Raw genomic sequence first — 144179 nt, 5'->3', positions numbered from 1 at the left:
CCTTCGGGCATCAAAGCAGAAAAGACCTTAATTTAGAGAGGCTAAGACCTCCCCCTGCATCCTAGGCCATCATCAATTATCTTGACTTTAGTCTTGCTATACGATTTTAATGACTCTGAAGAGAAAAATTATACTGACAATTTTGCACTGTTTTGCCTCACTTAAATCCAATTCTTGAGCCAGTCAAGACATCATCCTTGTGACATCATTGGTCCTTTGCAATAACAAAGGACAAACAACAATGGAACTACCTTTGACTCCACATGGCAGCCCTTACAATATTTGAAAACAGGTATTATATCTTCTCATCTCCAAGCTAAACATTTTCACTTCCTTCAATTTCTCACCATATGACCTGTTCCTTCACTATTCTAGTGGCACATTCTCTAGTTCATCAATGCTCTTTTTAAAATATGGTGCCCATAAGTGAACACATTATTACCCATGATATTACTTGCACTGCCTATCTCACAGGATTGTGGTAAGAAAAGAGCTTCCTATAAACTTTAAAGAACTCAGTTGAATGTAGTGTTGTGTCCCTGTAAATCTCAGTTACCTGGCAACAGAAGCTCTCAAGTCTTTTAAGCTTGGGAGTTCTGAGCCTACAGGATGTTAAGCTTATCAGGTGTCTGCATTAAGTTTGCCATTAATAAGGAAGAGTCTCCAAGAGGAGAAAGGACAAGAGTTTGACTAAGAAGGGGAGAACCAGTCCAGGTTGGAAACAAAGCAAGTCAAAGTTTTCATATGGATCAGAATGGGACCAGAACTATGAATAGTCCCTGCTCCTCCAGCCTGGACACTACAAGGAGACCCAGATTTCTAAAATAAAAAAACAAAAACTAACAACAACAAAAAATGTGATTGGCACCCATTGCTCTCTGGATTCAATATATTATTGAATTATCATTTAGAAAATGAATGTTGGACTACACGTTCATACACACTAGCTCTAGAATTGGTTCCTTATGATTTTGAACAAATCACTTAATATCCTTGGCCCTCAATTCCCTCATCTATAACATAAGAAGGTTGGACTAAACATTCTTTAAGTGACTGCCTGGCTATAAATGTATGATTTTCAGAACTAAAAAATGCCTTCCAGCCCTCATATTGAATGATTTGAATTATCAAGGAAATAGCAGCAAAATGGTAGTGCTAAACACCACATAAGAAACCCTTTTCTAACTGGAAACTGAGTGGATGCCTATCAGTTGGAGAGTGGCTAAATAATATTATTGTTCTAAAGGAAAGGATCAGCAGGATGATTTTAGAGAGGCCTGGAGAGATTTACATGAATTGATGTTAAAAGAAATGAGCAGAACCAGGAGATCATTGTACATGGCAATAACAAGACTATACTATAATCAATTCTGATGGACGTGGCTCTTTTCAACAATGAGATGATTCAGGCTAGTTTCAATGATCTTGTGATGAAGAAAACCATTTACACCCAGAGAGAGGACTGTGGGAACTGAGTGTGGATCACAATGTAGCATTTTCACTCTTTTTGTTGTTGTTTGCTTGCATTTTGTTTTCTTTCTCATTTTTTCCTTTTTGATCTGATTTTTCTTGTACAGCAGTATAAATATATACATATATTGTATTTAACATTTTTTTTAACATGTTTAACATATATTGGATTGCTTGCTGGTCTAGGGGAGGGAATAGGAGGAAGAAGAGAAAATTTGGAACACAAGGTGTTGCAAGGGTCAATGTTGAAAAATTATCCATGTCTATGTTTTGAAAATAAAAGACTTTTTTTTTTCAATTTTGTAAACATGATATTTAATTTTTTCTAGAATTTGCATTTGTGAATACCCTCGAAAACATGTAAGAAAATACAAAGGTATAAACAGCAGGATTCCAGTTTCTTCAGAATTCATGGTGCAACTGTTAACAGGAGTTTATTTTGCCTTGTAAGTTTATCCCATGTACAAATTATACAACTTTTGATCTTTTAGAAAAAATGTTCTCACGTAATATAATCTATATTAAGTTAGATTACACTAGTAAGGTCGAAGGACTCAATTAGTCTTCTTCAATTTACACTTTAAGTATTTTTGTATAGAAGAATATAGAACTGAACTCTTTTTTTTTTGTTATAGTAACTTTTTATTGACAGAATCCATGCCAGGGTAATTTTTTTTTTTTTACAACATTATCCCTTGCACTCACTTCTGTTCCGATTTTTCCCTCCCACCCTCCACCCCCTCCCCTAGATGGCAAGCAGTCCTATATGTTGAATATGTCCTAGTGTATCCTAGATACAATGTATGTGTGCAGATCCAAACAGTTTTCTTGTTGCACAGGGAGAATTGGATTCAGAAGGTAGAAATAACCCGGGAAGAAAAATAAAAATGCAAACAGTTTACATTCATTTCCCAGTGTTTTTTTTTTTTCCTTTGGGTGTAGCTGCTTCTGTCCATCATTGATCAATTGAAACTGAATTAGGTCTCTTTGTCAAAGAAATCCACTTCCATCAGATTACATCTTCATACAGTAGTCGTTGTTGGCGTATATAATGATCTCTTGGTTCTGCTCATTTCACTTAGCATCAGTTCATGTAATTCTCTCCAAGCTTCTCTGTATTCATCTTGCTGGTCATTTCTTACAGAACAATAATATTCCATAACATTCATATACCACAATTTACCCAACCATTCTCCAATTGATGGGCATCCACTCAGTTTCCAGCTTCTAGCCACTACAAACAGGGCTGCCACAAACATTTTGGTACATACTGGTCCCTTTCCCTTCTTTAGTATCTCCTTGGGGTATAAGCCCAGTAGAAACACTGCTGGATCAAAGGGTATGCACAGTTTGATAACTTTTTGGGCATAATTCCAGATTGCTCTCCAGAATGGTTGGATTTGTTCACAGCTCCACCAACAATGTATCAGTGTCCCAATTTTCCCGCATCCCCTCCAACACTCATCATTATTTTTTCCTGTCATCTTAGCCAATCTGACAGGTGTGTACTGGTATCTCAGAGTTGTCTTAATTTGCATTTCTCTGATTAATAATGATTTGGAACACTTTCATAATGAGTGATAATGATTTCAATTTCATCATCTGAAAATTGTCTGTTCATATCCTTTGACCATTTATCAATTGGAGAATGGCTTGGTTTCTCATAAATTAGAGTCAATTCTCTATATATTTTGGAAATGAGGCCTTTATCAGAACCTTTAACTGTGAAGATGTTTTCTCAGTTTGTTGCTTCCCTTCTAATCTTGTTTACATTAGTTTTATTTTGTACAGAAGCTTTTTAATTTGATGTAATCAAAATTTTCTATTTTGTGATCAATAATGGTCTCTAGTTCGTCTTTAGTCACAAATTTCTTCCTCTTCCACAAGTCTGAGAGATAAACTATCCTATGTTCCTCCAATTTGTTTATAATCTCGTTCTTTATGCCTAAATCATGGACCCATTTTGATCTTATCTTGGCATACGGTGTTAAGTGTGGGTCCATGCCTAATTTTTGCCATACTAATTTCCAGTTATCCCAACAGTTTTTGTCGAATAATGAATTCTTATCCCAAAAGTGAGGATCTTTGGGTTTGTCAAACACTAAATTGCTATAGTTGACTATTCTGTCTTGTGTACCTAACCTGTTCCACTGATCAACTAATCTATTTCTTAGCCAATACCAAATGGTTTTGGTGACTGCTGCTTTATAATATAGTTTTAGATCAGGTACAGCTAGGCCACCTTCATTTGATTTTTTTTTCATTAATTCTTTTGAGATTCTTGACCTTTTAGAAAATAAAAGACTTTAATAAAAAATAGAAGCCCTTTTCTACAGTTATGTTTATTTTTTATTAAAAATGGACCTAGCTTGATCCTCAATCCAACTGCACTATTCTTGACTCCAAATTACTTTTGATCCTTTTCAAAACTCAATATTACCCTCAAAAGATAAAGAAAGGCCAGCATTGAGAATATTCTTCTGGGGGAAAAAATGTATCTCAGATCAGAAAGTAATTTCAATGAGACAGCAAGATATAGTTGAAAGTATACTGAATTTAGAGCCAGAAAAACAGAGTCCCAGCTCTCTTAGATGACCTTGGGTAAGATCTGGGCCTCAGTTTCTTCAGCTATAAAATGAGATTAGAGTAGATGACCTCTCAGATCTTATGATTTTGAACAAATCACTTACTTTCCTTGGGCATCAATTCCCTTATCTATAAATAAAAAGGTATGACTAAATATTCTCTAAGTGACTGCCTAGTTTTAAATCTACTACTAGATTTACTACTCTTGGTTTGGCAATTTGGTGAAAATTATGGACCCCTTCTAAGAATGTTTTTAAATGCACAAAACAAAGTACACAGGATTACTCAGAAAACCAATTATACTGAAATGCAGTTATCAAAATTATTTTTAAAAGCCAAGCTCATGGACTTTATGTTAAGGACCCGTCATTTAGAGAGATATTTAGAAGTGCCCTAAATATATTGTGAATATGGATAATATAATAAGAGTGCAGTCTTTCATGGTGACTTCTTTGAAGAACATGCACTCACTTAAATATATGTTTTGCTTTGTTAAAATAATGATTGCATTACTCTAACCTAATGAAGCCCAGTAAACATTTATTAAGCACCTAATATATGCCAGGCACTGTACTAAGTGACGAGGATTGAATCAAAAAGACAGTCCCTGACTTCAAGGAGTTTACAATTCAAACTACAGCTAGACATAGTTGTTTTCATTTATGTGGCTTCTCAGTCCCGGTTCCAAAGTGGATACACAGAAGTCTTTGTTCTAGTTCAGTTGTTACACTGTTTCCAGGGCTTTATTTTGTAATCCTGAGACTCTTTAAGAAAATAGTGCCTGTGACTTCCCCATTCCTTCCCACTGGGAAAGAGCATAGTAAAAAGTTTGCTGTCAGTGTGTGGGGAGAACAACTCAGGATGAAAAATATACTGTTTGCTTTTCCTTTTTTTAATCACATTCCTCGGTTGGTAAAATATAAACATACTGATGGGCTATAGTATTTTAATGAATCTGGCTGACATTCAAACACTGTAGTTAATGTCAAGGAAGGAGCAGGCTGCTGATTTATATAAACAATTCAAAAAGCTTTAAGGGTAAATCCCATTTATTCCTCTAACCAACAGGAGAGAATCGTACCTTTAGCCCTATGCTCATGCTATAGACTGTGAGTACATTATCACTGGGGAAGTTCAAAATAACAAATATTTTCTCTGGTCTCTTTGGAGAGATGGATGCCTTCAGTAGTGTTCAAAAGGCAGAAACAACAACTGTGAGATTGTAGACTAGAGAAAATTGGCCAGTGAACACTAACCCACTTACTCTGAGCTCTATATTCTGTTCATTTCAATTCTATGAGGAGCAACAGACACAACATCAGTTAACATGAGACATTTGGTAGGGGCTTCAGCTCACTAATTTCCACTGGGGATTTTTCATGTTGACATCTGCTAAAAAAATTGTCCAAGAGGAGCTTCCAATTCTTGTTGTCTTCTTCCCAGACACCTGCACAGTGATTCATGTTTTCTTTGGTATTCCCTGGGCTTATTTAAATGGGATATGTGTGGGTCCCACTACCCATCAGTTTGACTTTATGTTGCTGATTAAAAAAAAAAAACAGTTACAGAAATAAAGCACTTTAACTTTAGACTTAGGGTTGGAATCCTGAGGAAGGATTGTATACCAATCAGTAGGGATGACTGAGATATAGAACTTTAGCAAAGTGTATTTGCCATCCCTTTTCATAGTAACAAAAAGCTGGAAACAAAATGGGACGCATCAACTGAGGAAGGATGAACAAATTATAACATATTGTTTACTAATTTCAGTCTTGTCCAACTCTTCATGACTTCATATTTTTTTTTTTTTTTTGGCAAAAATACTGGAGTGCTTCGCCATTTCCTCCTCCAGCTCATTTCACAGATGAGAAACTGAGGCAATCAGGATTAAATCATATAACTAGTAAGTGTTTGAAGCCATATTTTAACTCAGGAAAATGAGTCCAGAAACGGCACTCTATCCACCATGCTACCACGCTGGGACCCATCAACTGGGGAAAGGCCGAACAAATTGTAATATAAATGAATCTAATGGTATGTTATTATGCTTAAAGAAATAATGACTGTAAGCAATTTAGAAGAACATAGTATCATAGGTTGGACTTGAATCAGAGTGGTCCCCTGATAGTTGAGGTCTGAAAATGGAATGAAATGAGGCACTTTAATCCATCTAGTTGTGAACAAAAGGAGGCTTACCCAGCCATAGAAGCAGAAGGATGTTCAAAGCAGGGAAGGGATGTTCATTTAGGATAAAGCTTTGATTCAACTGAGCACAGTTTCTCAGAGTTGTTCATGCTCCTGGTCTGGAGTCACAGCCTGAGGAAGAGCTCCAGCCCCAGACATTTAAGAAGCTAGGACAAAACCTGAAGACAGTCCTCTGAGCCTGTAACTGTTAAACTTGAGGACAATTTAAATATCTTTAAAGGAAAAGTAGCCTAACTTGGAAGGGGAGGGATAGGGAAGGAGTACTTAAGATTACTCTTTCGAAATGGAAAGACTAATACGAACTTAATACTGAGTTAAGTAAATAGAATGAAGGGAATGATATATACAATAACTAACAAAAAATATAAAAGGCATAATACTAAAAAAGCAGTCAAACTGTGATAAATTGTCCTAGATCTGGATCTAGAGAATGATTTGGGTCTTAGAGAATTGGTAAAGAAACATATCTTTTTCCTCTCAGTAACAAGGGTGGAGGAGATAGCTATGGAGCACAGTAATATGATAGTTGCTTTGCTTAAATATTGGATTTTTGTTGTTATTACAAGAAAAGAGTCAATGTGGGCAGGGAGAGAAGAAGAAATGATTATGGTGTAAAAACAAAAGGCAGCAATAAAGTTATTTTTAAAAGCAAAGAAAAAGTAGACTTGCCAATGAAAGTAAAGATGAAGAAAATAACAGAGAAAACACTGCAGCCATGGTCCCTGTAATATTTTATATTATTTCACAGGCAAGTCCTTAGTATATTATAACTAAGCTGTGGCTAAGTGAACTGGCCTCAGAGTGGGGAAGATCTAAGTTCAAGTTTGGGATGTGATATACTGGCTGTGACCCCCAAGCTAGGTTCTTAATTTTGATTTGGTCCTAAAAACTCTTAAGAATTTAAGTTGCTGCAATGGTGTCAATCTAAATCAGTGGAGGACTTTATTCCCTGGGAGTTTCCTACATAGTTTTGTCAAAAACAAAAAACAAAAACCCAAGACCTATCCACTTCAATATCATTTATCTATTCTCCAGAGATGCAGATCTTAATACCATTCCTCTGTATGAACCACCTCCATGCTTGAAATCTGGTTTTCACAGAAGAGAGCTAATTATTAATAAGTGCACATTGGATATGCTATAGTACATTTTTCCATTTACCACGTGAAGGGGCACCAGATACAAGGAAAACTTTGGTCAACCCTATGAACAAATGAAATTTCCTCTCAAAAGTCCAGCCTGATCCAGGACCCTCCTACTTTTCCTGTTTTTTACTTTGATCACATAGTAGGTCCTTGCTTATATTTCTATGAGAGGAAATAAACCTGCATAAGGTGATCAAGACTTTCAGATTGTCCTGAAACGACTCCCCTACAAAATATTTCTAACTTACTCATTTTTATGAGCAAAAGAGTTTCTCCTCCTCCTCTTCCTTCCTCTTTCTTCTCTCTTTCTCTCTTTCTCTCTCTCTCTCCCTCCCTCTCTCCCTCTTTCTCCCTCCTTCCCTCTCTCCCTCTCTCCCTCTCCCCCTCCCTCTCTCCTCTGACTTTTCTGTCTCTCTCCAGGTTTGCCACCTATATTATTTAAAGTCCTATTATACTTTACTGTAGGATGTATATGGTAGGGAAGACAACCATTTTTGGTGAGGGAGGGGGTTCTTTGCCAGTCATACAGTTCAGGACAAACTTCCTCAACTACTCTTCCTTCTCTTTTTTGGGAATCTTTCATATCTATGCTGGCAACCAACCAACAGACTGTATCACTTCAGAATGTATCTCTGTCTCTCTCTCTCCATCTCCCTTATCCCCTTAGCCCCAGCCTGGGCCTTTCTTGCCTTGCTGAGCTGTCTTTATGTGAGCAGGCTGAAGAATCAGACATCCCTATGAAGAAATAAGAGTATAGAGAGTTTTGTGTAAACTTGCTGTACCAAATCCAGCACATGGCCTTTTTCTAAGCTTATGAGCCAGGTTTCCTCTCTTGACATAACCTGTAATGTGATCTCCCTGGTCATAACTTTGGTGTCCCCCTCCCCTTATTTTTTCCCCTTGTCTGGACTGCTTCTGTATCCCTAGGTGTCTTGATTGACCTCCTCCTATAGAATAGCCTTTCTTGCCCTTGCCTTTGGTTATCCTTAATTGTCTCCCTGTGCCCCGAGTTGTCTCATTAGAGAGCCTCATGCTCTCCCGTGTGAATTTAAACACTTCTATAATATAGGCTTATTGCTTTGATTTTAGTGACACCGGCCAGTCTGGCTCTACTTTGAGAGCTCTAAGTCCCCAAAAGCAGATGCAATGAACTGGAACAAGGGATTCCCCAAGACTTTAAACATTTATGTTTTCTCCTCCTTAATAATCCTGGGGCTTATCTACAGTCACAGGCTCATACATCTAGAGCTGGAAGCGATTCTATGGATCACCTAGTCTAACTCCTTTATTTCACAAATAAGGAAACTGAGACTGAAAGAAGTCATGTGACTCACATATGGTCACACAATGGCAGGATCAGTTTTTAAATCAGGTCGTATGACAGTAAGTCCTGGTTTACTGGAATTCCTTCTGCAACATTTAATATTCTAATGAAAATATCACTTTTGTTAGTACTTACTTGTTCTTCTAATGACCAAAATGAGTTTGTGCATTTTGCAAACGAAAAGTCTTCCTTTTTTTCTAAGCCTTGTCCGACTAAGCCCACTGGAGGGAGGGAGGCAAACACTGAAATATGAAAAAAGCATAATGCCAAATGAGACAGCAGCTAACGCCTTTATTACTGTCTCACAGAGAATGAAAACAAAGGAGCACATTGATAGCTTATATGCCAATTATTTTTACTGCAATTTCAAATACACTATGGTGTAGCTGAAGGCAAGTTTTAAAATTCCAACATGAACATGTAACGATGATAGCACAAATACTGGAGGGGTTTTGCTCTGGTTATGTTTGAAAGTAAAACGTTTAAGTGATAATGACTTTGGCAAAATATTTGCATGACTGGGATGAGATCTGAGAGTGCAAAGAGCTCAGGGCAAACCTAACCTCTTGCTACTGGAAAAACAACTCAAAATACATCTACTGACAGTAGATATGTCTTCAGGTATAAAGGCTGACAAACTGGCAGAGGACTGAAAGCTACATTTCAAAGCCCAACCCTCCGTGCCAAGTGGTTAAATAGCAGTCTACTAGTTAGCATCTACTAGATGCCTGGCTGTGCTGGGAATATACAAAGAAAGGAGGTGGGGAGGGGGAAGCAATGCCCCATTAATTTAAAAAATTTAGAACAAACATCACTGAAAAGAGTTCATTCATTATTTATATATTTATATTATTATATCATATATCATATTTATATTATTGTATAATATTGGTTACTTATAAATTATTTGCATCTACTACTATACTAATAATCATGTATATTATAAATCTTTTAGATTTATTTTAAGAGTACGTATTAAAGATGAAATGGTATTTAATTTTTGAGTCAATAGGGCATCCCTGAAATTTACAGAGTAGGACTGTGGAATAGTTAGGTGCCCTCTGTGGTTGTTCAGTCATGTCCAACTCTTTCTGACCTCATTTGGAGTTTTCTTGGGAAAGATATTGGAGTGGTTTGCCATTTTTTTCTTCAGTTCATTTTACAAATGAGAAAACTGAAGCACACAGGGATAATTGACTTGCCTGGGACACAGAGCTAATAGGTGTCTGAGGGAGGGTTTGAATTCAGGAAGATAAGTTTTTCTGACCCTAAACCCAACATTCTATCTACTGTGCTACCTACCTGCCCCAGTCATGGCTTGAATTTTAAGAAAATCACATTGAGGATGAGGAGACATTTGAAGAAGGGAGATAAATTAGGAGGTGGGAGGTAATGATTCTGAACAGAGTAGTGTGGAAATAGAAAGAAGGGAGAAATTGTGGGAGAAGCTGTGGAGCTAGAAATAACAAGATTTGGCAACTGATTGCTAGCTAGGATGGAAGATCAAGGGTAGAAGATAATCATGAGGTGAACTTGGGTAATTGGAAGGGTATCCTTAACAGAAATGGTAGCTTAGGAGAGGGTGGATTTTGGCACAAAATAAAATGCATGCACATCACAACCCAATTATGTCTGCTATTCCAGAGAGATTCACTATGTCTCTGTCAAAAAGTAAAAGGAGATGGGGTACATCTCTTACTCAGGTTATTATTAAGAAGTGATCCATTCTCCATGTGGAGTTTACTTCAGTCAGCAGGTGGCAGGGAAGGGGAAGGGGATGATTTTCCCAATGGTACCTCTGCTGTTGGGAGTTCCTGAATAATGGTTATGCTCTATCTCTCCTTAGGAATTGAGAATATAGTCCAAAGGAGATTGGTAGTTTGCAGAGTGGAAGCGTGGAGGAAAGAGTTGTTTAGCATTAAGGCATAAGGGTAGGTGAATTGGTATAGGAGATAAGACTTCTGATTGCCTTTTGCTGGAGAGTTAGCTCATTCCCCCATCTTCTGATTGGTTGCTCTAACTCCATTGGGGTAGCTCACCCTTGACCTCACTTACTGAAATTCTGAGACCACAGCCTTTAATTCTGAGACCATTGACTTAAAATGTTTCACTAAAGCAGTTTTAAACTTTTTGGTCATTCAACCTCTTTACACTCTTAAAGATTATGAGAAGCCCCCAAAGAGCTTTTGTATGTGTGGGTTATAGCTATTTATATTCTTAGTTATTTTATTCTTATATTATATATAATTATTACATTATATTAGAAATTAAAATGTCTTATTATTAAAAAAAATAGTTTTGATTTCAAAGACTCCCTTAAATGAAAGAATTTTAGGAAACCACCTTTTGAGAACCATGGCAGTTCTTATAATGCTGAAGATCACAAAAATTCAGATTATAATTAAAATTATATTATTTTGCATTACATAGTAAGCTGGATAGTAATACATCATGCCAATCAAAAGACTTTTCTTACATAAGAAATAAATATTAAAGATTTAGATTATTAGCCTCACTTGTGATCACCTGACACCTGGAAATTCTGCAAAGCCATTCCTTAACTTTTAAATCATAGGATTTAAACATCATAGTTTTAAATCTAGAAAAGACTTTAGAAATCTAGTTAAAACTCCCTATTTTATTGCTGAAGAAATTGAGACTCAAAGAAGTTCACATAGGTAATTATAGGTAATAAATACCCTTTTTAAGAAACTGTAGCAAAAAGAAAACAAATGTTGGATTTAGAGTCTAGAAGCCTAGTTTTGAATTCTACATATAGCATATAAACTGTGTGACTTGGCTAAGTAACTCTACTTTTCAGGGCTTCTTTTTTTATCTGTAAAATGGGGATAATATCTGTGCTATATACTTCCTACACAAAAAGTATTTTGTAAATCCCAAGACAAAATGTAAATTATTAATAAATAGCAGAACCTAGATTCCGTAAGCTTTTTTGTTATCTTTGTGAACAGGTCCATAAGCTTCTAATTTTCCCCTTTATCTTTGTTAAAGCCAGATGTAGCTAAGTAAGAATATCTTTTGGGTCAAATTGTAGTTATATTTGGGTTTAAGGTTTTCTGCAGAATATAGTGAGTTTTATTTACTTTTTTAGGACTTATGGGGCAATGGTGAATTTCCTAATTGATCTCCCAATTTCTAATGTAAATTCTGAGCTTCTAGCAGTAAGTTGTTTTCAATAATTCCGTAGAAACTGTGTCAAATAAATAAATATTTAAATTTCCTTAAGTTTCAAATACAGTAACTAATTACTATGTTGCTTAATCTACAGAAAGTGTTTCAAACTCACATATGTTACTTAGACTATCATTAAAATAGTAATTTATTATGAGGATGAGACTTTAAAATAGGGGAGCAAAGGCCCTAGGTTTATGTCTCAGAACTATTGAGCAGGTCAGCATTTTAATCTTGGTTTTAACAGTAATTGTGCCTTAGGTAGGAAAAAGAGAATGAGGTTGACTAATTCCTGAAGTGCTTTAAAAACAGAAATATTGTACTTTTCTTTTTAAAATATAATTTTAAATATTATCTGGAGCTGGATAATTCTTTATGTATTCTGGCTTCTCTGTGTAGCAAATAAAGCCTTATTAGTAGCAGGGAATAATTTGTCCATCCACACTGTCCCAGCCTCCCTTGTAAAAGCAGCTCACATTTGCAAAGGGCATTACCAAAGGTAAGGGTTTCAATATAAGGTAAAGGAGAAGAGGGAATCTAACTAGCCTAATTGATCTCTAACCTTAGCATTATAAGAACAGCTATGTATCTCAAAGGGTGGTTCCATAAGGCTGCCTTTCATTTAAAGGGGTCTTCAAAATCAAAACTGTTTTCTTAAATATAATTTTAATTTCTAATATGGTGAATATTTATAGCTAAATTCAATGTTTACTTGTGGTATATCGGTCACTCAACATGGATGTAGTAACCACTCATTTTGTGCCATGCACTATGCTATGCCCTGAGGATGCAAAGAAAGGTAAAAGATATGCCTTGCTTGGGGGAATAACATATAAACAACTTCATACAAACAACTTGCTCAATTCCAATTTTTTAGGAGTTCCCTTCGTCAGTGAATTTTTATGTCTCTTTTAGATCAATTTTGAGATTTTTTTAAAGTGTTATTTTCTTCAGTATTTTTGGTGCCTCTCTTTTACTATTCTTTTTTACTTTAATTCTCTTTTCATAATTTCTTGTCTCACTCTAATTTCTTTTCCCATTTTTTTTCCTCTTCTACTCTTATGTCTTTCTTTAACTCTCCCAGGAATGCTTGTTGGGCTTGTGTTCAATTTGCATTTTTTCTTTAAAGTTTGGTTGTAGGTGTTTTCGTCTTGTCTTCTGAGTTTGTACCCTGGTTTCCCCACACCCCCCTCCACAACCCCTATAGTAGTTTGGGTTGGAGAGGTTATTTTGTTTTTTGTTTTTATGGTCAAGTTCCATTTTTTGTGTCCCAAACTTCAGGATTTTTCATGCTGCTATTTTAGGGGCTAGTTCTGAAGTCTATAAGCTTTTGATGCTTTCAAGGTAGTATAATCCAGGGAGAAGTGTGACCACTGATCTCCTGGTCTACTCTCTGGGCTATATCAACTCTATATCAACCAGAAAGCTACTGCAGTTGTCCAGGTATGAAGTAAGAAAGACTTGCACCAAGATGTCAGCTGTCTGAGAAGAGAAATGTGAAGATAAAATTGACAGGCCTTGCAATAGAGTGGATATTAGGAGAGAGAGGAACCAAGCAAGGGGGACTGGGAGGATTACTTCAACAGTAATGGGGAAGTTCAGAAGTGCAGGGGGGTTAATTTTGGACATGCTGGATTTATTGGACATCTAGTTGGAGCTGTTCAGTAAAAAGTTGTAGATGCGATATTTTTGGTTCAAGAGAGAGAGTAGGACTGGATATAGAGATCTGAGGAATCATCAGCTTCGAGATAATAATTGAATCTCTGGGAGCTGATGATTTCTGTAAGTGAACTAGTATAAAGGGAGAAGAGACAGTCCAGCACATGAACCCTCCCAGTGTTAAGGAGCACAGAGTACTTTTATAACCACAATTAAGATGTCAGGCTAATTGAATTGTAATCAGAATAGCAGTAGCTGTTGCCAATAGTTCTAACGGAATATCCTCTGAAGTTCTGGTCTTATGACTCTTAGCATGGCATAGGAGACTTTGCTGAATCCAAACCAATAAGCATTTATTAAGTATTTCCATTTCCTTGGCACTGGCTTCCTCCAGCTTGATCCTAAGCCAATAATCTTTGAATCTGATCATTCAAACAGTTCTTAATCCAGCTAGGATACTCCTCAATCTTTCCATTTTACTCACAGGAATATCTTGTCAAATGCTTTGCTAAAATACAAATACACATTGTTTATACTATTCCCTGATTCTACAAATCTTCTACTTATAGTAAGGAAAGCCTGGTTGTTCTTATTGCCTAATTAGGAATTTCTACTTAGCAACTCTGATAGATAACTTAGTAACCCTTATGAAATCTCTATGAAAAGCCAACTTTGAGTGGTTTCAGGTATCTGAATTATCAGATTATCATAGATAGGGGGAGGAAGAGAGAAACACAGAGAGACACAGAGACAGAGATATAGAAAGACAGAGAGACAAATATATAGAGACAGACAGAGATTTGTGGGGTGTCTAGATCTGTAATTTCATCCATGTAGGGGAAATCCTGTGATAATTCCCTCTCCTGATACAGATCAGAAACTTGTCTTAACACACGTGTAATATATACGCTAACTTAAATAGGTTACAAGGAGAGTACAGACAGAACCACACTACCACAGAAATATCCCAAACTTGCAGAATCCCAGAACTACCTCTGAAAATAGCAGTTTGAAAAAAGTCTGAAGCTTTCGACAATGTCTACCCTCTATTAGATGTCCTAGTGTGATCAGGGCTCAAAGTAAAGAAGTTGACTAGAAAAATGAGCAAGCAACAAAAAAAGATTTTGGACACAAAAAAACTATTATAGTGGGAGGGAAAAGACATAAATTCAGAAGACAACAATATGAAATAGAGTAAAATATGAAATTGTGCTTCCATCATACATCGTCACTTGAGTTATATTTCTTTTCTAATAATGAGTAACTATTCACAAGATCCAGTCCATTGCTCTATATACTGTCAATTCTCTTTCACTAAATGTTGCCAATTGCCAATTTGAAGGTTTGGGCCATCAGTTTGAATTATAGTGCCATCTACTGGTACAGATATCACAGTCTAGACGCTACCTTTTTGACTTGGATAAATCCACAGAAGGTACTATTTGTCCATTGCTTCCTGTCTGGTGAAGACATTCAATAGCTCCCTTTCCTGTGCAGTGACCTTCCCTCTGCACCTTCTTTAGTACAATAATGACTCTCTCTGATTTGGATAAAGAATAAGATCTACATCGAGCCTGCACCAGGGCTCTGGGATTTTTGTTTGTTTCAATTATTTAGCTCCTTAGGAAAGGATTAGCTATTGTTAAAAGGGGGGATCAGAAGGAGTCATTTGTGATATTGGTTTTAGCCTTCTGTGAATCCACTATCATTTTTAGAAAATGGGTGAGAATTTAGTGTTTGGCTAAATTTCTTTCACTGACATTTTGGAAATGGGGGAGCAAATTCAATAAAATGTTCAAATGTTTACAGAATGGCTCTAGTATAATATCAGTTTACCAAAAAGGCTGTTTTTTGCTTTGGGCTTTTTTTTTTTTTTTTTTTGCTCTGGGATTCAGGTTTTCCTTATGTCAGATAGGATTTTATTACAATTCCAGTTGGTATCTTGGTATAGTGAAGGATTTTCTGTTAAGGGAGTTTGAATAGATACCTAAGACACCCAAAAATCTCATCCATCCCCAAATCTACTGTTCTATAACTTAAAGCAAAGCATTAGTGACCTTCTCAAACTCAATCCAACAAGCATTTATTAAGTGTCTACTGTTTGTATAACATTGGCTTCTTTCAGCTTGAAACTGAGTCATTGTGAATTAGATGCAAATGAAATAACTATCTTTTTAAAGCCAGGAGTATTCAGTACCCACCAGCAATTAGGCCAGCAATTCCTCTGTTTAAAAGTATTAAAAAGACAACTGAGTAAAATGGAAAAGAGCTCCAGAAATGGATTTAAATTGTGCCTTAATCAGATCACTACCTGTGTGCGCTTGAGCAGTCACTTAAATTCTAAGGGCTTCAACTTCCTTATCTATAAAGCAGTAGGCTGTACTATCTTTAGAGGTCCTTCCAACACTCTATGTAGGTAGAAATCTTATGAATTCAGAGAAACGTTTTTTTAAATTGGACTAGACCTGTGGTTTTATCGGTAGCATAAGAGGCATAAGGGCATAGTGAATAAAAAGTCATAAGGACTTTGGCCACTGACACAGTAGAGAAAATGCACCTTGTTCTTTTCACTGCAGAAGTGGAGGACTGAGGATGGGGAGTGTTGCAAGGTCGTCAGGACACAATTGTTTCATTGATCGGTCTTGCTGAAATGTTGATTTGGTTTAAATTTTTTTCTTAAAATAGGATGTTATGGGAAATAAAGTGTGTTGAGGTGACTTTAATGTAAGCACAAAGGACATCAATAAAACGAAACAAGATAAAATGTTTCCCCGAGTCCTTTAATTTAAGATCTCTTCTTTCCGCCCCAGAGAAAAGAATTGTCTCAGTGGGTAAAACAGCCAGCACAGAAATACCAACCCCTCTTTTGCCGTTCTGCAAATCAAGGGGACAGTTCTCATCTCTGAAATGGAGCCTTGCTTTGTACTGCAAGGGATCATTAATGACCCAGCAGATGTACCAAGCCCATCTATAACCCACAGACAGATCTCAGCTGTGCCGAGAGCTTCATTGCAGCCTACTGAGAGCTGAACTCCAAACTTGTCACTGCTTTTGTGCACCCTCTTAATCTTCCTGTTTATTCTGTGCTTCATTAAAGTCAATCTCTGCTGGACAGACTGTCACTCAAGCTCGGCCTGTCCTGCTGGCTGCTCTCTCCAGAGAGCCTCCGTCATACTGATAAGCAGTCTGTTGGCTGAACACAAGAGTAGAGGAAGTATACTTAGAAAGGTAAATAAATTCCAGAAAACTGTTCTCTCCATAACAGCTTGATAGGATTTAATGAATACGGGCATTAAAATCAGAACTTCAGGTTCACTCTTGTAAAAATGATTTGTATGTCCATCTCTCTTAGCAAGTTCCATTTACTCACAACTATATTGACTAACATACTCCTTCTCAAGACTCAACATTTGAAACATACAGTTCCTGCTATGGGTAATGCACTACACTTGGGGTTAATGATAAGAATTTCTCTGGAATACAGTCTCTGTCGTTGGAGATTTATAAGCCAGATGGAAAAAGAGGACAGATGAATTGTTTCAAGTCTTATCTGCAAAGTTACTAAGAAAGAATATGTGAAAATTTTAAATTTATGTGCTATTCTTTAACAAGTAGGAATTGTTAGTTGAGAACTTCTGTCTAATCAATCAACAAGCATTTATTATCTGCCCATTGTATACCAGCCTCTGTGTTAAGTAATTAAAAAAAAAATTAAATGGTCTCTGCTCTCAAATAGCTTACATTCTATCGGGGAGATATCATGTATGCCTATAAGTTTACACTTATATCTATAAAAGGAATAGTCCATAACCTCAGCCTCAGTAATTATAGAAGGCCCAGGTCTCAATGAATCAGTCAACCTTACCCTATTCTACTTAAAGCAACTGCTGTACCTCAGTAAGGTCAGAATACTGCTATTGAAGTAATCCATCAAGCAAAAGTATTTTCAATTAGGAGAGAGAAATCTTTGATCCATTTGGAAGGAGTGAAAGCTGTTGGATGAGGTGAGGTAATTGTGAATGGGAAATATGTCAGGACTGACTAAGGAGCTTTAGTCATGTTCTTTTGGTTGAGGCTAAAATAGCAAAACAGTTGGGAACCCCACCCTGGAGTGTTGAGCCAACACTGAGCGGCTGAGAGGTAATTTGCTTGGGATTGGAGAGTACTAGAGTATTTCCTTGCCACCAATTCAAGCATGATCTTATGAACTTTGGAGGTTGAGATGATCCAAACTTCTCATCAGGATCCCACCAGTGTCCTCAGAATAGCAATCACTGTAAAGTATTTGCATTGGAAACCCAGGCCAAAGCCTGAGGAAAGGCACTTTTAGGCTCCTCCCAGAAACTCAGCAAAAAGTGACATCATACTGTAGGAAGTTTTATGGGGATTTCATAAAGGGAGAAAAGGACTTCTAAGAACTTAAGTTATCCCCTTTGCAACATGTATTCTCTAAATTTACATCTACTTTCTTATTATATAGTTTGTGCCAGATTTCAGGATGGACATTTTTGTGGAGAGACCCATTTGTTCCAGGGCCCCTCACGTGGCAAGAACTGTCCTCTGACCTATAGCATGGGGCTGTCACTGTTATGGCTCAAAAGGAAGCACAATAAGTGTCTCAGGCCTATTCTCCTACCTCTCCTCCAAGGTAGACTTTCCTTCTTACCAGGAGGAAAAGAAGGAAGTTGGGGCCAGTGGCCATTCTGCTTTCCTCAGAGAGAGGGTATAAGGCTAGAGTTATATCTATCTGCTCCCTAGATATTATTATTCTACAGGATATGATTAGTTTTAATCTAATCTCTGATCACTGGCAGGGTAAAGCTTTATATCCAAGGCTTGACACCCCTTTCTACAAAATACTGGTTGTACACTGAATATGCATTATAGCAATTATCAAAGAAACCCATCCAAATTGATACCAAAGTAGAAATCAGAGAAGATATATATATATATATATATATATATGTATATATATATATATATACTAGACAATACAGAGTGAATGAACTCTCCCATTGGGAATGAGGTAAACTCAGCTCAAATAAGAGAGCTCCCCATCTTACCTAGGAAGAAATTCCTTAAAGTCTCTAGTGTAACAAGCTAGAGACAGAGACATGGTGGAAACAGTTAGTTCCTCTCATGTCCTTTCAGAGTCTTCTCCTCCAGCAACTTGAAGTGGGTTTGCCCTCTCCCATCTTCTTTCTCAAAGCTGGAATCTGAAAGGAAAATTCTGAAGTGACTCGACTGCTTGAAGAGTCTCCAAGAAGACCAGAAGGTTGGAGTTTTCCCATTCCTGCCAACTCTGCTCAGTCCTCCCACCGGGGTAAGATATTCATCTCCATCAATTGAGAATCCCATACAATGGGCCTTGAAACAGGTATATTCCCTATCAGTTGTTCAAACCCTATCACTTTTAGTCATTACCTCTTTAGAAAGGTTAAATAGGCTAGCAACTTTATATCAATTGATAATCATTGAAGGTAAACATGAGTGGAGCTTATGAACTGTAGCATTCTACAGAGTCTTCTAGAACCATGAAGAAGTAGCCCTCTGAATTCTGAGGTCCAAACCTATCAGTGAAAGCGGGAATTGACAGAATAGCCCACAACACATATTATATATATATATATATATATATATATATATATATATATATAATATACACATATTACTTTACCCACTCACCTGAGCACTGGGGATTCAGTTTCGTTTTTAGTTCTATTGTCACATCTTCCTGGAACTTGGGGAGTAGAATTGGTAGCCAACTTGGCTTCATATTATTATCCCAGAAACTCCAGGGAGCTTTACAATCTACTCCCTTGAGATTCGTTTGGGATTAGATCCATGAATTTGTATTTTTTAAAATTTTGATAAATTTATTTCAATATAACTGGTTTCCTTTGTAATACTACTTATTTTTATATATTTGAAAATATTCTTCTGAGAAGGAAACCATAGATTTTACCACAAAGGGGTCTATTACACAAAAAAGTTAAGAAGCTTTGTTTGTAGAAAGAAATTTCCTTGCTGCTTTCTGCTCCAGTGCCTGTAGAAATGGGGAGGCGGTTGAAGGGTGAAGGAGACTTACCTTTGTGTCAGAGAACTATATATGAAAGTGGTAGCATTGAATCTTACTTCTAGTCTCTGAGGAAGTGATGGGAAATCACACCAACCCTAGCAATCTAGTGGTAACACTAGACAATAATGAAAAACAAAGCAGGGTTCCTCGTGCTTAAGGGACAGAGGGCTAAACAGGGTCCTATCGACTTCTTGATAGCTTGAATTTCTTGGAGTTTAGTCTCTATTGAGAATTAGGTCAGCAGAAAAAAATAAACCAATAATTACCAGAGATTAAGTGATGCAGACTTATCTACTCCAAATGAGTTCATCCTTAGTGAAAACTGCAAAGAAATGGGCTCAGAATAGTTTTAATGCTCCAGAGTTTCCATTTCTAAGATGCTATTTTAAAAGGAGCATCTGAACATTTCAGTTCATCTGAGGGGAAAAAAAAGAGGGAACATCCTTTTCTAACCCACATAACAAATGTGATTTAAAATCTTTGAATTAGAAAGTTAACTGATTAAGCCAGAAAGCTTTTCTCCCCAGATTGCAAACCTTGGCTCCCTCTAGTGTTTCCAACCCAGGCTTTTGTTTCTGAAAGAAAAATGTTCAGTCCTCAGAAGTCTCGGGTATGCTGAGGATTCTTCACAGACACTTGTCCCAGTCCTGGGTTCAGGGACAATGGGGTTTGCCAAAACTGTTTGTCTGGAGAGAGAGTGAGCTTAGTAATTTCTGCACATGAGGACCGTGAATATTTCCAACTAATCTTCATAAAATTAGAGTTTGAAGAGGCTCTTAGAGGCCAAAACTCTCCATTTTGCAGAAAAGGAAACTGAAGCAAAGAGAGGACAAATTATTTGCTTTCGACACTAAAAGTGACCTTAGAATCCAAACTCCTCTTTTTACAAGTAAAAAAATTGAATCCTAGAGAGAATAAGTGACTGGATTAATGTCACAGAAATAATAACAAACCCATGTTCTCTCTATTATATCACACCTTTTCCTTTTGAATGCAATAACCAATAAGGAGTTTCTGTTGTGTGTTATTTCAAGTTTAAACTTAGATTAAAGTCAGCTAGAACTATTGCAGCTAAGTGACCCAATGGAGTCAGGAAGAAGTGAATTCAAATCTAGTCTCAGACACTTACTAGCTGGATGACCCTGGACAAGTCACTTAATCCTATTTGCTGTCTCAGTTTCTTCATCTGTAAAATGAGCTGGAGAAGGAAATGGCCAAACACTCCAGTATCTCTGCCAAGAAAACCCCAAATCAGATATAATGAAAAGTGACTAAATAACAAGAATTATTGATGAATTTCCCTGAGGGCAGCTCCTGACTCCAAAGAAATCTTAGCAGTTTCTGTTTCAAGCCTTTTCTGACTTATTCAAAATTGGCACATTTAATGCTCCAGTTGTTTTCTTTTCTTTTGTTTTATTTTACTAGCTTAGTACGAACACTAAATATGAACATATGGACACTAAGTTCTTTGGGGATATAAATCAACCAACAAGCATTTATGAAGTACCTATATTTCAGATACTGTACTACACACTGGAGATACAAAGACTAAATGAAACAGTCCCTGTCTTAAAGGACCTTACATTCTAATTGAGAAAACACTGTTGCACTTAAATAGGAATATACAAAAGAAATATAAAAAAGAGATGGCTTACACTCTAATTGAGGAGGTACCATTGCACTTACATAGGTATGTACAAAAAAGAGAGCAAGTAACTTTAAGGAAGAAGGCACCAGCAGCCAGACCAATCAGGAAAGAACTCATACAGAAAGTAGTAATTGAGCTGAATCTTAAAGGAGACCAAGGAAATGAGGGAATGCATTCCAAGTATTAAATCTTCCCTGCAAGAGTAAATATATTTTACAATCTGTCTATTATTAGTTCAGATTGATATGACTATACCCTGATATCTGAATGTGACCAGCATATTTTTACACTTTCCCATCAGTTTTTGGATCATTCAAACTCATCTCCTCACCAGTCTATACACATGCCATACTCACTCCTACTTTTGAGCCTTCAGTTTTTTCACCCAGAATGCTATCCCTGCTTCTTTCCATCAATTCAAATCTTTTTGCAAGACTAAGATCAAGGTGACATAGTAGTTTGAATGTTAACCTGAAGACAAGAGAATCTGAATTTAAAGGCTGCATTTGATATTTTTTAGTTGTGTAACCCATGGTAATCACTAAATTTCTTTCAGTCTACTTTCCTTCTCCATAAAATGGAGATAATAATAGTACCTATTTCACAGGGTTTTGAGGATCAAATGAGATAATATATGCAAAGTGCTTCACAAACCCTAAAGTACCATAAAAATAATAGCTATTATTAGTTATCAATATGTTCTCCTCCATGAAGCCTTTCCTAAAAACTTCAATCTATACTATTCTTTCTGAATTTACAATTCAGAATAAAATTTAGCACACAACATGCTACTGTGCATACTGCATACATTTATTGTTTAGTTGTTTTTCAGTCTTGACCACTCTTTATGACCCCATTTGGGATTTTCTTGGCAAAGATACTAGAGTGGTTTGCCATTTCCTTCTCCAACTCATTTTCCAGAGAAGCAAACTGAGGCAGATTGGTTTAAATGACCTGCCCAAGGTCATGCAGCTGGTAAATGTCTGAGACCAAATTTAAACTCAGGATTTCCTGACTTCAAGCCTAATGCTCTATCCACTGTGCCCCTAACTGCCCATAGTGTATACATTGCATATGATCATAATTTCCTATATATCCACTTTGTTCTTCAAGCAACTTTTTAAGTCCCTCAACATTCTTTAACCCTGTCTTAAGCTTCTTTTGTATTACCCAGAGTCACTAGGACTGCATTGGAAAGATCATCGCACTAAAAAAAATGTAAGCTCTTTGAGAGCAGAGATGGTCATAGTTTTGTATCTCCAGTGTCCAGCAAATAGTGAGTGCTTAATAAGTGCTTTGTCATTAAAAAACAAACAAAAACACTTCTAGGATTGGAGAAGATTAGATAGAGTCCTGGCTTTGCTGCTTACTAGCCATGTGACCTCAGACAAGTTATAGTCTCTGTTTGTAAAATGGGAATAATAATCGCCCTGTTTATCTTACAGGACCACTGATAAGAATAAGTGAGATTTGTGACTAAAAACATTAAATAAATGTAAGGAAGCTCCAAAAAAACCAGTAAACATATCATACACACACACACACACACACACACATATATGTGGTTTGTAATTTGAAAAAGGTACCTAGTAAATGCATATTGAAAAAGGAATCCTAATGATGATCTAGTTATCCTTTTATGTTAAAAAATTAATAACTCAAGGCCTAGGGAGGCTTAAATAATTTTCATGTTGTTAATGGCATTGTTGGGACCTAGTAAGGTCTACTTATTGACAAGAGACCATATAGTTTCTCCTATTAGTATTAATATTATTAATAGTAAACATCAGAATGCTCACTAGAAATATTTATCCCTAGCTCAGTGATCTTTGGTGCACTCTATAGATAATATTGATATAAACTTGATCATATCCAAGATAGACCAAGAGCAAATGACAAGCGTTGTTAGCTTTCTTTAAATTTAGAGAAGATGAGACTCAGTGCAGTGAAGGGATTTATCTAAGGCCACATAAAAAATTAGATATAAGTCAATTCTCCCAACGTTCAGGTTTTCATCCCCCTGCTTTTATTTCTCCAGTGATTTCCCTGGCAACTTCTTCATCCTTTAATCCCAGCAACTTTCTACAAGAATTAGAAGAGGTTAATTATGTTATTTCCATCTCAGTAATCACTTCTAGATGACATTTAAAACACTGTAGAATTTGACTCCTACCTACTTCTCCAGTCTTTAAAAATATTACATCCCCTCACAATTTTCCATTTCAGTTAAATATTGCCCCATGACATTTCACCTCTCACCTCATGCCTAGAACATATTCCTTCTTTACCTTTGTCTCTTAGAATCCCTACTTTCCTTTACATCACTGTTTAGACACAGCTTCCTATAAAGGAGATCTTTCTTGATCTTCCTTGTTGCTAGTGCTTATTCCCTCTGGAAATTATTTATGATAGCTTCATATATGTTTTTTCAGTTCATAAATATACTATTTTCTCTTCCAGACACATGTTGTAGAATTCTCTGAAAAGGCAAAGACTATTTTATTTTTGTCTATATCCCTGGCCTAGCATGATACTTTGTTCATGAAAGTTCTTTAATAAATGTTTGTTGAAGATAAAGTGATTTGAATCCTAGATATTGCATTTAACATTTGACTTTATTTTTTGCTTTCTAAGTCTTCCCCATTGTTTCTCCATAGCTCTTGATTTACCATAACTTGAATTCTCAACTCTTTTTGAGTTGTTTCCCTATTTTCATTTCTCTTTCATTTGAACAATCCTAAATAAGGATCATTCTTCAAGACTCTAATACACTTTTCATATTGCATTGTCAAAACACATCCTTTTACTCTTTCCAATTTCTGCTCAGGTTTCTCTATCTAGCGAAACTTCTTAGAATAGTCTCATTTATCCTAAGAATTCATTTGTTTATTTTCCCTAGGTATCTTCATATTCCTAAATCTTGAATATAAGATGGCAAAAATGTACTCCTCAGTTTTCCTTCTTCCTCCCCTAAACTTAAAGCAAAACACATTTGAGGATGCAGATTTGTCTCATGAGTGGACAGAGTCAATGGAGTGGGCTTAAGAGAATGGGGAGGGATCTTTTAGTAAAATATATCTCCCCTCATTCTGTCACGTTATTTGAAATTCTAACACTAGAATTCCTTTGGCTCTTGATGGCTTATCAATCTTCAGGAATATTCTATTAAAATTGAAATACTCCTGGGATGTATAATACCCCAAATTCTTATGAACCAACACTTTATTAGTGATTAATTTAGCAGTTCATTGAGCATTAGGTTCTGCCTCTTAATGTGATACAGATTAGAGACAACAGTGGACCAAAGTGGAGGCATTAAAAAAGGCGTTTGTCTCCGATTCCCGATTTTGCCTGTAGCCATGTACTTAAAAAGGCCAGTCACAGAGGAAGCTGGGTGACAATATGCTGAGCAAACAACTATATTAAATAAATTCCTATAGGAAAAATTGTTCTATCCTGAGAGTAGAGTTGTAATAATCATAATTGATGTTTATATGGTAATTTTTTGCAAAGCACTTCATTATCTCATTTGACCCTCACAACAATTCAGTAAATAAGTGCCACGGTTATTATTGTCTGCATTTTGCAGATAAGTAAATTGAGGCTATAAGAGGTTGTGACTCAATACTCACACAACTAGAAAAGTATTGGAGGTATGTCATGAATCAGGTCTTCTTGATTCCCAGCCCATCATTCCACCCCACAATACTATGCTGCTCATTTAACTTTTCTGAGATTCATTTTCCTAATCTGCTAAATGAAGACGATCAATCTATATGCATTTATGAAGTCTTAGGCACTACAATGCGGACGCAAATGAATATCTGATATTATTGCATAAATGCATAAAATTACTGCTTTTTGTGGTGGAATAAAAGCATGAGGAAACAAGATTATCCTCCTAAACTATCATTCATCATACCATCACTCATTCAAACCATTCTTAGTATTTTTTATTCTTCTTATTATTTTAAAAATCACTCTTCATCACCACCCTAAATATTCATCCATATTTATATCCTTATGTGTAAATAGGAGCAGGGACTGGGTGTGTGATTTTATTGATATAAAGAATGACCAGAAGAGGAAATCCCCCCTAACGATCAGCTTCTCATCTGTAATTTATGGTCTTAGTTGACTAGAACAGTGAGGACTGTGATTTGTTCAATGTTGAGCAGTAGGGCAGCAAAATGGTGCAGTGAATAGAGTGCTGCACCTGGAGTAAGGAAAATCTTGAGTTCAAATCTAGCTTCAGACACTTAATAATTATGAGATTCTGGGCAAGACACTTAATCCCCATTGCCTCAGTGTTTTTCTCTGGAAAAAATGAACTGGAGAAGAAAATGGCAAACCACTCTAGTATCTTTGCAAAGAAAACCCAAAAGGAGTTGTGAAGAATTAGACATGACTGGATCAAGTGAACAGAAGTAGTATGCAGAAGAAGCAGGACTTGAATACAACCTCTCTCCCTCTTCCCCTCTCTTTTTTCTTTCCTCCCCCTCCCCTCAATTATTTCTCCCTCCTTCCTACCTCCCTGCCCATACTAAATTTGTATTCTTATGGCATGTTACTCATCTTGGTAAAAGGGCAAAAATCAGCAATTTCATTTTTGCACTTATTTCTAGCTGATATCATCTCTTGTTTGATACTTGCTCAAGGTGTGTGGTTGGTGGGGGGGGGGGAGGACATTATAGCAGAGCAGTCTGATAGCAAATGATGTGCTATAAAGGTCTCTGCTAAATTTGTTTCACTGTCCAGGAATTTTATCTTTCTGAAAATGGGCAAATGGAAATCACACTTCTTAATGCTTTTCTAATGCTTGCCTTCTGGAATGCATTAATTTTTTCCCCAGCCCTAATATGTGCAATAATCACACTCAGATTATAGTATTATTTTGGTTGTCATTATCATTATTATTACTATTATTTAACATTTTCTGAAGTACTCACAGAATACAACAGAGAGAATAGGCTGCTGGGACTTGTTCTCAGCCATCTGCAATGGCCAGTCTGGCTATTATTAGGAGAGATGAGATTCAGTTCTCATTAGTCCAGCAGACTCATTTGAATGGAAGTCCCAAGAGTTTTAATTTAAAAAAAGAAGAGGAAAAACAACAACAAACCCCCTCAGTCTGAATGATGTCTGAGGAGCTAATTATATAGTCCTCCCATTACAGTTTTGCCTAAGTAAGGATTGTGCATCAGGGTCCTGAGTAAGCATAATTGAGAATTAATGTGTTCTGTTGCCTGAAGGTGAGAAAGGAAATAAGGCTGAGAAAGTTACCTTAAGAAAAAAAAAAGGGGCTTTACACTGTGTACAATTGAGGTAACACAGATCTGGATGATTGACTTTGTAAATATATTCCCTTTTAAAAAATAAACAAAAGCTTATTTTTCCTCTTTCTCCTTTCTCCCTCTCATCAAAAACAAAACAAAACAAAACAAAATTCTTGTAACAAATATTAATAATCAAGTAAAATACATTCCCTTATTGTCTTTGTCTATAAAATATATTTCTTTCTACATGTCAAGTACAATCACCTGTCAGGAACTGAGAATAATGCCTCATCATAGGTCATCTGGAATCATGGTTGGTCATTATGTTGATTGGAGATGTTTACTTCTTTCAAAGTGTTTGTTTTTACAGTATTGTTATTGTGTAAATTATTCTCTTGGTTCTGCTCATTTTACTCCACATCATACAAATTCATCCAGTTCACCTAAATCTTCCCAGTTTTCTTTAAAACTGTTGCTTTCATCATTTCTTATAGCACAATAGCAATTTATTGCATTCACATACCATAATTTGTTCAGTCATTCTCTAATAGCCACTCTCTAATTTCCAGTTCTTTGTTACCACACAAGAGCTACTATAAATATTTTTGTACATATAAGTCCATTTACTCTTATATCTTCTATTAGTCAGACTGATAAGTCCAGACTATAGGATTTTATTCCTCAATCTATTTTTTTGTTTAATGACTTTAGTCCCCAGATAAGACCAAGCTGTACCTTACCTTTGGAGAGAATTTCTTTTTCAAACCAGAACTTTGATTTTATCCATAAAGGGAGCTTCTAAGTAGATCTGCCAATGCAGATCAGCACCTGCTTTGCAATTTATAGCATTAAAGAATTTTCTACAAAAAAGAAAGTTAAAGTGATTTGCCAAGTATGTTGTAGAGGTAGGGCTTGAATGAAATTTCTAATTTCTAGCCCACTATACCGTACTGCTTCTCACACTTTAACTTATATCTAAGTAAAATGCATAAAAGAAAGCGCTAGGAAGATCAATTCAAAAAATTCTTCCCAGGAAAAAGTCATTGTTAAACAAATAATGGAATTCCTTAATTATTTTCTGAACTGGATTCTAGCATCCTGACATTTAGAGTGCAATGGTAAGGGAACACCCCAGCAGCTCTATTCATTAAATTGCTGTACTCTAGGCCCAAATCTTCTGACAGAGGTCCTTCCCAGCTACCTACTTCCTCCAGCTGGGAATGACCAAGAGAGTTACCTTCTTTTTTCCTATTTACTTGTAGGATCATAGATTCAGAGTTAAAAGATAAAAAGTCATTTAGACCACTCTCCTCAAAGGAGCTAAATTAAGAAGTAAATACAATGAAAAAAGAAAGAGTTATCTTAAAACAAGGGTTGTAACCTATTTTCTACTATAGATCTTTTGACAATCTGGTAAAACCTATGAACCTCTTCTTAGAATAATATTTTTTAAGTGTAGAAAGCAAAACATGGGATTAGAAGGAAAGCCAATTATATTGAAATAAGTATTAAAAATTCAAAAACCGAATTCACATACCCTAGGTTAAAACACTCTGCACAAAAAAAGTGTAAGTATAGAAACTGAGGCCCATCCAGGTGAGGTGATTCACCCAAAGACAGAGAGAAATTGTCAGTAAAGAGATTCAAACCTATGCATTCTGAATTCAGTTCCAGCCATCTTTCCACCCTGCCACATTGCCTCTTCCCCAAGATCTCAAGATCATCAGAACATCAGAGTTAGAGCTAGAAGAAATTTTAAATATTATCTAGTCCATTCCCTTCATTTCATAGATAAGAAAATTGAGACCTAGAGAGATGAAGTCACTGCCTGAGGCCCCTCAGCAGTTTTTTGAAGTGGCTTCATAGGTGTTATATCATGTGGGAATCACAGGGAAGGTTTCTGGATTAGAAAATGGATAACTTGACATCTACTATATGTATACCACCCTTGCCTCCCATGACCACACCCCTAGTGAAGTATCTTATCACTTCTCACTGAGATTTTTGCAGTATTTTTTTAAAAGTATACTTAATTTTTCCTTTTTTTCCCTTGTAAGGCAATTGGAGTTAAGTGACTTGCCCAGGGTCACACAGCTAATAATTGTTAAGTGTCTGAGGTTGGATTTGAACTGCGGTCTTCCTGACTTCCCGGCCGGTGCTCTATCCATTGCACTCCTCTTGTAGTAGTCATTTAATTGATTTCCCTGGTTTAAATTTCTCTCCACACCAACCCATCCTCAACAGATAAAGAAATTTTCCAAAAAAGCTTCTTCTCAATCCTTGTCCATGTATGTGATGTTGTTGATTCTCTTATCCACTTGAATATTTTCTCTTTTCTGTGTTTTTATGACACTTTTCTCTCTTGATTCTCCTGCTTGTGTGAATAAATAGTAAATATTTAATAAATTCCTATTTCCTTCGTTCCTTCCTTTTTCCTTCTTTGTTCCTTTCTTTCTCCCTTCTTCCTTCCTTCATTTTTTCTCTTGCTTTATCACTGGTTGCTCCCCTATGCCAAGAGCAAGTTGTTTTACTTCAATCTTACAATTTTCTTCAAGGCTCAACTGAGGTTCGACCTCCTCCACGAGGGTTTCCCTGAATCTCGTGAGTAGTTAGTGCTGTCTCCCACCTAATCTTTGGAATTAGCCCCACAGAACCAAACCAAAACAAAAAACAATCTACTGGATGATGCTCTGTCATACAAGAAATATCTGCTGGGCATGTTATATCTACTTCTGGCTTCTAGCTTCAACTAAAGTTTTTTGCTCTATTCCAGGTGAAAATGAATGAGCAAAGGGCTATGTTACGCTTTTCTCAAAAAGCCAGATATTTAGTTCATAGCCATTTTAGAAAGGCTGTGTCTCTTTCCCCTTTCCCTCCCCTCTCCAGTTATAGACCAGCAACAATCCTAAGGGCAAAAAACCCCACCACTTTTCTTAGCTTTTCTTTTCCTTGTGGAATAATCTGTCTTATTTCCTTCCAAATCTTGATTATGAGAACTCTCATCATCAGCAGAAGCAATATTGGAAATTTCTCCAGACTGGCAGTCAATACACAATGGCATTCTGGGCTATGTCTGACTTAGGTCAGTCCCCTGGTTGTTTGGGTTTGAAACTGGAACAAAATGAAACGCTCATAGATTGTTGAACAGTAAAGAAAAGGAGATTTATTTAGAACCACAATGAGAAGATAGTCAACAAGAAGTTATTGAGAACCCCTTGAGTTGATTCAGCTGAATGAAGATTCCATCTTGAGTCACTAGCCAAATATTAGGGCTCCCCTGGAGCTCCTCTTGGCTGCCTGGTACTCACATAATGAGGAAGTGAAGTCACCAGACTGAAATCTTAGTCTGAGCCAAGCAATCTCTCAATAACTTTTAAGGAAAAAATTACTTTTACTGGAATAGGAGGAAAAGATTAGAATATTGCTCCCCATAAATATGCACTCTGATAGTTCAACTGATTGATGTAAGTATCATAACATTCTAGAGAGCCTCCTCAAATTCCCTGGACATCACAAGGATGTCAGTAGATTGGCCAAGCAGCCTGTTTAGTTATTCCTCACTCTCACTCGCTGCATTATTGACTAATATTCTGCATACTTTAAAAAATAGCATCTCTCTTTTTTTTTAGCCACTTCTTTGTAATTCATTATTTGTAATGTGTTTCAACCTATTCACATCTGCTGGACCAGAAGCAAATCAAGCTTTTAACCCTTTCCTTTTATCCTTAGCACTTAGCAAAACATCTAGCATATAATAAATGCTTTTTGACTGTGATGAAGACTTCTTGGAATAATCATCTTTTAAAATATATCTTCGTAGCTGAAGGGAATGCTAGATTGCAGTTAAAAATCTAAAAAAAGACACGATTTTTCCCTCCACCTGCACCTGAATGCAAAGACCCCCTGAAATCTATCTTAGGATCCCTTTGGGATTAGAGGTCCCAAGTTAGGGATAACTGACTTACAGAATTGTATTTGTGATTATTTCAGGAGTTAACATGGCCAAAGAATCCATCACCAAGTAATCAGCTTACAAATTTCATACTCAGCTAGGAACCAGACACAGTCCAAGTGAGTTAACATAGAGGAGTTGGGCTCTGCATCAATTAAAAAAAACAAAAAAACCTACTCTGACAAAATCACAGATCTTTGAAATATGTAAAGAAAGAAAAAATACATTACTTTCATTTTCTTTCTTAATAGTCTTGGCTCTTTTCTTTGCTTTTGCCATTGCTCACATCCTATGCATGTGTATGTGGTTTTGTATTTTTTTTTCTTCACAAAACTCTACATGTTGTAATACACTGAATTGCAATGCAGAAAGCTGCTTGAGCAGATGACTGAAGAGTGCATAGAAAATGTCACCAGATGCCTTCTCTGAGTAAAGCAGTTTTTGGGAACCTCAAGAGCTGTTACATTGCACAAAACCCATTTTAAATAGTGTATCAGTTTTGCAGAGTTTTGTGTAATTGTCTCAAAAACCACTGTTTGTGATAGAAAAGAAAAAAAAGGTACATTAAGTCTCAGAAAAAGTAAAAGCCTTTTAATCAACTGTCAGCTGTTCATGGTGTAATCTCATTTAGATGGTTATATAAAAAGGGAGCTCATAGGATCACCAAAAACTTCAAGTTTCTGGTCTAGGCAAAAGCCCTCTTTTTATGGATGGAAAAAATTGGGGTTTAGAGAAATAGCTCTCTTAAGATAACCTAGCAGAGCAAAGTCTAAGCTCAAGTTTACTGACTTTTCAACTGGTGCTCTTTCCACTACATCAAATTACAACTGTTATTCTGTTGTACTTGTAAATCTCTTCTTTAAGAAAAAAACATTATGTACCTTTTCAAGGTCAATAATGGATAAAGCCACCTCTTAAATAACTTGCTACTCCAATGGCTTTTACCAAGGTTTTGAGTAACTAACTATAATATCTGAGAGCCTTTTCTTGGTCTTCAACTTCCTTGGTCTTTCAGCAGTTTTTGACATTGTTGCCTCCATCTCTTCCTGAATAATCCCTTTGCCTTTGGCTTCCATGGTTCTCTTTTTGTCATACCATTCTCTGGTCTCATTTCCTGGATCATCATTCATCTCTAGCCCCTAACCTAAGTGACTTTGATTTGGGTCTTCTCTTCTCTCTCCACATTCGCTTATAAATCTCTTTCATTCCCATGGGTTCAAATATCAGCCATATCTACACAAATGTTCCCAAATTTATATATTTAGCTCCGTATCTCTCCTGAACGTCAGTCATGCAGCATCAACTCCCTACTGTATTTCTCCTTTTAGATATATACCATCAGCTTCTCAGACTCAAAAGAGTCAAAATAGAAATCATTATCCCTGCTAGACCTGATCTTTTCCCAAGCTTCCTGATTTCTTTGAGAGGATGAGTAGTTATCTTTTTTCTTTTTATTTTCAAAACATATGCACAGATCGTTTTCAACATTCACCCAGGCAAAACCTTGTGTTTGAAATTTTTTTCTCCCTCCATTTCTCCCACCCACCTCCCCTAGACAGCAAGTAATCCAATATACTAAACATGTGCAATTCTTCTAAACATATTTCCACATTTACCATGCAACACAAGACAAATCAGATCAAAAAGGAAAAAAATGAGAAAGAAAATAAAATGCAAGCAAACAACAACAAAAAGAGAGAAAATACTATGTTGTGAATTACATTCAGCTCCCAGAGTCCTCTCTCTGGGTACAGATGGCTCTCTTCATCACAAGATCATTGGAACTGGTCTGAATCATCTCAATGTTGAAAAGAGCCACATCCATCAGAATTGATTATAGTATAATTTGTGGTTATTGTGTACAATGAAATCCTGGTTCTACTCACTTCACTTGGTATCAGTTCTGGTAAATATGAGTAGTTATCTTTATATTGACCTCAAGTACATTTTCCTTGGGGGAATGGGTCCCCCATTAGTCACTGGAGTAGGGGATGGGGGTGGGAGAGGTTCTTCAAGTCTGGAGGACTATAAAGGTCTATGAACTTGAATGATGTTAGCATTAAGGTAGGATATATGTAGGTGGGTGTTTATACATACATAATACATACACACATATGTATGTGTATATAAAATCTCCTTGTATTAGAATGCATTTGACTGTATTTACTTTTTCATATTTTGCTTGACTTTTGTGTTTATATGTCTAAGATTTTATACAGCTATTATCTTTTCATTAGAAATGCTTGAAATTTCTCTGTTGCATTAAAAATTCACTTTTCCCTATAGGAGTATATTCAGTTTTATGGTTGTAAATCTATATCTTTAGCTTTCTAGAAATTCTAGAAAATTAGTTTGCTGGTGTTTTCCAAGTTCTGCACTTTTTTGAAGTGAAACTATCCAAATCTTGTGTGATGCTAACTATAACTGTTTAGAATTTATAATCTTCCTTCCTGGCTATTTTCAGTAGTTTTCTTTGACCTAGAAACTTTGAATTTGGGACTCTAATATTCCAGTTAGTTATTTTATTTTCATATTCTCTTTGGTTCTAAGAGAGATTTAGGGACTTATGATTTCTTGAAATATGATGTCTAAGTTGTCTCATTTTTCCAGGACTATTGTTTTTGATATGAAATACCTTGAACTTTCTTCTATTTTTTCAGTCCTTTGACTTTAAAAAAAATTTCTTGTTGTCTCATGGAGATATTAATTTCTATATGGCTTATTCTAATTCTCTAAGATTTTGTTACTTGGATATGGTTTTGTAACTTTTGTGCTTAAGTATTATTACCCTTATAGTTCTTTTTTCTATATCTCTTTTCTTTTCCAATTTTTTTCTCTAGCTCTCTTACTTCTTTGATAGCTTATTTCTTTTTTTAACTCTTTTTAAAACTCTTGCTGATGTAGCAATAAAGAGATCATTAATTGGAAAAAAAATTTGATGGAATGATGACATCAGAAGCCTAAAAAAAGCAAGAAGGGAAAAGGTAGAGGCATCTATTCTAAATGTTCTATTCAAGTTTAGCCACCAAAAAAAAAAACCCCAGAAAAGTGATAGTATAATAGTGGGAAAGGAAAGATGAAATGAGAATCTTTTTAAGATAGGTGAGACATGGGTATTATTTTGCAGACAGTAGAGAAGGAGCCAGTCAAAATGGGAAAAAATAAAGATAAGAAAGAGTGGGGGATAGTAGAGGGGGCAACCTTTTGGAGGAAATGGAATGGAATGGGATCACTAGTACTGCTAAAGAAGTGGGACTTTATAAGGCCATCTCTTCATATGAGAAATGGGTGAAGGAGAACATAATGGCAGAGGACATCTACATGACATAAGCTGAGGAAGAGGAAAAAAGAAGAAGCTCACAGTGAATAGACTCAATTTTCTCTGAAAAAGTATGAGACAAGGTTCTTAGCCAAGTCAGTGGAGAGAGAGAGAGTTACACAAGGTTGGAGGAGGGATAAAAAGGTTTGGAAGACTCACTGTGGAGAGTGGAATCATGAATTGTTAAGGGAAGGGTAGAAGAATTGCCTAGCAGAGGTGAGGGCAAAGATGAAGTTTAATAACATGGATTTGTAGTGGATCCAATCAGCATGATTTCATTATTTTCTCCATCTTTGTACAGAGGCATTAGTGTAGGAGCAAAAGTGATGGACAGAAGGAGCAATCTAAGGCTGAGGTTGAGCAAGACCTAATTGGTGATATAATAAAGGGAGTGAGGAGCTAAAGAGAAAAAGATAATGTAATGATGAACTGATTCCAAGATGTGAAAAGAGAGGTCAGAGATGACTTGAGAAAGCACTTGTGACCTAAGTGTTAGAGAAGAATTGGATTTGGTAAGGGAAAACTGAGGAAGATTTAGAAAGCCATAAGATTATGGTCCAAAAAGGGGATTTAGAAATTCTTGAACATGAAAGTAGTATATTCACAGACAATGTAAGTTATGACCTTTGTACATAACTGAGGGAGTTAAGTAGGTCAGGTCCCACTGTGCCCAATGTGGGATTTCTTACTCTGGTGTACAACTGGGGGAGGAAGACCCTTCAGTTTCTGTGCTGAAAATACTACTCAGCATGTTCCTGGCTAAACACTATCCCCATTCTTTACGGACCTTAATTGTCTTTGTCTTTGTCAATCTCCATATGCCAATTTGGCCTAGAAACATGTTATTTTTTTTCTTGAATTTCCTGAAACTGGGTATGGTATGATTTCTAGATCTTTGTAGAATATTGTGGGCAGAGCTTGGCTGTTTTAATTTCCTTTTGTTCTGTCATCTTGGATGGTCTCCCAGAACCATTATTTTTTTCAAACGATTTTTAAAACTATCCTGAAGAGTTTAGAACTCATACAATATATTTAGTAGGACACAAAGAGTTTTATCATCTAGTTTTCAGGCATTGTTGATCACTGAATCATGATTTGAGAATTGGAAGGCATTTCAGTGAGACAATATTTGAAATGAAACTTTATTCTAATAAACCTGATAAGTGATCATCCAGTATATATTCAAAGACCTCAAATGAAGGGAGCCTTCCACCTCTCAAAGAAGCCCATTCTATTCTTGGATAAATCTTATTATTATAAAACTTTTCCTAGTATCAAACTTAAATTGATCTTTTGGGGAAATTTAATATATTATACTTAGTTCTGCTCTCCTTTTATTCGGTTATATGATATCTCTTGCAATGCCCAGGGGTGGCTATTATGGTTTTCTCTGAATCTACTCTTTACCAGGCTGTATTTTATTGTAATAATGGTAATAGTATAGTAATAATAATGGGGTACCTAGGAGGCACATTGGATAGCGAACTGGACCTAAAGTCAGGAAGACTCATCTTCCAGAGTTCAATTCTGGCCTCAGGCACTTATTAGCTGCATGACCTTGAGCAATCATTTAATCTGTTTGCCTCAGTTGCCTCATCTATGAAATGTACTAAAGAAGGAAATGGCAAACCACTCTAGTACTTTTGCCAAGAAAACCCCACCTGGGATCACAAAGAGTCAGACACAACAAAATGATTGAACAATAAAATAATAACAATAATAGCTAGTATTTATATAGTGTCTACTATGTATCAGGCATTATGTTAAATGCTTTACAAATATCATCTCATTTGATCTTCACAACAATCCTGAGAGGAAAGTACTATTATTAGTCTCATTTTACAGATGGGGAAACTGAGAGAGACTGAAAGAGAAAACTAGTTACAAAAAAGACAAAGTAATAGACCAAGTGAGAAGCTGTCTATCCTTTCAAAACAAGTACTGAGAGTTAAGGAATCAGTGCAGGGACCACGTCATCATTTCAAAGCACTCATATTCTTCCATTTTGAGCCACCCTATTATTTAGAAGCATCCAGGAAGCTCATGACTTTTTTTTTTGTTTGTCTTCACCAAACACCCCAAAAGGCTCAAGTGCTGAGTCACAAATGTATTTGCCAGAAGTAATCAAGAGATATCTATATTTTGCATAAAATCCATGTTACATAAAGCAAATAAGTACAAAGTAGTTTAGAGATTGGGGATGATCAGGAAATGGTTCCTAGGAAAGAAGTAGTTGAGCTAAATTTGAAAGATCACTAGTGATTTTAAGAGGTGGAAATGAGGAGGAAGAACATTCCAGGCATGCAAAGCAGTCAATACAAAGACACAAGAGAGGAAATGGAATAATACAGTGTGTGAGTTATACAGCAAGAAGACAGGACTAGAGGGTGTGGATAATGGCATGATCTTAAAACTTACTAATGATTTCTGGACTGCTAAATACAATTAATTTTTTTTTTTTCAATTTTTCACTCTCCTGGACCCATCTGTAGCTTTTGACAATAATGAACTTCCCTGCTCCTGGATCCTTTCCTCTTTCATTGCTTCACAGAGACACTTTTCTATTGCCTGCTTCTGCTCCTACCTTTCTCAGATCTTTTTCACAGGTCATCATCCATCTCTGATCCACTAAGTATGAGGGTTCCCCAAAACTCTGTCGTGAGCCTCTTCAGATTTCTCCCTGCACACTTTCCTTTGGTAGCCACATCTGCTCCCATGGGTTCAGTTGAAATCACTAGGCAGACACCTCCCTACTGACTTTTTGAACTCTAGTTTTACACTATTAGCTTCCTGGAAGATATTTCCCCAGGAGGTTCTAGTGTCATCTAAAACACATGTTCAAAATAGACCTGATTATCTACCCCTCCCCACTTTGCCAAATTCACAACTCTTCTACACTTCCCTATTTCTACCCATCTTCCATCTTTCCAGTCACCAAGGTCACATCCTCACAGCCATCCTTGAAACTTATTTCCATCTCATCTCCAATATTCAAGGTTTTTCAATTCTATCTCCATAACATTTCTCACATGTGATTCTTCTTTCCAGTTGTCCAAAATAATCCATGAGTATCAACACGCCATTTTCTTTTTCAAAGACCTTCAGTAGCTCTCTATTGCCTCTTGGATAAAATAAGAATTGCTTAGTCTATCATTTTAGATCTTATATACAGTAATCTCATTCCAATCTATCACCTAAGCTTAATTTCTTATTGCATCCTCTTAAGAACTCTAGTTAAGCCCAACTAGACTCACTATGGTTCCCACAGATCATCTCTCCATGATTGAAAAGTACTCCCTCCTCATCTCCATCCATTAAAATCCTTTTTTTTCTTCAAGAATCAGTTCATATATCTCTTCCATGAAGTTGTAAATTGCCAGCATTCTCATCCTTCTCAAATCATCTTGTTTCAATTTATATTGTAAATTATGTCTATGTTATGTCCCCAGTAGACTGGGGCTCCTCAAGAGCAGAGAATATTTTATTTGTATTTTTTTAATTGTAGTGTCTCACATACTGCCTTAAAATAGGAGGCATTTAATAATTATTAATTGTTATATTAATAATATAATTATTAATTATATATTATATATGATTAAATAATAATAATAAATATTAAATTGACTTGCCTCCATTTATAGATGAAGAAACTAAAATTCATAGAGCTTATGTGACTTACTCAGATGATACTTCTAGTAATTTTGGCATCCAGGTTTCCTGGATTCAAATATAATTGTCTGAGCCAATTTAGTCCTACAAGATGGAGGGAAGTATGAATAATTATAACAAAAAGATAAGTAGGAAAAAAAGGGAATTAAGTTGGTTTTCTCTCTTTGAGTATTTCTATTAGGGAGAAAGAATGAGAACAGAACTTTCAGAGTTCATTAATAAGTACATTGAGGGATTCATTCTATCAGCTAACTAGTCATCCATTACAGATTTTTTTTAATTAAAAAAAGTGTGCTTCAAAATGCACTCAGTGTTCATCAGTTCTCTCTATGGAGATGAAGAGCATTTTTTCATGAGTCCTTTAGAATTGTCTTGGATCACCATTTTGGGGGGGGATATCATTATTAATCTAGTATTTTATTTTTCCCTAGTTTCAGGTAAAAACCATTTTTAATTTGAGTTCCAAATTCTCTCCCTTTCTACCAGTCCACTCACCTTCTCATTGAAAAGATAAGCATTTTGATACAGGTTATATATGTATAGTCATTAAAAAACATTTCCCATAATAGTCATGTTGTGAAAGAAAACAGAGATCCCCCCCAAAAAAATCCTCAAGAAAAATGAAGAAAGTAAAAAATAAAGTATGCTTCAACTTGTGTTCAGACACATCACTTCTTTTTCTGGGGATGGATAGCATTTTTCATCCTAAATCTCTCAGAACTGTCTTTGATTATCATATAGCTAAATCATCTATACCTGATCATTTTATAATACTGCTATTACTGGTACACAGTACATTTCACTTTGAATCAGCTTATGTAAATTTTTCTAGATTTTTCTGAGAACAACCTGCTCATCATTTCTCATAGCACAACAGTATTCTATCATAATAACATATCACAATTTTTTCAGCCATTCCCCAATTGATGGGCATCTCCTCAATTTCCAACTCTTTTCCTACAGAAAAGAGCTGTTATATATATTTTTGTACATAAAGGTCTGTTTCCTTTTTTTTTTTTTTTTTTAAATGTCTTTGGGCATACAGACAGTAGTAATATTGCTAGGTCAAAGGCTATGCACAGTTTTATTGCCCTTTAGGCAAAATTCCAAATTCCTCTACAGAATGATTTGAATCAGTTCACAAGTCCACCAGCAGTGCGTGAATGTCTCATTTTCCTCACATTAAGTCATCATTTTGAACAGAATAGTTTTTCACAGTTGATCACCACTACAGTATTGCTATTACTCCTTTCAAGGTTCTGGTTCTGCATGTCACTTTGCATCAGTTCATAAAAGTCTGCAGTTTTTTTCTCAAAATGTGCTTATTATTTTTTTTATAGCACAATAGTATCCCATCATAATCATATACCACATTTTGTTCAGTCACTTTCAGTTTGATGAGGCATCCCCTCAATTTTCAATTCTTAGCTGCTACAAAAGGAAGTACCATCAATATTTTTGTACAGATTTTTTTACTTTTTCTTTGATCTTTTTAGTAAAAAGACCTATTAATGATGTTGTTGGGTCAAGAGATAGGTTCAGTTTAATAGCACTTTGGCTCCACAACAAATTATAAAAACATCTAAAGAGAACATACTAAAGTACTATATAATTTCATTGTTGATATTAAAATTAATGTTAGATGACCTTCTTCTAATCCACGTCAATCTCTAGTCAGCACAATTCTTCAGGTTATTGTGCCACTGAACTTAGCCCTAAGGAATACTGTGGGGTGATCTTTATGGCTATCCAGTGTAGATCCCTAAATACATTGGTCAGACTTTTAATGAACCATTTTTGGATTAATAGACATGGGTTTTACTTTTTGAATAGAAGAGAGATCCATGTTAACACAATTCCAAAAATGATTAATTTTAAGAAAAATTTAGCATATCTCAGAGGGTTGTGTTTATATAAAGGCATGCATGAGAGTTGACATAATTTTAGATTAATTACAGAAACTATAAATCTTATTCATGATAATCAGATTTCTGTAACCTCTTACCAAGAAGCTATCCTTTAATAAAGTCCATTACAATTTCCAAAAAGTTTTAACTGTCAGTGTAGTAGATTGAAGACACAAATTGAAATACACACATACACATACATACATATACATGTATCTTGTTATTATTCATGAATTTGCCAAACTCCTTATTTAAAAAAACAGTCAACATTTGTGAGGAAATAAAGCAACTTGTAAAGACATGATAGAAAGTTTGGGGTGTTGTGGATTTACAGGTTTCTCATTTCTCTCGTATAACTCAGGATCTTTATTTCTTCAAAGTTTGAATGTCCTCAATAGTCTTCTATGAGTGGAGTGAAGGCAAATGTCACATTTATGTCTGTTAGAATGTGGTCATAGGATTGAAATCAAAGCTTAGAAATTACAAATAAAGATAGATGAATAACATAAGGATTGTTGCCAGAAACAGGGTTACTAATATTTAAACAAATATTACTAGAGGATAAATTCCAGATTATCAGAGGCTGCTTCTTCCTTTGCATCTCTTCCAGTGATTAGCAGAGTCTCCTTGTATTTGGTCAATACTTAATAAATACCCTTTGGACTGAATGTAGCACAGTTCCTCTCCTTTTAAACAGGACCTAAATAAAAAAAAAAACAAAAAAACAAAAAAAAAACAACATGGATTTCTTTTGACCAACCATCTTAGCAAATTATTGTTTTGTAAAGACAATCAAAAACATTCAAACTTTGAAGAAATAAAGATCCTGAGCTATATGAGAGACCTAATGAGAAACCTGTAAATCCACAAAACCTTTATTTAAAAAAAATAAAACAAAGGGAAAAAAAAACCAACATGTGCATCAAGAAGCCAGTACCAGATGGAGATACTGAAATCGAGACAGAGTCCAAACGGGGGCAGCTAGAAGGACATGGAAACCCCTCTGGTAACTTGGATAAGAAAACCCCAACAGGGGTTAAGAAGAATAGGACGGGATGGACAAAGACTAAAAGAAGAAACAACCTATGTCCCAGCTAGTGCCAGATAGAGAAGGGGACTGAGGAAACATGCGCCAAATTAAGGCAAGGCACAGGGCTATGGGAGGGAGAAGCGAATCTTGGGATTCACCAGCGTTGGACCTCCAAGAAACCCATATGCTGAGGAGCTGCTGAGGTGTTTGAGGTTCAGCACCAAATGATGTGATTGATGGAAGGCACCAAATGATGGGGTTGGGTGACCGAACCTGAATGTGGGGAACACGAATTCACAATGGCCATGCTCTTTCCCAAAAGGTAGCTTTATTTAGGAGAAGACACACAGACAAAATGAAGACACCAGAATAAATAAGAAATAGATTTGGGAGAACAGTAGGGAAGGAGTTTGGAAGAATCCATGAAAGGAACATGCCATGAGGTGGGAGAACTCCACTGATTGTTTGGGAGAGCATGAAACAACCAATAATGGAAAAGATGAGTTTCCTAGTGGAATTCTCAATTAAGCAAGAGAGGGGAATATTCCCTAAGGTGGGAGTGCTCCCTTAACTAGCAGGCTAAATCCATAGAGGATCTGGCACCCTAAGAGAGTTAGTTACCTATAAGAAGAAGGAAGACACCAGGAGGCACAGTGGGGGATTGAGAGGGGAGATACCATAAGGCATGGGGGAGGGGAGGGGAGGAAGACACCATGAGGTAGAAGGTTGCCATGGCGAGTTAACCCGAAAAGAACTCAGCAAAGATGGCTTGGGCCATGGACAGACTTATAGGGGAAATTTAACCTCAGTCAATCCAATGACTTGGATTTCTGATTGGATAAAACAAGGTGGGGCTATCCACGAGGGCGGGACTCTAAGGTTGAACTGATCCCCATCAGTGCCCTTCCCTGCTTGCCTCAGGGGGCAATCTTAACATATTTCAGTCTTTCTCTATAAACCCCATTTAGTTACTCAGGACCTCATCAATACAAGGCATAGGAAAATAATGTGGAGGAGCTTACTGATACTGTGAGTCATATAGACCAGGCAAGTCCATAAGGGAAAGTGAAAATTTTTTTTAGCAACTCTGAGTTCTTTCCCTACAAAGAAAATGGGGTCTACCATAGAGGAGTGGACTTATTGACCCCCTAACCATACTCCCTCCCTACATGGGCTAGTAGTCATTATAATAGTTAGTAGTGGTTGCTGTTGTTTGTCTGGAAGAGGGGCAATTACATCAAGAGGATGATGTCTTCATTTGTAATTAAATAGAATTTAAGTGAGGCAAGGTTGTACAAAGTCATCAGCCTCACTCTCTCTTCCAGGACCATTTGGAGTCCAACGGCAAAATGTCTGGTCACAATGACTGGAGATGACTCCAAATGCAGTAGGAGAGCTTGGTCCTTTAAAGCTAAGGTCTTTGCCAGGTCTCAGTTTATCTGAGGTAATATTGATGTAAACTGTGATCTTTGGAGGAAGGATAGTCCTGGGTTAGAGATCTCAAACCTCTTCAGGCCTCTGGGAGGGGCCCCACCTTCCTATTCACTGGGGAAACTCCCAGACAGTAATCTCATACAATTCAATTGGAGATCTTGGCCCAGGGCATAATCAGCACCCTTTATTAAGTTGAAAATTAGTCCCTCAAATTCATCTGGAGATTGGTCCTCAGCTCCTGGCCAAAAAAACTCCAATATAATCAAAGGATGAACCCCAGACCTCCATTAAATTCCTTTTGGAAGAGCCCACTGAGTTATTTTCTGTGTAATAAACCCCCCCCCCCTTTTTTTTTTTTTTGCCACAAACCTTGCCTATATTCGGGATTGTGAATTCTTTTGCAAAAAATGACCAAGGGGATCTCTCAACCTTTCATTTCTCACATCTCAACAATACCCAACTCAATACCCAATAATCTCACAACTCAACAATACTCAACAATAAATCAACAATGATTTAAGGCTAGGTAAGAAATGAGGCAAAAAATGCCCTACTTTGTCTCCTCAAAGGAAAAAAAATCAAACTGGGCGAGAAAGACTTTTAGGGCTCTGATCAGAATAGGGACAGAAAGAAGAAAGGAGGAAAGGAAGGGAGGGAGGGAGGGAGGAAGGAAAGGAAAGAAAGAAGGAAGGAAGTGAGGAAGGAAGGAAGGAAGGAAGGAAGAAAGGAAGGAAGTGAGGAAGGGAGGGAGGAAGGAAAGGAAAGAAAGAAGGAAGGAAGTGAGGAAGGAAGGAAGGAAGAAAGGAAGGAAGTGAAGAAGGGAGGGAGGAAGGAAGGAAAGAAGGGAAGGAAAGAGGGAGGGAGGAAAGAAAGAAGGGAGGGAGGAAGGGAGGGAGGAAGGAAGGAAGCATTGCCCAGGTAAAACTGGCCAGCAGTTACCACTACTCATAGATTGTTGTTTGTTTTTCATTCTCAGAGAGGACTAACGACATGGTGTAGGAGTGGAGGGTTGATATCTTGAATTGCAAGTGAATTTAATTTAAGTGAGGCAGGGGGCTGTGCAAAGTCACCAACCTCATTCTCTCTCCAAGGTTATTTGACTCCAATAGCAAGGCAGAGGGCAGGATGACTAGTGACTCCAGATTCAGTGGGAGACCTTGGCCTTTTTTCCATACAGGACAGTATCATAAATCAGAAGAAATGTGTTGGTCCCAGTAGAAAAGCAGTGGGAAAGTTGGCTCCACAGCCTATGGCCTTGGGTACAAATCTGTCCTTTTCTTTTTGTTAGGCTAAATAAAGCCCAACTGATATTTGATGTCTAGTTGGGCTGAAAACTTGCAGCTGAGCTGACAGGCTTTTTTGGGGGAGAACCAAACAAGCCAAATACTAATGTTCTCAGTATTTCCCTGAATGAAAGAAAGAGCTACAGAGATTTTGTGAGGACAAATACCTCTTTTCCCCCTTGTATCTGGGTCCCTTTATTCGGGGTCAGAAACCAATTACAATTCCTTGTTCTGGAGATATCTTCCTATGCAACAGGAATTAAAAACCAGAGCAATCAGCTGCATAATTCTACATGTGTATATGTGTATATATTGTGTGTGTATAAGTGTGTTTGTATCTTGTCTTGCAGGGGGAAAAAAAGTAGTGTAGTCACTAATTCAAGATTTTGTTCCTTATTCCTTTTGTTTAGTCCCCAAGTCAGTGATTAGTCTTTTTAAAAGGGGGAGGGGGCAAGGGTGAGGAAGAGAGAGAGACAGAGACAGAGAGAGAAAGAGAGAGAAGCTAAGGTATCCCGTGTGTGTGCATGCACATCCCATATGAGTGTATGCAGGCAGTCAGGTGGCTCAGTGACACGAGAGACTTCCTTGCTGGGAGACCCTGGGCAAGTCCCTTCACCCTGTTAAACACAATTCCTCATCTATAAAATGAGTTGGAGAAAGAAATGGCAAAGTCCTTCAAGACCAAGAAAACCCCAAATGGGGTCAAGAAGAGTGGGCTACAACTGATAAACTACTGAACAATAAAACTAAAGGTGTGTGTGTGTGTGTGTGTGTGTGTGTGTATTTTTTTTTTTGAATATGCCATTTAATAGAGACTTGATAGTAAGTATTCATATCCTCTACACAATCAATCTGATTCTGTGGCTAAAATGGCTAAAATCTCCATACATAGATTTAAACCTCCTTAATGATCTGATCCACCATATGGCAACTGGCCTGACCAGAAGAACCAGAAAGAATTCATTTTCCTACTGAATATAACTAGGACTAGGGATAGAACTAAGGGAAAGTTCCATACAATAAAACCATTAAATGCAGATTTGCCATGAGGCAAAATGGTAATGCTTGAACATTATGAACCACAAAAACTCCAAGAACACATTGTATTTTAAACACTTCATCTATTTAACAAACTATGTACATTCTTCTGCTAAATAAGATGAATTGGGATTCAAGAGGCAGCACATACTGGCAAATCTCCTCCTAAAGGCATCTATTAATATAAATCAACACTAGCAATTTGGTTTGATCATTTATTTGCAAGAATCATTAAGGTTTATTAGCATAATTATTCCCTGCGGGACTTCATGTCATGGAAATGAAAAATGGCATTATCAATATTTAAAAGATAAGTGTGTAATGTTCAGAGTACTTAAACAGTCATCTGCAGGTGGTGTCCAGCTGCAGCAAATTACATTAGATTTGGGCATTTTTTGAAACTAAAGAAAAATTGTTTTGTTCTAATTGCTTTATTTCATGAAGCAATAAAATTTTACTTTGCAAATAATTCCAAATGTTGTAACTTACAGTGGATACATTAACATAACAACACATAATAGTCTCCTAATTGGTCTCCCTGACTCCAGTTTCTCCTTTCTTCAAAGTAGTCTTCTAATAGCTACTAAAGGAATCTTCTTATCAGACCAGAAGTCAGATAATTTCATTTCCCAGCTCAAAAACCTTTTGTGACTCCTTAGTGCCTCCAGGATAATATATTAACTCTTTAATATGGCATTTTTTAACATGGTATTTCCAATCTACTTTTTCAGCCTATTTCATAGTATTAGATGAGCTACATTCCAAATTGGAAACTTCTACTCTTGTTCAATCCTTTTTTATTTTTATGTATTTATACATATTATTTATTCTACCATCCCTGGAATAAGAATAATAATGATATCTCACTTAATAATAATTATTATTATTAGTATTATCCTCAATATTTGCAAAATGGTTTATTTATATATATTATTTGATCTTTAAAAGAATGGGCATTTTTTGAAACTAAAGAAAAATTGTTTTGTTCTAATTGCAAATATTATCTTTTTACATAGGAGAAAACTATAACATAAGAAGCTTAAGAGTGACTTGACCAGGGTAACAGCTAGGAAGTATCCAAGTCAAGGCCCAAACACAAGTCTTCTGACACTAAATGCATTCTTCTTTCCAATATCACACCTGGAATGGATGCCTTCCACATCTCAATTTATTGGAATTCTACTCTTCCTTTACAATCCAGCTTAGGTGACACTGCTGTAAGGAAATCTCTAAAGAAATACCCCAGAGATCAAAAGCCTTTAGAGGTTTAAGTGTTTGCTTATTTTTTAAAGATTTGGATAAAGGTGTAAATGACATGCTTATCAAACTGGCAGATGATGCAAATTGGGAGGAATAAGCAACATATTATATTCAAAATGATTTTGACAGGCTTTGAATATTGGACTAAATTTAAGATGAAATGTAACAGGGATAAAGGTAAAAGCATTAACTTGGGCTCCAAAAAATCAACTTCACAAGATGGGCCATGGCCTTCATCTTTTTGTTCTAGATAACTTTAGAGCTGTAGATTCATAAATGAAAACACCTCTTAGCTCTAGATCTGCACATGAAAAAGAACATTGTGAAGAGGATTGCTTTATAATTGATAAAGAATATTCTGCACTAAAAATCCTAACTTATCACTTAATCACCATTTATAATGATGAAACTAATAATAGTAGTTACCATTTATATAGTGCTTTTCAAATTTGCAAACTCTTTTGCATATGATAGTTCATTTTATCTTGATACTATTTGCAACTGAGGAAACTGAGGCCAAGAGAGGTTAAATAATTTAACTAGGATCACATAGCTCATATGTGAAACAGAATTTGAAATAAGGTCTTCTTGATTGTAGTTTCAGTGTTCTATGCCACCTCTGAAGATGAGATCTTTCTTAAGTTTAGGAATAGCTAATTGGATAAAAAAATAGCTGATCAGAAAAAATGCAGCTGAGTTTGGACTATTCGTGATGCATTTAATTTGTTTATGTAGATCTACAGAGTATTATCCTTCCCTCATTCGAATTACCTCTCTTGTTTTCTAACAATAAGAATCCTTCTATAATATTTAGGAATATAATTGAAATCTCAATGGTACCATTCATTCTATACTTAACAGGAAATTCTGATGAACATTCCTATTCCTTTGTGTCCAAGGCCCCCAAATTGGAGAACTGAAACTTAAGTGAAATGTGCTTATCATAAAATGTTAGATATACCAATAATTTTCTTATTAGAAATTCTAAAATTCCCATAAATTCAAATATTATGAGTTTTGTAATAAATAGCATAGCATATTTACATAAGTATACTAGTCAAATTTAAATTATACAGCCATATATTTTCAGAATGAAAGTTTGGTTGGAGAAAACAGTATTGATTCATTACTGCTTGACTGGACAGTAAAATACAATCTATATATTGATAAGGCAAGTCTTTTCTGCATTAATAATATTAATAAACTAGTCTTCAAATTCCAAATCATTCATTTCAGAAAATGACCATTTTAATATATTAGTCCACTGTGCTAGAAGTAACTTTCTGTTACTGGTGTTTTCATTTTTACAAAATAACTTATACATGTTAACTTATTTGTTCTTCACAATCCTATGAACCAACTGCTATTATTATTTCCATTTTACAAATGAAAAAACTTGGAGCTAAAAGATATTAGTGACTTGTCCAGGATCATAATAGCTAATAAGTGTTTGAAAGAAGATTTGAATTTAGATCTTCACGATTCCAAGACTAGAATAATTTTCAATATCCCATATTTCTGTTTTATATATTATGGAGCTCATATTTAAAGAGTATAAGTACTTATTTCATTCATGCATATGACCCTTTTATGTCTTAATAGTGTTAAGTCCTGAATAAAATAATTATGGCTACTCCCCCTTCCTTGCCATCAGGACTGGAAGAATTGAGTCAGAAAAAACTTTGAAGCTCTGACTATTTTACATATCATTGCGTCCTAAACTCTAGGTGTATTATTCAGTCCTTGCTGGGATGATTCCCCTCCTTTTGAGTATTGATCCTCATCTCACTGTCTCCTCCCCTGGACCTTCTTATCTCGACCCCATCTTGTCAGGATTAAGTTATGAACCTTTCCTGGAATTATGGCTTATCCGCTCACCCAGTGTCCTCACCCCCCTTTGTTTTCCCTATAAGATTATATACTCAGGTTATGTATCTGTTTGCAAACCCTAGTTAGCTAAAACCCTACATAAGTTCCCTGCCTCAGTTCTTCTGGGCTGGAATGATTTTTGGACATCAGTCCCATCCGGTTGGCTAGCCTAAAAGTCTCCACATTAAAAGATTAAAAATCAGTCTCTGTCTTGTCTCAGTTTCTCTGGCACTACAATAGATGGTTTTATGAGGCAGAAAAATTCATCACATTTTGGCCCACTATCACATGATAAGTATCTCCAGAATTAACTGGATTATTCTTGGATAATGGTTTTTCTTTAGGACCATCACTTAAATCCTTCCATTTTTTAAGACCTGCCAAAACCTATATTATTGTATAAGAGCCTTCTGGAGGTAGCTTCTACAGCATAATGAAGCATCAGAAAAGGATGGGCAAGAATTAGTGTTAAAAAAATATATCAACATTTTTCAACTTCTCTAAACATATTCATTGGGTGCATGGTGGTTTGGTTTTTTTTTAAACAAAGAGCTCATATTAATAAATGAGCATTTTAGATAAATCATCTTTATTTCAAATTGCATAATAAGTAGTATACCATTTAGTTGCCAACCCGTTGCATCATCTAATCGTTAATCCATTTTGCTCACCCTTGTGGGGAAATGACCATCTTAATGACCAAATTGTAGAAATTCCATAGTAATATAATCTCCTGCTCAGCTTTGTTCATCAAGATGTCAAAACTGATAGTCAACACTCTTTTTAGTAGATTTGTTGAGGCTATTCAAACATAGTACATTTAGGAGATTATTACATGAATTGTTGTGACAGAAAATTTCCTCCCATTATGACCAATCTTTTCATAATAAGCTTTTCATATTAAGTCTTTCTTGGACAATACTATAAAGCTATCTTACATCTCAATTCTAAAATTGTATTTTATGGATACACTTCAGACCAAGTGTGCTTGAGTGGTATAATACCAGTCCACATTTTATGTATGCCAACGGTTTAAAATGCCATTTAGAAGTCTTCCTTTATGTAAGAATATATGTAAGAAAGAAGTTTTTCTGTGGACAGTTTCTGTAGGATTTTCTTGTTGAGTGGGTCTACTAAAGGTATAGATTTCCAGGTCATTGTTTAGGGATCCAAGACACATCAATGGATCAATTTTCAACTAGGAAGCAAATAACAGGAGAGGTGAGAGAAAAAGTTTACCCATCTCTAAAAGTAAAGTGGAAAATTGCCAGTTCTTCCATAGAGAACCAGTTCCATGGAACTTTAGAAACTCACTACAGAGACATATTTTTGTGAAGCATCTTTTCTTTTTCTGTTTCTAAAGGTATATATATATATATAAAATTTTAATGAAGGAAACAAAAACAGAAGAATATATGAGTGTGTATGATATATATACGTATGTGTGTGTATATATATGTATATATTTAAAGAACAAGTTCAGAATATTGGGTTTAGAGACAGAGGGTATGGACTTAATACTTAGTTTACATTCTCCATTTAAGTTCACTCCAGCTCTGTTACTATTTGTATGACTTTGGCCAAGTTATAATCTTGATGGACTTGTTTTCTCATCTGCAAAATGAGAGAATTCTTATTGTATGAATCTATGACTTTTAGTTAAGTCAGGCTCACCATTTCTTTTTTATTACAAGATTCTGAGACTATTACATTTGGTAAAAACAGCATTTATCATACACCTGGAAATCAGCAAAATATTTGACAAAAGTGTTTTTAAAATATTTTTGTGGGTGAGATAAAAAATGTAGATTTGGTCATTGTCAGATTAGGTGGATTTGGGACTGGTTGAATGATCATATATAAATTAAGACAGCTAAATGGTAGGTCACACAGAATGCTGGACTAAAAGACCTGTCCTAGCTGCTCATTAGCTGTGTGATCATGAGCGTGACACTCAACCTTTCTCAATCTTAGTTTTATCACTTGTTAAAATGAGCCTGATATTTATACCTACATCCTAGAAATTTATGGACACAATGATTTAGGACACAGAAGAAAATTAAGAATTAAGAAAATTAGAATTAGGCAAGGAGAAGCTATTGAAGCTATGAGAGACCAATTAAATAACAAAACAGATTATAAAGAATAGGAAATAGAACATAATGTAAAGCAACTTATAAGAAAAATAACATATCTAGAGAACAGATCAAGAAGAGAAACTATAAGAGTAATTGGACTGCCAGAAAGTTATGATCAAAAAAAAGAATCTTAACGTCATAATTGAGGAAATAATCCTAGAAAATTGTCCTGGAGTGATAGAACATGTGGGAAAAGTATAAATAGAAAAAATCCACTGGTCATCAAAGAGACCCTTTGTGGAAAACACAAAGGAATATTATTGCTAAATTTTGAAACTCCCAGATCAAAGAAAAAATTTTGCAAGAAACAAGAAAAAAACAATTCAAATATGCTGGAGCTACAATTAAAATTGTATAAGACTTAGCAGCAGCTAAATAAAAGACTGCAAGTCTTGGAACCATATCTACAGACAAGCAAAAGAACTAGGCCTATGGCCAAAAATATCATATCCAGCAAAATTATGTTATAATTTTTAATGAGAAAAAAATGGACATTCAACAAAATTGTAGATTTTCAGGGCTTTCTATCAACCAAAACCAAACTTAACAGAAAATTTAACATATAAGAGACAAAGAGCATTTTTAAGGAACTCAACATGGACAAACTAAGTATGGACAAATTGTTTTTTCTACATGAGAAATGTATACTTTATGTTTAAGATTTACATCAACAATAGGGTAAGCTCAAAAGAAAGATTGGCAGAGTAAAGGTAAAAATAAAAATCATGTTATATAAACGAGATGCAGAGGAATAATAGACACAGAGGCATTAGAAAGGGGAGGAAGGCTTATAATTCTGAAAACCTACTCACATCGGGAAGGGGTTCAATAGGCAACACTACATATAGACCCCTGAAAGTTTTAGATCAGTGGAAAAGTATAATCAAAATGATATCTTCCCTCCCTCTATTACCACTTTATCACACTTTGTCTATATATAAAGCCGAGTTAGGCATACAGTTAATGATTTTATACTTCCATCACAATTCCTATAGGCTTTCACGTTTTGAGATACCCTTACCTTCATGATCATTTAGTCATCCTTTTCTACACTTAATACAATTCTTAAGGTCATTAAAGCTCTATCCAGCACTCCAGGGATGAATTATTTGAAGTATAGGGATGGGCTCATGAATAGAGCTTGTCCAAAAGGGAGGAATACAAAAAAGTACTGTATGGAATTGGGATATGAGACAGTAATTTATTTCTTCACACAAAGGAATACTAAGACACAACTATGTAGTATGCATTGACAAAATGACTTAAAATGGGATTCTGTAACAAGGAAATGGCTAACCATTCCAATATCTTTGCTAAGAAATCCCCAAATGAGATCACAAAGAGTTGGCTGAACAACTCTGACAAGGCTGAAATAATGCAACAAAATTTAATTTATAACAAGTTACATTTCCCCCCAGTACAATTAAATCTCATCTAAAAAAAATCATTTTGAGGACCACCAAGTAGACATAGCCACACACTGCTTCTGCTCTGCTCTGTTCCAACAATTCCTGGTTTTCCTTCTACTGAGGGTCATCTTCTCCAAAGAAACTCCCTTTGTTTTCAGTCAGCTAGATCCAATGGAACCTAAAAGATTGCTCCAACCCTGGATAAAACTTAATGTTTGAGGAAGGAATAGAACAAGAGGCAGCCAGGACAGAAGGCCAACCTTGCCTAACGAGATCCCCTCTATTCCAGTTGTACATGAGAGTGATCACCCTAATGGTAGATCAGAGGAGGACCACCTTCTAAGTCTTATATGATGCCATCTTAGAGGCTCAAATCAAAAGGGTGAGCCAGAAACTCCTTTAAACACCACAACAGCCCACCTCCGACTAATGTCATGGGGGTAGGAGGAAGCAATGAAGTACGTGGCCTTTAAGGGCTGGGCTAGTGCAGGGACAGAAGCAGATGTGGGTTGGCCCCACAGAGCTGGCCAGTTTGTCATTCCAGTGAGCACCCCAAGCACTGAGTCCCCATAAGTTCCCTGAGGAGCTCTGTCCTGCTACTCACACTCCTTGGAATGTTCTGATTGGCCAAATCAACTTCTTGTGTACAATGCAAAATATTTGATTTCAGGAAAGGTTGGGCACTTAGGTGACTCAGTGGCTACAGATTGGGCTGAATGGAGTCAAGAAGGCTCCTGAGTTCAGCTCTGGCTTCAGATATTTTCTAGCTATGTGACCCTGGCCAAGTCACTTCACCCTGTCTGCCTCAGTTTCCTCATGAGTAAAATGAAAGGGAGAAGGAAATGAAAATTACTATCTTTGCCTAAAAAACCCCAAATGGGGTTGAAAAGAGTTGGACACAATTGAAACAAGTGAATAATACTTTTTTTGGGTTGATTATTGGTTCATTTCTTTTTTTAAAATTTTATTAAAGCTTTTTATTGACCAAACATATGCATGGGTAATTTTTCAACAAATCCCCTTGCAAAACCTTCTGTTCCAAATTATCCCCTTCTTCCCCCTACCCCCTTCCCTAGATGGCAAGTAGTCCAATACATGTTAAATATGTTAAAATATATGTTAAATCCAATATATGTATACATGTTTATAGTTATCTTGCTGCACAAGAAAAATCAGATCTACAAAATAAATAAACCTGAGAAGGAAAACAAAATGCAAGCAAACAATAATAGAGTGAAAATGCTATGTTGTGAACCATACTCAGTTCCCACAGTCCTTTCTCTGAGTGTAGCTGGTTCTATTTATCACTGAACAATTAGAACTGGTTTGAATCATCTCATTCTTGGAGAGAGACACGTCCATCAGAATTAATCATTGTATAGTCTGTTGTTGCTGTGTATAATGATCTCCTGGCTCTGCTCACTTCATTTAGCATCATTTCATATAAGTCTCTCCAGGCCTCTCTGTATTCATCCTGTTGGTCATTTCTTACAGAACAATAATATTCCATAATATCTATATACCATAATTTACTTAGCCATTTTCCAATTGATGGGCATCCACTCATTTTCCAGTTTTTTGCCACTACAAAAAGGGCTGCCACAAACATTTTTGCACATCTGGGTCCCTTTCCCTCCTTTAAGATTTCTTCAGGATATAAGCCCAGTAGAAACACAGTTTTATAGCCCTTTGGGCATATAGTTCCAGGTTGCTCTCCAGAATGGTTGGATCAGTTCACAGTTCCACCAACAATGTATCAGTGTCCCAGTTTTCCCACATCCCCTCCAACATTGGTCATTATCTTTTCCTGTCATCTTAGCCAATCTGAGAAGTGTGTCCTAGTATTTCAGAGAACAACACTTTTTTTTAAAATTAAAGCTTTTTATTTTTAAAACATATGCATGAATAATTTTTCAATATTGACCCATGCAAAACCTTGTGTTGCAAATTTTTTCTTCCCCTTCCATCTATCCCTTCCCCTAGATGACAAGTAATCCAATATATGTTAAGCATGTTGAACAACACTTATTAAAAGGTTTAAAACCACTGCGACTTCTTGTATGTGTGCACCTAAGAAACCTGCCTATCTTGTCTACCCCTAGTCTCATGTCTCAAGGATTTTTCCTAATAATGCCCAACAATGTTTGAGCCACAGTATTTTCAAGAAACAAGTTATAATGAGATTGAAGTCCTTTTTTCTAGATTACAAATCAGTGCCTACCAATTTAAACACATAGTTTATATCATCTTATCTCTATATAGAAAAACCACTTAATTATCTTAGGAATTCTGTTCCCTCATCTGCACAGTGAGGGTTTGGAGGGGTTTGGAATAGATTCAAATCAATTTAATGAGTTTTTGTTAAATGTCTACCATGTGCCAGGCACTGTGCTACTTGTTAGATATACAAAAGCAAAACAGTTTTAACTTTAAGGAGCTTAGATTCTACTGAAAACTAAGAACAAAGTAATTTTGATGAGGAAAGGGAGAGCACAAGAACAACAAATAGATCCATACCCATGGCAATCTCAAAATGATTCAATATTTTAAACTTGGTAGGAAACTTTTAATGCTTTCTTTCAAATCTAAAGGTATAACTATTATTTCTCCCTTGTCTTAGTAAGTTTGTTATGATTTTCACTTAGAGAAACTATATTAATAACTTCTATTTAATTGTTCCTCTTCTTTATTATGTATGATTTCTAGCAGCTTATCAAGCATATAGTGCAAAATTCACCTGTGCAACCAGTTTAAATATAGAAAAGATAGTGAATGGTTCAATGGCTTTGAAGTCAGAGGACCTGGATTCAAATTCCAGTTCTGAAGCTGTGTGATCTTGTGTGAGCCACTTAAACTTCATGGGATTCAGTTTCTTCAGTAGTAAAATGAAAAGGTTAGACAAGTTGACCTCATGTCCTTTTTTTCACTACACCTATGAACTTAAGATCATAATCCAATAATTCTCTAATAAAAATGGCTGGCTGATGACAATTTATACATTTTAGCCAACATTTCTACAATTTTACCCTTAAATATCTTCAAAACTCTTATGGGGTGGGGAATGGCTCCTAATGTAATTTATTTACATCTTATTTTAATGATTTAGTTTTACCAACTTTACTTCTAATTATATTCATTAAGATATCCAATAGGTTGTGAAATTTTGGCATATCTATTTTCATATATCTCTTATATGTAATCTTCACTCCACTAACAGTCAATGATACACTAGTTCATGGCTCTTTCCCACATTGATGCTTTTGAATCTCTTTTAAAATCTCTCTCTCTCCCTCCCTCTCTTTCTTCTTCTTCCTCCTTCTCCTCCTCCTCCTCCTTCTTCTTCCTTCTTCCTTCTTCCTTCTTCCTTCTTCTTCTTCTTCTTCTTCTTCTTCTTCTTCTTCTTCTTCTTCTTCTTCTTCTTCTTCTTCTTCTTCTTCTTCCTCTCTCTCTCTGACTGTCTCTGTGTCTCTCTGTCTCTGTCTGTCTCTGTCTCTCTCCTCTCTGTCTTTGTCTCTCTCTCTGTCTGTGACTTTCTGTCTGTTTTATATCTCCCTCTTTCTTTCTTATCATCATAATAATATGAACTATGAACTAACATTTATATAGTACGTCCTATGTGACAGGCACTGTGCTAAGTGCTTCACAAATATTTCCTTTGATCCTCACAACATTATTCCTGTTTTACAGATAAGGGATCTGAGGCAAACAGAGAGCGAATGACTTGTTCAGGATTACACAGCTAGTAAAGTGTCTGACTCTGGATTTGAACCAGTTCTTCCTGACTCCAGGCCTGATACTCTAGTCATTGTGCTAGCTGCTTCATGTTTAACATCCTCCTTTATTCTCTATTTCCATCTGTCTGTCTATCTCCATTTCTCAGGGTCTATGTCAGTCTGTCATTCTCATTTCCAATTTTCCCGTTACCTTTTCAAAAAAATTTTTTTTTGTTTTCAGCATTTACAAGATTTTTGATTTTCATTTTTTTCTCTGTCCCTATCCTCCCCCTCTCAGATGGCAAGCAATCTATTATTGTTTATAAATGTACAATCATATTAAACATATTTCCATAGAAAAGTCATGTTATAAAAAAAGAATCAGAAGAAAAGTTTCCCTATTACTCTTTCCCTGCTGCCTATAAACAGTCATGTGTATCCTGTCCTTAAAAAACTTTCAGCTGACCCTACCATCTCTGCTAGGTCTCATTCTATATCTAACCTCATTTTCATGGCTAAAATCCTCAAGGAAGCCATCTGTGCTCCATGCCTCTATTTCCTCCCTTCTCAACCTCTTCTAAACTCTACTATCTGCTTCCACCCTCATTATTCAACTGAAACTGCCCTGTCCAAAGTTACTAATAATTGCTATATCTTCTGGCCTTTTCTCAGCCCTCCTACTTCTTGGCCCATGTGAAATGAAGCATTCGACACTATTAATCACTTTCTCCTATATATCCTCCCTCACTAAATTTTTAGGCCCTTGTTTTCTCCTGGTTCTCATCCTATCTGACCATTCCTTCTCGCCTGGCCCATCAACCCGTTACATTCACTAACTGGGTATCCCCCAAGGCTTTATTCTGGATCTTCATCTCTTTTGCACAATATCACTTGGTGATCTCATCAGCTCCCCTGGGTTAATTTTCATCTTTATGCAGATGATTCCCAGGGCAATATATCCAACCCTAGTATCCTTCCTGAGTTTTAGTCCATATCACCAATTGCCTTTTGGACAACTTGAATTGGATGTCCCATTGGCATCTCAAACTCATTATGTCCAAAACAGAACTCTAACGTTATCCCAAACATACTTCTCTTCCAGACTTCCTTACAAAAGAATTCTCACAGTTCCACCATTCTTCCTGAATTCACCTCAGTTTGTAACCGACTGTCATCTTGCATTCCTCACTTTCATCTCACATATTGTCTGTTGTCAAATTTCATCATTTCTATTTTCACACCATCTTTTACATATGCCCTTTTCTAGATATTTATACAGCCACTACCATATATTTTATTACCTCACAACTAGACTATTGCAATGACCTTCTAATTGGTCTCCTTCTCTGGTCTCTCCTTGCCTGATCCCTCTACTCTTTTTCATTCCTTTGTTTAGCTCCCCAAATTCAAATCTTAATAGTGTTTTGCCTCCCAATCCCAAATGATTCTCTTTTACCTCCACAATCAATTGTAAAGCCCTTTAGCAGCTAGCTCCTTTCTGCTTTTCTAGTCTTCTCATACGTTATTCCCTTCCACAATCAGGCTCATCTTCTATACCTTTGCTCTGTCTTCCGTGCCTGGAATGCCTTTCCCCACCTCTGACTTTTAACTTCCTGGCTGCTTCAAGATTCAGCGCAAATACCCCATCTGCCATCTTCTTGATACCCCTAACTACTATTGCATCCTTCCTTCTCACCACCTTATATTGAACTACTTCATAGGTATTTATAATTAACTTTACATTTATACTATTTATATAGTTACATGCACTTGTTGTCTCTATTAGAATATAAGTTCACTGCAAACAGGGATTCTTTCATTTTTTGGGGTTTTTAAAATTGTATCCCCAGCATCCAGCATTGGACTTAGCCTATAGGAATGTCATAGGGAATAAGAAGAAATGAAATAAACATTATGGTACATACTACATGACAGTTTCTGTGCAAAGTATTTTACAAACATCTCATTTGACCCTCAGAACAATCCTGGAGATAGGTTATCAATCATTATCCTCATTTTACAGATGAGGAAATTGAGGTACCCAAATGTCACATGCTGATAAGTATCTGAGGCTGGATTTGAATTCAGGTCTTCCTGACTCAACTTTCTTTTTTCTTTCTTTTTTTTATTATAGCTTTTTATTGATAGAACATATACATGGATAATTTTTCAAGATTGTCCCTTGCAATCACTTCTGTTTCAGCTTTTCCCTTTTCTCCCTCCACCCCCTCCCCTAGATGGCAGGCAATCTCATACATGTTAAATATGTTAAAGTATATCTTAAATACAATATATGTGTACACATCCATACAATTCTCTTTTGCACAAGGAAAATAAGATTCAGAAAGGTAAAAATAACCTGGGAAGAAAAACACAAATGCTCATTTCCCAGTGTTCTTTCTCTGGGTGTAGCTGGTTCTGTCCATCATTGATCAATTGGAACTGAATTGGATTTTCTCATTGTCAAATATATCCACTTCCATAAGAATTGATCCTTATATAGTATTGTTGTTGAAGTGTATAATGATCTCCTGGTTCTGCTCATTTCACTCAGCAACAGTTCATGTAAGTCTCTCCAAGCTTCTCTGTATTCATCCTGCTGATCATTTCTTACAGAACAATAATATTCCATAATATTCATATACTACAATTTACCCAACCATTCTTCAATTGATGGACATCCATTCACTTTCCAGTTTCTAGCCACTACAAAAAGGGCTGCCACAAACATTTTGGCACATACAGGTCCCTTTCCCTTTTTTAATATCTCTTTGGGATATAAGCCCAGTAGTAACACTGCTGGATCAAAGGGTATGCACAGTTTGATAACTTTTTGAGCGTAGTTTCAAATTGTTCTCCATAATGGTTGGATCCGTTCACAACTCCACCAACAATGCATCAGTGAGACTCAACTATCTACAGGGGTCCCTGACTTACCAACCACCAGACAAATACTTGATTGATTCTATGGACCTCTTGTTCATGTCTTCTAATAATTCCTTTGCAGAAAATCTCTAGGTATTTTTTGGGTATCATTTAGCACTCAGATTGTAGATCTGTTCTCTTGATCATACTACTTGACTGATCTATCCTACTTTACAATTACACTTTTTCTGAATACTATTTTTACAATACTTCCTTACAAGCTATCATATTGTAATATGCTAGTCTCATTTCCTTTATACTATTCTCCATTATTTTTGGTATTACCTGAAACTTTTATGCTTTGGGCCGAACTATTTCGCTATTTAATCATATAAAATCACCAGGATAATAATTATGTTAAAATATGCAATTTTATTTCAGAGATCAGTTTATTATTGAAAGTATTACACAATTTTCTGAATGCAATACAGCATATTCAGTTCAAAGTCTATGTCTTCTTTTTTCTTGTTCTAACTGGGGGCTTCTTAAACTTTTTCCACTTAGGACTCCTTTTAACTTGAGAAATAGGCAAATAAAATAGGTTTATAAATCAAATATTTACTGATATTAAATCATAAATCATTTCATTTTAAAACAATTTTTGGTTTGCACATAATTTTAAGTTTATTAAAGATGAAAGCAAATTTTCATACTAATGAGATGATATACTTGTTTATTATTTAAAAACATAATTAAATATTGGCACAATATTTATACCTTTTACTGTTGCCAAATTTTTCGCAACCTCCACACACGTTTACTTGACCCCATAAGTTTAAGAAGCTTTGTTCTAACTTACTTATATTTTTCTCTCTCCCAGAAATTTCTCAGTCAGTCAGAAGCCATTTCTCCCTGCATGTATCCATTGTTTTGGCATTGTCTTTCAAAGATTCATCAAGCACAAGTTTAACTTATATCAGATTGCTTGCTGTCTTGGGAGAGAAGTGGAAGGGAGAGAGAGAAATTTGGAACACAAAGTTTTGCAAAAGTAAATGTTGAAAAGTATCTTTATATGTATTTGGAAAAATAAAATACTATTTTTAAAAAAAAAGATCAATGCTGCAGTGGGGATAACAAAACATATAGTATACCCACAGGTTGGTACAGATACCTATTAATGACTAGTAAAGGCTAGTGCTCATTATAATCATAATAACAAATTAGGAAATAAAAGTATGATAACATATGTATATGTTTGTATCTGATCATATGAGGTAATTATGATTTGCTCACCCCTATGGATAGGGTGATTCAAGTCTATAAATATTAAGTGCCTGAAATGTGCTGCTAGGTCCTGGAATAGATATCTATGGGATCAATAAGGTAGTTCCCTCACTACACACCTGTCAGATTGGCTAGAATGACAGGAAAGATAACGCAGAATGTTGGAGGAGAAGTGGGAAAACAGGGACACTGATACATTGTTGGTGGAATTGTGAACACATCCAGCCATTCTGGAGAGCAATTTGGAACTATGCTCAAAAAGTTATCAAACTGTGCATACCCTTTGATCCAGCAGTGTTTCTACTGGATACTAAAGAAGGGAAAGGGACCTGTATGTGCCTAAATGTTTGTGGCAGCCCTGTTTGTAGTGGCTAGAAGCTGGAAAATGAATGGATACCCATCAATTGGAGAATGGTTGAGTAAATTGTGGTATATGAATGTTATGGAATATTATTGTTCTGTAAGAAACGACCAGCAGGAGGAATACAAAGAGGATTGGCGAGACTTATATGAACTGATGCTGAGTGAAATGAGCAGAACCAGGAGATCATTATATACTTCAACAACAATACTGTATGAGAATGTATTCTGATGGAAGTGGATTTCTTCCACAAAGAGAAGATCTAACTCAGTTTCAATTGATCAAGGATGGACAGAAGCAGCTACACCCAAAGAAAAAACACTGGGAAATGAATGTAAACTGCTTGCATTTTTGTTTTTCTTCTCGGGTTATTTATATCTTCTGAATCCAATTCTTCCTGAGCAACAAGAGAACTGTTTGGTTCTATACACATATATTGTATCTAGGATATACTGCGACATATTCAACATATATAGGACTGCTTGCCATCTAGGGGAGGGGATGGAGGGAGAGAGGGGAAAAATCGGAACAGAAGTGAGTGCAAGGGATAATGTAAAAAAATTATCCTGGCATGGGTTCTGTCAATAAAAAGTTATTTAAAAAAATAAGGTAGTTCCCTGTCTCATGGAATTTACAATCTGGTGGAATTAGGAAGAAACCATAGAATATGGCATATATACAAAAAACTATAAAAACAAAATAGAACATAAGTGCACAAGAAAGGTATAAAGGGCTGTGCATACTTAAAGGAAAGTTAACTGAGATAATCAGGACAATGTGGTAAAAGAAGTGTAATTTTAGTTTATTAGATTGAAGTTGAATCACAAGGTATGGGTAGAAACTCAACAAGAAAACAATTCAAGAGAAAGACATAGTGTCATGATGCCAAAAATTCTAGGTCACTCATTGCTACACTACATTCCATCTGAAATAGAACCCAAAAAGAAACTCAGAAATTCCCAATTCAGAGATGCTGAACTAGTCGGAATTTGATCCAACACTCTTGGTGCTTACTGACCATATGCCGTGGAGGAGGGGCTGCCAACTATGTCACAGACCTTTCTCCCATCTTAGTCTCTCTTCTCCTTCTACAACCGGTCACAGGACACTTACAGAACACATGGTTAACTGCTTAAGCTATCAGCAGCTCTCACATTCAATTTAGGACATAACATGTCCCTCTTCTTCCATTGGTGAGATCCCTCCAGGGCCTCCTTGAAGAAACTAGTCTAGATTAATCATGCTTCATTCCTCTTCACAGTCTATGATCAGCGTGGATATCTTCACCCCCTTTCAGCTCCTTTTTAAAGTGTTGTCTCCTCCCATCAGAGTGTAAGCTCCTTGAGAATAAGAACTCTCTTTTTGCCTGTACTGATATCACCATTGCTTAGTACAATGCCTAGCATATTTGCAGTTGGTGTTGTCCTGACTCTTCATGACCCCATTTGGGATTTTCTTGGTAGAGATACTGGAATGCTTTGCTATTTCCTTCTCCAGCTCATTTTTACAGATGAGGAAACTGAGGCAGGCAGGGTGAAGTGACTTAAGTGTCTGAGGACATATTTGGACTCAGGAAGATGAGTCTTCCTGACTTCAGGCCCTCTATCTTGTCACTTATCTGCCCCAGATATGAGGTATAGTCAGGGGTATTTGGGATTAACAAAGAGGAGATACAAAGATAGATCCGTGATCCCAAATCCAATAAAATCCACCACTATCCAACTGGGTCTTTGTCAAAACTCTCCAAAGATTGGAAAGCATCCCCAAGTGTTTGTGAAGCAATAAGGTTGGAGTCTGAAAGAGAATCGACCGTTTTCTAAAATTGATCTTTAGACTAGTTAAATAAGAGGAGAAGGAAGTGGGGGGGAGGGGGAGCACAGGACTCAATCAAGCGGCATCGTCTCTTGGTTGTCCACAGGAAACAAGCGGAGGGAAGCCTTCCGTCCATTTCCGCTACAAACATTCAAGTTTCCAAAGTAGCAGAGTAGTAGATCTATTAGAATATACAAGCAGCTGGGCGGAAGGCCTACAACTTCTGCTAGAATGTGGTTGGCTGCCCGGAATGACACATCATATATTGCCTTCTCTCAGTCTGCATCCACACCAGTATTCAGGAAGAGAACGCTCCGGGAGACGGGGGGAGGGGGGAGGCGATACTTTCATGGCCTCCTTCGCACCCTCACGCCTCCTCCTCCGTCCCCACCCCCTACCCCCCCCCCCCCAAATGGAGGGGGACAACGAGCTCTCAAGAAGCAGCAGGCCAGACGGAAAGCTTTCCGCGCTCAAAAGAGATTTCCCCAAATCTGTGTTTGGAATCGTCTGAGTGACTCGAGAACACGGCTCACTCCTGTGCAGAACTGCATTAAGAACTCGCCCTCCGAACATCCCGTTCTGCCCGCCTTTATCCCACAGACTTGAGACCCATCCAGAGGCGCTCATTGGACAGCCCTCCGACCAATGAGAAGTCACATTCCGAACGAAACCTCAAAGGCGCCTGCGCCAATTCAACTTGGACTATGACCGTTACCAAGGCTACGCTTTGTAAACAAGAGAGCGGGAAGGACCCCGCTCCGCGGAGGAGGAGAATCGGTGTTCTCTGCTCTTGCGTGGGTCTCGGTCGCTGAAGGAAGCGGCCGGTTCAGGCAGGAGTGCGGTACCTTTCATTAGCCGGCATGGTGAGTGGGACCCGGGGTTCGAAGCGTGAAGCGCCCTAGTGCGCCCTGGGATCGCTCAGGTCCTCCCTGCTCCCCCCTCCCCCCGCCCCATCCACGCCTCCCATCAGCCCCTGTGACCGGGAACCTGGAAACCTCGTTTGTCTCTAACACCGTCGGTGTGAAGACGTGTCCCCTCGCCGTTCAGTGGGTTACCTGGACTGTGCAGCCACAGGCTTCCAGGTCTTTTGTTCCACACTGGCAGATAAATAAATAAATCTCAGCCTTGGAAGATTGGCTTTGGTGGGGCTTGCCCAGGGTGCCCAAGAACTGATTCAGGAAGAAAACTAAAAGCATCGTCCTCATGTCTTTGCAAACACTCGTCGCACTCAACTTTTGAAGTTACTATTGATAATCATTGCAATGTTTTTCGCCCTCTCCTTTTTCTTCCATCCTCCAGCTCATTCTCTTCTTTTCTTTCCCCCCATCTTCCCTTGTTGCGCTCTTTTCTTACACTTCATTCAAAATGATGGGAAACAACATGATAGCCCTTGTAACGGGATTTGGTTTAATGATAATAATGATAGCTGACATAGCACTTTAAGATTTGCAAAGTTGTTTTTTAAAATAGACGTCTTTGATCTCACGGTTTAGGTTTGATCTTTGGACTTTTTTGGGGAAGAAATAAGGAAGCATAAACGGTGTTATTTTTCATTTTAGGCTACCTCAGAAAAACGAAAGCTGGGTGTTGCAGAAAAACATCAAAAAACAGTAAATGAAAGCTCCGTTAAAAAAGAACAAATGGACGAGCAAGTAAAGGAGGGGGAACAAGTCAGAATTCAAAGGGTAATGATGGCTAATGATGAATGGATTGCACGAAGAAGAATCCTACGATTACTGCAGGATGAACAATTTGAATTAGATATGGAAGAGGCTATCCAAAAAGTAAGTTTCTCAGATTACTTTTCCATTACTTTTCTACTGAGAGAAGTAATTAATATAACTAATGTGACTAAGTCTATTGAATATGAAACCAGCTAATAACAGTAATAATAATTCAAACTTACATGGGTTTTAAGGTTTACAAAATGCTCTCTTCAAATGATCTTATAATATGCTTATTTAATGGAATGCTTTAATTTTTAACTTTAACTTCATTATCCATAGTATGTCATTTTACTTTCATTTATCTCTACAGATAAAAATTTATGGTTTTTTTTAAAAAAAGATTTGCTTCAAGCTTTAGCGTATTGAAATAAGAAATTGAGTATTGTAAAATCTTAATACAAAGATCTGTGACTTCATTTCTGAGGGTCCATTGATTATTAAAGACCAATAGAAAACCTTCCAGTAGTACTTTGGGGATAAGGCTTTGGCAAGAATTGCACTGGATGAAAAGAGTTAGATTATTGTAGGATATGCCCAAGTTTATGAAATCAAAAATTCATTGAACTATTGAGGGGTGTGTGTGTGTGTAAAGCTCTGTGTTAGGCACCTGGCATGTAAAAATGAAAAAGTTTTATCCTGCTAGGGACAGAATTTATAATCTACTATGGTGATTAGTGCAAAGTGTGATACAGACAAAAGAGAGATCCAAATAAAATGTTCTGAAAATTTGAGGAGAAAGAGAACATGTTGAGACCAGAAAAGGCTTTACAGAGAACATAGTAACTGAGTTGAGCATTAAAGAAAGAATCTCTGCATAGAGAATAATCTCCACAAATGCTTAGAGGTGGGATGTTGAATTTTGAGTTTGAAGAGTAACTACAAGTCCAGATTGGATAGGTCAAAGTGTATCTAAGTATCTTGTCTGAATCTAATTCCTGTATGGCGAGAAATACTAACTAGTTCATCCTCTTTGTGAAAGAGACTTACATATTCTCTTCTCATTTCTGTGGTTCAGAGACATTACCTTTCTTGTGTGCTAAAAAGAGTATTTAATTAGTTTACTTTATTAAACATCCCACTTTGCAAAGCATTCCATAATGTAGCCTTTAGGGAACTACCAAAAATAGAAGTTACTGTAGCACTTGCATTTGAAGAGTTTTAGTCTTATTCAGTTAAACAAGGTTCAAGACACGGTAATACAATATGAAAAACAAAAAGGAAATACTCTCTGCCCTCAAGGAGAACATTATATTCTACTGAAATTGTATAAGAAAAATTAATAAACTGACTATTAATACAATTTCCTTTTCTTTGGAAATATGACATTTTATTTCTCCAATTACATGTAAATATAGTTTTCAACATTTTTTAAAATAAGATTTTTATTTTCAAATTTTTCTCCCTCTTTCTCCCCCTGACTCAAGATAGCAAGCAATCTGATATAGGTTATCCATTTACAATCATGGAAACATATGAAATATAATTTTATATTTATGGAGAAGGAAATCTAAAGATATTTTCTTTGGGCAGACAGAAGAAAACAAAAGGATGAAGGCGATGCAGTTGGAACAAGAACAAAAATTGGCTACAGAGCTGGCAAAACTAAAGAATGAAAGTCTAAAGGATGAAAAAATGAGGCAACAAATAAGAGAAAACAGGTATCTTTGTTTCTTTCATTTGTAAATCATGTATAAAATTTTATTTTGTATATTTCAACACTTAATATTAATTTGTAACAACTGTTTTTATCAAAATCTTCTATAGAATTATAATTTAAGCCATGACATGTTGCAAATATTTATAAGCATTATAACAATCATTTCAAGGGAAGAAGAAATGTTTTAAACAACTATTTTTAGATGAATTTTATGCTGGTAGAAAACACTTTTTTTAACTTTTAACATGAATTAAGTATATTTCATCATTTTTTCCTTAATAAAACTTGAAAATCATAAAATTAAACAGAATAGTAGAAATACTTTGATTAAGACAATTCCAAGGGCCTCATGATGAAAAATGTTATCCACCTCCAGAGAAAGAACTGATGAAGTCTTAATATAGCTTAAAATACATTATCTCTTCTGTGTCTATATGGCGGGTTTGTGTTTTCTTTAACAATATAATAGGAAAATATGTTTTGCATAAATGCACATGTATAACCTATATCAAATTGCTTACCATCTCAGGGAAGGGAGAATGAGAAAGAATTTGGAACTCAAAAAATTTTTAAATGAATGTTAAAAATTGTTTTTCCTTTTAATTAGAAAAAAATTAACTATTATTAAAGCTGGAAGAGAAGAAAAAAGAAATACCTTGATTAGCCCAGGTAATCAGAAAACTCAACTGGGATATTCTTCTCTTGCAATTCTGTAATTAAGCTATTGTCCAGGATATATCACAGAATTAAAATGGAACATATCTTATCACAGTATTCATCCAGCCCAATCTTTAATACCTTCTTCAGAAACAGAACAAGAAGTCCATAGTGTTTAAATAAGGCAACTTTCAGAAGTTCACTTGTTGGAACACATTTTGCCATACATTTTTTCATTGAGGTAATATTTACTGAGAGCCATACATATAAGACACTGTAAAAGGCTGTGGAGTGAGTATACAAAGATTTACTAAACATAGTTCCTGTAGTCCAGGAATTTAGAATGTTACAGGAAAAAAAAAAAACCCACAGGGGGTTTATTAAACATCCAACTTTGATACAAAGCAGTATATAAAAAGAACTACAATTGTGGCATACATAACACTGAACAAGCCTAAAAAAGGAAAAGATCACTTTAGATAAGCAATCAGGGAAGGCTTTGTAGAAAAAAGAGAAATAGTCCTTTAAATAAGGTTTGTTTCCATACTAGCCCACAAAAACCTCCTTTATTGTCTTTGAAATCCTATTTGCAATGTAAAAAATATAGTAGTAGAAAACAATAATGTTGCAGATGTGGTACTTCAGCTACATCATGGGTTAAAATGGACTTTTTAGTAGAAAAAGGCACTCACTTTCCCCCCCCCAACCATGCTCACTATATTTTTAACCTCTATTCTCATTGTTCTAGCCCTAAGAACATCTTGGAAAGAGAAGGGAACACTTCTGTTATCAGAATATATCTTTTCCTACCATGACTCAAGCACATTTGTATTTATGGGATGTTCTGAAGTTAAGAATAATTTTGAAAATATAGTGAAAATTGAGAATTTGGACTTGATTATTTCTAAGGTTCCTTCTAATTCAAAATAAATTCTAAATAATCTTCTCATAGAACAGATTTGACCATGAGACCTATTCAAAAAACATGATTCCCACTTTATCTTTAAGGGAAAATACATAATCCTCAACCTAGCATTTAGGGCCTTCCATAATTTGGCTTAAAGTTTTACTTTATACTGATCATCTTCATGAGCTCTTCAGCCAGATTAAACTATTAGCTGTTCCCCAAACTATACATTGCATCTCTTACCATTATACACTCCAATATTATCTTCTTTGACTGGGATGTACTTCTTCCTTATCTTGGTTACTTAAAACCCTTGGCTTCTTTAAAAATTAATTTTCTGCCTTCTCTGTGAAGTGAGCCTTCCTGGATCTTCCCCACATAGTGCTTTCTCTCCTCTTCCAGTTACTTTGTATTATACATGTGCTATATTCCAATAGAAAGTAAACTCCTTCAAGGTGGAGAATATTTTTACTATTGTATCCCTATGACCTAGCATAGTGACTTGAACATAGTATGTGCTTAATAGCCTGTTATGGTGATATTAATTTTGTAATACTGCAGTTTTTAGAATAGCTCAGAAGTGTTGCAGTTTCTTTAAGGGTCATCAAAATAAATCTAATGATATTCCATCTGATATTTTAAATGAGGCCGAAAAGTGTATCAGCACACAAAAATATTTTCAAGAGTAAGTATAGAAATAAAGTGTTTTCTGATTAAGTGCTTAGTCCTCAAGCATTTTGGTTAAGATTTTATTAAAGTTATATTGTAATGTATTGTTTATATTTATACATACTTTTTATATAATTCATTAAATTTATTTAAATCATATTTCTATTTAATCACATTCTTTAGTAAATGCTATTTTTAAAAAATTGGTTTTTGCAAAAGTCTTTTTGAATTTTTAGAAAAAAATAAGGAAAAATTTTAAAATATAATTCAAATTTTGTGTTTAATGTGTTATATATACTAAATCAAACAAATTCTTGGGTAGTGTTTAAAGAAAATAAATTATCTAATGTCTTTTATTGATTAAATCAAATTTTTTAAAACAGTTTTGAACTTCGAGAATTGGAGAAAAAATTGAAAGCAGCTTACATGAATAAAGAAAGGGCTGCACAAATTGCTGAAAAAAAGGCCATGGACTATGAGAGAATGGTAATACTTTTTTCTTAAGATATGTAATAATTTTATTATATATGGAGAGATCTGAAAAAAACTGAACCTAAAGTCTTAATTTTTTTTTGCTCTGATACATTGTTTCATCCCTTTACAAAATATTTAAACTATCTAAATGTAATTTGTCAGAATTCCTAAGCCATCAAAATAACCATAAAAATAAAACAATAGAGGTAAGAGTTAGGCAAAAAATTATATATGTGTGTGTGTGCATGTGTGAGCACATGTCCACATGATGTTATGTGTACACACACATTCAGTACTCAACACCATCTGTGATATTATTGATGTGGATATTTCTTCCAGTTTTGCAAATTGCAATCCATCAATATCTGCCCAGTAAATTCACCAGAGGGAATCAATTGAACACGCTAAAGGGCTTCTTTATTTGTTTTGATTTGAGAATGCTAGGGAAATAAATAAATGGGTTGTCTGTTGGTCATTTCTTGTCCTTGTGCTCCACATGATCAGCTTATCTTCTTTTTTTTTTGATAAAATATTTCTTTAAATGACCTTCTTTACATTAATTTTTCTTAGTTCCTTATTTATTAGGTCTTGTAGTCTTGTGCTCATCATATACTTCTGTATTGCCCTTTGAGTGATTTTTTAATTCTTTAGAGACTAGTGTTCCATGACATAGACATACAGCAACATTGGTATATATAGATATTAAAAAGATGGACCCTTCTCTCCAAGAGAAGTTTGGAGTATTTAAAGAGCTTTTGGGGGTTTTAAGGCCATTCCATCTTGTACTCCTTGTCCTGCTAGTCTTTGCCCAACTTATTATCCATTTATATTGTATTCCAAGACTTTATGCTAATGGGGCTCGAGAAATTGTCCATCTAACTGCATGTTATCATCTGAACAGGAGGCATATTTATGTGAATACATGTAAGTATGTATGCATATGTGACACCTTTCAGCTACCCTTGTAATTGTTGAAGTTCATTAAAAGGGGTTTTTACTCAGTAAATATCTTTTTAAATTCTTGTGACATTGAAGAAATAATTAATTGCTATATATATATATGTATATATATATATATATATATATGTATATACATATATATATATATATATATATATATATATATATATATAAACATTCTAGGTACCAAGGACAGTGCAGAGTTTGTTAAATAAGATGATCTCATTCTACTCTTGACGTCATGATTATAGGAAGAATGAGGCATCTAATGGTGAAAAGGGTGAAGAAAACTTAGATAGCATCTTTCCTTCTCCATAGGACATTCCTATAGGATCCTTCTAAATAGCTGAGCAAATGATGACTGATTCTTCTTTCTTTTCTGTTCTTCCCTTCCTGTTCTGTCTTATCCCATTGTGGTATCATTGGATCAAAGAATATGCACAATTCAGTTTTTTATTTGTTTGGGTTTTTTCCAGACATAGCTCCAAATTGCTTTATAAAATGGCTAGATTAATTCACAATTCCACCAAAAGTGCATTAGCCTGTTTGTCCTCCCAAAGCCTCTCCAAAAATGATCATTTCCCGCTTTTTTAGAAATATTGTTTTTTCTAATCTAAGGGGTATGAAATAGAATTTCAATGTTATTTAAATTTTCATTTCTCTTAATATTAGCAATTTAGATAATTTTTTCATATGGGTTTTGATATCTTTTATTCCTTTGATAATTTGCTTTTCCTAGTCATTTAGCTATCAAAGGAATGACTCTTGTTCTTATGACTTTTGATCAGTTCCTTATATACCTTAGATATCAAACCTTTAATAGAGGAATTTGCTGCAAAGATTTTTTCCAAGTTAAATTTTTTTTCCTTCTCATTTTAATTAAATTGACCTTATTTGTGCAGAAACTTTTCAACATTAGGTAATAAAAATTATATATTTTATCTTAAGTGAGCCTCTTTATTTTTTCTTAGGTCATAAGCTCTTTACCTATCCAGAGTTGTTTATATCTTAACTTGTTACTCTCAAGTTTCTTCATGATCTGACGTTATATCTAGATCACATATTCCTTTTTTAGCTTATTATTGGTATTATCTTAGGCTGAAAAATTGTTTTACTCAATCTTTTTGTGGGTTATCTCAAAGAAAGTGAAAAATAATATTCTTTAGTTGGTATTGAGATAACATCGGTTCTTTCTTTGGTGGCAGGTAGAAGGTTTCATCATGAGTCATTTGGAATTATTTTAGCTTATTCATTATACAATACTGCTATTACTATATGCTGTATTTTCCTGGTTCTGTTTACTTTACTTTGCATCAGTTCATGTATGTCTTTCCAGGTTTTTCTGAAAAAATATTGTCTGTCATTTTTTATAGCACAATATTATTCCATCAAAACTATATACCACAGTTTGTCCAGCTTTTCCTCAAGTGATGGGCATCCCTTGATTTCCAGTTCTTAGCCACCAGAAAAAGAGATGCTATAAATATTTTTGTACAAATAGATTCTCTCCCCATCCCCCAACATTTTAAAAAATCTTTTTGAGATGGTGATTTAGCAGTGGTATAAATATAGTTTCTAATAATTTCCTTTCTTTTTTTCTTCATTTGTTGTGATTCTGCCTTTTCATTCTTGATACTAGAAGAAGTCTAGAGGTCATAGGAAGGGAAAGAGTAGATTTTGAAATTATATAAGGATATGAAAGAGAAGACAAAGATGTGATCAGTGAGGAAGCTCAGAGTTCAAGATCACTGACCTTTTAAATTCTGAATTCACTATTAAAGCAAAACTTTCTCTACAGGAAAAAAAGGTTTTTTGCTTTTACTTTCAAAATTCAAACTTTACTTTAGAAACAGAGGTTTATTTTCCCTTGAGCTTTTTGAGATTTCTTATATACTAGTAAAATAGTGAATAGCTTTTGTATTTCTAGCCTTGGAGAAGGTAGAAAGATTACTTTTTTTTAAAGAGCGAAGAAAAGAAATTTCATTTCTGAATATTTAGATAGTCTTTAGAGGCCAATTTACTAGCTGTACATATATAATTTTATTTTTTGTATTTGCAAAAGTTTCTTTATTACCTTATTTTCATTTATTTATTTATTGCAAGGCTATTGGGGTTGACAGCTAATAAGTGATAAGTATCAGAGGTTGCTTTGAGAATTTCTCCCCCTAAATCAAATTCAGTTTTTTATTTAGTGAATCCTAATGGAGCTGAATGCAAACAACCAAAAAGATTCCCATAAAAACAAATCCTTAGTGAGAAAAAAGAAACTTTTAGTAAGAATGGATTAAATGTAATCTCCCTTTAACACAGATATATAAAAGGAAATTGTAGCAATTACCAAGAAAACATCCTCCCTCTCTTGATGCAATTTTATCTTAAAGGGACTCCAGGGAAACTCAGACAACATCTAAAAGTATCATTTAATCTTACGACATGGTTATACTCACCTAAAGGTAAAATGCAATTTAGTTTGCCTATAACTGAGAAAATATGACTTTAGTGTTTACTGAAATGCTGAAAAGCCAATTATTAGCTTAACTTAATTGATTGCTATTCTGTTGGGAGTGTGAACTCCCAATCCTTTAGATTTAAAAGAATAAAAATTAAAAGGGCTAAACTTTGTTAAATTTATATTAAATGTGTTGGAATTTCTTAAAAATTGGGGAGAAGGGCAGCTAGGTGGCGCTGTGAATAGAGCACCAGCCCTGAAGTCAGGAGGACCTGAGTTCAAATCCAACCTCAGACACTTAACACTTCCTAGCTGTGTGACCCTGAGCAAGTCACTTATCCCCAATTGGCTCACCCCCCCCCAAAAAAAGGGGGGGGGAGGAAAAGGGATGATTCTCATGAAATCCTTTATAGTGGAAGAACCTTGACTTCCTGGTTTTGGAAAGTGGGAAGTAATGTATCTAATTTGTCAGCCACTGAACTCCCATCTGTCATTCTCTGGCTATGAAGATCAGAATATCTTAAAAAAAAAAAAAAAACTCTTAGGTATACAATGGCCAATAGGGCCTGGGGTCATTTATCTTTTAGGAAAATTTTGGAAGTGATTTGCCACAAATGATATTACCAATCCATGAATTAGCCAGGACCAATCAATCAATCCTTAGTAAAATATGAGAAGGGAGAGAAATTGTGCTCATTCATTTCCCCTCCCAACCGAAAGGGCCTGGATGGAAAGTCTCTGATTCCACCTCTTAAAGGTCTTAAAATTAGGACTTTCTCTAATAATTCTTCCTAGTCTCCCTTTGTGGGGTGGGGGTGGGGGGAACTAATTCAGGTGCAGTTTGGCCTTAGTTCAGTCACTGGCTCTCTTCTTACATCTGAAGTATAATAGGATTTCAATCAACTCATTCCTCTGGGAAATCCTGGTGAGTCCGAGATTGTAGGGGATTCTTGGGAGAGTTATAGAATCATTCATAAAACTTAACTATGCTCAGTAGCCCCTGGGGAGGTCTTGTAATCTTTTATGCCACAGAGAATTTGTGAAATGTGAAGCCCCTTTAGAACCTTCCATGTACATTTGGGTCCCATATAACATCATACTCAGCAAGACCACGAGATGGAATTCTTTTTATCTAAGCAAATCAAGTCTAATGGAAAAAATCCCATGTGGCAAAGGAAGATCAGCATAAATCTCTTAGAAAAGACAGAGAAGGGAGGAGAAAGGAGTTTAGATACTCCCTCAGGCTTTTCTTCTGCTCTGGTTGCTCCTATCCTTTGCTTAGGCTGGACAATGATAACTGATCATCACAGAGAGACCCTGGTAGCTCGCAATTTTATTCTTACTGCTCTCTGTCCTCCACTTGCACCCCTGTAGCCCTACACTGCAAGTATTTCATATCTCAATCAAATTTAATGTGGGTCTTATCTCTATTTTCTTCGGTGCCAAAAATGGAAAACTTGTAATTCCCAAGATGCCCAATTTTCATTCAAAACAAGCGTTTACTAAGCACTTACTATGTGCTAAGCAGTTGAGATACAAAAAAAGTAAAAATAGTGCAACACTCTGTGTACTAATACTTGCATTCTAATTATTTCTTTGACCTGAGGTTAAATTTTTTCTCTCTTCTATAATCAAATTCAATTTCTGTTTGTTTTAATGGATCCTAAGGGAGGTGAATTTGAACACTCCAACCCAACTTATTCCTGGAATAGGTAGATTAAATGTGGAATCTTTGAAAAGTTCTGCCTACTCCCTGATAACAAAGACAGGTTATATAACCTTGAATGATTCCAACATGATCCTTCCATACGAAGATATTTACAATCCCTTTGAGTCTAGATTATAACCTAAAATCACTAGCTGTAAATAGTTACATTCATACTTTTCTGACTTATAATGTAAAAAAAAAAGGCTTCCGGCTCAAAAGTATTTAATTTTTCTTCTTGAGAAATGTGATTCTGGGCTGATAAAAGAAGACACCATGAAAAGAGCCGCTATATTTTTTGTACATATAGTTCCTTTTCCTTTTTCTTTCATTTCTTTGGGATTACAGACCTAGTAGTGGCAAAGGTGTAAAGGCATCTTGAAAAAAACTAAAAAGCTCTCTTTAGACTTTTCCTGTAAAATCTTTTTTTCTGATTTTATTGATAATAAGAACGATTTTGAATGGTTTAGTTTTTCCCTATGTTGTTTCCCTAGTATTGAATTCTTCTTTCATTCTTGGTATATATGCATCTTGATCATAGTGAACCACATTTTCATGATAAAAATATCGCAATGTATATTTTCCCTTTTTTATCTGTAAAGATAAAAGTACTTCATTCTAGAGAGTTAAAATTTTAAAACATGGAATCAATAAATTGATTATTAAAATAATCAGTTAAGATGATTATTCCTTATGTTGTGTTTAAAGTAGAAAGCAACATAAAATAACACATTTTTTTTTCATGATAGAAACGTGAGTCTGAAATAGCCAAATGTATGAAGGAAGAACAGGAGAGATATACAAAAGAAAAGAATGATATAGAAGCTAGACGTAATAAGGAGAAAATCCAGTACCATCGGGACTTAGAGCAACAGCTTGAATATCAAGAGAAGAAGAAGCAAGAAGCTTATGAAGAATTATTACGCGAGAAATTCATGATCGATGAAATTGTTAGAAAAATCTATGAAGAAGACAGAATGTGAGTTTAACTAACCTTGTGCAAAATCCTGTATGTTTGTGATTGGCTCAAGATTTATCTGCTTTTATTGTATAATTGAGTTACTTCCTAAATTATCACCACCTCAATTTTGAGTCACTCAGAGAATTTTTTTGACAGGTAACCTTACACTAGAGTTCAGGCAAGAAGGAATGGTACTTTGTATTTTATGAAATGAGTATCATGTCATGAGTAGATTTTGGAGGACAAATGTATGAATCATTTTACCAATATCAAAATATTGACCTCATACATTATACTTAGATAAATTACACATGTGGAGATATTTGAGAAATCAAAGATCTTTTCCATTTCACTCTTAAAAATTAGAGAAACATTTTTTAAACATTATTTTGTATTTAGCAATCATATTTATCACTTGAAATATAAACCTTTTGGGTATGTACTCTAGGGAAAGACAGCAACAATTAGAAAAAATTGCTACAACTCATAAATATAGAGAAGAGTTTAAAAAAGAGCAAGCTCTGTGGAGGATGAAGAAGCGTGAAGAAATGGAGGAAGAGAATAGGAAAATCTTAGAGTTTGCCTGTGCGCAGCAGCGGAGAGAAGAAGAGCGGATGGCTCAAGTGCAAAAGCTTCAAGAAAAAAAGCAGCAGTACAAGAATTTGGTATTTATATACTTGGCTTTAACAATTAGAAAATTTCTTTAAAATGTATGTTGAGTCTTATAATAATGTTTTTAAAATTCTCTTTCATAGGTTGCCCAGCACTTGGAGAAAATACATCAGCAGCAAGATGATATGGAACAAGTGAGACTAGATTTATATGAGTTAGAACAAGCCGAGTTAGATAAAAAGAAAGTGAAGGTAAGTGTTGGAAATTGACAAATGAACAATACAGAATATAATGTTTTCTCAAGATTTTGGTTGTTGTTCAGTCTTTTCAGTTGCGTACAGCTTTTTGTGACTCCATTTGGAGTTTTCTTGGCAAAAATACTGGAGTGATTCTCCAGGTACTTTTACAGATGAGGGAACTGAGGCAAACATAGTTAAGTGCTTGCCCAGATTCATACAGCTAGATCTGAACTTAGAAAAATGAGTGTCCTTGATTTCAGGCCCAATACTCCAGAAATAAAAATAGTTAAATTGCATCATTATTAAGCCATATTCTTTTTTCATGAATCAGAGTATACTACATAAATGGTCTATTGAACATTTCACTCACTTGATCAAATAGCACCTACAAGAGAGATAGAAGTATGGGAAGAGGAGTTAGCAGAATTCCTGCAAACCTGTGCCCCATAAATTGAGTAGGTGCTGGAATTGAGCTTTAACAAGCTAGAGGGCTGCTAATCTAAAGGGTGGTCAGGTAGATAAATGGAAAGAGAAGCATTATCCATGGTTTTCACACAGTTTTAAGTTAGAGAGTCTGAACCAAAAAAATACAATTAGATTAAGGAGAGTACCCCAAATAAAGTAATGAATAGCTTACTTAGAACTAGTAGTGAAAACAGGAAAAAACCCAAAACAACTACCTATCTTCTTCATGTAAGACATGGGCTCTATTTGAAAGATAAAGAAAACCCAGTACGTGGTTAGTGAATACTTTTCTGTTTCAACAACCTGAAGAAAGACAAGAAGAGATCAGGAAAAAAAGCATTTGAAGAGTAATGGAGAAAATGAGCATTTATCTAGTACCTACTAGGTGCCAGGCAGAGGCTTAGCACTGTTTTGTTTATTTGTTTGACTTTCACCCAACTTGGTGAGATGCTAGTATTATCTCCATGTTACAGGAGAACAAATTAAGTGACTTGCCCAGGACTTTTCAGGTGGTGAGTATAGGATTCAAATTTGAATTTGGTTTTTTTTTTTGATTCCGAGACCAGAACCCATCTACTTCATTACCTAGCTGCCACAGGAACAGAGTCAAGAGTCCTTGAGGATAGGAAATCTCTTAGTGGCCTGCTTGATTTATGCTATGTTGCCTTCATCTGCCTAGTGAGTAGCAGCAGAAAACTGAGAACAAAGGCGTTTTGAAAACAGAGTCTTTAAAAGAAATTTTGGTAAATTGTATATATTTGATCAATTGGTGATTCTACAAAGGTTTTTTTTTTTATGATTTAGTATTATTGAGAAGGAACTTTGCAATTAGCTTGTCTAGTCATCTCATTTCACAAATGAGAAAATTGTGAATAGTTTAAGTTCAGTTACAAAATGATTGAATAGCATAACTGAGGAATAAATGCGGATCTTTTGATTCCCATGTTTTTCCCACTACTGCAGGTTTTTAATGCAGTGTAATACTACACTGTTCAGAAATGTTTAATTAGTCGAGAAGCAGTATACCCCTGGAATATGTTATCCAAGAGTAGGTTGTAATCCGTCACCTAACCCAGAGTTGTGACTTGAGTTCACAGCTAAATTTCTTAAGCAAAGTTGTTTTAAGTAGAGTTAAGTGACTGAGAGTTCCATCTTGTGGTAAGAATGGATAAGTGCTCTGATCTCAGTCCAAAACCAGGAATAGTGAGCTATATAACTTTGATAAGAATTTCACAGTTTGTGACTAGCCAGGAAAATTAGTTAGAACTTCATTGTTAGAACATTTAAAAAAAAAAAAAACTTAATGGGAAAGCACAGATAACTTCTTTCCCAATCTGTCTCAACTTTATCCATATAATATTCTCTGTGCCTTTTGCAATTACCATAATCCTGTTCATGAACATACATACACACAGTGACATGAACAGGGGTATAGGCTTCAATATTGCACCATGTTATGTTAGAAGTTAAAAGAAATTGGTGTCCTTGTTCTAGGTTCTGCCTTTTGCTTTCTTTTGCTCAATATAGAATTTGAGAATCCTAATTTTAATAGGAAATTCCTAATCATTTATTTGCAAAGATATGCAGAGCTGCAATTTTAGCAATTTCATATTGGAGGAACTGTGCTGTCCCAGGCATTCCTAAAAAAAAGCATATTAAATCTTTTGCTCTATATGCTCTTCCAATAGTAATAGTAAAAATTTATATTTATATGGTAAAGTATTACATTAACCCTGTGAAATAGGTAGTGCTAGTGACATTTTCTTCACTTTACAAATGAGGAAATGGAGACCTAGAGATTGTGAGTTCCCTCTTTATCCAGGAATTGTGTCTCTCCTGAGCTCCAGTGTGACATTACCTCCTTCCTGGAAGTGGACGTTTTGAACTGGATGTCCCATAGACACCTTGAGTCAGCATGTCCATGAGGCAGCTCATCTGCAGCAGCAAACTATCAGTGGGAGCCTCTGCCCTTACTGAGTTCTCACCTTCCCTCCCTTCAGGTAGCTGCTGGCTGCTCTTCTGTATCTCCCCAACACTTCTTGCCTCAGTCTTCCTCCTCTTCTTTCTGGATCTAAAGCATCACTTCCTATTGAGTCTTCCCCCTCCATCCTTCCTCCTTGCAGCTCCCTGCCTCCTCCCCCCCCCCCCCCCCCCCCCCCCCCCCCCCCCCCCCCGCAAGGAGCATCAGTGGCTCCCTTCTACTTCCAGGATCCAATATAAAATGATGGTCGGGGACGCAAAGCTCTTCACAATGTAACTTGTTCTTACTCTTCCAGCCTCGTTTTACTCTGTGGTCCAGCTGTGCTAGCCTCCTTGTAATGCATGCAAGTTGTCTCCCCCATTAGAATTGCTCTTTGAGAATAAGAACTATTTGATTTTTGTCTGTGTTTTAGTGCTTAGTGTAGTTCCTGGCACTTCATAAATCCACAATAAATGATTTTTAATTGATTTTTTTGCCCAAAGTCACAGAGAGAATGAATTGTGAAGCCAGAACTCAAACAGGTGGGCTTGCACTTTTTCCACTCTTGGGGCAGCCATCATACCTCCGTGAAACTATATGGAAACCAGAAAAAAACCAGTTCTCATTTTATCTGAAATCTTTTTATTTTTAATTAAGAGACAATCTGCTATCAGAACATAAAATTACACATTTAAGATTAAGTATTGGAGAATGTCACTTTTCAATCCAATATGCTGGATTATTTCCGCTGTAAATTCCACAAAGATTTATTGAACAACTTTCCAGAAGTTTCCAGTATCCAAAAAATTATATAGACTATGAACACTGTTTACATACAGTTTAATGGACAGAGTAGATAATCATACATAAAATAGTTAAATAACAGAACAAAGCAATATATGCACAAATCCCCAAATCACTGACATAAATTATTTCAGAAGAGAGGAAGATCATTAGTGTGGGCTAGAATTTTAGGAAAAAGAGTCATAGATTGCATTCGAAAGAGTTTTGGAAGGATGAGCAGCATCCTGTTAGGTGAAAAGGAGTGGAAAGAACATTACAGGCAGCAGAAAACAACTTGTGAGAAGGTGTTGAGGTAGGAATTTAGCTTACCATGTTTGACTATTAACAAGAGTCTTGTGGCTAGAGCAAAGTCTGAAGTAAAGTGCTAGCTCTGGAGTTGGAGGATCTGAGTTCAAAACCAGCCTCAGATACGGTATTATCCTGAACCAACCTGCTTACCCTTTCTGTGGCTTATCTGTATAATGGGAAGAATAACATCTAACTCTTGAGTGATTGTAAGCATGAAAGGACAAATATGTAAAAAAAACTTTAGTGTCATCTAAATGCCATCTATTATTATTATTATTATTAGCAAGAGGTTCATGTTCAGGTATAGTGGGGGAAAAAGGTTAGATAAAATAAGAGGTTCTTGAAGTTTGTATGAAATCAATGTTGTTTTTATGTTAGTTGTCTAGAAGTTTACTCTTCATAACCTCCAGACAAAGAAATAAAATTAGAACTTTTGAAAAAATACCAAGGAAATTTAAAAAAATATTTGTGTCCCCTAAGATAGGCCTGATATGCTGCATTAAAAGATACTGTGTAGTGAACAGCCATGTATTTTTCCCCCAGAGTGCTTGATTTCAGCCTGCTATTACTTATTGAGCTGAAAACTTCCATTTACAAGTTAAATTTTTTTTAAAGTTGTGGAATTAAGCTTTTAATGTTATTCTTATTGTGTTCTTTTAGGAAGAAATTGAAAACAAAATCAAAAAGCGTGAAGAGCTCCAAAGAAACTTTGCAGAACAAATGGCTTTCAAAGAATTGGTTCTTCAGGCTACTAGGGACGAAGAAGAACACTTCAGACAAAACATGTTGGCTAAATTTGCTGAGGATGATCGAATTGAATTAATGAATGCTCAGAAGCAGAGACTAAAGCAGCATGAACACAGGAAGGCTGTAGAAAAACTTATTCAAGAACGTCATGAACAGTTCCTTGCTGACAAAGTAAGCATTCTGTTCTTTCTGATTTCAGTGTTTTGTCATCAATATTGAATAAGGGAAGAGGAGGTCATTTCCATTTCACTTATGATACATTTAGATGATGAAACAGATTAAAAGAAAAAGAAAAAATGATCTTAAATAACAAAATAGGCTACTGCCATTTCATATAATAGTTATATTATGATCTCACTCAACCCACACTGCTGTCTTTTTAGTTCAACCTTTCCTAACCTGTATCTTTGGTTGTGAAGGTTTATATGGTACCCAAGGAAATGGGAGGATTGTTAGATAGGTTGTTAGAAAACTCCTAAGCTTTCCTCAAAATTGCTCAACTTCACATCTGTTTTCTTTTACTCTATGTTGAGAGCACTCTACCAACCTTTGTAGTCCCTATTCGTTTAAAGAAGAAATGAAAAGAAAAAAACTCACAGTTTTTTAAAAGTAATATTGGTATAGGTTTAGGAAAAAGAATACCTTTTTAAAAGAACTTGTAGAATACTCATCTTAAGGTTGTAGATGACCCTTAGCCCTTGAAATACCAAACTGCTGGTAGTAAACTACATACAGTAAGCTCTCATGAGGCTACATGAGTGAACACACAAATAGCAATATGAGCTTAAATGGAGAGAAGTGGGTAAGATTGGGGATGTTGTAGAAAGGATTCTGAGTGAGTTATCCTTGGGACTATTGCCATTAAAGTTCCCTCTAGTCTTAAAAATCTTTTATTAAATAGTACCAAAAACTTTTGTATACTACAAAAAAAAAAAAAAAAAAAAAAAAAAGGATCTGAAATTTCCCCAAGAAAGGGAGACAGGAATTATTACAGCTTTTAACGTAAGTATGTCATCTTACTGTTCTGCTGTAGTCAAAAAGGCCAAGTGGACACATTGTCTTTTCATTGTTGCAGACCTTACTTGTTGAACATAATCTCATTCTAGAACTTTGGGTCCCAATTCTTCTTGTGGAAGCAGGTGGCCTCCATAGAGAATGATGCCCACTTGTCTGATGCCTTTGTACTGCCGCTGCTTTAACTGATATTTTCATGCAGTCACACTAGATTAGTTTTGCTGAACTGATTGACTTTTTCTTTGAATTCTTTGTTATAAAGGACAGTTTAGTGGGACAGGGAGGGAGGAGATATTTGGATATTTGGAAGTGGAGATATAAAATAAAACATATAAATAAATGTTTAAAAATTTTATCCCAGAGGGCAGTTAAATAGTGCAGTGGATAGAACTGCACTGAAGTCAGGAGGACCTGAGTTCAAATCTGACCTCAGATACTTAACAGTTCCTAGCTGTGTGACCCTGGGCAAGTCACTCAACCCCAATTGCCTCAGCAAAAAATAAAATTAAAAATAAAAATAAAAAAAAAAACTATCCCAGAGGGCAGCTAGATAATATGGTAGCTAGAGCACCAGCTAGGGAGCCAGGAAGCCTGAAGTGAAATTTGGCCTCAGGTAGTTGACACTAGCTGAATGACCCTGGACAAGTCACATAACCCCAAGTACACTGCAAAAAAAAAAAAAAAAAATTACCCCATAGAAAATAACAAAAACTGGTTGTGTTTCCAGGAACGTGAACTTGAAGAAATAAGGTTAAATCAACAAAGAGAAGGATATGTCAATGCAATTGTTGAAGAAGAACGACAAAAACTTCTCAGAGACCATGCTACAAATCTACTGGGCTATCTTCCCAAAGTAAGTGAAATTTGCTTAAAGATTAAATGAGAATGTCGTTTTGGAGGCAGAGTGGTAGAGGAAAAAGAACACTGACCTGGGAACCAGGGCAGAAGCCAACATGGAATCAGGCCCTCAGCTTACTCATTTCTTAAATGAGAGGATCACAGCCTCTCAAATAATTTCTAGCTCTCAATTACATGATTACAGTCATGCTTCTCTTTAACAGAAATGCATCTCTACTGAACACACACTTGAGGCCCACATTACAATTCTGTATGTGCCAAAGAATTGGGTTATATGTCCTTCTGGTACTTGTAATAATAAGCACCTAGATTGACTATGTAATAGATCTGTCTTATTGGGGAAAAAAGATGAGCTCTAGGGGCAGCTGGGTGGTGCAGTGGATGGAGCACCAGCCCTGAAGTCAGGAGGACCTGAGTTCAAATGTGACCTCAGACACTTAACACTTCCTAGCTGTGTGACCCTGGGCAAGTCACTTAACCCCAATTGCCTCAGTAAAAAAAAAAAAAATGATGAGCTCTAGTGAGTGATGTTATCCCGAGGGACCAACATAACTTTATTTTTAAAAAATTCTTTGATCAGATACTTTTTGTGTGTATGGGTATAGATGTGTATATATTGTGACTATAAAGCAGTGAAATGGATTTTCATAAACCACACATAAAACCAGTTATATTACAACATGTAACAAGTACATAAAAATTACTTTTCAAAAACTAAAATTTGTCACATCAGTTTTAAAGGTTATTCAGCAAGTGTTTATAGGTTATATATAGTATGCTCAGCATTGTGTTTGATACTGCCAGGGATACAGAAATATAAAGCATGGCCTTTGCTTTTAAAGATTATTAGCAGTCTTAATTGAGAAGAAAGTGATTAAAGTACATTAAACAATTACTTTACATTATAACTAACTATATGATTAAGTGATAAATTATATGAAAATGTTAAGAGTTTAAAAAATTGGTGATGACTATTAATTCAATTCAATTATCCTTTCTGTTCACAGACTACTATGCTAGGTTTCAGAGATAATACAGAGTTTAAATACGTTGGTTCTTGTTGTCCTGGAACTTAAAGGCTAGCTTAGAACATACACTGTAATATCTAATAAGTGCTTTAAAAGGGTACAGATGGAGAATGCTATGTGAGCCCCAGGAGGGAAAAAATCATTACTCACCAGGGGATTAAAGATTTCCTTTATGAAATGGCATATGAGTTGAGCTCTTAAAAGATTGATAGGAATTCAGCAGGCTGAGGTAGAGGGGGGGGGGTAGAGTGGGCATTCTAAACATAGGAAATGGCATAAATAAAGACATAAAGGCAGAAAAATGCATTTTGGCTCGAGAAGTCTTTCAAGATTAAATTGAAAGATAAGCACATTTATTAAGTCCAGGAGTGCTATGACCAGATTTATCGACATTGGAGACTTGATGTGGTAGAATTATTAAAATGGATTGGAATGGAGCAGGGAAAGGTTATTGAATACTCAAGTTTAATGATTAGTATGAAGTTCTCTACCAGAATGGTGGTCGTGGAAATGGAGAGAAGGATTTGGATGTGAGAGAGGTCTAGAAAATGGCCCCCTTTTTACCTCAGCCACTTCTTTTTCTTCTTCCTTTTTTTTTTCTTCAGCCAGCTGGTTTAGTTTTATTTTTATCTTTTTTTTTTCTCAGTAATATTTTATTTTTCCAAATACATGTAAAGATAGTTTTCAGCATTCATTTTTGTAAGAATTTATGAGCCACATTCGTTTCCCTCTCTCCTTTCCCTCCCAGTTCCCTAGACTGATCTAGGTTAAATATGTTCTGCTTCCTGTTCTGTAAAATGGGTTGGAGAAGGAACTGGCATTATCTTGAACAGGGACTCCACAAATGAGTTCGAGAACAGTTAAACAGAAGGGAAATACCAACAAGATTTAGAATTTTAAAAAAAGATTAGGGCTTGGAAATAAGGGTTTGGGAGTCATCTCTGGAGAGTTTGTGATGGACGTCAAGGGAGGGACTGAGTTCTCTAAATAGGAGAGAGAACAGAAGGGGAGCTAGAATGAGGGAAGAAAGTTTAAGGAAAATGTTTTGGGTTTTTTTAATTATTTTTTTTCTTTATAGGATTAGGGAGACCTGAGCAAGTGTTTTTTTTTTGTTTGTTTGTTTGTTTTGGTTTTTTTTTTTAAAGCAGATGGAAAGGAACTGGGGAAGAGATTAAAGGAGAGGGAGAGAGAGGGAAAGAGAGGGAGAGAAAGGGAAAGAGGGAGAGGGAGAGGGAGAGGGAAAGAGGGAGAGGGAAAGGGAGAGAGGGAGAGGGAGAGGAAGAAAGAGAGTGAAAGGGAGAGGGAAAAGAAGGAGAGGGAGAGGGAGAACCCTTGCTGGCTAGAATGGCCTGGGGGAGGGGACTGGGAGAATCAGAAGCACGGGGAAGGGCATTAGGCTTAGTTATTCCCTGGAAAAGGAGCAGAGAATAGGTTTGAGGTAGAAAATGGGGATGGAGAGAACTCCTTTAGATGGACTTTATCTTCTCAGTCAAATTAGAAGCAGGTGGCTGCAGTACATGGTAGACAGCTGGGCTTTGAAAAAAGTTTGAACAGTTTTGGGGGGGAATGAAAGAAGAAATTTATGAGTAGAATAAAAGTTTTGTCAATACACCATAAGTTTATATTAGATTTTTTGTTATTCAGTCATTTTTCATTCGCTTCTGACTCTATGATCCCATTTGGCATTTTATTGGTCAGAATGATTTGCCACTTCTCCAACTCATTTTACACAGGAGAAAACTTTAGGCAAATACGGTTTAAGTGACTGGCCCAGGATCCCACAGCTAGCAAATGTCTGAGGCCAGATTTGAACTCAAAAAGAGTCTCTTCCCAACTTCAGTCCTGGCACTCTCCCTACTGTGCCGTCTTGCTGCTCTGTATCTTCTAGCTTCATTTTGCAGCTGCTCAGCACCTAGAAGTGGCAGTCCATGCCTTAGACAGGGAAGGTTACCCTGAGTTAAGAATTAATGAGCTGTTGAAAAATGATGGGGAGGTGTGAAGAGATTGAGGGTTTTGTTTAGTGAATTCCAAATCAGTTTTTTTGTTTGTTTTTCTGAGGCAGTTGGGGTTAGGTGACTTTCCCAGCCAGGAAGTATTAAGTGTTTGAGACCAAATTTGAACTCAGGTCCTCCTGACTTCAGGGCTGGTGCTCTATCCAGTTCTTAAAAGATGATGCCTTTTCTGCACCATAGTCACTTTCCAGCCACCCTCTCCTATGGCCTCATCCTCTGCAGCCAGAGAAAACAGTAGCCAAGTGGGTAAAGACTAGAGTTAACTCTAGTTACTGTCAGGGAGAGAGGAATGAACCAGAAGGGTCAGGAGGCCTTCCAGGGAAGTAGGAGAAGGGTTCAAGGGTGTGGATGGAAAGGAAGGTTTGGAACCTCAGGATCTTGGAGGGAATACCGCACACTTGTGGGAGGTGGGGAGACTCCCACAGCGTGACTCTGTGTGATGGACTGCTGGGGGAGTTGTGAGTGCTGGGGGCAGAAGGGGAAACAGCAAGGCCAGGGAGTACCAGAGTTTATAAGAGAGCAAGAGAGAGAGGAACGGAGCTGTTAAATGGGCTCCCTGGGTTTTCGGGGACCACAAGCATGCGATGGCTCTTCCTGGCTCCATAGGCCAGAGTGGCCTCTGAGAGAGGGTTGTGAATTTTGTTGAAGGGAGATGCCAGGGGCCATTGGAAGCCATCCACAAATGGTTCAGAGGGCCTTATATAGCCCAGCCCCTGATGTGAGTGTGGTTTTTTGTTTTGTTTTTAAAGAATTTTCCAAAGGCAAAGTAGGATGGGTTTGGAAGAGTGTCCAGTAAGGTGGAGATGGACGTGGGGAGAAGCTGATCTCATCAGAATAAGTGACATGAGGTCTGAAGGACGCTAACTTTAAAACTGTGAAAATGGGTTACTGGGATTGGAGAAGCAATTCCATGCCATGAATGGTACAGGGGAGAGGGATTACTCAAGTCAATAGGCATTAGAGAAACTTGTGGAATAAAGAATTTATCCCTCCCGGATCCTTTATGAAAACTGAGGTATTTTGGATACCAAAATGGAGGGATCAGTCTCCTTAGCCCCAGTTCTTTACCTTTCCTAGAATCCTATCAATGCCCTTTAGTAGTATCTTCCACAATTGCTCATATAGCTGAAGGAAAGAGAACCAAAATCCTTGAAGCTTTCAAGCTTCAAATTGCCCTCCCTGGCCTCTTGTCAACACTCAACATTTAGGTGTGGTAGGAGAGAGAGTGGGGAAAAGGCCCAGAGAAGGGAGGAAAGCCATTTCTTGATTAGATTAATTCCATCAGTTTTGCTGAATAGATTGCGTTGATGTTGGGCATTCTTTGGACAAGTCACTTAACTTGCCTCTTTAGACCTATGAAATGAAGGGTGGGAGCTAAGTGTTATCTGTGGGATTTCCAATTCTGAAAGTCAGTTTTGTCCCTGTGCTCTTCTTGGCAAAAGGTATTCATAAATCCGTATATTTTGTAAAATATCCTTGTGTCCAAAAATAACCTAAAGTGTTTTCCTTTCAGGGAGTAATTAGACATGAGCAAGATGTTGATATGCTTGGTGAAGCATTTAGGAAAGCTTATCTGAAAGATGATACACCATTAGGAAACAGCTAATGTCATCAAGAGTTGGATCACTCTGTATCACCACTAGATGTCAGCCTGACTACTACGTCAGTTTTGACAATCATTATTTTGGTAAGAATCCTTCAAACAATTGGGATTTTTTTTTTTTTTTTAACTATTATGGTATCTGAAAATTCCTGTACATCCATCTGTAAGAGATTGCGATTTGTCTTCTTTGCCAATAAATTATTGAAAAAAGGATTATACAGAACATCTCATTTTACTCTTGGCTTTTTATTTAATAATTAGCAAAATACTTGCAAACAACATATTAAAAAAAAATTCACAAGTGATTTCCAATGAAGAATAAATTATATAAACTAAGATATGGTCATATTCATGAGGAGAGGGAATACATGTGAACAAAAAAATACATTTACAAAATGCTTTTGTTTTCTTAAAAGTCTTCTATTCAAAATAAAATTAAAATTATGTGATTTAAGTACTTTCTAACAATTCAGTAGAAAGTTTTATATAGAATAATTACTAATAATTATATGTAAAATCATATTAGTTAAACATTTCAGCAAAGCATCAGGTTGCCATCTTGCTTATATGTATTTGATTATTATGTTGCTATACAAAGGAACCTTATCTGATGCCCCATCTTAGTTGTGAATGTGACCCTATATCTGCAGGTTACAAACTCTGGCTACTACAGTCTAATAGGAACAAACAATGTTCCTCTAGGATTACTTCCTTGAAGACTAGTGCACAATAAGTTAAATAAGGAGGCAGATATACACTCAATACGAGAATAGAAATCTATCTTAATCTGCAGGAAAGTAGAAGGGGAAGAAGATAAAAAAGGCGGAGAGGGTAGGCATACTGGGGGAGGAGGTAGTCAGAAGCAAAACACTTATGAAGAGGGACAGAATAAAAGGAGAAAGAAAATAGAATAAGCCTGGGGGAGGAGGTAGTCAGAAGCAAAACACTTATGAAGAGGGACAGAATAAAAGGAGAAAGAAAATAGAATAAGCAGGGAAATACTGTTAGAAAAGTAATTGTGAAAACAATTTTAAATAGTTAGGCCTCATTGCTACATGTAGGGAACTGAATCAAATTTATAGAAAATAAGAGCCATTCCCCATTTGATAAATGATCAAAAGATATGAACCATTTTCAGATGAAGTAATCAAGTATAACCGTATGGAAAAATACTCTTAACACACTATTGACTAGAGAAATGCAAACTGAAACAATGCTGAGGTACTAACTCATACCTATTAGATTGACTAATAGGTCAGAAAAGGGAAATGACAAATGTTGGAAGGAATGTGGGAAAAAAAAGAGAAATTAATGCATTGTTATAAAATTGTGAACTGATGCAACCATTCTGTAGAGCAATTTGGAACTATGCTCAAGGACCATAAAATCATGCATATCTTTTGACCTAACAATATCACTACTAGGCATGTATCCCAGAAGAAATTGGGAAAAAAAAAAAGGAAGAGGACATGTATGTTCAAAAACATTTATAGCAACTCCTTTCTTAGGAGAAAGAATTGGAAATTGAGGGGATGCCCATCAAATGGGAAATGGCTAAATAAATTGTATGTAATTATGATGGAATACTATTGTGCTATAAGAAATGATGAGCAGAATGCTTCAGAAAAACCTAGAAAGACTTCTGCAAAGTGAAATGTATTGTGTACAAAGTAACAGCAATGTTGTGGGATAATCAACTGTGAATGACTTTGCTATTCTCATCAAGACAGTGATCCAAGACTACGCTGAAGGATTTATGATGAAAAATGCTATCCATACCCAGAGAAACAACTGATTGTATCTGAATACAGATTGAAGCAAACTGTTTTTTCACTTTATTTTTCTTGATAATTTTATGGGGATGGATGGGATTTATACTTTTTTTTTTTGCAACATGACTTTTATGGAAATGTTTTACATAACTTCATATGTGTCTTCTCATTGGAGGTTTATTGGGGAGAGGGAAAGGGAGAGAATCTGGAACTCAGTTTTAAAAACAAATGTTATAAAAAAGGGGAAAGGGACCCACATGTGCAAAATTGTTTGGGGCAGCCCTTTTTCTAGTGGCAAGGAACTGAAAACTGAGTGGCTGCTCATCAGTTGGAGAATGGCTGAATAAGTTATGGTATATGAATGTAATGGAATGTTATTGTTCTGTAAGAAATGACCAGCAGGATGATTTTAGAGAGGGCTGAGAGACCTATATGAAGTGATGTTGAGTGAAGAACAACCAGGAGACATTATACATGGCAGCAAAATTATACAATGATCAATTCTGATGGACGAGGCTCTCTTCAACAGATGATTCAGATCAGTTCCAATTGTTCAGTGATGGAGAGCCACCTACACCCAGAGAGAGGACTGCTGGGACTGAGTGTGAACGACAATATAGCATTTTCACCTTTTTTGTTTGCTTGCTTCTTTTTTCTTTCTCTTATTTTTCCTTTTTGATCTGATTTTTCTTGGGTAGAAAGATAATTGTGGAAACGTGTATAGAAGAATTGCACATGTTTAACCTATAAGGGATTATTTGCCGTCTAGAGGAGGCGGGGAGGGGAAAGGGAGGGAGAAAAATTTGGAACATGGTGAATGTTGAAAATTATCTTGGCATGTATTTTTGAAAAAAAAGCTATTAACATTTTAAAAGAATTGTTTTGCATGTAATTGGTTAAAAATTGAATATACGGAAATAATTGAGGCAAAGCATTGCTTCTGGCAATATCATAACCCACCCATAAAGTGCAATTAATACCTCCGGAGCCTGACCAAGGGATCATTTACCATTAAGGATGCCTTATAGGTGTCTCTTAACCATTTAAGGAACAACCATCACTCAACTTTTAAGGAACAACCATCAACTTATTTTCAGCAATTCTGGGCAAAAGGTAATAATATAACTGCTTCATCCACTCAGTAGCAACCAAGGTCAAGCAACTGTTTTTCAAAAGTGGAATAGTGAGTGCTTTCATCAGGGATTTTACAACTCCAAAAGCCTAAAAGTTATTTAATCTAGCAACTTTCTGATGTCTAAGGCCTGTAATACCTAGTCCTTCATAATTAAATGGTCAGGAATTAACAGCAATGCACATAACATCTTTATTCTCAACAATCTCCTCAGGTCCAGATACTATATAACTTCTTCACTGGTCATATAAGAGGAACTTGTATAACAAGTATTCCAGTCGTCTTCTCTCTTACTTTGAATGAAATGTGTCTCCCCTTCCTAACCCAATATTGTTAGCTATACAGAATGGTTCAGATACCTTCGAGTTTTTATTTACCCACAATAACCAGTGAGTAGCTACTGTAAGCCTCTGCACAGGAACTGATTCACAGTAAACATGCAACCCTGAGCAGCTGCTCCCAGGATCCCACCCACATTCAGCCCCATTCCTCCCAACTATACTTCTTGCTTTCCCCTCTTTCCAGCACTCTGACGATAATCAGCTCAATCATTTCTGGAAAGGCATCATTTCCGTGTGACTTCAGTCACCATCCCTGTGATTTCCCTGACCAAAACACTCTTCCTTGGCCACCAATCCCCTATATGTGTTTGTGTTCCCCTGTTTATTAGAATATAAACCACTTCAGGGCAGGAACTATAACGCTTATATTTGTATCTCCAATGCTTAGCACAAATGTTATCATTTAACCACTTATCTTGGTCATATATTTGCTATTTTTAAATGAAAAGACTCCCCCTACTTCACCTCCAGTTGTATAGGTTTCCTTTCCTATCTTGGCTATATTGATTTTATTTTTGCAAGATTTTAAATTTCATGTGTAATAACCCCTCCGGAGCTGCTCCTCCAGCTGTTTGAAACAAGATGCTCTCAAAGAGAGTTCTGGGGCTAACACTGTGGGGCTGGGATTCCTAACACTGTTTTGTGTAAGCCTTCAAATGGTGTGCTTTGTATTTCCTATCAACCAGTAAACTCAATTAGCTTTTAGGAAAAACATTTTTACTAAGGTGATTTAGTAAAAACATTTGGTTCAAATTATCCTTCCCAGATTTTTCATTTCAAAAAAATCTCTGGGGAGTAAAGGTTCAGTCTTGACATACAAGAGTGACATAGGAATAACATGTAACCAAAGAATAAACTTACTAAAAGCTCTTTATGTCCCTTGGATAGTTCCCCATAGAGGTAACTGTTGAGCTCATTCCCTTGGGGGGGCTGATCTGTTTGTCCATGTCTGTTCTCTGTGTATCTGTGCCATGTTGGATACGTCCTCTCTTACTGGTTTGGTCCCTCTCCAGTAACAAAATCCACAGTGATGATTATGGGGTAAAGAGGGTGGTATGTAACTCTCCCAACTGGGCTCTACCCCTCTCTAGGGGCCTTCTGGTCTAGTAGAAATGAATTCTCTCTTTAAGGTACCTCTGGGCCCAGCGTCCCCCACTCTTTATTGAATTACCATTAGACTTGAAGTCTTTATAAACAGAATAAGGAGTATTTCTAATTCTGACAATCACAAGATGTTTCCTTTCTGCTTTCATACAGCAATCCAAACACGTTTTAAATGCATCTATAACCTAAATAAGCACTTTAATTCTCTCAAATTCAGGACATGTATATATCTAACTTACACTTTTAATTTGATAGAGATACCTGGATTGATTGGGATAGGGATTTATTCTTACACACCTAACCAGAATTAATGTCATCAGTTCATATTTGGTTAAAACTTCTTTAGACATGGTTATGACCAAATGAAGTTCCTTTCATTTTTTTTTAAAGATATGACCTTTCATATTTAGGTTACACATCCATTTAAAATGTATTATGTGGAAGAAAAGGCTGCTCTCTAAATGTCTTTTCTTCAAACTGCTTTGCAATTCTTTCAGAACTTCAGTCTTTCCTCGAAGTAGTTTATGCTTTTAGGATTATCAAACATGGGGCTAAAGAGTTTATTTCTGATCCTTACTTAGCCCATGTGTTCCATGGATCTACTTTACTGTTTGTTAACCAGTAGCAAATTATGATGATTACTGATTTATAATAAGTTTGAGGTCTTGCTTGACATGTATTATTTTCCCTTATTTTCATTATTCCTCTTTCAATTCTGTATGTTCTCAAGATGAATTATATTTTGTCTGACTCTACCCTTACTAGACATATTGAACTTTGCAAATTAACTTAGTTTCATCAATTATATTACAGTCTAACTATGATCAATTAAAATTCTGATTATTCATATTTCTTTGTTTCTGTAAAGTGTTTTATTATAATTTGCATTTGTCTTATGAGAGTTTTGGTAGATTATATTTTATATATTTTGTAGATTTGGGGAGATGGAATCTTACAGATGGTGATTTTTGTTACTTCTATATACAAATTCATGAATTTACTTTATATCTCATCATCTTCATTCTTAAACCTATATTTTTTGGTGGTAGTATTCTTACATTAATACCAATAAATATTTGTGACAGATTTGCTTTAAAAGCTCTCTTGCTGGATGATGTTTCAAATGGCAGTTCTTCAAAAGTTCATGATTTCTTTAGATTTCCCTCCATTAACCTGCACTTCCTGAGGATTAGTTAACTACGTGAATGTCCCCTGTAACCCAGGGTCCCCAGAGGCTCTGGGCTCACATGAAGAGTGTTGCATCTGGGGAAACCTAACTGCAGAGGCTTCACATGTTTATTTTCCTTCTGCCCCTATTCCAGAACCAAACACTAGAAAATCCTTTAAAACGAAGCTTAGTTGTGACTTAGGTTTAGGTCCCCCTAAGTCTCATCAGAGCTATTCAGAGTACGATACTGGTACAGGGTTTTAGATAGCTTTTATTTCATCCAACACAGAGAATGCATGTGACACAAAGCAGTCATAGGCACAGACACCAGAAACACAAAACATGAAAAAGCAGAAGAAATGTCAAACACACCAACAGTCCAAATCCTTTATACTCTCCTATACTTTACAGAACAAATTTACCCCCTTCACCTCAGCCTGGCTCCAAGCAGGATTACAGAGTACTGGCAAGGTCGGCTCTCTGGTCCTCCATCTGCAGGCAGGCCTCTTCTCTGCAGAGGGAGCACCATCAGGGAGATGTTTTTCGGGGTCCCGGGCTCATGAATTCTAGAGGCTGCATACAAAACTGTCGGACTGCTGCTGCTTAGGAAATCTACCTTCTCTACATTGCTGCCCTCAAGGAGGGCGGGTTTCCTGGGACCTCCCTTCTCAGGGTGAGTGCAATAAACCCAGCTACCTCTGAGAGATTGCCAGGGAAGAGGAGATGAAATCTCTCTTCTGTTCTGCTCTAGAAGTTCAAAAGCAACTGCATGAAAAAGGGACTTGGGGCGGGTTCTCTCTTAAGGCAATTAAATTAATTAAAGGCAATTCCTGTAAAAAAAAAAAAAGTCTATCCTCCTGAACCTTAGAGACTATGAAGAAGCTGCCCCAGTCAGTGGGGACCAATCAGTTAACATCAAGTTAACCAGTGGCCATTATCAGACTGATGAGAATCTCTCCCATTACATAAACATAAGTAGCATGTATTTTTATTGAAATGTTCAAATAACTTAGAAATAAGTGCAGTAATTTCAGGAGACAATTAATTAAGAGACGTAACTGAACTTTTTTGTAACATAACTAATATATTTAAAAATCAAGATATTGAAAGAAAACTATCATAAGTACCTTTAATGGTTGCAAGTATCAAAATAAGTAAATATACCTATATCTCTGCATCTCTAAGCAATACCACATTGTATTTTATATAGTGATATGTAAATTTTGTATAAAATAATCAAATAACTAACTTAAAATCTAACCAAACTTTTGAATTCTCCTCTATATATATCAGAAACTATCATTTTTTGCCTGTGAATTATGCAGCTTTTGCACAGTCTCCCCACAAAATCCACTAGATTATTGAAAAATATCTTAATACCCAAACTTGCAAATAAAGTCGAATACTTCCAATTTATCAGGCACACAGAATTTTCTTTTAAGGAGGATTTCAGGGGAAAGTATTTGAGGTATATTAAATTTATTTATTTCCCCATTCAAGTGCCTTCATAAATTCCTCTTCAGTGAAAGACAGCATCTTAGCAGCTTCAATATGCATCTGTTAAATAAACATTGTTTAATTTAGTAGCAATTAGAAATGAGCAAGTTACAGAGTAATAAAAATAAACTATAAATACCATCCTGGAAAGCAATTTTGAATCATACTTTTAAAAATAACTATATCCATGCTTTTTAACTGAGAGATCCCACTGCTAAAAATATTCACAAGAACAGAGGTCAAAGAAAGGAAGAAAAAAATTAGTTTACACACACACACACACACACACAAAACTACTCCCTAGCCGAATTTTTTGTGGTAGTAAAGAACTGGAAAAGAAGAATGCGTCCCCCAGGGAATGGATTTTAGTATACAAATGCACAGAACACCACCATGCTGTAAGGAACAATATGGTAAATTCAGAGAAGCAGCACAGGAAGATATGAATTGATGAAGGGTGAAAGCACAGACACCCAGCTTCTTAAACTGTGCATCACAACCCTATATGAGATCTTGTAAATGAATGTGGAAGTTGCAAAATTATGATTTATCAGTAAACGTTTGATTTGAATATCTACTTTATATACCTACATACCAGAATCATGTAAAAATTTCTCAGGCAAAAAAGGGTTACAAGTGGAAAAAGCTTTAAGAAGCCCTGATGTGGACAACGACCACAACAATATAAACAAAAAGAACATTGTGTGATTACAATATAGCCAAGGTTAGCCTTGAAAAAGTGATGAAAACACTTAAAAGACAGCTAGGTAGTACAGTGCAGAAAGATCTAGACCTACAGTCATAGAGACATGAGTTCAAATCCAACTTCCAACTCTTAGCTCTGGGGCCCTGGGAGTCACGTAGACCCCTATTTGCCTGTTTCCTCATCTGTAAAAAGGGAAAATAACCCTTACTTCTCAGGGCTATGAGGATGAAATTTGATTAATATTTGTAAAGCATTTCACACAGTGCCTGACAAATTAGCAGCTTCTTAATAAATGCTTGTTTCCTTCTATCTTGTCCTCCATTTCTTTGCAGAGGTGAGGGAGTATGGATGCAGAACATTGTTTACATTGTTAGATTTCATTTATTGTTGTCCAATGTGCCCAATGTTGCTTTTTTCTCTTCTCTTATTATTAAATAGAGAGAGACATATTTGGAATAAGGTTTATATAAAAATAAAAGATATCAGCAAAAACCAAAAATTAGAAATAAAACCAAAAAATGACTGCTGCTGTGGGGTTGTTATTCACTCATAATTCTTTGTGATCCTATGTGGGATTTTCTCAGTAGAGACACCGCAGTGATTTGCCATTTCCAGATAATCTTACAGATGAGGAAAATGAGGCAAATAGGATTAAGTGACTTGTCTAGGATCACATAGATTGTAAGCATCTGAGGCTGAATCTGAACTCAGGTCTATCCTGACTGCTTTAACCACTGGGCCATCTTATTATCCTAAAAAGTGACTTGAGATTTTAAATATCAGTGAGATTAAAAAATATTCCCTGCCTCTCACCAAAGACTGGCATTGATGAAGGAATTTAGTTTTTCTTACTCAGAAGCACATTATCTTAATTTCCTCTTAGGAAAAAAATAGGGATAATAGAAAAACTGCAATAGCTCTAACTGGTGAGGAAAAGGGTCCCTAAGTGTATGACTTAAGTTGCGCTTTTTGTTTCTTGCCACTTTTAACACATAATTGTTTACTCAAGTAAAAAAGAAAGAAAATCCACACCACCAATTCCTAAGCTTATTGTTTTACATTCTAAATTAATTTTTAGTTTAACTTTAGAACATTAGGGTGGAAAGAAGAATTACAAAAAACATTTTTAAATCACAGAGTCCTGACTCATCAAAAGTAAAATATTAAAATGTAAAATAATTTTTTCTGATATACCAAGAAAATCTTGTTTATTACTTGCTGAGATGGGAGAGGGGAAGGAAAGGAGAAAGCCACTATATTTATTTTTTCTAATAGCTGACAAGAGCTTGATCTAGTGAACTAAGAAGAACTGGCTTCAAATTCCACTTCTAACACATATGACCTTGGAAGTCATTATCCTTTCAGATTCTTGTTTCCTGATCTGTAAAATGATGGCATTATTTGTAATCTGCATGGCCCCTTCCAACTCTGATATACCCTTATAGCACTGATTTCTCCTTTTTAAATTATTAACATCTAATATTTTACACAGTAAAGTGTAAAAGTAAGCCAAAATGTCGCAAAAGTTAGTCGGCTGTGCTGAGATTCTGGAGAAATCTCTAAACACAACCATATAAAGAACATCTACATTCTCTGGTCTAGCCACATAAATCTATGTGATATCCCTTAAGACTCTCTTTGATTTCCACTTAATGCTTTAACATTTTTCTTCCAAAAGGCTTCCCTGATAAACCAATATCAGTACTATTTCCACATTGTTCCATTTTATTAAAGCTTAAATTGAAGTATTGATGCATTTAAAATATAATTTCCATGTATTTCTGATTTTTCTTCCTTCTTTAAAGTCTTACTCTACAGCCTCCTGATGGATGAAGATGACCCTGGATTTTCAAAGGATTTGTCAGGGAAATACAAATTTTGGAAGGTCTTACAAAACTAGAATAAGGCTTACAACACCAGTCAGGTGATAGATTGAATATCTGCTAAGCAAGGGCCAGCCTAGGAATTTTTCTTGGAGAATCTTGTCCTCAGACTGACATCTTGGGAGTTAATTACTCAATTCAGAAATTCTCACAAATCATCTACCAAGTCTTGCAAGTATTGTGATTTTCATAGGTACAGGGAGTATCCACAATGACAAAAGTTAAAGATCCTTCAACTATTGAAACAAATCAGATCGCCTTTAAAAAAGGACTAACTAAAACTATGAAAATCCTTTTTATCTACTCTGTGTACAATGGTATTATCCACTTAAAGATGTAGAGTTAGAAGAGATATTTGGGCATCTAGTCTGATTTCATCCTGAAGGATCAGAGAAGCGAAGTGATGTCTCTGGTCACACAAAGAACAAGGATTCAAACTCAGAGCTTCTGAATCCAAAGCCAAGCTCTTTCGCCTCTACGCTATAATACTGCCACTGAGAATGAAGAGGGAGGAGGTCAAGAAGATTAAATGTGAAAAAGTGGATGTAAAAGCCTTTTATTCTTTCACTTCTGTAAGGTTACTATTTATGATACTATTTTTTAAAAAAAAAGAAAGTTATTGCTTAATGGCCAAACAATTAAATGAAGGAAGAACAGAGATTTGAAACACTAGAATAATACATTTGTTCTCTTTCTTTGTATGAGTGTGTGAAGCAATTGGGGTCAAGTGACAAAGTCACACAGCTAGTAAATATTAAGTGTCTGAGGATAAATTTGAACTTAGGACCTCATGACTTCAAGGTTAATGTTCTATTCACTGTACTATCTAGCTGCCTCAAAGCATTTGTTCTCAAATTAGTCAACAAATACTTGAGTGCTATGGATATATTAGATACTATAAAATTAAAATAATTTAATTTTGCTATATAATGCAGCAGGATCTAATAAATACATTTCGATTCAGAAAAACTGATTTTGCCCTTCCTGAATTCTTAGCATTTTGATATATATGAAGGAATTAGCTGTTTGTATATTTTAAATGGTGAACAATCATATCAAATACAAAAGTACAAAAACACTTAGCTGACTTGGGAAAAGAGTCAATTTTTCAAATGGACAATTTACTTTTACTAAGCAAAGTTTTATATAGAGAGCCTCTTTAATAAACAGATGAAAATGATTTGCCATTCAAAATACCATTATCAAACAGGGCTAACTTATCGTTACAAAGGAGATATGTCAAGAATTGTCCCTGACCAATGGTTTGTACAGTTTTTTGTTAAAAAAAGATTTCTCCATAGTGAAAAAAGTAAATTTTAGTCCAATTCATTTGTAAATTACCATCTATTTCAAATTAATAAAGTGCAAATTAAAGGAAGTTACATTAAAAACTTTTTCAACTGTAACAAGTTGCTTTCCAAATGTCCTGTTGAATAGAGCTAAGAAGATTCTTTGCCATAGAAGCAATTTTGTTTTTGGTCTCATGTCCTCCTCAGCCTTTTTGTTATGCTTGTGATGTACTCCCTTCTCAGAACCTGCTAACATTCTTTACTTCAAGGATAATCAGTTGCCTCCTCCATCATGAAGCTTTCCCTGATCCCAACTCCAAGCTAAAAGTAATCTCTCCTTACTCCAACTTTCTGGAACACACTGTGCCTTAATTCTTCCTTTCCCCTTTCACATACTTCCTTGTCTCATGCTTCTTGGTGCACATCACAAATCTCCCCAATAGAATGCATTGAGCACAGAGGCTATTATCATTTCTCAACTTTATATCCCTAGTGCATAGCAGGTGCCATATGACAATAATTGATAATTTTTTCCTGCTTTTTTGTATTCAAGTCTGTGATTTCATCAGCTTGTAGAAATTCTCCCCCACTTACAAATAGCAGTTCATCTTTATCCTCTTGTTTTAGAAACTTGCCTTGGGACAGTAAGACCATAACTGATTTGTCCACATTCACACTGTTGCTGTGCCAGGAGCGGAGATTAGAAAAAAGGTCTCCAAAAATGATTTCCTTCTCTCCAATATGCTGCTCACAAGAGTGTTTCTAGTTGAGGAGTTTTCATACTACATTTTCTACACTCATCTTCAGTAAAATCTAGTTCAATTTCATGCATATATGAAGGTATTCAGAGGCAACCAGTGGTAATAGTGGAAAGCGTGTAGTCCTAAGTATTTTGTCTCAGTTTCCTTAACTGTAAAATGGGGATAATGACATATTGTAAGGTTGTCATAAGGATCAAATGAATTATTTGTAAACAAGCTATGCACGCTTCCTGGCACATCGTAGATTCTATATAAATGCTTATTCCCCCCCTTCCCTATGTGATGCTGATGATGATAAATAACTAGGCTTTATAAAATTTGGAATGTGAAAATTACATCAAAAGAATTATAATCAAGTATCTAAAAGGCAAAAAATTCTTTAGTGATAAAATCATATACACAGTTATATTATCCATGACTTAATTTTGCAGAATAAGTTTACCTTTTGTCTTTTTAAAATATCAATTAATTTCAGCTGTTTTTTGAAACCTGTCATTAACTCTCCTTTTTGTTTTTCCAGCTTCCTGTTTTCTGTTTTTAATTCTTCAATTTTCTTGTATTCTTCATTTGCTAAGTCCTATAAAAGAGCAGAAAAAATTAGCACCCTGATTTATTGATCTAAATGGAAGGAAACAAGCATTTATTAAAAGTTCCTACTATGTACCAGGCATTCAGCTAAGGCATATTTGATCATATTTGATACTTATCAAAACTCTGAGAGGTATTTATAATTAAGTATCCCCATTTATAGTTGAAACTGAAGTAGACAGATTGAATGACTTGTGTAGAGTCACACAGTGAAGACGTTTCCAAGGCCACATTTGAACTCAAGTATTTCTGACCCTGTGCCCAATACTATCCATGCATAACCTACTATCCTCTACTTGGAAAAGTACTTGAATAAAAAAAAAATTTGAAAGACCACGACTGTATCAGAAACTAAAAGTAAGAGTTTTAAAACTCTCCACTTGATCTTTAAGAATGTGATTCTCTCCTTTTTGATTTTTATATTTTATATAAGGATTTCATTCTAAAAAAATCTTTTACTGAGTCATTGTAAAATATGAGTTATAAAATCAAGAGACATGTAAGTGATCTTAAATAGCCGTTTAAGCTAGCTTAAAGAAAAATTTCTAAAATGTTATCAGATATATACAGATATTACTGGATAGCTTCAATAAACCTTTTCTAAACTAACTATCCAAAGTGAGATTCTTAAACTAGTTCACATGGATAGATTTCAGGGGATTCATGAACTTGGATGGGAAAAGAAATTACATTATTTTCATGAATTTCTAAACTAAAATTTAGTGTTTCCTTTAATCATTTAAAAATATTAGAATTCTGAGAAAGGGCCCATTGGCTTCACTAGGCAGCTAAAAAGGCCCATGATTCAAAAAAGGTTAAGAACCCCATAACTAAACTAAATTTATTTTAGAAGATTGTGTGCTACTTCTTCTGATCTTACTGAAGATAAGTTTGCCCTTAGTCTTTCTAATCTCCTTTTATCCTATGAATTATGGGTCACTTGTCTGGACTAAACTTATGGAAGCTCAGCACCAGGTTGCCTACAGGGTAATGAATTTTTAAATCATATTTATTCTGTAAACTTATCTACTAATAAACAAAGGGATTACAACATTGTGCCCTTATAAAGAACTCACTCGCAAAAAATAACAGATCTGTGAAGCACATCAAACTGATCTTCTGAAACTCTGTTTCCCAGGAATATTTTTCAAATCTTTGACATATAGAGGTAAATTTGTCCAATAATTTTCTGAATATCAACATCCAGTAAGGCATAAAATAGGCGGCCTGCTTGTCCATGGTGCTTACAAAGAAAAATCTTCTATGCAAAGTTTTAATGAAAGAGGAGTTCCTTCTAGATAGCAAAGCTTTATCTGAACTCAGACGCTGCTCCTCTCTGCAGGCAGCATAATGCTTACTAGAAAGCCCACAGCAGTCCCAGCATTCCTCCCTGAGATATGCGCACGGTGACCCAAGAGGGAGGAGGAGCATCCCGTTGTCTAGATTGCAACGCGCCCTTGGACACCCCCTTCTATTCCATCCTGCCTCCCTGCTGACCTCCCATTTCCAACCATCTCTCAGGCCACTCACACTGGACATGTCCAAACTCTATCCGTTATCTTTCTGCCAAACCTTCCCCACTCAGGTACCTCTCACAACATCCTGCATCATTCTCACAGACCCACCTCTCGCCTCACACAGCCTCCCTGTTGCCAATTCCTACGTTCTGCCTGTGTCCCCTCTGACTGCCTCCCCTCTAGACTGTTGCAGAGCCAGCTGGTGGGCTGCCTGCTCCAGCATCTTCCCACTCCAATCCGTCTTACATGCAGTGGTCCAAAGTGATTTTTGTAAAGTGAAGGGCTGAATGGGTCACTCCTTCCTAGAATCCAGGGGCTCCCTATAAGCTTCAGATTCAAATACAAAATACTCCCTTTGGCATTCAAAGCCCAGTGACCTAGACCCTCCCACCTTTCTAGCCTCTGTACACTTAACGCACTGCCACATACTCTCCAATCTATCTCCTGACTGTTCCAAAAACAAAACATTCCCTCTCTTGGCCATAGGAATTTCTTGTCCCTCAAGACTAGAATGCTCTCCTTCCTCATATTTACCTATTGATTTCCTGGCTTTCTTTAAATTCCAAGTAAAACCATATCTTCTACAGGAACCTTTTTTCAACACCTCAATTCTAGCGCCTTTCATCTCTTTAATCATATTTCATTTCTCCTGTATGTAGTTTGTACTATAAGACTGTTATTGTGTACAATAACCATTGTACTCTATATTTTACTGCATATTGTATTGTTTGTACTATTAAGATTGTTTATTATGTCCTCCATTAGATTGTAAGCTCCTTGAAGGCTTTTACCTCTTCTTGTAACCTCGACTCAGCACAGTCCCTGCTACATAGTAGGCACTAAATGTTTATTGACTGACTGATTAGGAGAACCACTAACTTAGTTAAGTCTCTCAGTACACATGGACAATGAACAGGTCCTCAAACAGAACTGTAAGATTAACTGCGTTTGAAAAATTGTGCAATACTTTCACTCTCCATTTATTTTTTATTACAAATTTTATTTATACTGTTTATTTACTTCTATATAAACATACATATATGTGTGTATGTACATATAAAGAGAAAAAGAGAGAAAGAGACAGAGACAGAGAGACAGAGTTGGTCATCTAGCTACATTTCATTATCTGGACAAGAGGCAAAACCAATTTAGACACTCGTCCAACCCACTCATTTTACAAATTAGGAAACAAGTAAAATGATTTGCCAAAAGTCACCTACATAGTAACTGGTTCAGCCAGGGCTTGAACAAAGGTCTTCTGTCACCAGACTCCTGAAGCTCTTTGCTCAGCACAAAAAGAAGTTTCCTCTACCTGCTTTTAACTTTGTGGGTCATTAAAGGGCTCTCTTGTGGGTAATTATGGCCTTCGCTGACCAAGCCCCAAAGTACTCTGGGGTGGATGCGATTGGCATAGTGTCACTTGGACCACCTGGAGAGCCTCACCATTTACAGCAAATCCTTCTATCTGAACTTTGGATAAGACATTTCCATGACAATGACAAACCCCCTTGATGAGCATATGTCACACTCCTTTATGCTTCATTTGATAATGATAATGAGGAGCCTTGTTGAACAAAATTATCTTGGTGATTGTACTTGTCAAACAATTTCCCATGATCTTGACACATGGCTAATGTCTAGTTGGAAGACTTTCAAGGCTGCCTCTTACTCTACTGGCTGAATCTATTATACTACAGGATTTTATATTTTCTAACCAATTTCTCTATGTGGAGATATTGTCAATTATATATATTTTTTGTAATTGTTTGGTGCCTATTACATCCAACATCTTTTGACTCTCTCTTCTTGAAGAAAGCTTTCTTCTTACATGAGTGATACTTCCAAATATTCTACAAATGCTTAGTTTTTTGTATTCCTTAATCCCAGACTATAGTCTCCAATATATTTTTCATCATCCTTCCTTTCACGACAAGTCAACAAGCATCAAAATGTATATTGATATGATTAATGAATGATACAATATGATAAGTGAATCTGATTTTTGTTGAATTTCTCTACTTCTAAATTATTCCACAGATTTTGATGTATAAAATGTAGCTATCTTGCTCATAGTCTTTTAGACTTATTTTTATCATGACACTGCAAGGGTGAGACACTGTCTTAAAATATACAAAACAAATCATACAAAAAATATTGCACGGACTTTATTTTTAATTAGCTTTTTATGGGTATGTGTTGTTTACCCCAAAGTTGAATGTAAACTCTTCAAGGGCAGGATTTGTTTCATTTCCACCTCTCTGTCCTCTCTATTTAATATAATGTCTGGAATATAGTAGATGCTTAATTCAAATGAATCTTAATGCTGAATAAAGTCCCCTAATGTTATACTAATTAGATTCCATACCATAGGAATTAACTTTACACCAATAAATGTCACATTTTCACAATCACAGCCTAAAGATCATATGAGGTTTTAAAAATAGCACTTTATTTTTGGTTTAAATTAACTTGCTGGTCCACCATGATTCTTCAAGTCTTTTTTCCCTCTATGGTTGTCTACCTATCTTTTCATACCAGTTAACCATAACTACTCTAATTACTCTATAAATTCATCTTCTAAGAAATATGGAATTACAACTTTCCTTTTTGGAAAACATACAGACTGATAAAATAACACATCACTGAAGCATTCAATTATATCTGACAGTTAAAGAAGTCCAGTTGTTTTTGGTACCCAAATATAGATACAGGTATGGGCTAAGCCACTGATCAAAGATGGCTTTTGAGAATGAGAAATGTCTGGAAAAAGATACACATAAAATGTCTCTGGGGAGTTCTGCTATTTACAGAAATCTACTTTTTAATAATTAAGTATATATGATTAAGATATTAAATATCTTTCAGGAACATAATTTTGGGCCATTTATCATGGTCACTTTCAATTTGAGTTCTATTTTCCGAAGTGTTACTAATTAAACACAATTCTTTATTAACTGCAAATATAATCAAACTATTCTAGGTTCTATCATCTGTGGCATCAGCAAACTATTAAACTTGAGGACAGATATATAGCAGACTCCAGGTTTTTCTCTCCAATTGAATATAAGACATATAAATCTCTATTTAGGAGATATAATCCTCTGAATTACAAGGCAGACAACAAACTATGACACAATTCAAGATATATAATTCTGATTTTTCTTTGACATTTTGAAATATACAGGGATTTCATCAATGTGGATACTTCCTCCACTAGTGCAGATTACTCTTTAGTATGTGTAAATCTTAGCCAGGTTTTCCCATAAATCTTCCATATGGCAGTTATTTAATATGCCAAAGGCTATCCTTTTTTCCTCAATATCTCTTAATGACTAATAAACAATTTAGGTTGTTGTCTCTCTTGCTATGGGTCTAGTACACAAATGTTTTCTGTTTATAAACTGCCTTCAGAAGTACACACTACCAATTACATGCTTAAAACAGCTTATACTTATTATCATGTGTCTTCACTAACCTCTGTGTTATTTGTTTCACTTGTAGATTATTGCTTTTTAAACAATGCATAGTTATGTAGAAAACTAAGCATTTTTCTTTAAACTTAAATCCAACCCAGACCTGCATTATAGATCTCCTTGTGTGAGAGGATGACACAAGGAGACTGAGAGGCAGTTGTTGTTCTCTGACCTGACTGAGAGGCTGTTGCATTATCTGACCTCTCTCCTCTTCCTTCTGCTTCCAATTTATCTCATTCCTAGTCTGCAACACCTGTGTCAGCATAGGCTGCCTTGCAACTCCTTCAGATGCTATAATCCACAGTTGTGGAGGCTCTGGGGAATTGACCTGCCCCTTAATACCTTTCCATTCTATTTTTTGGGGGGAGGCAAGGCAATCAAGTTAAGTGACTTGTCCAGGTTTACACAGCTAATTAAGCTAAATTTGAGGCCAAATTTGAACTCAGTTCCTCTTTACTCCAGGGCCAGTGCCCTACTCACAGCACCACCTAGCTCCCTGTTTATTCTGCAGAAAAGATAACAATGCTAATGAAGGTGATTATTGTAATACTGTACCTTATTACTCTGCTTTATTTTATTTAACTCAAGCTTATACTTTTCTACATCTTCAAGAGCTCTATTCAAGCGGACTTCTATGGCACTTTGGCTGGATGAAGCCTGTTTTTGTAGTTTCTTTCTGTTGTCTAATTCCTGTAGTATAAACCAAAAAGGAGAGAATATTAATAACAAACATAACATATAATATGCTCTTTCAATTATCTAATTCATTTTATATTTTATCATTTCCTTTTCTTGTCCATTCTCCCCCCCCCTCCCCCCCCCCATTCTTTACCTTAGGAAAGAAGTAGATAATTTTGTATACAAAAGTTCTGGCAATAAAGAAGTAGGAAGTAGTCAAAAAATCAGTACATGAACATGGTTAATGAAACATATATTAAGATATGTGAATATATGATAATAAAATAATCTGTCTATAACATTTTATTGAGACAACTTGTGTCTTTTAGTATACAACATTTTAGAATACTTATATGACATTACACATTACACATAAAAGTAGCATTTTTTTTAGTCCTTTGAAGAAGCTAATGACAAATTAGAAACAAACAAAAATATCAGAGCAAAACATACATAAAACCTCACCAGAAAACCACAGAGGTATTGTGTTAAGTGTTATTTGCAAAGATTCCAGGAAATATAGTGCTTTCTCCATTAACACAGTGGGGAAATCCCAATTCTAAATGGAAAACACCAACCTACACAGCAATTTTCCAAACACTGTGTCTGAACCTGAAATTTATAATTGGCTGCTTAGTGTGGCTATTGACTAAATATTTCCACTCAAGCTATTAGGCCCCCCAAAAGGTGCTAATATGGCATGCAACTGGATCAGTCTCATTCTCCTGTACTTCAATCAGGTAATAAAGGACACAAAGAAATAAAAAAAGGTTAGAATTATACTTCTTGGTGTTTTGCTTCTTAGATATATTTATTTTAGAGTGATTTGGAGGAATATTCTGGGTTTTTTTTAAATTTTTTTTATTTAAATAACTTGTGTAATATATTTTGAGATAGAATTTGATACTTTTTTTCCCTAATGAATTAGAGGAATTTGATTATATTACATAGATTTGATTTGTTGATTTTTCAAGCTTTTGTTTCTGATGAATCCAAATGGCAGTATCTCATTTGATTATCTTGTTTTTATACTTATATTTTCCAGGAAAAATACTGTAAATTGTAAATAATACAACTATAATATCATGATCTGTGATGAACAGAAAAAAATAAAGTTTTATTTATCATAAATGAAATCAGGAGGACCTGAGTTCAATCTGGTCTCAGACACGTAATACTTCCTAGCTGAGTGACCCTGGGCAAATCATTTAACCCCAAATGCCTTAGCAAAAAAAAAAAAAAAAAAAAAGTATGATACTTCTTTGTTAGTAGCAGGAGATGTAGAGGTTAAGTAATTTAGATAAATACCAATGAGGTGTCCTCAGAATTAAACTTTCTCCTCGTCATAAAGAAAAATAAAAAACTCATAAAATAATTAAAATTTGACCATGAATGCAATTCTCTGTCTTCAGGTTTCTCTATCTTTCTGCTGAGAAGGAAAAGATTTTTTAATAATCCTTTCTGCCGAGTCATTATTGGCTTATCAATTACCCGGAATATATAGCGTTCCTTAATTATCTTTTCATTTATATTACCTAAAGTCATGCAAATTGTTTTTCTAGCTCTAAGTAATGTGAGTGTTACAGAGGGGGCACAGAATCAAAGTGTTTTTCCAATAGGTCTTCGAACATTAAAACCCTCAAAACTAGAATGGTTTCTATTCCACAGACTCTATATATTCTATAGAATGTAACTATAAAGTTCAGCATAACAGAAAAAGTATATGACATGGACCCAGAGGACTTTAAGGTACTTCAAGTGTCTGGCTTCAGGATCCTCATCCTTGGACAATATCATAATAGCTATAAATAATCACATAATCATAAATTTTTAGAGTTGGAAGGAATCTCAATGGGCATCTTTTATAACATGCCCCACAAGTGGTTATTTAGTGTCTGCTGAAGGCCTCCAAATCAGGATGACCCATCACCTTCTGAGTCAGTCCATTATACTTTTGAATAGCCTCTAAGTATAGAATCAAAACTTAAGTTTACCTTTTTTGTAACTTCTCTTTTGTTCATAGTTATGTCCTCTAAGTTTAGAATAAAATAGATCTCATCTTCCACATGTCAGCCATTCAAATAGCAAATTTCCCTTGAGCCTTTGTTTTTCTAAAATAAACATCCCCAGGTCCTTCAGTCACACAGACACAGACACACAGACACACAGACACACACAAGGGCCTTCACTATTTTGGATACAGTACTTTAGACGCTTTTTATTGTCTTCTGAAAATATGGCAGCCAGAACTAAACGTAATACTTCATATGTAATCTTTCCAGGGAAGAGTATAAAAGGATTATATCTTCAGCTTATTCCTCAAATTATAATTCTTTTAATGCTGTCCAACATCACATTGGCTGTTTTGGCTACAGACTTATATTGAGCTAATACAACCCCCAAATCTTTAACAAACAAATTTTTCTAATTATGCCTTCCCTAGTCCCTACTTGTGAAATTTATTTTTATCCCTTTAAAATTATACCATTGAAATTCAAATCCTATTTTTAAATAATATTTTCCCTAAATTATATGTAAAAAATTTCAACTTTTTTTTAGTTTTTGAGTTCCAAATTACACCTCCTCTTTCCTGTTCCCTCTCTAAGACAGTAAGCAATCTGATATAGATTAGAGATGTGTGGTGAAATAAAATATTTCTATATTAATGTCATTTTATAGAAAAAACAAGAAGGAAGGACGGGAAGAAAGGAGGAGGAAATGAAGGAATGAGGGGAAAAAGAAGGGATGGAGGGAAGAATGGAAGGAAGAAAAGAAGGGAAGGAGGGAGAAAGAAAGAAAAGAAGGAAGTGAAGAAGGAAAGAAAGTAAGAAGGAAGGAAAGAAAGAAGGAAAGAAGGAAGAAAGGAAAGAGAGAAAGAGAGGGAAAATTAGTATGCTTTGGTTTGTATTCAAATGCCATCAGTCATTTTTCTGAAGGCAGATACCATTTTTTCATATTGAGTCCATTGAAATTGTTTTGGATCCTTGTATTGCTGAGAATAGCTAAATCATTCACAATTAATTAGCATACAGTACTTCTGTTACTAAGTATAATGTTCTCCTGGGTCTCCCTACTTCACTGCATCACTTCATGGAAGTCTTTCCAGGTTTTTCTGAAATCATCCTGCTTATCATTTTTATAGCACAATAATATTCCATTACAATTATATACCACAGAAGTACATTCTATTAAAGACAGTCCAAAGTTGTCAATTAATGAGTAAGCATTTCCTATGCGTAGTCAACTTGCTATGTTGTGAGGATACACCATAAAGCCTCAAAGAGCTTACATTGTATTTCATCAAAACAATCCGCATGCATATATAAGATGATACATTATATGTGCACAGGTATTCACATATAATTCACATTTGTGTGTGTGTGTGTGTGTGTGTGTGTGTAAAGGACAGGGTTACTAAGGACACAGATAGCCAGAAGATCAGGAAAGGCCTCTTGGAGGAGGAGAAGTTGAGCTGAACTTTAAGGAGAAGCCAGGAACCCTAAGAAGCAGAAGGGAGAGGAATGAATTTCAGGTTTGTATCAAGGGAGAATGGTGGGAGATGGGATGTCAGGTTTAAGGAACTGTAAGAAAGCCAATCTGGCTGTAGATGGATTGCAGAGATTTGTAGAGAATGTGAAAGAAAATATATATAAGAAACTGGAAAGGTGGGCTGGAGCATGGCCTGTGAAGGAATTTAAATGTCAACTAGGGAGGTTTGTAATCGTGATAGGGAGCTAAAGGAGTTTAGTTAACAGGGAAAGTGACATGGTCAGACAAGGTCCTACCTTACAATTGTCACTTTGGCAGCTGTACAGAATGTAAAAGTGAGTAAAGATAGTAGGCAGAGAGACCAGTTAGGAGATTGTTAAAATAGCCCAGTCACATGTGAGAAGTGATGAGGGCCTGAACTTCAGTGGTGACTGTGAATAAAGAGAGAAAGGCATAGATGTTAGTGATGTTGTAGAGAAAGAACTGAAAAGACCTGGCAATTGAGGAGGTATATTGAGTAGGAAAGTGAGGAGTATCTGGTGATGAGGAACTGAAACTCAGCAGAAAAATTAGAATTATATAGATATATAATCTGTGAGTTATTTGTAAAGCTAATTGAACCCATGGGAACTGTTAGGATCACCATGAGAGAGAATTACATGTTATTTAGAGATACTGGATACTCTACTTATATTTCTCCAATGTCTATTATGATTATACCTCCAAATTCTTTCATATTGTAGCAAATGTAGATTTCTGAGCAAAATTGCCTGAGCAATATTGAAATGGGAAAAATAGGGAAAAGAATAACAATACTACTAAAGAGAGAAGAAAAGAGTAGCATCAGATACCATGATAAAGGGACACTTCCAGGTGGAGGAAAGGGTACAATGAATAAAGCATTGCAATAAGCAGAGATATTAAGAGAGACATTTCCAGAAAGGACATGTACAAATATTGAGAGGCAGGAGCAAAAAGAATGAGAGTGAATAATAGCTAATAATTCAGTATGCCAGGAGAGATTGTATGAAAAGGAAAATTGTGAAAAAGGCAGGTCAGAGACAAACTTTTTATTTCATTTATTTGGTAGCAGAAAGCCATAGAAGATTTTGATCAAGAGAATAATATAATCAGAACTATGCTTTAGAAAGCTGATTTTGATAGCAGTATAAAGGATGAACTGCAGAGGTAGAAAAATTACTAAGTACAAACAAGAGATGACAGCATGAGTATGGAGAAGGAGATAGGTGTGAGATATATCAGAGAAAAAATCAATATGAATTGTGAACTAACTAAATATATTGGAAAAGAGAGAAGAAAAAATTAAAGATGAGCCTAAAATTTTAACTTGGGTCACTGTAAGAATGCCAGTGCATTTCTGTATAAAAACTTAGAAAATAAATGATAAGGGGTTCAGTTTTGAGCATGTTTTTGATGTATTACTGGGGTATATGTAGGGGGAAATTTTCCAGAGGCAGTTGAAAATGCAGAATTAGAACTCAAAGGAGAAATATTAGACATTTGAGCGTCATAATAATATAACTCACTCATCTTATGTAGTGTTTCAAGGTTTACCATATACACATAAAATTATAAATATATATATATGTTTATACATACATATATACACATATATATCTTCATTTTGGAAATGCAGAAACAGAGGTTCAAAGAGGTTAAGGGACTTGCTCAGGAACACAATCTAGTTAAGTTCTGAGGTGGGATCTGAAGCCAAGTCTTCTTGACTCCAAATCTACTACTATATTTTGCTACTTCCCATTTACAGAGAACCAGTAAGCAACATCTCTATGGGAGAAAATACAGAGAGATGAGGATGAAGGGATGAAGACAGGGTCTCAGGGGATGCCCACAATTAGAGCCATTTACTTTATCTTATTGAGGTATTCCAAGTGTTTTCCTGTGTTAATACTGGACCAATCAAGACCACTTCTTTTCCTCAGGAACTTTCTTTTTAACTGCTACTGCTGCTGCTGCTGCTGCTCAAGGACACACACACACTATATCTTATCACTGTGAGTCCTAAGCTAAGAGTGAAATAGAATAGGTATGTTCTGTGAGGGCAGGTAATCAAAAGCTGATTTGTATTCTTCAATATATATTTTCTCCTGGCTATATTACTGTTTTATTTGAAAACTAATCTTTCTGGTTCTGAGTAATTAAAAGAAAAAAACACATGCTGTTCTGTATGTGGTCCCAAACAAATCAAACTGTGTATGTATACCATCTGCTACCACCAGCCTTCTTCACAGCTTTGTGGGTGGTAGCTACACTAAGCACAAACCTAATTTATTTGACTGCTCGAACTAAAAAGATAACTATTCCCTACTGGCTATAAAGTCCACAGTTCCTTCGGTCTCATTTCAGCTCCTTTTTACACTAATCCTTAAGTTCTTTCTCTTTGCTCCAACATCTTGTTAATGACTTTATAACCCTCACTTAAACCTTACTTCAAAAGATCTACGATTTCATAATTATCATTGTTAACATTTAAATGGCACTTTAAGTTTTGCAAACTGTTTTATGTATATTATTTAATTTGATCTTCCCAACAGCTGTGTAAGGTAGGTGCTGGAAATATCATTATCCCATCTTACAGATAAGGAAACTAAAGCTTAGATTAAGTGACTTTCTAGTCAGGTCACATCAGAAGTAGAAAGTGAATGTCCTGCATTAATCTTTCAAATTACAACTCTTTCCACTACACCTCAAAGAGAATATTTGAAAGGATAAATATAACTAAAGTCCTAACAGTCCCAAAACTTTAGGGGCTGGTCTTTTTGCCAGTGCTCTTTATACAAAAGACAATTATCTCATATCCTCAGGATATTTGTAGCAACTAGAAGAGGAACAGTAATAAAATGCATATAACTTTGAAAAGACAGATTTAAAATAGTGAGTGATTTGCTATGCTTTGGGTATAGAGATTATGAAAGTACCTTGGATACTTAATTTAGAGGTTCCATACTTTTTCCAATGTTGGCAGTCTAAATATATGCTTCTCTGAAGGTTCTATAAGGCACAGATAGCTCAGTATCATACTTTAGATCAATAAAGGAGGGAATGAATGAAATGTTAAAAAAGGAATTATTTCTCATTCAGGTTTAGACCTGCTATTTGGGCCTGCAAAGATTACATAAGATTGCAAAGATTCATAATGATTAGATTAATGGCCTGAGAATTTTAAAACTGCAGTGGACTAGGGCAATGGTGTTAAACTCAAATAAAAACTATGACCAATAAGCTATACTTAAAGATCCCTGCAGGCACATGTTGACTTAGAAAATCACATCTTAGTTCACACCTGAATTTCACTGTATTTTAAAAATTTTGCTAAATATTTTTCAATTACATTTTAATCTGGCTCAGGCTACATTCAGGAGTATTATAGACTGCATATATTCTACAGGCTTTATGTTTGACATTTCTGGGCTAGGCTTTCCAATTAAAAGAAGATATGATAAAAGCATTGCTAGGTAAAGACCTGATATGGTTACACTATAGCAAACAGAAAAATGTTTAATCAGCCATCATTTTTTGGTACCCAGACCTATGATTTCATTGATATAGAAAACTGATACAGAAAAAATAGAAAGGAAATTTTCTATACCAGTGAAGATCGGCACCAGCTCTATAATTTGTAGTCTGAGTTACAAGGGGCATTAAATGATTAAGTGACTTCCCCAATAACTCAGAGTCAGGATGCTTCAGAGGATGGAGTTAAATCTAGTTATTTCTGACCAAAGCTAGTTTCTCTTATCCACTGTCCTGCTGCTTCACTAATAATATTAAAAGCTTTAAAGTGCCTTAAGATTTGCAAAATGCCTTTCAAATATTTAATTTTATCCTTATAACATCTCTGAGAGGGAGGTACTATTATTATTCCTCATTTTACAGATGAGGAAATTAAGGAAAACAGAAGTTAAATTAAACTTGGCCAGGATCACAGTTAGTGAGAGATAGAGGTGCAATTTGAACCCAGATCTTCCTGATCCCAGATCCACCACTCAATTCATGGTATCATCTAGCTGTCTCTAAAAAATAATAATAGTTGGCATTTACATAGTACTTTAAGGTTTGCAAAGTGCTTTATATTTTTATCCCACTAATTGTAAATGGATCAAAATTTTTGGCTATGAGAAGGCACCGCACTTTTTAATTGCCAGAAAATTACCATTTAAAAAATTACCTTGGAATGTAAGATCTTGAGATAGATCTTAAGATTCATCACTATAGCTTGGTAAAAATGTGCTTATTAATTTGGAAATATGCCCAATGGGCAAACCATGCATACCCTTTGATCTAGCAGTATCTCTACTGAGTTTGAATCCCAAAAAAGATCATAAAAGAGGGAAAGGGATCCACATAAATGTTTGTAGTAGTTCTTTTTGTAGTGGCAAGAAACTGAAAACTGAGTGGATGCCCATCAGCTAGAGAATGGCTGAATAAGTTATGATATATGAATGTTATGGAATATTATTGTTCTATAAGAAACAACCAGCAGGATGCTTTCAGAAAGGCCTGGAAAGACTTACATGCACTGATGCTAAGTGAAATGAGTGAACCAGAAGATCATTTTACCCAGGAATAGCAAGATTACACGATGATCAATTCTGATGGATGTGGCTCTTTTCAACAATAAGATGATTCAGGCCATTTCCAATGATTTTATGATGGAAAGAGCCATCTGCATCCAGAGAGAGGACTGGGGGAACTGAGTGTGGATCACAACATAGCATTTCCACCTTTATTGTTGTTGTCGTTGTTTGTTTGCTTGGCTTTTTTTTTCACTTTTGATCTGATTTTTTATAGTATGGTGAATATAGAAATATGTTTAGAAAAATTACATATGTTTAACCTATATTATTACATCACTTGCTATTTTAGGGAGGGGGAGAAAAGAAAAGAAGGAGAAAATTTTGGTATACAAGGTTTTGCAAAGGTGAATGTTGAAAATTATCTTTGCATGTATTTGGAAAAAATATTATGATAATAAAAAATAAACAGAATTTTTAAAAAGTGTGCTTATTTCATTTTGCCAGTGTATTTTTTTATCTGAAGTTTTTGTAATGTTTAGAGATGGGACATAAGTAATTAGAGATGTTAATGCAATGAGTATAAATATAAGTGGATCCTTAGAAATACATAGTTCAGTTTGAAAACAGTGGCTTATATTCTAATTTCATAAAGAATAAATAACTTATCTAAAAGAGTTTATACATTTCACTCATTCATTCAAATGCATTTACATAACCCATGATATGAACTGGATACTATGCACCAAGGTGTACAAATTTATGTAATTCTTCACAAACACATATGATCTTACCAGTATGATTATTCCCTCTACACTTTAAAAAGGAAGTCTTCATGAATCCTTTTAGGCAAAAAAAAAAATTATCACCTAGAGACCAACCCTCCCAGGTAGCACATGGTATGTTGGAAAGAGCCTTGATGTCAGAGTCAGAAGACTTGGGTTCAAATTTAACCATTGACCTCCTGTCTGACCTTAGGCTTTAATCTACTTAAACTCCTTGGGATTCAGTTTCCTTGTCTGTGAAATGAGAATGTTGGACTAAGAAGGCCCTTCCAGCTCTTAATCAATAACATTGTGAACCTACAAAGTTATGTAAACTGGTTATCAACCAAAATGTATACATTCTGTCATGACTTCATTTTCCAATTTAATAAGACCTTGCTTAAACTTTTACTCTATTAGCTAAGAATATGAGATCCCAAGATCATCTTTACACTATTAGGAGGCATCAGAGTAGGATTTTTAGAGAGAAGGGAATACAAAAAACAAATAAAACACAACCCCTGCCCACAGGCAACTTGCAATCTACCAGAAGAGATAAAACACAAACAAATATAATATTAAGTTGATTGTGTTCAGTGCAAAAGTACCTCATCTTCAAGATGAGGAGAATCAAAGAAAGCTAACATGGAGGAGGGAAGCATTAATTCTATGGGAGAAAGCATTCCAGGAATTGATAATGGAGAAAAAAGGAGGCAGGATGAGTGTTTGGAAATGGCAAAATATTTGGTTTGGCCAAAGGAAAAGGCAAAGGAGCAGTAAGATGAAGAGCTAGAAGGACTTCAACCCATCCAGTTTTCATGTTGCAGAAAGGAGGTCCAGAAAGTTTCAATGATTTTCCCATGGCAATATCTGAACCCAAGTGTTTTAACTCCAAATCCAGGGCTCTTTCTACTATGTAATATCTGCAGATGAATGTTAAGTCATTTAGACTTTTATCTGATAAAAAGAAATCACTAAAAGCTTTTAAACTTGTAAATGTTACTATTTAACTTTAGAATGCTACCACTGAGCTTTTAGAATACTATTCTTTTTATGGTGAATGATGTAAGATTTGAAAAGAAATGCTGAAAGCAGGGAGACCAGTTAGGTGACTTATGGAATAAACTTATGGTACTGGAATTAAAAAAGAAAAGACAAGTTTTGAGGCTATGTAAGTGAAGAGCAGATATAATTAAAATTGGTAGCAAAGTATATTATAATACAATGTCCACATCAAGGACACATGATGTCAATGGTGTAGGAACTCTCACCATTAACACAGACAACTTCTTTAGAACTTAAGCTTCTGTCAAAGAAGTTAAGTGATTTCCCCATTGTTATACAACTAGTCATTGTCAGGCAAAATTTGAATCCAGGTCTTAACTAAATCTAGCACTCCATCCATTATTCCATGCTACCTTTTCTAAAATCATTTAGTCAATAAACATTTATTAAAGGCCTACTATGTGCTAAGGCTCTGTGCTAAATGATGAGGATACAAAAAAGAGTCAAAAAACAGTCCCTGCACTCCAAGAGCTTACAAACTAACGGGGAAAACAACAAGCAGCAAACAGATATGCACAAATGAGAAGCTACATACAAGAAAAATAGGAAATAATTAACAGGAAAGGCACTAGAATTATAAGGAGTTGGGAAAGGTTTTCTGAAGAAGACAGAATTTCATTTGGGACTTAAAGGAAGCCAAGGAATCTAGTAGTTAAAAGATGAGGAGAGAGAACATTCCAGACATGGAATACAGTCATAAAAATGCCCACTGCTGAGAAATAGAGATTTAATAACATTCTTTGCATTTTCAGGTCTTTGCTGAGCTGTCTTGATGATATGTGAACTGTCTTATTAAATTTTACTAAAAAGGTAAAAAATAATTATGTAAGATTAGGACAGTTAAAGAAAATATTGTTCAAGAAGAAAATAAATATTGTTTAAGCACACCAAAAGTTAGTATAAAGAAGGTAACATGACACCTAATACAATACAATCTGGATTATGTTTACTATGAACTTTAGGTGCTATGTATAACTAACTGCAGGACTCCCTAAATTTGTGACATACCTCATCTTTTTTTTTTTTATTACTTTCATGTTAATATTAAAAGTTTTTTAAAAAATTATCTTTAACAATTACCATTCTCATGAGCCACCCTACCATAGTAACCCTTCTATTTTTATCTATCTCTTGCCACCATATGGAAGAGTCCTAAGTAAATATTGAGTGAACAAATAACTATACAACAAAACCTGCTGTCTATAAAAGTATGAATATTTAATGATTTTAGACTATCTTTGCCCTTAAACAAAGAATACAAAATTATTACCTTTTCTACTGCAGTCAGCTGTTGCTGAAATCCATCACATTTTTTGTTTGCTTCCTCTGAAAGAGTTTTATATTTTTCAATCTGAGATTGCTGAATATTGATTGTTCGCTCCATTCTAACACGATCTTCATTAATATCTTTAAGAGAGGCTTTTAAATTTCTTACTTCATCCTCCTATAGTTAAATAACTATATATTAGTGTACATAAAAAACAAATTTAATATACTATTTACAAAAAAGAATTTGATGTAATACTGTGTGATATTTATAAATATTTCCTAAAAAATAGAAAGCTATCAATATTTATATTTTAAAAACTTTTTTCAAGTCAAACTTTATATATATAATTTTAATTTAATTTAAATTTAATTTGAGTTACCAAACTAGAAAAATGCTTTACTTCTATGAAATGACACTAAAAATCTCAGAATGAAATATTTTTAATATATTCAAATTCAACATATTCAAATTTCACAATTTGCAATCTTGTATAATATTAATCCCAAAATTTACTTATAGTTTAAGGACTAGAAAATGTATAAAAATAAACTTGATAAATATTTAAAGAAAGTATATTTTTACATACATGGACCCCATCATTTACATATAAATTATTCTCTTCAAGAGTATACAACTGCTTACCTTTTTATTGCAATCATATACAAGACTATCCAATTCTTCCTGCATAACACGGAGTTTTGCCTTTAAAAATCTGATCTGGGCCTCTGTGAATTTAAATAGTGATATTTAATACTTTTCAATCGTTGGGACTTCCTACCATATATCCATTCTCTCACTAGACAGTCCACTTTCCTTACCTTAAATTTTTTCATCTTCAGCAAACCTCTGAGCTTTGAAGTTACATGCCTTTGAAAGTGAATATTTTATTTATATAACATACCAAAACAAACCAACCTAGAAACCTAGTGTTTGATGAACCCAAAGAACTCAGCAATGTGAGTAAGAACTCTCACTATCTGATAAAAACTACTGGGAAAACTGGACAGTAGACTGGCAGAAATTAGGTTTAGACCAATATCTTATACTATATGCCAAAAATAAGATCCAAATTGATATGTGACCTAGATATAAAAATTCACATCCTAAATAAATTAGAGGAACACAGAAGAAATTACTTTTAGATCTATGGATATAAAGATAATTCATGCCCAATAGATAAAAGATGATGATAGACATGGAAATAGAAAATTTATTACATACAACTGTTTTTAATTTTTTTCATTTAAAAAAATATAGCTAAAATTATAAGGGAAACAAATAAATGGTTGAACAAAAAGTATGTGCAGCAAGTTTTTCTGATGAGAATCTTGTTTCCAATATAATTAGAGAACAAATTCAAAATTATAAGACCAAGAGTCATTTGCCAAATAATAAATGTTTAAAGAACAGGCAATTTTCTAAGAAAGCCAAACTCTTGATACAGCAATATGAAAAAATGCTCCAAATCATTATTAAGAGGAAAGCAAATCAAAGCAACTCTGAGATTTATCTCATTTCCATCAGGGTTGGCAAAACTGACAAAAGAGGAAAATGAAAATTTTTAGAGGAAAACAGGCACATCAATACATTGTTGGTGAAGTTCTAAATTGGAACAACCCTTCTGAAAAGCAATTTGGAACTATAACAAAAAAGTTATTAAACTGTGCATATCCTTTGACCCTGTGATTCCACCAATAATAATTCCACTATATCCCAAAGAAGTCAAAGAAATAAAAGTCTGATAACAACAAAAGTATTTGTAGCAGCTCTTTTTGTATTGACAAAGAACTGGAAACTAATGGAGAGTCCATCAATTAATGAATGGCCAAATAAATTATGGTATATAAATGTAATGGAATACTATTGGGCAGTAAGAAGTGAAGAAGTGAAGCTTGTTTTTTAAGAAATATGGGAAAACTTGTATAAAAAGTAAAATGATTCCTTTCCAATTTGGTCCTGGGCAGGATAGTTCCTGCAAACAGAGGTGGAGGAAAAAAAGGAGGAACATCCTGCCATTAATGAGGTGGTGACCAGAGAGTAAACCATCACCATTCATCACAATCAGATTCACGGAGTAGGCTTAAAAGCGAGCTTCTCAGGCTCTAAAGGAAATCTACAAATTTGCCATGAAAGAAATGGTAACTCCAGATGGAAGCACTGACACCTATCTATACTGACACCAAAGGAACAAGCAATGTCTCATACTGCATCCAAATGCATTTGTCCAGAAAAAGCAATGAGAATGAAGATTCACCAAACAAGCTGTATACATTGGTTATTTGTGCCTATTATCACTTTCAAAAGCTTATAGACAATCAATGTGGACGAAAACTAAACTGAACTTCATTTGTAAAAAAAGGTATAAAATGTTGGTTGTTAAAAACAATAAAACAGTGAAATGACCTCGCCCAGAATAATAAGTTATACTGTATAAATATTGTAAAAAAGACTTTTTTGAAGATTAACTGATCAATGAAATGACTAACCATCATTCAAAGGAACATAACACACTATGCTAAGTAACTCCTGATAAGAGAGATGATGGACTAAATATGCAGAATGACACACATTTTTAGATATGGCCAATATGGGGATTTATTTTGTAAGCTTATGTAAATTTCTTAGAAGATTTTTTTTTTTCTTTTCCCAGAGGAGTGGAAGGAATAAAGAGTGTAAGGAAGAAAATGTAAAATCTTGATAATTAAAAATTTTAATTCAAAGTATAGAATAAATACAAATTGAAACCTGAACTCAGAATGCCATTTTAATTTGAGATATCTTAAGCAAACACTGTAGATTAGCTCTTAGAATAATGAATATTATTTTTAAATTAGCTAAAATTAATATTAGTTTTTAATGATTTACCAAGATCATTATTATAGTACACAAATAGTAGAAATTTAAATCACTACATTATTCAACAATAATATGCCAATAGTCCCTAGTTAGGTATTTTATATAAGATGAAGAATAACCATACAATTAATGTATTTACCATGAGAAAAAAAATCAGAGGGTAAAAATCTTTTTGAATGGTTACTTTAAATGTATTTTAACTATTTTATTACACTTTAACATCCTTTTAAGAAACATCAATTAATCAAGAAATATTTATTAAGTACCTACTAAGTACCAAGTACAGTATAACATTTTAAAAATTCCAGAAAATTGATTTTCTCCAAAGATTTATTCAACATTGTAGTTGTGACATGAATAGACATACACACACTCTAAAATCTACGCTAATGAAAGTCTACCTGTTCCAATGTCTTCGCTGAGACCAGGAAAAATCTCATCGTCTATGCCATCAGATAAATCTCCTTCATCTAATTTTCCTTCAATTCTATTAATTGTGTTTGTAAGTGAAAAGTCTTTGAAGTCCTCTGGGACTGCAACATCATTGGCAATTTGAATATTAGCACGTTTCAATTTTACACTAAAATAAAAAGCATAAAAGGTTATTGTTTTTCTTAACTGTATGACATCATTAAAATACTCAAAAATCAAAAATATACAATATGAAGTATGATTATTTCTAGAAATACTTTCATACACGAGTTATGTAACGTAACAAAATGTCTTATTAGTTGTTTTAGTGTTTATGAATCACAGGACCTTGAACTAGTTCTTAGCAAGCTAAGTAATGACTCTGCTTCTAAAGAAGCCTTGAATTCATGTTCTAAATTTAACCCATTACTTTTCATCTTACTTGGCTCTAGAAAAGTGCTATAGGAGCTTATGCACCATACTTTACAGAACCGAATAACTCCACTTTGTTAGTTTCTGTGTCAAAGGATCTTTCAAAAAATTGTGGAAGAGATATAACAGTACTTAATTTAATCCTGAAGTAGTTTTTTGGTGAAATTTTTTGTTCCAATTTTTAAAAAAATCATATCCCCTTAAAACTCAAGCTAAAGAACTAAGTCTGAAAAACTAATTTTTATCTGAAAACTCAGAAAAAGTAGAAATATTTCAATGAAAAACTATTCATAGGATCATAGCATAAGAACTAGAAGAGATCTCACTGGTTATCTAATCCAACACTCCCATTTTACAGTTGGGAAAATTGAGACCAAAAGAGATTAAATTTCCTGCCCAAGGTCACACAAATAAACAATCATCAGAAGTAGCATTTGAACCCAGTTCCTCTGACTAAAATAATTCCCAGTTCCTCTGGCTAAAATAATAGAACAACTTTTAAATACCAAAGCAACTTTCAAATAAATAGTTTTTCTAAAATTATAAATATTATAAATTATAAAGTAAATTCTAAAAACCTGATAACTCTTTAATTCGAAAAAGGAAATTGACAAGGAACTTTTCAATTCATAAAGGACATGATGAGGTGCAGTCAAAATCTCCCTGTACAGGGCCACAAAATGATAAAGAGTAGAGGGGTACAGAAAACAAATATATTTTAAAATATATTGAGAACTCTCCCCATATAGGACAACCAAATGATGGAGTATGGAGGTTTGATCCCAGAAATATACTGGGGTTCCCAGCTGGCATCTCAAAATGCCTCAAAAAAGAATTAGTAGAGGGCAGCTAGGTGGCACAGTGGATAGGGGTCACCTGACTTCAAATCTGGACTCAGACACTTAACATTTCCTAGCTGTGTGACCCTAGGCAAGTAACTTAACCCCAATTGCCTCAAAAAAAAAAAAAAAAAGAAAGAATTAGTAGGCTTAAACCATCTCCAAATCAAGAGGCAAAAATTTTATTACTAAGCCAGTCATGACTTAAGTTCCAATAGGAGTGTTAGGCTTTAACAACCATTAACAAGCCATTAACCTTAGAAGCCAGTGTGACAGTGGAGAACCTGCTGCCATAAGGCAGGTGGTTCCTAATAAACCCACAAAGAAGTTTCACAGGAGAAAAATAGCTTGGGGATTGACATTACACCTTGGCCTTCTGACTGTATACAGTAAGTGTGGAGGTCGCGACAATTGTGTCAATGCAAGGAATTCCACAAGGAACAACAGGCCTATTTAAGAGCAAGACAATCCCAGCGGGGTCTCCAGAGTGTGGAGCGCTTACAGCTTGGTCAGCATCTTCTGCAGTTTAGTTTGAGTCTTGGACTTCTTAGCTACCGGGGACCAAGGACCCCATCATGCAGAAGAACACTGAAGGTTTTGTTTTCTTTTGTTCTTAGGGAAAACTAACAAGAAAACCAGACAAATGTCACCAATCCTTCCCAGCTTCTTCAGGTCTTCCCAGATGAAATTCCCATTGTGATTTGCATGGTCATGGGCAGAATGGGAGTTGAAAGCCTTTTTTTTCCACCTTTGCTCAAAAAAAATAAACTATTCCTGTACGAGCAACTGAGGTAGGGGAGGAAAATAACAATGCAAATACAGAAGCCTAAGAGCTCCTCAGGCTGGCTGGATGCCTATGGACCTGAGTCCAAAAAAGATGAGGTGAAAGACCCGAGTTGGATGTCTAAAAACTTCAATTCAATAGAGAAGCAGGAGACTTGTTGGAGGCTGAGAAGAGGAGCTTATCTGAAACAGCAACAGATGGCAGGGAGGCAGAGAGAAAAGAGCAGCTGAGGATCCCAGTGGTTTGCAATGAGAAAAAGTGATTCTGTTCCCATCCTCCTGTTCCTAAATGTATCCCCAACACACACACACACACACACACACACACACACACACACACACACAGAGAGAGAGAGAGAGAGAGAGAGAGAGAGAGAGAGAGAGAGAAAGGGGGAGAGGAGGAGGAGAGTTTCAGAGACAGAGAGAGGAGAGAGCCAGAGAGAGCCAGAGACAGAGAGACAGAGAGAGAGAGAAGAGAGAGAGAATGAGAGACAGAGAGAGGAGAGAGAGAGAGAGAGAGAGAGAGAGAGAGAGAGAGAGAGAAGAGAGAGAGAGAGAGAGAGAGAGAGAGAGAGAGAGAGAGAGAAGAAAGAGAGAGAGAAGAGAGAGAGAGACAGAGAGAGAATGATTAATGGGTAAGATTTGGGGAGAAAGGAAAAGGTGTGAATGAGACATTTTGAGAAGTGAGACTAGGACTTAATGAAACGAATAAAAGGGTATGTAAGTATATGGTGATAAGGTTTCCTGGAGGGGGAGAGTAGGGCTTTGTAGTCGATCCACCCAACCCAGTTTAACTCCCACCAGCAGTGGGAGTTAGTAGTAGTAAAGGTGCCCATGATGGAGCAGAAGAATGAGAAGAAGGAACAAGCCAAACTTGAGAGTGCAGGGCAAGGTCTCACTGGCTAGTGATATCATCAAGACTATGAGGAAGCGGGGCATGAGGAGCTGGGAGAGCATAAAGGGATAGGAGGGAACTGAGGTGTTCTTGTGGATTAAGGGCAGGCTCAAGACATGGGACAGCAGGTGAGAGGAAAAGATAGGAAATGATGATCACAGAGGGAATTTTGAATTTGAAGATCTTGGTGGGGAAACACTGGGAAGATGTCAAGCTCTCAGGTATGAAGACCCCTTGAAGAGTAAACGTACAGGGGATGGGACCCATTCTGAAGATAATGCCAGAGATAGACTCAAGAAGGTCAAATGCAGCGAGTACAGTCCCATGCATACCAAAATACTCATAGCATCTTCTTGTGTGAGCCAATAATTGGAAATACAAAGTAGCTCCCTATAAAGTATAGAATAGCTAAATAAATTGTAGTACCCATGTGTGATAGATTATTATTACACAATAAATGTGAAGAATTTAGAGTCATGAGAAGACATATAATTGACACAGCATGAACCAGGAAAACACTAAAAACAATGATTATATCAATGTAAATGGAAAGAACAAAGAAAGAAGCTAAATTCTGTATTAATCTAATCATGCAACTTGCTCCTGGAGAAGAGGTGAGGAAATGCACCTTCTCTTTTTTTGCAGAAAAAAAAGATGAGAAAATATAACTTCTTCTCTTCTTTTACAATCTGTGCTACAAAATAAAGATCACTGAGTAGGAGAAGAAGAAAGGACATCACTGGATATGAAGGTAATATAAAAACAAGAAATACCAATTGTTTATGTTTAAAAAAAAAAAAGATGACAGAGGTTGTGGTAGAGAGGAAAATCAGATCTTCCAGGTCTTGAAGAAATCAAGAAAAGAGAGAGAGAAATGTGGAGAAAGGGAGATGATAGCAATCAAGAGAGGTTGCTGAATAATGGTTTCCAGGGAATAGTTGAGAAGTGACACTGGAGAGAAGCATATGTTGACTCTTACTCCTGGCTCTGTGTCACACCTTGTGGGAAGATTTCACACCAAACATGACACAAAGAGCATCACAGGAGATAAAATGGATACTTTTAATTAACAGGCACTTTTCAAAAGAAATCAAAGATATCAATGTCATGAAAAATGCTCTGAGTCATTAATATTGTTTCATGTCAGATCATACTCTCAAATGACTAGAATGATTTACAGTGCTTTTATTTAGCACCTAAAATTGATGAAACCTATTATAGTTATCCCTTCCATATCATAATTTTCCCTGTTATGGTTTCAATATATCACAGGTTGGCATAAGAAATTAAATGAGAATTTGGGGGAGTTTTATCAAAGCCATGGATGAAACACAAAGGTCAGCAGATGACACAGAAAAAGTTTAGAAATTCAGAAATGTATAAAATTTATGTATAGTATTATATAATATAGCCTATGACCCAAATTTTATAATAAGGTGTTTACAGTACCTCTTCATAAAATCTTCATAAAAAAAAAAAGAAAAAAACTGAGACTATTACTTTGGTATGAAGGCCCCAAAAAATTTACACAGATTTTCTAGATCTAGAAAACATCAAAGAAGTACCATGCTCCTAACCCCCAACAATGTGGAAAGGATAACAATACAATGGGGAAAAGATTCGTTGAGAATGAATTAAAGAATTTTGTTGAGTGATTACTGTGAGGCAGTATGCTAAAAGGTGGGGTCAAGGACTTATTCTAGTTCCAGTTCTAAGAAGCCAGTTTACTTTAAATTAATAATAATAAGAAACATAGTAATTTCACTTATGATCACAACAATCCTATCATTCCAATATTTTAAATCTATGAAAATGAGTATAATACACATGTAAAATTACACATAAAAAGTAAAAGTAGTTATGCAGAAGGAGGAAGCAAGTTGGCTCAGTAGATAAGAGCCCTGGGCCTGGATTCAAGAAGACCTGACTTCAAATCAAGCTTCAGATAAATATTTATTATGTGACCCTGAACAAATCACTTAACTTCAGTTTTCCTTAATCCAATAGAGAAGGAAATGGCAAATCATTTCAATATCTACAAAGAAAACCCAATGTCACGTGGAATCATACATAACTGAATAAAACAAGATACAAAGTTCAGAAAGTTCAATTATTCACACTGATAATATTGCTAAGTTTTGAAAACTAGAAAATGAAAGTAATATTTCAAAATATATATACCTTGAAGTTTTTTTCTTTACTTTATTCCCAGACTGTGGCTTGTTTTGAATTTCAGTCACACAATCAGATTTATTGATCTTTGGTTGCTAGAGGGAAAAATAAAGTAGCAATTAATTAGCATCCAATCATTTCCCAAATGATACATTTATACCATGTTGCCTTTCTGTTTACCTGTGTAGCAGAATTACCAGGTTTTATGTTTTTTTTTTTTTTAATTCAATAAATAGCAATAGTGGAAAGGAGATTCTAAAGGTAAAAGAATCAGAATTTTAAGGCTGCATGTGGCATTAGAAATCATCTCTCAACTTTCTCATTTTAAAAATGAGTAAGGCTGAACCCAGAAAAGTTAAATGATGTGCCACAAACTTCTAAATAGCAAAGTTATAACTAGAACTCATGTTTCACAATTTACAATTCAAATGGATATAAAGGATTTTTGAGTTGTTACTAAGCCTTCCTCACTAAGAAACCATCTACTCACTGGAACAAGTGCATTTCAATTATTGAAGGTCTTTCTCTTAACTTCAAGATGTAAACTTTTTTAGTCTGGGATTTTATTTGTAGCAGGAGAATCATAGCTACAAGACTTTAAATCTTTCTGTATTATTGGATCTGTTACTTCACTGAATTTTTGCTTCTAGAAAAGGAAATTTTTTTCCTCTAGAGGAAATCCATTAGATTGTATGCTCAGTCCACAATGATTTTTTTTTTTTTTACTCCAATGGAAGGCATCTCTGATTCATTCACTTTGTAGGCAATTCTTTAAAAACACATTATGAACTTGCTATAAATACCTTTTATAGGAATAGGGACCTGTGATTTTATTAATATAGAAAGGATTTCTTAAAACTTTTTCACACCCCTGATTCCTTTTCATCCAAGAATTTTTTACCTGGGCATATATAGGTACATAAATAGGTATATAAATCAATCACTGATAATAAATCATAATTTTACAACCTCCATATTCTGGTACAAGATACCATATGGGGTTGTGACCCACAGTTTAAGAAGGTAGGAAACAGAGAATTCCTTGGTGAGAGAATTCCTTCTATCAAAGCTAGTTCTCTGCAATTTATTATCTTTAATAGAGGTCAAGAGCATGGTAGGATGGATGTACTGTCTCACACAGGGTCAGGTGCTGTGTCTATCATGTGCCCAGCTCCAAAGCCTTGTTCATTATACCACAATGCCTCTTCTACTTGCCACCTACAAATATATTTATTCAAGTGTGAAAATAAGTTTGTCATTCTACAGGACATATGTACATTCAAAGAAAATTTCATTTTAGTACCTTATTTGAAAGTACGAAAACTGCTCCTTCAGAAGACAAGTGATCTCTAGAAAGCAAAAAAAAAAAAAAAAAAAAAATCATTGGTCATTATAAGCTAACATTAATATTTAATAGTATAACTTGAAAAAATAAAGTGTACAACTACCAAATAAGCTTAAAACCTAAAAACCTTAAAAGTCTAAACTATCTAAACATTGCCAAAATGATAGTGATACAAAATAAAAAGAACACATTAGTTACATAAATTTCCCTTAGTGCTTAGTAAATAGGACAAAGTAAATGCTCAATATTTTTGTAAGATTCAATTTCCAAATTAGATTAAGCAATTGAATTTGACCAGAGTTTAATTTAAATGAAGATTACAGGTGGCACCAGAACTTTACAAAAATCCAATACAAGAAAATCTGAATGGAATATATGGGAAGACGATTATCTGTAATACAAAGAGATGGATTATTTCACAAGATTAGCCTCTTCTAAATTTAAAGCCATATATGAAGAAATACTCTAAATTATTGATTAGAGAAATGCAAATTAAAATAACTCTGAGACACTACCTCACACCTATCAAATTAGTTAAGATGACAAGGAAAAATAATGCTGAATAAGAAGGGGGTGTGGGAAAACTGGAACACTAATGCATTGCTGGTGGAGTTGTGAAGTAACCGAGTCATTCTGGAGAGCAATTTGGAACTGTACCCAAAGGGTTATAAAACCATGCATACCCTTTGATTTAGCAGTGTCATAACTGGGCTTATATCCCAAAGAGATCATAAAAGAGGAAAAAGGACCCACATGTGCAAAAATGTGGCAGCCTTTTTTGTCACAACAAGGAATTGGAAACTGAATGGATGTCCATCAGTTGGGGAATGGCTGAATAAGTTATGGTATATGAAGGTAAATGGAATATTATTGTTCTCTAAGAAATGGTGAACAGGCAAATTTCAGAAAAGCCTGGAAAGAACTAATGCTGAGTGACAAGAGAACACTGTACACAGTATCAGCAAGATTATGTGAAGATCAATGATAGACTTAGCTCTAATCAGTAATGAGGTAATCCTAAAATAATTTCAATAAATTTGGTATGGAAAATGCCATCTGCATCCATAAAGAGAATTATGAAGACTGAATGTAGATCAAAGCATAGTATTTTCACTTTTTTCTATTTTTTTCCCTTTTGTTCTGATTTTTTTCTCATGACACGACTAATATGGAAATATATTTTAAATGACTGTACATATATAACCTATATCAGATTGCTTGCTGCCTTGGGAAGGGGGAAGGGATGGAAAAAATATTTGGAACTCAAAATCTTCCAAAAGTCAATGTTGAAAACTATCTTTACATGCAATTGGAAAAATAAAATATTATTGAGAAATTAAAAAAAATTTAGCTTCTTCTCTTCAAGTGCTATGATACCCTGAGATGTCTAAAGTTATTTTATTAATGCAACTTCTCATGTTTGAAGCAACAGCACATGGTATGGTATAGTACAAGAAACACTAGTCTTCACCATAGTGAAAACTACATGTTATCTTGGTGAATCAGAAAACCATCTGCTCAACAGGACAATGTGCAGCCTTTACTCTTCTGCCACTGCCTTCCCCCAATTACTTGTATGTCCTTGAACAAGGACACTCTTTTGTAACTTAAACCCTCTGGACTTTAGTATCTTCATCTGTAAAATGAGGCAACTGGGCTTCCTATATTTATAGAACATGCGTTGGTCCTTTCTAGCCCTATCAATTTATATCAAATGAGATGTGTGGTAAGCATGTGAAACAGTAAAGCATTTTTAAAGTTTAATTATGAACATAAAAACCTCAGAAAAACATTCTTTAGATGAAAAAGTAATATTAAGTTCAACTCTTCAAGTATAATATCTGTCGAGGACATGAAAGTTCAATATAATTCAAATCACTGTATATTATTAAGCACCTATTATATGCAAAACACTGAGCTAGGATCTAGGAATATAAATATAAAAATAAATACATCTTTCTCAACTTGTCTGCTGCATAATGACATTGTTATTCACTCTCTGCTTCTGAATATGATCTACTTTGGGGGATTTTGTGAAATTGGCTTTCTTATCTGACAGCTCCCTTTTCAATATCCTTTGTTGGCTGATCATGCATCATATCAATTAAATTCAACATCTTGACTGTGGTTGTTCCTGAAGGGTCCTCCTTTGTGGATCATCTTCTCTTCTTTCTCTATATTCTCTGCTAGAGGTTTAAGTATCATCTCCATGATGCCCAAATCTATATATCCAGTCCTATTCTTTCTCCTTTGACTCCCATATCACCAACATCTCTTAGATATTTCCAAATGGATTTCTAACAGATAATTCACACTCACTAAGTCCAAAAGTGCACTTATTATCTTCTCCCCAAGTTGCCATCATCAGACTTTTCTATTATTGCGGAAGGCACCGCCACATTTCCAATCTCCCAGATCCATGACCCCAGTGTTACCCTGGACCTTCACCCGATATCTTGCTGTTGCTCCCTTCACACCTGTGCTCTTGTCACCCAGCACCATCTCAGTCAGGTCCTTTTTCTCTCTCATCTAGATTACTGTAACAGACTCTTCCTTGGTCTCCTGGACTCAAGGCTCTGCCCACTTCAGTCCATCACTGCCCGACTGCCAAAGTGACTTTCAGTGCATGTCCAGTCACCAGGGTCTCTAAGACCTCTAGGTTCAAAGACTGATTTCTCTGTTCATTTTTAGAAGGCCTTCCTAAGCTGGCCCTCACCCTCCACCTCACTGGATGGCGCTCCTCCTGTCCCCTGTAAGCCGGCCAACTGGCCTTCTCTCTATTAACTGCAGCATTCCCATCCTCCTTCCCTCACCACTGTCTTGGCTGTCCCCCTAGTCTGGGATGCACACCTTTCCCTTCAGAGCTCTCCCTCAAAGATGCAGCTTCCTGATCACCCGCCTGCTTGTAGCTGCCTTTCCAAATTACATACTGTGCATGTATTTCACTGCTCTGTATATATTCTATATAGACTTATATATGTATTTATGTTCTTCCTCATGGTTGCTTCTGGTAAAGTGATCAATTCACTCTATGTATTACTGTTATTTAATCCATTTAAAAGGTTTAATTGATTATTGAACTCAGCTTTTTATCTAACTACAAGCTACACATACATAACAAAACTAAGTTCTGGTTAACATACTATTTGGCAGAGTAACCATAGGTGTAAAAGAAGCTACTGTACTATATATTGATGGTGAAAATTAATTTTATTTTATAAAACAGATTTAAATTAAACAAAAATTCCCTGAGCACCTACAATATATAAAAGTAGCATTGCTTTGCGTTGAAAAGAATATTCGGCACACCAAATTATTTATCTTGTATCTGAAATAATTTCCAATATCCAAATATCATGTTTCATTTGGTAAAATGTTTCTGTATGAAAACAGTATGGTTTTTTTTTTAAAGAACCATTTTGTATAGATAAGCAGAAGATTCAGGTCCAATTTGCACTTCAAGAAAATTTAGCATAAGAAAACAAAGCATCTATTTTTACTCTTTAGAATAACATTTATTTTTATACTTGTGAAATGAGTCTCTCACTTCATTTCACAGAAACAACAACTAGTTAACCTTCTTTAGTTTTTTAGTCTACCATTAGAAGGTTATGCTTAAGTCTTTATACCACTGATAGAGAAATACTTGTAGCAATGGCAACAATACTCACTAACAGTTTATTTACAATTATATTTTAAAATATTATTTTCAAGCTGAAACTTTCAAGAATCGTATGGTTTGAAAATTTTAGTTCAGAAATTTCTGTGTGCTGTGAAGAGATCAAATACTGATGTATCAGATACATTAATTCTTTTTTTATTTTTAAATATTAAGCAAACATTTTAACAGTACACATCACATGATGAACACAAATAGTTCAATAATGTTATTTTAAATACTTTTGTGATTTTCTGCATATAAAATAGTGAAGGGCTGACTTCATTTAAAGAAAAGCTGACTTAGGGCTAATCATCCTCTGTACCTTGTTTTTATTTCAATTTTTGCTGTAATACTCTCTTTAACTTCTCAATGGAAAACAAAGACTATAACATTTTGAGTTTTGTCATCTTTTAATTTCAGGCTATCATTTTAATCTATGAGAAAAAAAGATTATGTCAGCACTTCTAAGTACTTAGATATAATTGTTATTATTGAAGGTGGCTTCCAATAGAATGTTCCCTTTACCAAAAAGTGATTATGAATCACAGTGTACTCTCTTTCACAAGGCATTCCTCAGTGAAGTTGTAAAAGGCGGGGAGGGGAATCTTAAATATTCTATAAGTTCAAGGGATTGTCGTGTAACATGAAGGTAAACGATATGAAGGAAATGGAGAATCCTATAATAGAACTCAGAAAACAGATCTGTGAAAAGCTGGAGTGCTTTAAACATAAAAAGAAGTAGCCTGGGACAGAAACCTAGGCTATAAATGTGAGAAATAAAAAATTAGTTTATTATACTTGCTATAAATTTGATTTAGTTATTTTTACAGTATCAGAATTATTTTCTGATATTCTGACATTGGCACTTAGTCCCATAAGAAAAGTGAAAAATCAAAAAACAATCTCCATGTCCAAATTCCATTTATGATTCCTATAAGAGAAAATTTAAGAAAAACAAGTAGAATAAAAAAGGGTAATCTGAAGATTAATGAAGACTAAAGAAGGCTAAAGATTAAGAATCTGAAAAGGAAGATTCAAGAAAAATATAGTTGGCAAAGTAAGGAAAGGTAAACAAACAAACTTCAATATATATCAAATTAACAGACTTGACTGGTAGATGTGGCAAGTTGATTAAATAGATAGGAAGCTGGTACAACAAGGAGGGAGATCAATTATTGAAACTAGAAAAGAAACCTGGGAGAAGCTATCTTTCAATTATGAAGAGTATGAAAAATGGCTGTAAAGATAACTAGGAACTTAGAGGTAAACTTAAATACCAACAAATATTTGATTTTGTTTTTTTTTTTCCAAAAGATTGTAAATCTCAAACAATGAATATCAGAAATGATTCTGAAGTAATTTGCATTGAGTATGCAATGTTTGTATTTCTATCGTAAACAAGTATAATATATTGAAGACATAAAAGATTACCTACCCAGGCTATTACCAACTTTTGGTGTTAACATATTTAACATGTATGGGACTACCTTCCATATAGGGGAGGGGATGGAGGGAAGGAGGGAAAAATTTAAACAGAAGTTTTTGCAAGGGTCAATGTTGAAAAATTACCCATGCAAATGTTTTATCAATAAAAAGCTAATATATATATATATATATATATATATATATATATATATATATATATATATATATATATATTTATATATTTTTTTTTTGTATCTTCAGAGAACACTATAGTGCTTGACATATAGTAATAATGAGGGGAGCCCCAAAACTCTCTCTCACTCTCTCTTGGACTTTGGGTGAAAAGCTTGAGAAACTCCCTCAGAGAAGCTCTTCCCTGAGAGACCTGCCCCAGGGAATCAAAATAAAGAGGTTTCATTCTGTTATCTGGGTGGGACTAGTTGAATCTAGTACCACTTCTATTTAGCCTGAGCTGGAGATGGAGATTTCTATTCAACTCTATTGAGTTGGAGATTAGTCCAGGGACACTCATGCAAATTGGAAAATTCTCTATTCTGATTCAACTCAAACTGCTCCCAGTCCCCACCAAGAGCTGCTTATATAGCAAGCTTCCTCCTGCTCAGTCCCCTGCGAGAGACTCTCTGCCAGCTGAAAGACATTCTCTTTTTCAGAGTTAACCTCTCTTTGTCTCTCTCACACATTTCTCTAACAGCATTATACCTCTCTTTACCTCTCTGTCGGGACTTCTCTGCTAGACCTTTATTTGTCTGCTGGGACCTTGCCACTTGGAAGTCAGTCTTCCTAGCAAATTCTAACTTCCCAATGCCAAGTGCCAATAAACTTCTTTTTGCCAGTCTAACTTTTCGGGTTAATAAATTCATTTACGAAGGACCCGTGCTGACCAAAAGGGGTTCTCACAACTCTCTGCCCTGTAAATCTCATCATTTTTGGCTCCCTGACCAGAAATCACAGGGAGCCGAACCTCATCACTAGGTGCTTAATAAATGTCACTTAAACTTTCTGAAATGTCACACCAGATAGGACTCCAGTCCTAGATAAAATATTCAAAAAAAAAAAAAAAAAGAGAATAGGTAAAATGAGGGGAAAAGGTAAAAATGTACATTAAGAAAGTCTAGCTCTATGAGGAATGTAGATATCACAGGAGGGAACCATGCTATTTCAGTGAAATTGAAATGATTGTTATCAAAGTATACTAGAAACCACCTGGACCAAGAACTAGATGAAAAGTCTGGGGAACAGATCATAAGCCTAGCACAGAGGCATGATATCATAGTGATGAAGAACTTCACTTATTTAGATATCCACAGGGATTTTCTCTATCAAACATAACAGCTATTAGCCTTTTGACTTGCTTTAATGATCTCATCCTTCCAAAGGTGGAGGGAACAACAAGAAGAAATTCCATGGTGGATTTGATTTTCATTAAAAAAGAAGAGCTATTTACGAGGTATAAATAGGTTAAAGGGTGAAAATGATGGTGACAATGGAAGGTGGCAAATATTCCCTTTCAGAGTTTATTACAAAAAAGAAGCAAAGTCAGGTATAGTGTGATATGCCCCACAGATTTGGGGAAAACATATGTTAAAGGATCCAATACAAAAATAAATAGTGTTTTAGGGACAAAAGTCAGCAAAAGAAATCAACTCAAGGAGTATGGAAACAAAGAACAAAATTCTGAAAACAAAGGAAAGCATTTACAATGAAGAACAACAACTGAAGTAATCTCAAAGAAACCAATGTCCCTTTAGGGACCAACCACCTTAGATTTTTAACATAATATGCACAGAAGATAGATACAAAGGGCAGATAAACAGAGGATAAACACAAGAGTGTGGCTTGGTGCTGAATCAGGAGCTAAAGCTCAGAAAAAGCTGAAGTGGGTAAAGCAAGTTAAGGATAACAAAAAAGTTTCTTTTAAAACATCAAAGGAGAAAGGTGCTAGACAGGTTTAGATGATTCCTTAGGATAGAAAGGCAAATGATAACTAACTAGATAGAAACTGGAGAGCTGCTCAATTCTTCCTTTGCTCCTTTCTCTTCAAGAAGAGTGACTTCTAAACTGAAAATGCTGGGAAAAAAAGAAACTAACAAGGCATTGATACCCAAAGTACGTTAAGGACACTGAAAAATGCCCCCTTCAAAATAATAAACTGGGAAAACATTTTTAACAATCAAAGATTTTGACAAAGGCCTCATTTCCAAAATATATAGAGAACTGACTCTTAATTTATAAGAAATCAAGCCATTCTCCAACTGATAAATGGTCAAAGCATATGAACAGACAATTTTCAGATGAAGAAATTGAAACTATTTCTAGCCATATGAAAAGATGCTCCAAGTATTATTAATCAGAGAAATGCAAATTAAAACAACTCTGAGATACCACTACACATCTCTCAGATTGGCTAAGATGACAGGAAAAGATAATGGTGAAAGCTGGAGGGGATGTGGGAAAATTGGGACACTGATGCATTGTTGGTGGAATTGTGAATACATCCAGCCATTCTGGAGAGCAATTTGGAATTATGCTCAAAAAGTTATCAAACTGTGTATACTCTTTGATCCAGCAGTGTTACTACTGGGCTTATATCCCAAGGAAATCTTAAAGAAGGGAAAGGGACCTGTATGTGTAAGAATGTTTGTGGCAGCCCTCTTTGTAGTGGTTAGAAACTGGAAACTGAGTGGATGCCCATCAATTGGAGAATGGCTGAATAAATTGTGGTATATGAATATTATGGAATATTATTGTTCTGTAAGAAATGACCAACAGGATGATTTCAGAAAGGCCTGGAGAGACTTACATGAACTGATGCTGAGTGAAATAAACAGGACCAGGAGATCATTATATACTTCAACAACAATTATATACAATGATCAATTATGATGAACGTGGCTCTCTTCAACAATGAAATGAAACAAATCAGTTCCATTTGTTCAATAATGAATAGAACCAGCTACACCCAGCGAAAGAATTCTGGGAAATGAGTGTGAACCACTACATAGCATTTCCAATCCCTCTGTTTTTGTCTGCCTGCATTTTTTATTTCCTTCACAGGTTAATTGTACATTATTTCAAAGTCTGATTGTTCCTGTGCAGCAAAATAACTGTATGGACATGTATACATATATTGTATTTAATATATACTTTAACATATTTGACATGGATTGGTCTACCTGCCATCTGGAGGAGGGGTAGGGGAAAGGAAGGGAAAAGTTGTAACAGAAGGTTTTGCAAGGGTCAAAGCTGAAAAATTACCCATACATATATCTTGTAAATAAAAAGCTATGATAAAAAAATAAAGAAAAATGCCCTCTTTTTACCCTTGATAAATTCAAGTTACTTGGCAACACTCCAAAGCACTGAAAGAATTGACAAACTTCACTGCTAAGCCACTGTTAGTGATATTATAAAGACCAGAAAATTCACAGGCGCTAGAGAAGGATGAACATCCTACCACTTTTAAAAAAAAAAAAAAAAAAAAAAGAACAATAACATTAGCAAACTATAGGCTAGTGAATTTAACTTCACTTCCTGGGGAAATTTTAAAATGACTCATTAAAAATTATTTAGAAAAGGAAGCTATAATTACAAAAAGTGACCTTGGCTTCATCAAGAACTGATCAGCTCAAACTAACCACATTTCTCTTTTAGATAGGCTAATAGACTGGAATTTTAAGGGAAAGCTATAATAGTAATAATTTACCTAAAAAGCACTTGATAAAGTATCTCTATTGCCATAGAGAAATTGAAAGATATAAACTAGAAAATATAATTAGATTTATTCAGAAGTGATTCCATGGACATATTGAAATAATTGTAGTGTATGGTCAAATTGGGAGGTCTCCAATGGAGTGCCTCAGGAATCAGTGCAGTTAAAATTTTTATCAGTAGTTTAGATAAAGACACAGATGATACATCCATCAAATGTACAGACAACTAAATGTAAATTTTCTGACGTTTTAATGATAGAGAACAAATTAATAAAATAGATGACAGAGTCAGGATCCAAAAAAATCTCAATAAGCTAGAGCACTGGGATGAATTTAGTAAGATAAGCTTCATAGGGATAAATGTGAAGTCTTATACTTGGGTTCAAACAATCTACTTCACAGGTACAGGCTGGAAGAGACATGGTTGGGCAGTTGTTTTCCTGAAAAACATTTGGGGGTCTTAATAAGCTGAAATCTCAATATAGGTGAGCAGAGTCCTAGGATGACTAAAAAGGCCAAAAAAAAACCTAAGATGGCCTCACTAGAGGCATAACAAAATAAGGACATAATAGGGAAACTGTAGTCTGTCCTAGTTAAAACGCATCTGAAATACTGTGTTCAGTTCCATATGTCACATTGCTAAGATAGGGAGAATCCAGAAGAGGGCAATAAGAATGTTGGAAGGACCTTAAATCCATATTAAATGAGCATAGATTAGGGGGAAAATCTTTGTAATAAATTTCTCTGCTAAAAGTATAATGATATATAGGAAATTAATACAAATAGATAAAAATAAGAGCTATTTCCCAATAGGTAAATGGACAATGAATAATGAACAGGCACTCTTCAAACGAAGAAAGGCAAGTTATCAGCAATCACATAAAAAATTTTCCAATTCACTAATAAGATAAATGCAAATTAAAAGCTCTCACATCTTCTATACACATCAACTTAACAAAGATGGAAGAAAGGAAAATGACTGTTGTCCATGAGAATGTGGGAAGACATGCAGACTGGTGCACATTTGGTGCTGTGAAATGATTTAATCATCCTGGAAAGCATTTTGGAACTATGCTCCCAAAATTATTAAAATGTATATACCCTTTGACTACACCCAAAAAAAGATCAAAGAAACTTAGTAAAAGACTTTTATGAACAAAAATATTTGTAGCATCACTTTTTGTTGTGGCAAAGAATTTGAAACGAAGTAGATATCAATCAATTGGGGAATGGCAGAACAAATTATGGCAAATGAATATAATGGAATATTATTGTGCCACTGAAAGTATAAAAGGGATGAATTCAGAGAAAAGTGATGATTTGTATGAATTAATGAAAAGTGAAGTGAAAATAACCAGGAGAACAATTTATACAACAATTATAACATTATAAAAGAAGTGAAAGATTTAAGACCTATGGTCTAGGAGACTGATGAATCAGGCTTCCCACTTCTTGGCCAAGAAAGAGAATGGAATAGAGACACAAAATGGGACATATTCGATACAACCAATGTGTGGATTTGAATGCTTTCACTGTATGCATGTTACAAGGAAGGTTTTCCTGGTGGGAACGAATGCTATTGTTAGGGAGGGCTGGAAGGTTGTGATAGTGACAGCAAAAAAAGGAGAAAGAAAGGAAGGAAAAACATTAGAAAATAGCAAGGAGAGATTCCAAGATTTCAAGGGAGGATATGGATAAGCAGGACAATGGTAGAATTTGTTTGATGAAGCTGATATATATATTTTTTAATAGATGCAAACCATGCATAGTAAAAATTTATAGTGTCATGCTACATGGTGCTCTTTTACCATCAATCTTTATGTAGAATGTTGATATTTAACGATGTTTGTCAAGTTTTTCATATAATAACAGAAAAAATAAGCTTTAATAATAAATAGATCTAGTTTGATACATAACTCCCTCCCCCCATCTGAATGGGATCAAGTGAAAATTTCTCAAAAAATCAGAGTTTAAGTTTAAGTTTCAGGAAGTCACATAATCCCTTTTCTCAGGACTATAGTGCAAAAAAGGTCAAACCATATCAGGAAGTCCTGTGACCTCAGAGGAAGTAAACAGCATTGCTAACCCTTGGTCAATGGTTATTTCCTTTTCAGTCTATCCAATGAATTTAAAAATCAACAGGAAGGTGAGTTTAAACCCAAGCCTCTTTTTTGCTATATAATCCATTCCCTCTTTCTGCCATGGGTCACACCCCAGGCTGGACTTTGTCCAGTTGATGTGCTTGGACCTCTCCTTGCAAGAACCAAATAAAAGCTTTCTCTTTATTAAATAAAAAAAAAAAAAAAAAAAAAAAAAAAAAAAAAAAAAAAAAAAAAAAAAAAAAAAAAAAAAAAAGCTTTCTCTTTGCATCTGGAGATGCTTCTGACTAGTCAATTTGGGTAAGGGGTCTAGCACCCTGTCCCACAAACTCCGTATACTATACAGCCCCAATTGTAAAGAATATAAATTCTATTCAATAATTTTGGATTCTCTTCATTCAATTGTATTCTATACAATTTGGTTTCTCTTCATTAGTCCTACTATTTATCCATCTTCAACTCTTTAGCTTGCTACCTACAGTAGCCATTCAAAAGACTTTCTTCTTTTTAATCTCCTCTCTACATTGTTACTTTAATTTGCTTTGACACCTTTTTCTGTTATTCATCTGAATTCCCTGTAACCCTCTCCTTTAATCCTCTGACATCTCAAGAGAAAAAGAGGTACTACTACTTTTCTAAAATTATTCCTTCATCAGTAGCCTGAATCTTAACCTTTCCCAATAGCAGAAGGAATTCCCACATTTTATTCATTCTTTCTAATATCTTTCAGTTCTTCCTTGCTCCTTTTCTTTTAGTGGATTTTTTTTTCCATTTTGCCAAACCTAATTTTTAAGTAGTTTTCTTGAGTCAATTTTTGTACTTCCTTTTATAAGCTGTTGACCTTTTTCTCCATAATTCTCCTAAATAGTTCTCATTTTTTCCCCCAAGTTTTCTTTTACCTCTTTCTTAACTTTTAACATCCTTTTTGAAACCTTCTAAAACCTTTTGAGCTTGAGATCAGTTCATATTCCTTTTTGAGATTCCACATGTGGGCCTTTTGCCTTTGCTGATTTCTAGATTTGTGCTCTGATCTTCCTTTTGTTTCCATAGCGGCTCTCTATAGTCAGAGCTCTTTTTGCTTTTTAGCTCATCTTTTAAAGTTGAGCTCTGCTCCTAAGGCACAGGGGAGACTGTCCTAAGTTCCTTTTGCAGGCATAGGGAGGTCTCTCCCTGGCTTTCCCAGCACTGGGTTGGCCTGGCCTAGTCCCGCCAGTTATGTCAAGCTTTGTGGGCTTGTGATTTGCCTTCTGCACTTGGGTTGGAAGTCTCACAGCTGGCCTGAGGCTGAGCTAGGACTAGAAGGGCCTCCAGTTAGTGATCTGCGCTGGGCCTAAGAGCCTGTAGATTGCTCACCCTGTGCCAGTGTTGGCCCAAGCTCCCTTTTTACCCAAGACAGACTTTTCCTGAAGTCTTTCAAAGATATCTTAAGATGGAAAATTGTTTTACTCTGAATTTTTGTGGATTCTGACACTGAAGAATCCATTTAGAGGCGTGATTTAGCATTGGTTCCAAGGGAAAGTGGAGAAAGCCAAGGCAACTTCCTGGTTTCTGCCTGCCATCTTGGCTCTGCCCCTTCCTCCCCCCCATGGCTTTAAATATCCATCTATCAATTCTGAAAAAAAACTCATAACTATTGTTCTATTTCCCTCTTTTCTTTTATGACCTAATTTCTGAAACCAACACACTTTACCTACAATAGCCATTCTCTCATCTTTGGATCCTAAATTCCTCTCTTAAAGAAACCTAATGTTATCAATAATTTTCTTTTTCTTTTTTTCTAAAGGGACAAATTTAATTTTAAAAATATAATTGCCTACAAGATAAAGAGGCAAATTAAATCACTGAAAAAAATTCCTGTATTATGACTGTTACATTAATTGGTAGGTTTGGTAACAAATCTAAGATGTTATGCCAGTTAGATTAGGACTTATCTGGAAATAAATGCATTTTAGGGATGGACAGTTTCTTGATTATTTCTAAAAATAATAAATATTCTAAATATCATGGGCTGTTTTTTTGAATACCAGCTTTTCTTACAGAGGTTACTGTCTAAATGCAGGGGTCCTTAAACTACGGCCTGTGGGCCAGATGCAAGCTGAGGACATTTATCTACCTCACCCAGGGCTATGAAGTTTCTTTATTTAAAGGCCACAAAACAAAGTTTTGTTTTTACTATAGTCTGGCCCTCTAACAGTCTGAGGGACAGTGAACTGGCCCCCTATTTAAAAAGTTTGAGGACCTCTGTAGAATCTCCAATTTTCCCCACAAGATAAAGCCTTTGTTTCAATCAACTTTCAATGGAGAGTCTATTAATATAACCTCATGGTCTTGGACAAACAGCATTGGATTGTTCCTCTTGGTTGATTAAAAATATCTTCATAAATTTTTTTCTGCAGTTTTTCTGCATTTTCTGCTGTTGTCACAGTCTCTTCTAGCTCTCTCAGAATCATGCTTAAATACTGATCATAAGTTTGAAATTCTCTTCATAGTTCTGGATCATTTCTTGTTTTCTAGTCATTTCTCATTTTTACATAAATTCATTTATCTACATTAAGTCTGATGAGATATAGAAGCTCATCTACCATGTTGGTATCTACTATGTTTCTTTTTTATTATTATAGCTTTTTATTTACAAGATATATGCATGGGTAATTTTTTCAGCATTGACAATTGCAAAACCTTTTGTTCCAACTTTTCCCGTCCTTCCCCCACCTCTTCCCCCAGATGGCAAGTTGACCAATACATATTAAATATGTTAAAGTATAAGTTAAATACAATATACGTATACATGTCCAAACAGTTATTTTGTTGTACAAAAAGAATCGGACTTTGAAATAGTGTACAATTCACAATTAGTGAAGGAAATCAAAAATGCAGGCAGACAAAAATAGAGGGATTGTAGTGGTTCATAGTCATCTCCCAGAGTTCTTTCGCTGGGTGTAGCTGGTTCAATTTATTACTGCTCTATTGGAACTGATTTGGTTCATCGTTCACCATGTTTCAAATCAATAACTTCTTTTCTAACTAAATTCAGTTATTACTGAATTTTCCTTGACTTTTCACAGCCAAGAAATACTGTTAATTTTCTCATTTAGATTATCTCCTTCCTTCGTTTTACCACAATGTCCTTTCTGTTTGTCCTAACTCTAAATGCACCTCTTCTTTCTTTTTTCTCTTCACATCTCTTAATCCTGTGTACTACAAATATTATTCTCATTTTTTTAAATAAGCAAAATGAGGCTCAGAGGGATTAAAAGAATTTTTTATGTGCACAGAGACTGTTAGATGCAATATTTGAACCCACATCTCCTGACCAAAGCCCTAGTGCTCTTTCATCATACTTCTCCTCCCATTTCCACAAATATTAACATTCTCTAAAACTCCTAATTGGTTCTTCTGATAACTGGATTTATGCAGGGTATGTTGTTCACTCATTTCAGTTATGTCTCTTTGTGACCCATCTGAAATTTTGTTGACAAAGAGACTGAGTGTTTTGCATATCTTTCTCCAACTCATTTTACAGATGAGGAAACTGAGGCAAGTAGGGTTAAGTAACCTCCCTAGTGTTAGTAATTGCCAGAGGCAGGATTTGAACTCAGTACTTTCTGATTCTAGGCCCTGCACTCTATCCACTGAGTCATTTAGCTGATTTAATCTTAATATTCTAAGTTTATATATCCTTAAGGATGATTACTGACTTCTAAATAGCACTGTTAAAATAAAAATGCATTGGTATTTTAATTCATATTATTCAAATTACATCAAAACCACACATTAATCTTTCCTTGAAAGTTGAGACCTTTGCAATTTTTATACCAATTGTATCAGTGTTCAAATGAAAGTAGGTAGTAAATATATTTTCTTTATATTTTCTTATATTTTCTTTAATAAGTGTTTTTTAATACACTGATTAAACAATTACTCTTCAAAACATATGATTCATAAAAGTTCAAACTTTAAAGATAATTCTGTGTAATCATTCCTGTACAAAAGGCACTGTGGCATATGGATAGAAAACCAACCTTGGTGCCAGAAAGAGCTGGATCTAAGACATGCCTCTGTGACACATCCTGATCATGGAATCTTGGGCTAATCATTTAACACCTCAGTGCCTCGGGCAGCCATCCAACACTAATTGTAGATGTCAACTTCCATTGTTAAAATAAAAATGAATTTCTTCACCAGAAGTTTCCTGTACCATTGAAATCTCAGATCCATTCCAAAGTTGACTGAGTGCAGTGGATGAAATGCTAAACCAACCTGAGCACAGATCCAGGTTCAGACACTTCCTAGCTGTATCCCTTTGGCCAAGAACCCCATTTGCCTCAACTTCATCTGTAAAATGGGGATAATAACAGCATCTAATTCCCACAGTTGTCATGAGGATCAAATTAGATAATAACTGTAAAGCAGTTAGTACAGTCCCTGGCACACAGATGATGTTATATGCTATCTGTTCAGTTATTTTCAGTTGTATCCAAATCTTCATGACTCCATTTGGAGTTTTCTTGGCAAAGATACTGGAGTAGTGGGCTATGTACTTTTCCAGCTCATTTTACAAATGAAGAAACTGAGGCAAGCAGAGTTAAGTGACTCTCCCAAGGTCAGAAAGCTAGTAAGTGTCTGAGGCCAGATTTCTACTTAGAAGTACCCAGGAGAGACACTCAGTCACTTAGCTGACTGGAAGAGCTATGTAAATGCTAGGTATGGTTGCTTTTAAATGCTTCCAACACATTCATTCATTCATTCATTTATTCATTTATTTATGTGGCTGAGGCAATTGGGGTTAAGTGACTTGCCCAGGGTCACACAGCTAGGAAGTGTTAAGTGGCTGAGACCAGGTTTGACCTCAGATCCTCCTGACTTCAGGGCTGGGGCTCTAACTACTGCACCTCCTTGTTACCCCCATCCCATACATTTATAAAAATGATCAGTAATAAAGATAAAATGTGCTTACTTTGTATCATCATCTTCTTTCTCCTCATATGGTTTAACTGGAGATGAAACTACTTTGGACAGTATCTCATTTTGATCTCTCTAAGAAACAAAATAAGAATAAACATACTATATGGTGAAAGTATGTCAGTAATTCTAATATGGTACTAATCTAAATTACCAGTTTCACTTGGTAGGCAATCAGGAGTCAATTAATGACTGCCATTAATCATTCAAAAGAAAAAGATTAATTGGAGTGTGATAAGGTGGTTCCTTCTACCTGTTGTACCCAGAGAATGCTTGTTAATAGCTCTCTATCAAATACTTCTACCGAAATGACCAAAGGTATAGAATACAAAATAACGTAGGACATTTGGCAATTAAAACTTTGTCAGAAGTGGCTACAGCTGTTCTAACCATGTGGCTATTAATACAATTACCCTTTACTTTCAATTTTGTTTTAGTGAATTCATTTAGGCCTTATGATGAGTAAATTATTTGGAATAATGGAAAATAATTTGGAATAATAGAGTAAATTATTTTGGAATAATTATTTGGAATAAAGGAAGGCAAGAATGGGGCTCCTAATAGATATAGATAATACAAACCAAAGCTAGTTTCAAGGGAATGTACAGTCCTAAGAAGACACAGGGTCCCGAGGGACTAGGGAATGTATACAATAGTGGGAAGTTAACGGTTCATGCTGAATTTGCATTGAGATAGAGTATCTCAAGTTTCAAAGGCCACCTGGGATTTACTAATATATACAATCATACAGCACCTAATTCACCAAATAAATAAGCCATTCATCTAATAAAAAAATAATTGTCCAAGAATGTTATCCATACTCAAGGAGGAAAGGGAATGTAAAAGAAAGAGACAAATGTTTTATAATATTAAAAAAAAAACTGTTCTAAGACCAAATTAGTATTTTGTATCACTCAGGCTAATTGTAATATTTACTTACTATTGCTTCTTCTGCTTGACGAACAAGTTCAGCTGTTTTTGCTTCAAGTTCTTCATTTAAACGTCTACAATGTACAAAAAAGCTATTAAAATTAGGATTTACTGAAGTATCTAATGGAAATTAAAATTATATGAAAATGCTAAAATTAGGTTATCTTATGATATCAACAATGGAAGAAACTGTCATACCAAAATTTAGTCATTTCAAAAAAATTCTAAATACATTATTTTGAAACTCCATAAAGAAGTCATTACTGCCAATTTGTCAGAAATAAACGAGGTGCCAAGAATTTGGTATTAAAAAATATTTGATTTAGAAAGCACAAAGGAGGCATTAACCCACTCCTACTCCCCCCCCCAAATAAATCTATGTATCTGTGTTTTATCTCCTCAAACACTCCTGTATTGAAAAAAAAACTCAGTTTCAAATATATATGTATGTATGTATATATATATATATATATATATATATATACATATATATATATATATACATACATACATATATATTTGCAAGGCAAGTGAGGTTAAGTGATTTGCCCAGGGTCACACAGCTAATTGTTGAGTCTCAGTTCAAATTTGAACTCAGGTCCTCTTTACTCCAAGGCTGGTGTTCTATTCACTGCACCATCTAGCAGCCTCACAAGAATTTATTAAACACTATATTCCGAGCACTGTGCTATGAATTGATACCAAAAACAAAAACAAAAACAAAAACCCAAACCCAAAAACCTAGTCCCTTCTTTCAAGGAGTTCACAGTATAACAGAGGAGTTAACATGAAAATAACATCGTACAAAATAATGAGGAAGGATTGGGAAAGTCTTCTTTTCCAAGGTTGAATTTTAACTGGGATTTGAAGGAACCCAGTGAATGAAGATGAAAAGGGAAAGACTTCCAGGAATGTAGCAAGTGAAAATATAGGGAGCTGGGAGAAGGAATAGTTTATGCAAAGAACAGCAAAGAGTTCCTAAACTGCTCCCCTCCCCCCTTTTGTTTTTAATTCATTGTTATAAGAGGTGGACTGCTGGTTAGAAGAGGAAGGAGAAATAACTTAAGAAATGAAAGTATTATGAATACAAAAAAATCAACATATTTTAAAATTGCCTGTTGTAGTAGCTATAACTTTAAGTCTTCCATACTCAAATGGATTTGTGATCTCAGAGATTTACAGGGTCCCTCCAATGCTGCAGATGACAATCCAAAGTTCCATGGAAAAAGTAAACAGAAGAGAACCACATTATCAGGAAGAAATAAAAGCCCTTGTTCCCAAAATAACTATGTAGGCTTCTGCCAACCTAGATATTGTGGGCAGGGCTGAGAATCATTATAACTTGAAGAAAATACCTAGCTATCAAGCAAACATTAAACTAAGTGGCTGTAATGTCAGGCAACCTAGCACTGATGTGTTCTGTCCACAAATGATTAATAAGTGGCTGCTGGATTAATGAAAAGATTGCACAATTATGTTAGATTGTGCATTACTAAAAAGCCTAAAGGATAATCCGCAAAGGCTACGTTACACTGGGAATCTGCCACAAGAATTCCCTTCTACTTTACAGGAGGCACTGAATGGGGACCTAAAAAGTTGTTGAAGTAATAGACAGTGTCCTGGAACTGACTGGTCCAAGTCTTCAAAACTAGCGTTGAAATGATTCAGAATTCAAAGTCTGCACAGCTCATCACTCGGCATCAACTTTCGTTCTTGAGTTTTTCTTTTTAATATGAAGCTTTTTATTTTCAAAACATATGCATAGTTTTCAATATTCACCTTTGCAAAACCTTGTGTTCCAATTTTCTTCTCCTTCCCTTCCTCCCCCACCCTGCAAGTAATCCAGTATGTTAAACATGTGTGATTCTTTTATTCATATTTCCACAATTATCACGTCAATTTTCAAGGTATCACAGGTAGGGGCGGTAAAAATTACAAGGTCAAGTCTTCCCTAACACCTCTGGCTCCCAAAGCCCATCATAACCTGCCCCGTCGCAACCCTCTCTTTCCAGCCTTCTTGCCCAGCGGGTTACCAGCGGCCTCTTCCAGGAATTAACCACTCCGTGGCCAGGCTCTGGGCATTTTCTCCGGCAGTCCGCCAGCCTGAGAGGCTCTCCCTCCTCATCGCCTTCCCCTAGCTTCCCCGGCTTCTTTCAAGTCCCAGCTAAAATGCTGCCTTGTACATACAGGAAGTCTTTTTCCATATCCCCCTTATTTCTAGTCCCTTCCCTCGGCGACCCCTCCCCCCCCTTATCCTGTATCTAGTTGGCATACGATTGTCTACTACTCCCTCTACCTCGCCCCAGCGCGCTCTTTCCTGCTCCCTTATACCAGCGTAGGTCCGACGAGGTACGGAAAGGAGCACTGGTTCTCTCCCCCCGCCCCGCATCAGACTGCCTTACCGGCAGGGGGGCCTTTTGCCGTTCTTGGCAACTGCCGCGATTTAGTACGGCGCCTGACATACAGAAGGCGATTAATAAATGTTTACCGACTAAGGTTTTCCACCGTGAAAGAGACAGACTGGGGGAGGGTTGATGGACTGCGCGAAGAGAAGGGAAAGCTAAAGAAGATCATCCATTTAATCGCTAGAAAGCGGGAAAAACAAAACACAACGGCTGCCCCTGCCCGCCCCCAATCGGTGGGCACTCGTTACGTACAGATACTCCTCCTCTTTGATCCGGAGGTCTCTCAACGGCTTCGAGGTCCCGGCGGAGTCCCACAACTGAAACAAGACAACCGCCCTTCAGATGAGATTCTGCGGGATTTTCCCCAAGGGCCCCAACCCCCACCCCCTTCTGGGGGCAGCCCCCGGGGTACCCAGGAGTCCGAAGCGGCAGAAGCGCCAAGCGGCCGGTCCACCTTCCAGATCTCCATCTTTCAGGAAGGCGTCTCAGTTACCACGACGACCGATTATTTTCTCGCGAGAGTTCCTCCCGGCTTCCCCGCCCCCACCTCCCTTCCTCTTTCTGGACTCTCTGCTAGCGTGACTGAGCTAGATCGGAAGCAGTGGAAGATGCTCCAGTTGGACTTCTAGCAAAGGACCGCTTCCAAAGGATTTCTCGGAATCGGTCCCACGTGCACGACGCGAATGCTCTGCAAACCTATTAAGCTCAGCCGCTGAAGACACAATGTCACCCTATCCTGTGATTTGTTACTTTTATGTTAATAACAACCAAGTGAGGGGAGGAAGAATTCGAGGATCGAAGAGTTCTTTCTTTCCAGAGCCCCAGGATGCCCGCCCCCGTAGACCTTTCACTGTAACCTCAAAGAGGAGATGTAACAAACTTCCTTCTGCCCCATGTGCCGCTCACTGCTTCACGAAGAAGGGAGAGAGGAAGGAGGGATGAAAGTTTAATTTGCATTTAAGTTTTAATCTGCATTATTTACATTTTCCTCATCACTTTCCTAAGTTTAGACAATCAACAAAACAGCAAATCAGTCCCCCATGTGTAGCATTTGTCAATTAATAAATGTAAATGCTCACAAGGAAAATTTAACAACAACCAGGACAACTCCAAAAGAGTTCCAGCGCACCGGACACAGTAGATGAGTGCAATTTATGACTAAACGGTTGGACCTGATGATAAAAGCCAGAGAAATTCAGGGAGGGGTGGGATGAGTGTTAGCTGGAGACATCCGAGGGATGTTAAAGGAGGTTGTCCACACTTCAGCCGGCTTTTGAAAGAGAAGACTTAGATGGTGGAGGGGGTGGGAGACCCAGGAGGAGATCCAGCAACGATATATGGGAGCAGGAATGAGCTTGTTGGTGCAAGAGAAGTGTTAACCTGTTTGACAGGAGCAGAGTTTGATTGCTGGGAAATAAAGAAAAACAAGGCTAGAATGATAGGGTGAGGCAAGATTCTGG

General features: G+C 35.7%; 2 protein-coding genes and 1 pseudogene across 2 annotated transcripts; 2 read left to right on the top strand and 1 right to left on the bottom strand.

Moving 5' to 3' along the window:
- The first annotated feature begins 61747 nt into the window (after positions 1-61747).
- MNS1 (meiosis specific nuclear structural 1) lies at positions 61748-84964 on the top strand. The gene is made up of 10 exons (XM_003755718.4): positions 61748-61790; positions 62487-62711; positions 64185-64312; positions 66928-67030; positions 72882-73111; positions 73542-73758; positions 73849-73956; positions 78122-78379; positions 79950-80075; positions 84634-84964. Exons 1-10 carry the CDS (start codon positions 61788-61790, stop codon positions 84724-84726), a joined length of 1491 nt encoding a protein of 496 aa, XP_003755766.1. The 5' UTR covers positions 61748-61787; the 3' UTR covers positions 84727-84964.
- Positions 84965-90490: 5526 nt separating this feature from the next.
- Positions 90491-143252, bottom strand: TEX9 (testis expressed 9). Its single transcript, XM_003755719.3, has 12 exons — positions 143132-143252; positions 142972-143036; positions 140325-140388; positions 139380-139459; positions 123465-123510; positions 122171-122256; positions 117031-117209; positions 114416-114498; positions 113774-113947; positions 102510-102644; positions 96819-96953; positions 90491-91797 (listed from the first exon to the last, which is right to left on the bottom strand). The coding sequence occupies exons 1-12, from the start codon at positions 143186-143188 to the stop codon at positions 91720-91722; spliced, it is 1182 nt and encodes a 393-aa protein (XP_003755767.1). The 5' UTR covers positions 143189-143252; the 3' UTR covers positions 90491-91719.
- On the top strand, positions 114707-116108 carry LOC105749609 (annotated as a pseudogene).
- Positions 143253-144179: the final 927 nt, after the last annotated feature.

Source organism: Sarcophilus harrisii, chromosome 2 (genome assembly GCF_902635505.1).
Source record: "Sarcophilus harrisii chromosome 2, mSarHar1.11, whole genome shotgun sequence".
Classification (NCBI taxonomy): Eukaryota; Metazoa; Chordata; class Mammalia; order Dasyuromorphia; family Dasyuridae; genus Sarcophilus; species Sarcophilus harrisii.
This window is presented reverse-complemented; position numbering and strand designations above follow the sequence as displayed.

Coding starts and splice junctions, on each gene's coding strand:
- TEX9 (XM_003755719.3), bottom strand. CDS start 143,188: ATGGAGATCTGGAAGGTGGACCGGCCGCTTGGCGCTTCTGCCGCTTCG. Junction 117,210..122,170: donor GTAAAGAAAAAAACTTCAAG/GTATATATATTT, acceptor TTTTTATTTTAG/TGTAAAATTGAAACGTGCTA. Junction 96,954..102,509: donor AAATAAAGCAGAGTAATAAG/GTACAGTATTAC, acceptor GCTCTTTTATAG/GACTTAGCAAATGAAGAATA.
- MNS1 (XM_003755718.4), top strand. Junction 73,759..73,848: donor AGCAGCAGTACAAGAATTTG/GTATTTATATAC, acceptor TCTCTTTCATAG/GTTGCCCAGCACTTGGAGAA. Junction 73,957..78,121: donor TAGATAAAAAGAAAGTGAAG/GTAAGTGTTGGA, acceptor GTGTTCTTTTAG/GAAGAAATTGAAAACAAAAT.